The sequence below is a fragment of the Semicossyphus pulcher genome, unplaced genomic scaffold (genome assembly GCF_022749685.1).
Source record: "Semicossyphus pulcher isolate SPU_LCO1_2020_fin unplaced genomic scaffold, fSemPul1.0.p SCAF_11, whole genome shotgun sequence".
NCBI classification, from domain to species: domain Eukaryota; kingdom Metazoa; phylum Chordata; class Actinopteri; order Labriformes; family Labridae; genus Semicossyphus; species Semicossyphus pulcher.
This window is the reverse complement of record NW_027211615.1, coordinates 22,263,850-22,381,818: the sequence shown is the minus strand read 5'-3', so window position 1 is coordinate 22,381,818 and position 117,969 is coordinate 22,263,850. Positions and strand designations below refer to the sequence as shown.

The following is a 117,969-nucleotide window of genomic DNA, read 5'->3' as shown; positions in this document are numbered from 1 at the left end:
GATTAGATAGGACTAACAATAAATATTTTCATTAACTTTTAATTAATCGACACGGGGGAGACTTTAAGTGTGCAGGAAACGTATACGGTACCTGATCGGGCTATTTATAATAAAAAAGACGGTTAAATTCTGTGCTGGATCATTAATATATCTGCGAATGCGCAAAATAAATGTGTTAAAATATCATTAACGAATTAATCTGTACGCCGAAAATGAGTAAAGATTGACCAAACCCCCGAAAAAGTCGCATTAACCTTAAAACACAACAGCTGCTGTTATAGTAGAGTTTTCCGGCTGCATAGAGGCACTCTGTCCAGCAGAGGGCGCTGTGGTCACACACTGAGCAGCGTCGACACAGAATCATAAGATCATTCGGGACTGTGAAATCACACTTTTATGAAATAAACAGATGTTTTCCAAGCACAAAACCCCTGTAGAAACTTAGATCGACAACGTCATCAGCTCACACGTGCTGGCATTGGCTTACTGAGATTTAATTGATTCATTTCTGTGCTGCACTTCTAGTTAATTTCTTCGCCTTATTTTTAAGGCTGTCTGCGTTTGAAGGATACAGCAAATTTATATTTATTACGTTATTGGAACTGTTACATGCAGACTTATAGCTGTTATTTCGAATTGAAATCGTCAGTGCTGCTGTTTATAGTGTGATCAATTATTACAGTGCTAAACTTATTCACATACAATGCAAAGACTCCCAACTAACAGTAAACCTTAAATGCATTTTAATCCCAGAGGTTCTTTGTAAGTTGACAATACTTCAAAAAGGGTCAGCACACCCACGTTTATACCAATAGGCTGATGATAAGCTCTATGATGAGAAGTGTTGTTAAGTATTGCATTGTTGTTGTTAAGTATTAACCCACCCACAGTGATTAACAGCTCCAGACTATTTAAGAAGTGCACAATGAAAACTGAATACATCACACATATAGAAACTAGGTTCAAATAGTTGTAGGTTACTCAAATTGAAACATTAAGACATATATATCTTTTAAAAAATCACTTATTCATATAGGCTCCAGCCCCCTTTAATGGACTGACCAGGTTTTACAGTGCCACATGTAGGGAGAGTCATAAATATTGTGAAAGAAAGAGACATACTACATACTGCTGCTCATGTACTTTTACTCAGAGCATGTTTGAAACCAAACAGTCAGTCATCTGAGAGTGGCCAACCACTGCAGAATACATAAACATGTGTTTTGGCTGTTTCTGATAAACAGTCATGCCAGAGCAGTATGCTTCAAATTACACTCGGTCACCATCAAAATCTGCTTTATTGGACACATGTTGCACGCTGACTTGTTCTCTGTGTGCGTGCTAATTTCATCACAGTACTTCTTTGTGTTTTTCTCCCTGGCGCTGCAGCAAAAAAAAAAAAAGATTTATTCTGAAAATAGAAGTGAATTATCATATGTTGTTCTTTGCTGGTGTGTGGCTCACAGACACAAAAGCACAAGGCTTCGTTCTCTCTACCCCCTTGGACTCAGTTGCTTTGTGGGCCGTTAATCATTAATAGATGTACTTTGAGCAGCGATAAGCACCGCACTTGAAAAGGATGGGCCATTTCACAACAAGGGATGATAATTCAGAGTAACAAACTGTGACTAAAACCCTTCCAGGGTTGGTCAATTTACACTGTACCTTCATGATCATTTATGATATGACATTTTTGCTTTCATAAAATATATTGTTAGTCAGTGATGTGAGTGTGACAGCAGGTTTATCTGAACTGACAAAAGTGCAAATAAGTAACTGCTTGCAGACAGTCTGAAAACTATTTTATTAATTTGTACTGGAATTTGGTTAAAGCATCGATGCATGTCTCACTCATCCAGCCTGTAGCAATAAGTAGGCTACAAGAGGAAGAAAATCCAGGACAAACTCGGCACACATTGATTTTGAAAGATGGAAAAAGCTGTCAGAGTAAGAACTGCTATGAAGTTGCATAACTTTCACATGCCATTAGGCCAAACCGTTTAAGTCACTGGAGTCAAAGGTTTATTGGGACCACACAGGTGTCAAAGTTGCCATTTCTAATGTTGTCTATGAGGTGCATATGCATTACTATTCTGATATAAACACAGCATTTTCTGGTGCCATACAGTTACATTAAAATAATGTTAGTTTTTGGTATTTGCATAAATGCCACACACACACACACACACACACACACACACACACACGCGCAAACAAAAGCCAACCATGACTGTCATATGTTCTCTGAAGGTTGTGTATATGTGGCATTCTGCAACATCCTTCAGGTGTTAGTTGAGACTGTAGGACTCATCATTGTATACAGTAGATGAGAAATCTAAGTGTTTTGCTGGTAGCAGTCATTGTTATTCCAGTCTGAAGAAAATATGTCCTCTCTGTACCACGTCACCAGCAGACTGACAGACAGCCCGCAGTTTCCATTCACAATATTGACAGCCCCCACCACCAAACCCCCACCCCTCCCGCACAGCAGATGCTTTGACGGGCGCCATGATGATGATCTGGGATTTTGCCTGCAGCAGCCACCAGAGACGGTATAATGCTGGGAGACGGGCCGCTAGCAGTAAAGTAAAGGATGGATTTAGATTTAAACTATGGCACAACAAAGATGGCCGTTTTGTGGATTCAGGAATCTACGCATGCGCGGAGGCAAAATACCGACATTCGTTGTACAAATTATACCAATTACATCCTAGAAACGCACTGCGTTCCAGCGGAGAAATTATCCGTCTATTTAGAAAGATGATTCGTATTTTATAAGTCAACATAAGTTATGTTTTCTATGTTTACCAGCAGTGTCGCGAGGTAAGCGTCCATTTTTATCTCATTCATATTTTACAACCGAACCCTACTTCCCACAATCCAGTGCGACGTTACGGACAGAGCTGTCTACTTGGCTGTCTTCGCTGTCGAGAGTCTCTGGCTGTAGGCTGCTGGTAGCTTGACTGTGCAAAGACGGCAAGAAGCGACCGACCGGCGGGGGAGGCAGGCAAAGCAAAGGAAAGGACAGGGGGAATTTAGGTTGTGTCCCGTATTTGGAATAAGCAAGACAAGACCACAGTTTTCCTCTTGACGTGAAACGAGCTCCTCTGTAACCTTCAAAACGGACCTGCATTTTGACGGCTAACTTACTTTGAACTCTTAAACTAACCGTCGTTTTGAACTGAAGAAACTAAAGAGACATTTGGTTTATGGACGAAGAATGGGATTTAAAGAACATATCTGCCAGCATTGAGTTTAGAAAACAAGGGAATATTTTCCAGTTGGATGAAAATATCCATAGTCTCGAAAGGGGGCAAAACTAGTTACGCTCTTTTTACACTGTGCGTATTTTATGTCAATATCTGGGAAAAGATGGCAACGATGGGATTGAGAAGCGAGGAAAAGTAACGTTAATGTTAGCTCGCGTGCTAGCTACAAAGCTAACCTAGCAGGCTGCTAACTAAGCCTGTGTCGCCCGTCCATTCCTGGAGCAGAGGAGGGGCGCTGGGGCTTTGTAGCATTGCAGATCTGCCTTGCATTTTTGGGTTGCTGCAAGAATGGAGAATCCCAAATATCTGCCACAACAACTCAGGGAGATCTTTTGAACTATCATCGACTCGATTTGTTTTCCATTTCACATACAGAGAAGACCAGAAAACTGCCAGCTAACGTTGAATTTCATCAGTATCAGCCGGCCCGGGGCAGCCAGGGTCTGTAATTGTGACTAACGTTACTTCTTTTCGTGCATGCCCTGTGGGGATAGGTGTTATAAAATGGGGAAGTGCTATCCACCTCTTAGATACTGGATCTCGAAATAGAGATCATGATCAGATCGGTTTTAACGTGGAATTAGCCCCAGCTCGCCATAAACTCAAAGTTTTATTATTTTTGGGACGTATTCAAGGTGAGAGAACTTCTTTACAGGCCCCTCTGCGCTAACTAACAGGCCGTGGAGGTGTTTGCTTGTTTCCCATCCCACCTCCTCTATCATCATTACTTCAAAAGCCCAATAAGCCGGAATAATCATGTCGGGAGAGGTGCGTTTGAAGAAGCTGGAGAAGCTGATCCTGGACGGGCCAGCTCAGTCTAATGGCCAGTGTCTGAGTGTGGAAACGCTGCTGGATATCCTGGTGTGCCTCTACGATGAGTGCAACAACTCCCCGCTCAGAAGAGAGAAAAATATCCTGGAGTTTTTGGACTGGGGTAAGCTAAACTTACTTGTGATTTTCCCTTGTATTCAGCCTCCTTGTCTTTTTTTGGTAAGAGAATAGGCTGGTAATGTTGGTGGTGCAGTGGCCCTCCCTTCCTCATCACATTCCTTTTATAGTAGTAGTGGGGCTCAGTTGGCCTGCTCTCTTCTCACTCAAACCCTCCCTAAAACTAAAAGCAAGGCCACTTTATTCTTGTGTAGTTAAATGTTTTATATGTTTTGGAAAATAATTGTTACAAGAGCGCACATTAAGCAGGAGACATGTCTTATTACCAAAAATAGATATGGTATAAAAGAAGGATGTACCAAAATAAGGAGGAGGAACCAAAATCACTTAAGGACATAGTGAGGAAGATCTTGAACAGGCCCACTCAGAGTTTTTTTCTTCACAAATCCAGGAAAGATCTCATAAAGATGTCCTACGATCCTCCAGGCCATCATTTAGTCTTATGGAAACACACTCAAAGTAGATGCCTTTCTGTCATTGCAGTGCTCTTTTGGTTCCGTTTTGTTGTCGACCTTTGCATGCCAGTTTGTTTTCCTTTTCATGGGCGTGTAGGTGAAAGCTTGTTGCTATCTCACCTAGCTGTGTCTTATCAGATAGTCACTGTTATACAATCAGTAGTGGTCTTTTGTTGCTATTGCAGCAGAAAGATCTGAACCCTCTCAGGTTTTGATTAGGCGATTAGTAATCAAGGGATTTTGAGGTGACAAGTTAGCTGTTTTGTTACCCCCCCCATTCCCTTGGTTAAAGCAAGGGTAGAAAAAAAACAACACACAGGAGGCAGGAGGACCACACACACTCACAAACAACTCAATCATTTGTGCAGAAGGACTGTGTCTGTTTGTGTGTGTGTGTGTGTGTGACATCGGGGGTTTGGTTCGTGCATGAAGCAGGAATGTGAACAACTCACCTTTTTTTATCTGGCGCAGAGGCCTAGCTAGCTGCAGGAGCATGCCTGGCTGGCCTGCTTGCCTTTTTAAAGCCCCGAAAGAAGAAGTGCTGCAGCAGTTTGAGGCAGTGCAGGAGCAAATCATCGCCCCTGGATTGAGACAAATTAATAATACAGCAGGCATTAAGAAACAGAAGTATGATGGAAAGGGAGAGCAGTTGGCTGTATTTTCTGGCATCTTTGTTTCCTTATTTCAGGAACAATTCAATGTAACACAGGCAGCAGTTATTAGCCCATCCACTTATAATAGCGTTTTAGTGTCAGACAGGGTGGTAGTTAAATCAAATGGTGGTGAAGTTTGGCTGTGGCTGTTAAGTTGGTTTACCCCACGAGCCACTGTGTCCACAATTGATTCTCTCATTAAAAATGTAGCTGGAAAAACACAGGAAAGAGTTGTGTTTAGTGATATTTGTATTTCACAAGGATTGATTTGTTTAGAACATCATATATTAATCTCATTTCTCTTTAGCTCCTAGGTGATCTGCTGCCTTTAGATGGCCTTTAGGAGCCCTGTATTGGGTGCCAAGCAGTGACTTCATCCTGACATTTCCCTGTGTTGATACTAGAAACTTTCTGACTGAGCTCGCCCAGACACAACACACACACACCGTGCATATGTATCCAAGCTGTCGCGGTCCCATGTCGTCGCTCGTTACCGCGTTTAACTCCTGAGGGATTTGTTATGAGAATCCTCCAGGTTCTGCAATTAATATCAGTTAATTTAATTGAGTTGCAAATTGAGTAAATAGGGGTCAGTGAAGCTGAAATAACATAAACAAAATTAATTGATTATTCAGACCAGGTAATCTGGATGTAAGAGCCATGTAAGCGTCTTGTACTATACTTCAGAATTTTTCCACTGCAGGCATGAGAGGCGACTATAAAAATGCATGCTTCATTTCTTGTACTAAGTAACTAAATAACTGCAGAAACAAAACTGTCACCAGTTAAATAAATGGTCCTGCTGTATTCGGCTATTTATATTTTATATAACTGTACTTTGACAATAGCAGACGCAGCCATTAAATCAGGGAAGGGAGCCAGTCTCATTATTAACACCCGACCAAACAGAGGAACAACAATGCCTTTTTAAAAAAAAAAACTATGATTAAACACAGGCTACATCTTCCTCACGGTAACAAAATAAAACATGGCTGTCAGACATGTGTCATGGCTTCTGGTGGAGAGAGAACAATGTCCTAGGATTTGTCTGCTTTTGTGCTTCTAGGCAGGATGAGCACGTCTATGAAAAGCTTTTTTTTATTCAGAGAAAAAAAGAGAAGGAGGAGACGTACGTTGCTGGCAGTGGATTTAAACTGTACATTTGTTATGACATATATGGGAATTTGTGATAACTCGCATTTAGGTTTCTCTTTGTTCCACCCTTCTCCATCTTGTTCTTTATGTGGCACAGGACCAAGTTAATAACCAATGTGACCTAAGACTCTAAAGGAGCCTTGTATCAGGGCTAACTGGGGTAACAGGCATGACTTTGAGGTTAACTGATTAAAGGAATAGCTCTAGACTTTCGAATGTAGGCAATATGCTTTGTTGGCAAGTGTTGGAAGCTAACCTGGTTAGCCTAAGTTCAAAGGTTTAATCCAAACGGCAACTGAACTTGGTGAAAGTTCTTGAGGACGTTTCGCCTCTCATCAATCAAATGAGAGGCCTTAAATCTTTGAATTACCATGACCTGTATGTGTGAGAACCTTTTGCAGACAGGTTAGCTTAGCCTAGCTTAGCATGAGGAACCCTGAAAAAAACTGGCACCTAGAAATGCAGTGAGATGTTTTTATCTTTGGGCTAGGGTTAACCCTGTTAAAAGTTCAAAAAAGTTTACTTGTTTACACATCTTATATTAGAAATATGTAAAATAAATTTACTTGTTTACACATCCTTTATAAGAAGTACGTAAAATAAGTTAACTTCTTTATGCAAAGAGAACATTAGGATCTGAATTTGTATTTCCAATATGTGTTACATCCAAAAACATACTTTTTGTTCACTTACATTTGCCTGTTTCAGTAAAAAGGGTATTTGCATGAAAAGTATTGTATACAAACAATATCACAAACATAGTTTTTTTATTTTTTTATTGTATTTTATTAAAAAGGGACCATGTACAGTTTAAAACATAAATGTCACCATTTGATGCACCGCACCAGATTATAGCTTTAAGCTAATTCGCATCTGTAGTCCCTTGGCAGGTCAACACAAAAGGAAAAAACCGGACAATAACAAACAGTACAGAGTAAAGTATACAACAAAGTTAGAAAGAACACACCAAAAATGCAAAGCTACACACAGAGCAGCACATCCTAAATGCATGCTTGTCAAATGTATGCATTATTTCTTACACCTCTACTTTCTGCTGAACCAGGTTAGCATTTTTATCCCCTGTTTCCATTTTGTGGCTCAGCTAAGCTAACAGGGTGCTGCTGACTGTAGTTATATATTTTCCAGACATAAGAGTGCTTCAGTCTTATTTTATAAATGTTGCTTTAAGTGACCTGAACTGTGATGCCGTGTCGGAGTGCAGTCACGAAACATACCAGCTCTGAGACACACTGAGACACAACCTGCTGGATAGATGACGGTGCTGAAGAGTAGATTACCTTCTTGGAAGGTATGAAGTGACTTGCCTTGGCATGGTTTAGCATTGAGATAATGCATGTCTACAAGATAGCAGACCACACCTTTTGGTGTAGCCATCAACATAAATATGCTGTAATTGAGATCAAGTCTTGTCCTGTTCTTTAAAGTTTTGAAGTGTCACCACTCCCATGTTTTCTCTTTCCTATCAGAATAACCAGCCAGAGGGTCAAATGCACACCTGTTACACATGCAGCACCTTTTGTAGTATTTCACCAATTATCAGTCGAACGTTTGCTCAAGAAGTGATATAACACCATTACAGCCCCTGTTTATTCTTACCAACAGAGCCAGAGGGTGCACAGCACTGATTGTAGCTTATGAGAAACAGATTGGATCAGCCAGATAGTGTTAAGACTTACTCAAAACACAGTTTAATCCTACATACAGAAAAATGATTCAAGATGGGCGCATGAAACCCAAGACCTCCTCAGCTTGTGAGTGATCTGCCTTTGTCAGCCACTCAGACGCTGCCTCTGCAGCTGCAGTGTGCTCTGACAGTAAGAATCATTGTGGCTTGCTTACTGGGCCTGTGGACCTTTTTTTTTGCTACAGTGGCACAGCCGCGACAAAGTGGATGCAGCAACGTTCCCTTTTCTTCCCAAGAATATATATGAGCCAGAGAAGAAAACAAATGTTTGGATTGGGGTAGCGTTTCTTCTTGTTTGGTGACCTCATTTCGGCTGAAATAGAGACCCCTATATGACCTGCAGCCACGAGGGAAATGAACACGGGAAAGTACGCTGTATCCCGACTCCTGCTCTCGTGTTTATTCTTCTTACGACCTGGTTTGTGAAATATGTCAACATGCGATTTACTTGTAACATAATCAGGTTTTTAAATGAAGGAATTTGAATGTTTCTGCATCGATTACTGCAAATATCAAGGGACAAGAAGGTTGAGCATCATTCCTTTAAAAATAAGACGAGAACGAGAACTCCTGTATGTGTTTGATTCTTTAGTTTCACAATGATCCATGGCTCATGTAGGTGGGGTTTATATTTCAGCACATTTCAGCACTTATAATGTAGTTGATAGCTCTTCAATAGACTATCTCAGATATTAACCTCACATTTATTTATTGGTATCTAAATGTTTTCTTCACTTGTAGGATGTCTTCTGTTTTTAAACAGGAATCTACAATCTTTTCTCATAGGTTTTGTTTGCTGCTTTTCTGCCATCATTTCCTGCTTTTTGTTTCGTCCTGATCTCCTTCCCTGTTTTGGGAAACGGATGCCGGGCAGCTGCATGAAAAAAAGGGCAGCCATGCCAGCCCGCAGTAAGCAAACATGGGGGAGGCAGCCTGACCTTTTCTCCATCTAGACTCTATGTTAGCCTGCAGTGGCCAGCTGTTCAGCTGCAGCTGATGTGAGCTCCACCCTGCGAGGCTTTCATTGGCAGCATGCCTCACGCACTATTCACAGCGGAGAGTGCGTGCACACGCAAACGCGCACAGACACTTATTATTGTGGTTTTGCCTAACTAGGCTATCTCATAGTTCACAGGCTGGAGTTCCTCCCTGTTATTACCATTATTGAAAAGAACAGAAGAGCTTCCACTTTCACACTGAGTCGTGTTAGTTCCAAAGAATTTTTGTCACATGGTTTTAAAATTCTGCTCAAAGGCAATTCCATCCCGACAAGAACAAACGAGGCTGTACGCGAGGCTGACACTTAAACCTCTTCATATAGAGCGAGCTGCCCTTGCAGTAATAATCACCAATGGTCATCTAGATCAGGCTTCGTTAACTGCTGCAGAAATATCAGTTATCTTAAACAGTGTTTTTTTCAGCGGTCTGTTTAATTAAGTCACAAAAGTTCTCGCAATTCAGTTCTCACAGCACGTGCACGAGGGGCGCTATTAATGATGTAGTGATCAAAACGATCGCTCAATCGTTACCAAATGACACCTGCACCTTTTTATAAGCTTTATAAACAAGCTGAATTTACAGTAGGGACTAGGGATTGGCCGATTATCGGCGCCGATATTCGGCATTTTGACGCTTATCGGCGCCGATATTCGGCATTTTGACGCATATCGGCATTGGCCTTTTTTGTTTATTTATTTATTTTTTATTTTTTTAATTTGAAATTTTTTCATCCGACGGCCGATAAGAGATCAATTTAAACTGGGTTAATTTGGCTCTGATGCATATGCTTAAAGGCATTTAGACAAAGTTAAGTGTTGGAGTTTGTATTATTCCAAATTTTGACGCCAATATTTTCACTTTTACAGCAAATGAATATCGGCTTCAAATATCGGTTATCGGCCTCCTTGACTACTAATAATCGGTATCGGTATCGGCCCTGAAAAAACCATATCGGTCTATCTCTAGTAGGGACATATGGAGATACACAATAGGATTGTTTACACTGCGTAACAGAACTGCATATGATTGTGTGTGGACAGAGAGCGTCCAATGTCGGACCCTCTTTCGCGTGTGAGGAGTAAACTGGTCCCGCTGTTGTTTATCTGGTTGCCAAATTTGTTGCAGGCCGGAAACGCTGCAGCTTAATAAGCCAATCAACACGTGTAGGTGAGGATGACAAGGCAGGAAACGTACCCAAGTGCTTTTATTTATGGCAACCTATGGTGGATATTAAAAACAGGATGGAGAGTTGATGGCGAGGCAGCGTTTTATTATGATGGAGGCAGGACTGGGCACTTTTAGATGATATGGAAGTCATGAGACGTGCAGTAAACCTATCTGCAGCCGCTGATACACAGTAGCTGGTCAGATAAATCTTATATTAAAAGATAAGAGATTAGGTGTCACATTTTATACATCAAAACTCTAAAGTGAACGATTTTAAGGAAAGATACGTGAAGCATCAGCAGAGGAAACGGTAATCTGAATCTTTAGAGCCGTGAATGTCAACAATAGTTTGGGACTTAGTGTCTTGTATCTGCCGGATTCTAGCAGGACATCCTTGTTACCCCTCTGGTTGTTCTGCCGTTTCCTGTCTGGCTGTCCAGTGGTTACAGCGGGCACAGAGAACAGGAAGGAACCACAAGGACTCAGTGAGCTAGTCCGGACCCATCGGGCACATGATGTCATACGAGGAAGTGGGACAGCTGTATTGCATTGTGTCATTGTGTACTCTGCGGCTCACTTGTGTCCGATATTTTGGTGTCGCTGGGAAGGTGCAAGGCCACAAGTTTGTTTTCTTCCTAGCTGTCTTTTTTGTCACACCCACACACATACAGCCTGTTTGCTCACTTGAACACTCACAGGTCTTTGAGTCTTACTGCCGCTGTCACACACACATACAGTTACTGTCTCCCTCTCTACGAAACACACACACACACACACACACAAACACACAGCGTTTCCATTGTCCTGAGTGGACTCACAAACAATAAGACATAGCAGAGGGGCCCATGTAGATCCTTCCTTTCCTGGTGTGTCTTTAGTATTCTAAAGGGAGCAGTCCAGCAGTAACTGGCATTTAATAGTTAATAACCGGTTAACCGACAAGATGAAAATGTACTTTTTGGATTGGATAAAAGTCTGGGACTAGGGATGCTAATTTACATTTTTTTCTGACCGTCATTAGTCGCCAACGATGAGAATTAAAGCTAAGAACAGCAGGAGACTGACAACAAGCTCTGAATGTTTTTCAGTAAGTTGCTGCACTGTAAGCAAAATGATCATTTTATTATTTAATAAGCATTTGTATTATTAACCGGCAAGATTAAAATGCACTTTTTGGATTTGATAAAAGTCTGGCACTAGGGATGCTAATTGAGACATTTTTTTCTAACCGATAACCCGCCCCTATTGTTAACGATTAATGTTCGTTAAGAATTAAAGATACTTTTTAGAAATAACAGCAGGAGACTGACAACAAGGTCTCCATCATGCGCACTTATTCTGATGCGTGCTCTCTCTAATGCTCGCAGAAACACACACGCATCTAAGAGGTACATTTATTACCCTCAGACACAACTACCTGTGGCACCGGCTGTGGCTTAGTGGAAGAGTCGGTCGTCTTTCAATTGCAAGGTCGGAGGTTCGATCCCCAGCTCCCTCAGGCTACATGTCGAAGTGTCCTTGGGCAAGACACTGAACCCCAAATTGCTCCCGGTGGCATAGCCAACGGGTATGAATGTGATATCTGATTGACAGTTGGGCACTTTACGTAGCAGCCTCTGTGAATGGGTGAATCTGACATGGAGTGTAAAAGCAGCTTTGAGTGGTTGCAAAGACTAGAAAAGCGCTATATAAGTACAGTCCATTTACCATTTACCGGCAATTGTGCCACAGATGTTAAAACACTGTCCAGTGTCCATTACACACGCACTGGAGAATACAGCCGTGTGATCCAGCCACAAAAATAAGGAAATGAACATTTACAGCCGACCTTTCTTAGCATAATTTTGCTCTCCTCTCAGGGTCAACTCAGCTCACGACAACAAAACATGTTTTCCTAAATACATATGTATACTTTGACCGTTTAACTGGTAGCAATAACCGGTTAAAATTCTTAACGGTTAACCGGTTAAAGTGCACATCCCTATTATGTACAGAGCTCTTTACAGAGAGATAAAAAAATAGTTGAAACATGTGCTGCAGTCTGTGCTGCAGAGTCCAGCATGTAGACTCCGTAACTTACCGCAGTGTATCACTAAGACTAGTTGGCTCCTTTGGGTATACCATTTAGTCTCTAATGGGACTGCTAGTGAGGGATGCTTAATTGAGGGATTTTCCCAGGTCAGTTTATCTGTGGTAGCAGAGACTGCATTGCTGCAGTCCATGCTGAGGAGTCACTGCATCCTTACCAGGGTAACGTGTGAAATTGTGCATGGCATTTTCAGCATCTATGTATTTCACAGATAACCTTTGAGAACACTCAGTCAATCTGTCTGGGAGCTTTGAGAGCGGAGAAATGCGTGCCGCTAATTGTGATGTGTCATCACAAAGTGGCAGGGGAAGGCTCGGCTTCCTCTTTCCGTCTCCCAGAGGACACGGCGCAGCGCAGGTCATTAGCCAGCCTTTCAGGACCCTCGGGATCTGACTGCAAATGGCCTCTCCTCCCCCTTACCCCTTTCTCTTTTCTTCACCTTCACTTCTTCTCATCCTCCCATCTCTTCCTTTCTTCTCCTCTTTTACCGACCTCCCTTTTCCCCTCCGCAGTTCCTGTTAGCTGGGCTTGGCTGACCTCTCCGCTGAGCTGTCTGTCCATCACTTGAGCCAGTGTTGAAAATGAAAATGGAGCAGCTCAGATTTCTGCTTTTGGCTCATTATAATGTTTCTTTTTCTTCCGCAGCCTTCTCCAAAATAAGTCCAGCTCTGTAGGATGGACCTATTTTAGCATTCAGCACATGGCATACACTTGCATAAGAACAAGTTATGTCATAGTGCCAGCTTGTTAGGAATCAGGATGACTTCTATTTAGTTCACAATCATCTCTAACTATATTACTACACACTGAACCATTGTTTTTATTCAAGTAGTGCTGGCGATATCACATTCCTGGCATGAGCATGCAAGATGAGTTTGATTTCTGGGAAAATAAGAGGCGTTAGTGCTACTTCTTACACTTCAAATCGTTTGTAAGTTTGCCATTCTGAAAAAACCTGAAGGAAGAATATTAGTCTCCCTCTAATGACTCCTCAGGGCAGAGGAGCAATTAGCAAGTCTTCCTTATCATCTGCCAGCTAAGTCTACACCAGCGACACACACACACGCACAAAAATGCAGACATGAACACCACAGAAAGAGCAACATTGTTTTCTCACAATATTTTCTTAATGTTGCCAAAGAGTGAATTTGGGAAGGCTGCTCCTGCTCGCCCCCTCCACCCATTCAGTCCAAATGATCCCTCAGCCAACTGGCAGAGGCACTCGCTTGCATAGTTTTGTCTCTTCCCATACTCTCTGAATTGGGAGTGTGTGTGTCAGCGAAGGGGACGGAGTGCATGCTCACTGGTCCCGCTGAACAAGATGTTAGAAAACGCCACGGCAATTAACAGTGGAAAGATGCAAAACAAAGGCATTCCTTCCTGTCTATATTCCTAAAACTGTAAGAAACCATAGTAAGAAGTGCAGCAAGTTAAAAGGATGAAGTAAAATAAACCTGTAAAGCGTCTATAGCAGTATATTTCGATGAATTATTAGGACTCTTTGTGACAAAGTGGTTACTCGTAATGCCAAACCTTAGATGATGGTTAGATCTCTCTGCTTTACTGTCAGGATTCCGTCTCATGGCTTTCATGGCAGCAGATAAACATTAGCCTTTAGCTGCTAAATAGCCACCAAACCAGAGCTAAAATTAGTTTAAAATGGACTTCAAATTAATTTAGTTCAGGGACAACATGAGCAGTCATCTCCATGTCTGGGCCTGTCTGCTTTTAAACTGCAGTGTACCAAGGACAGGCTGAACAACACGTTTTCAGAGTGGCAGGTTTGAGACGTCACAAACCTAAGGAGCCAATCCCGTTAATGGACGGGGTGACGCTATGCATATCATTATGTGTAACCTATGGCAACCACTTCGGCTTCATCGTCATTTTTGCAAACTCCCTACTGACGACTTAACGTTAACGTTACTACTACTAATTACTACATTTCAAGCTACTAAACGATGACAGAGACGTGCTTTCTTTTCAGCAACGTAGTGCATAGTGGGCGGGGCCTATGCAGATTAGGGAATTTTTAATGAGGGAGAAGGAGGAGATGCCTTGGGAGGATTTTTCCAACATATTTTGCTGAAAAAACATATCAGGCACAATTCATTATTTCAAGCAGAGCATTTTATATGTCTTAAAACATGACTGGAGCTTTTAAAGATCATCTGTCGCTATAAATATTAAATACTCTTGCCTACAGGCTGGAAAGGTGGTTTTGAAAACTTCGTACTTCTTTTGAAGATGATGGAAGTCAGAGTCAGAGCAAGTTAAAAATATGGGCGGGTCACTTCATAATCCGCTTCTTAACAGTTATGATGTCCTGTTTTTCATGGTAACATGAAGCCTCTGAATGGTCAAACTTTCACCTGTTTTATCTGCAACTTTAATGTGAAACAATTTAAAGTTAAATACCCAGTTTAACACATATAAGTAGTGAATTTCCTGTTCATGTTATAGAGTTAACATGGAAGGAAGAAACTTCCCTGTTAGGAGAAAACTTGATGTTTAGCCGCTGATAAATCCAGGGATTATGGAATGTAAGACTTTTTGGGCGGCAGCCACAGACACGATTTGGCCTCCGCACAGTTTCTACTGATCAAATTAAAACTGTGTGTACACACTATTATGTTATTTGTTTAGCCGTTCTTAATGAGGATAGGTTTTCTTTGTGAGACCAATCTCTCTAAGTGGAGGGTTAAAGGAGGATTTCTAGAAGAGGCGAATAACTTTTTAAAACACAATGCAAGCTCAGCCCAGCCCTTTCCACTCGTATAAATCTAGCTGCATGGGAGTGTGCCTGCTGCCCGACCCTCCACCCCGGGATAAAACCCATTAGCTGCTCTGAAAACCAGAGCCCTCAGGAGTCTTGTCAGGGCACAAGTTCATAAATTACATGGAGGAAAACTACAGCATGTGATCTTCTCTGTGAGCCCTTTTGGTTCCTCCTCCTCCTCCAGCCCCCCCCCTCCTCGCTCCTTTCAATCACAGGATGTTTCTCAGACATGCAGAGAAGCAGCGAGGCAGTTTGACACAAAACCCCAGCTATGGTAGTATCGAGGGGGAATGCCAGGGAATCTAATTCTCATCACATTGTCTCTGCCTTAGGCGTGTTCTTGCTGGGTATTTTAGCACAGATGTTATTATTTCATTTATTTAGATTTTAGAGGTTTGGGAACTTGTGAGTGTTGTCGTTGCAAAGAGCAATCTGTGATTCACCTATTTCCTGTTGGCAGAGTTGTGTCTATATTTTACTTCCCGTTAGCATTAGCATCGGACCAGATAGCATAATTTTAAAAGCCCCTCCTTCCCTGGTTATCCTAGTTCAGTCCTTCTGTTATGTTTTGCCGATAGTTATGTTATTCTTAGCAACACCTTTGCTTCTATCTGCCATTCGTCTTCGACTCTCACAATAATCTGCTGCCTTGTTTAGTCTCGCTGCATCAACTTAATCGCATTAATTCTGCTAGTCTCAGAATTTTGCAAGTATTTGAATTGATTTGATTGTTCAGCGTAGAGCTTAGCTGTCAATATTTTATATCAATATTGATATTTATCAAGATATGTAACTGAATTTTCTATCAACATGTGCAGAAATTGTCCATCACACATTTTTAATAATGTACTCTACTTTCTTGAAATATGAAATACATTTCAACGCCTTCACATATGCAATAAAAAATACTTCACACTGGCTGTTGCTGCTGTTTCCATTGTGCGATTGGCTGTTTGATCCATAAATCAACTTAAATTTTATCTCGATCCCCTGTCAAGATTGTTAAATCGCCCTGCCCCAGTTTAGGTGCAGAAATCTAAACATTGCCAATGCCGGACTCCAAACCTCTGCATGCTTTATGTCCCTCTGCACGTGCCGTAGCCAGCGCATCCCCTGGCTGCTTTGAGCTGCTCAGCTGTGTAAGTGAAAAAGCGCTGACTCAGGCCCCTCATAGCCAGGCTGCCTGTGGAATTTGGAGCAGAGGTGCAATGTTAGGGAGAACAGCAGCTGTTTAGATGAGGCCAGGTCTGCCTCTTTGTCCGCTGGTGCCAGCCCGCCCCATTCACTCTCCCTGCCTGTCTATCTGCGGGTCTGTCAGCTCCTGCTGGTTTACTCCTGTGCCATTTTTTCTCTATTTGCAATCTCCTCCGTTTACGGAGTCTTTTGCTTGACTGTGCTCTGTAATTCTGCACACCTCCTTTAAGTTATTTGTCCGTCTCTTTCTCAATATCATCTCTCTCTTGTCCTCTCTCCTCCCGGCCTCCCCCTCCCTGCCTCTCGCCGCTCTCCTGCCCCCTCCCTCTCTTCCTCCGAAATCCTTTTTAAGCTTTACCTAGTGACAGAGAGGGCTGGGTGTTGTGAGTGTGTATCTGTGTAGGGCATGTACCAGCAGAGAGGATTGTGGATGTTTGAGGGGGAGTACATACTTGTCCTTTTTTTTTTTTTAAAGGTGTGTTTGCATGTGTATACTTTGCGTTAGCCTGTGCAAAAGAGGCTCATGTGCAGAGGTTGCGTCGATCAGTGCAGTCAGTACATTCAGCAGCGTCCTGACAGCTAAGCGCTGAGCTGCATAACTAATAAAGCTCCTCTGCTGCATCCACACACATGCACAGGTTTTAATCCTTTATCTCATTTTTTCATACTTTGAAAGGTAACTTTGTGCCAGTTGAGAAGAAATAGTCCTGTGAATTTGCTCAAACTAAACTTGATCTGCATATTCCAGTGGCTAAATTAGCTGCGTATACCCCTTTCCCACCAAAATTACCACGTTGACGCAGGCTTTTTAGAGCCGGGAGGACCCACTAATACATGCAGATTGTCTCTTTTCCTATTGCCAGTGGAGTACTCCTGTCGGTCTCCTTTCTGCTGCGTCACCGTCTGACGTCACAAATGTGCTGGAGACAGGGTTAGCAAACATTGAAGATGTTACGGTGGTTAGGTCTTTATTAGGGATAGACCGATTATCGGCCGGGCCGATTATCGGCGCCGATATTCGGCATTTTGACGCATATCGGCATCAGCAATTTTTTTTTTTTTAAATCCGACGGCCGACAAGAGATCAATTTAAAACTGGGTTATTTTGGCTCTGATGCAGCCGCGCCTCTCACCAACAGCACTGATTGGTTGCACGCAGAGCCATGGCACGGGTAACAGCCAATCAGCAGTGAAAGCTGTGCATGCAGAGTGCTCACACACACGGCGGAGAGGAGAAAAAGTTCATTTCTTTGTAAATTTTATTCAACTTTGTTTTATTTACTTTATAAAACTTCAGGAAGTTATTTATTTATTTATTTAAATGTTCAGTTAACTTTATAAGAGATGCTGCTGACCCTGGGAACTCCCTGCGCTTTTTGTTTGTTTGTTTAATAAACATATGCTTAAAGGCATTTAAACAAAGTTAAGTGTTGGAGTTTGTATTATTCAAAATTTTGACGCCAATATTTTCACTTTTACTGCAAATGAATATCGGCTCCAAATATCGGTTATCGGCCTCCTTGACTACTAATAATCGGTATCGGCCCTGAAAAAACCATATCAGTCTATCTTTAGTCTTTATTGTATCTATCACTCAATCAGTCTGTTTATGAAATTCGGCGCCGACAAATTTGGAACGAGACGGGCAGAGTTTGTAGCTGAGATGACGAGGAGTCGCAGAAGTTACCGACGGAGCATAGCATCGCGCCAGAAAGGGGGCGGAGATTAGCGTGTGGACACAGGTTTTGTGTTCCTTCCAATGCCAATGAGAGCCATTACCCGGGTCTACTGCAGAGTCATTTGACCCGGGTCTGAATGGCGATTGTAACCTTTCCTGGTAAGCAAAAAAGCCGGTTGTTAGCGGGGTTTTTTGACCAGTGGGAAAGTGGCTGAATTGAAACAGTGCTGCAGCAGTCAAGCTCTCTTAAACCCCGGAGTGCCAGGGAATAATACAGCAGTATTTCTGTGTGGAGAACACCGTCTGCTGCAACACTAGTACCACCATCCTCTCTCAGATGTCTCTGGACACATCAAACTTGTATTTTATAGCACTTCTGCTCAATCTTCTTAATCAGATAATGAGAGAGAAGATGTGAGAAATTAGGAAAAGTGAATGAGAGTAAAAGAGAGATGAGGACAAATTGTAATAGTTGAAATAGATTAGAGGAGACCACACTGTTGGCTCGGTTTGGTTAAAAAGATCTCATTATAAGTGCTCATTTATCTGTGGTACTCTTTGTTCCTCTGCCTTCAGTGCTGCCTGCAGGAGCTGACACTGACTGAGCGTTGACCTTGGCTGTTGGTGCGGTGGCGAGTTTGGCGGTGACCGGATCTATTTTAAGGCCTATCTATATATCCGCCCCTGCTGTATGCGTGCATGTCTCTTCTACTCGCTGTTCCCGACCTCCCCGTCTTCATAGTGGAGAAGCGTGACTCAAATAATGTTGGATGGCTGAGCATTGTGTCAGCACCGCTCAGCCGTCTTCCACCTGAATCGCAGCCATTTACGCCGGCGGGTCTCACATGCAACCGATCTGATCATCTCCTCGGTCCTTCCGCTCGCGCTCTGAATCACTGTGTTGTCTCAGTAGATTCTCGCTGATAAAGTGAAGCCCCTGTGTGAACGCCTGGCAATCTGTTTACACATTCACTCGTGAGCATGTTTCCTCCTCAGCGCTGTTACATTCTTCACGGTGATTTAGCGGTTTGGTGGTATGGGTTTTGAAAGGGGCTTTGTGGGTTGTGGTGTGTGTGAGACTACGTTTGTGACGAGTGCTCGTGACCCGCTTGTGTGTGACTATAAGTTTATTTTTCTGACGGTTCCTCTGAATGTTTCAGTGATTTTTTTATGTGGTTTGACGAGCACAAACCCCTCTATCCTCAGCTGTGCCTATGCTCGTGTTTTTCTCCCGAGACGTCTGTGCGGTGGAAATCCTGTGGTAACTCAGATTGTCATTTCAATTGTCTTCCACTGAGTCGTTTCTGTTATTCACCTCTATATATAGAGAGCTGCCTCACACTGCTTCCTCCCTGAGCTGAAGGTCACGATACAGACACAACAATTTGACTCGCTGCTGATGAGTAAATTTCACCACCCCCAAATCCAATTTTTCCCCCCTTAGGCGTTTGAAATAAGACTAATCAGTGCTACAGTTACTTCATTTATTTATCTCCCTTCCTGTTCATTGATTGCTCATATTTTATAGTCGGCGGGGTTGACATTACCCATGGCACTGTAGCCTTAAAAGTTACACATTAAAAGCAAAATAGGCCTTAAAAGTTACACTGTGGCCATTGAACGTAACATGTTGGTGGCCCCTGTGGCTACTAAGTTTTATCCCTATACTACAAGCCTTCACCAGCACAGCTTTCCCTGTTCATTTGTACCGACCAAATGTTAGCAAAGGAAGACGTCCTGGCCCTTCAACAGCTCCATTGTAAAAGAGACAGTGAATAAAGAGATCATGAGAGAATATGTGTACCACATGGTTCAGAAGAACTATTTTACTCTTTCATTTCATTTACGTAACGCCCCTTTCCTACTGAAATGAGCGCTGGTTTTTCACCTGGGAAGACCTGCGTATAAATGCCGATTGTCTCTTTTCCCATTGCCAGTGAAGTATGCTGCTTTCGGTCTCTTTTCTGCTGCGTCACCGTCTGACGTTACAAACGTGCCCGAGACAGGGTTAGTAAACAGTCAAGATGTTACGGTGGTTAGGTCTTTATATATATATATATTATATCTATTCCTCATTCAGTCTGTTTATCAAACTCGGCGCCGGCAATTTTGGAACGATGTTGGAGCGCTGCTCGGACGGAGACGGGAGGAATTTGTAGCTGAGATGACGAGGAGTCGCAGAAGTTACCGACGGGGCGGAGATTAGCGCGTCGACCCGGGTTTTGTGTTCCCATCAATGCTGATCAGAGCCGAGGCAATAATTTCCCGGGTCTACTGCAGAGTCATTCAATGCTGTTTGTAGCCTTTCCCATTAAGCAAAAAAGCCGTGTGTTAGCCGGTCTTTTGGCCAGTGGGAAAGCAGCACTGTTAAGGAAGGCTGTGTTAGTTGCGTCAAATTGCCCTTTCTTTAGGTTTACATTTGGGCCACCAAAAAGGTACTCTGGCCACCAAATTTAAGGGCATGGTGCCAGTGCTCATCAGAATTAACATCCATCTCTGTGTTTATCTTGCAATAACAAAATAACTCCTACACACAAATGTGCAAAAACTAATTCCCTCTTTCTACCTAACCACAAAATCTTTTATGACAAACTGTGAAATTGACTCATACGTCCGTGTCTCTAATGCTGAACCTGGGGTTAAACATAATGATGTTTTGATGTAGCTGCCTGTCCAAGAGACCACAACCACTGATATTAGCTTATAATTACATTCCTTATGCTCCACAAGCCTTCGCCCCTGTAGCTAGACACTTAGCCTTAATTGCTTTGTTGGGTTTCCCATCTGTTTTCAAAATGCCTTATTTGTGCAAATCTGTTATCCTGAAGACTCGGCCCCGCTCTGATAAGGAAATGCCACAAATGAGGCATTTCCATTTACTACTTTAATGATGTTCTTAAGGTCGGCAAATAGCTTAGCTGGGGCACTTGGCTCGACTGTGAATCAACCAGGTGCAGTAATCAATGCAGTGAGGATTTTCTGAGCACAACACACTCCTTACACTTTTTTACAAAAGAGGCTCTTTGTCATACTCCTGTACCTCTCCTTATGCTCACTGACTCATCCAGCAGAAAAGTACAATACAAGAGGTTGTGGTGACGATGACCTACACGGTGAAGTTGCAGGTGTAGAGTACCGGTATGTGTAATGACAGGGAAGTTCAGTTGTCATTTGTGCTTGGTGCTACTGTCCACACCGTCCAGCACACCAGTGTGGAAGAGGCCAAAGTGCAGCCTGTGGTTTATCAGCTTGTTGAGAGAGTCTCTCTGTGGTCACCTAGATGTCTCAAGTCCTCGTCAAAACAACGGGCCCATCCCGCTGTATCCTCCCACGCTCACTCAATCTGCTTATCAGTGAGGTCATTAGTCTCGTAACTGTTATCTAGGTGTCTGCCTGCTACTGCTCGGCCGCTGTTTGTTCTCGCAGCTTACACCTTTGGGCCAGGGCTCATGGATAAGTCCTAAATGGATAAGGCTTGAGTTTCCCCCGGGGTGGTTAACTTGTGGGTGGATCCTTTAATTGGTCGGCCAGTTAACCCGAAGCGAATGAAAACGTATGAATGTAGCGCCGTGCCGTGTTATTTAATGATACCTTATTTGTTCTGAAAGCTGTTTGTTCTTTTAGAAAATTGAAAACCTATTATTACAACCAGAAGGAACATTTTCAAAGACAGTGCATCTTGTGTGCTTATCTTGTGTGTTTGTGATGTCAACATTGATAGTTTCTCTGTAATAACAACATGGAGAAGAGCCAGGCCCTGCCCTGATCTGATCTCTGCCTTTCAACCAGCCCTACCACTGTATCCTCACTGTGAAATATCATTCTTTTTTGTAGTGGCCACATTTATCTGTATTTTACTCTGAACATGAGGCCCGTCCTAACACGCCCAGCTGCTACCAGATGCATACTTTCAGGATGCTTTTGGTTACAAGTCCCAGCACTGACACCTTTCTTCTGGAGGTTATAATTAGTAGCCAAGCTGGTCTTTTTTGTAGCGACGGGGACTGGCTGCGGCCTAGAAAGTGTCTGTTGTGCATGGCTGCAGCAGAGTGTATATATAGCTGCAGCGCTTCAGTCCCCTCCGTTTATTTTGGGAACGGCAAATGGTTATTTAGTGGTTTTCTCCAGATTTCAGTGTCAGCTAACTTCACAGCCTGCCCATTTCTTTTGTCAGAGCAGAGGCCACCACCTGTATTGGAGACGGGAATTTTGTTGTAGTGTTTTGGTCACATGGGTGTAGCCACCGCCCGCTTGTGAAACACAGCGAAAAACTGTCACCTGCACTTCAAATTTCTTCATCTTTGGATTTGCACTTGTTTATTCTCTGTAGCTCTTAACTCTGCAAAGACCGGAGAAAACTGTACACTGCTTCGGCCCACTGCTGGGTCCTCTTGTTATGTTTTTGCTCGGGAATATGGCCCCCACACCAAGTGTTCTTAGTAGTTGTCTCCGCCATGTTGGCCATAGCTTCAGGTCCTTCTGTCAGCCCCATAGCTAGCTAGGCAGGTTTCCAGAGAATGAAAAGGATCTTGGGTTACATCCATCATGACACATACTGCCACAGGGAGCCTACAGCCTGACACATGTTAGTGTTGAATAGAAAGGACTTGGGTCATCTGTGATGTACTGAGGTTGTTTTCTCCAGCGATAACAGAAGGGGGAAGTGTGTGTGTGTGTGTGTGTGTGTGTGTGTGTCAGTATGTGGCTGGTTTACCTTTGCACAGCATGAGTAGATAGTTTAACTGTCATGGACATATCAATGTTTCTGATGTATCCTCTCGTCCTGATGTTCCTCCTTCCCTTTTCTCTCTCCATCAACCAATCCCGCTCTTTCGCCCTTCTCAGTTTTTTCCTCTTTCCCACCTCCTCTTCCTATCCACTTCTGCACCTCCCTTCTCTTTTATTGTCTCCTTTACACACAAGCTAAAATTCCCTTTCGATCTACACCAGATCTATCAGGATTTCCTTATTGTTACTCTCAACCTCGCTGTTGCTTTTAAGGCTTCAACAGACACCTAGGGGATGCTTACATTTATTTGGGTGGATCCATTTATAGCAGGGGTGGTCCCGCTGGGAATCAAACCCTTAAATGGTGCAGTGTCAGTGCTGGGCTGTACCAGTCCAGAAGCAGAGGGCCGTTGCGTAGTAACAACCCCCCTCATTTTCCACAAGTGCTGACATCCAGAGAGGGGAAAAAAAATGAGTGCGAGGATGAGCCCAGAAAAGGCAGTAGGAAACTTGTGCTGTAATATCTGTCAGGATGTTGTGACATGTTGCTGCTGGAACACCGCTTGCAGTAAAGTCTTACTTTTGTTTAAGTGATCGCCGACTTTCATTTGACTGATCTTGAAATTTATAAGGTGCTGCTTGAAGTTGATGATGTGCCACAGTGCGGCTACAGCCTCGCATGTGCGCCGTGCCAACTTAGATTTTTAAACAGTCGGTATTGGAAAATCTTGCCTTCTGCTGAACATTCCCACAGCTCATGCCCGGTATTCCTAGCTCTCGCTCTTGCAACCACCCTGTAGTGTTTTTCCTAGCCTGCGAAGGCACTCTGAGGCCGCCATAAAGTCGTTTGTTTCCCGGGGTTGAACAGCAAGTGTTCCTGCTGGCAGGAAAAGCAGAAGATTCATACAGCTGTCAGTGTCTGTTTCTCAGGTGGCCACCCCCAGAGCCTGCAGCTCCTCCCAACGTGGAGATGGAGTCAGAGAAATCAGGACTGTTTACAAGTTCAACACACATTTGATAACATAATTTTAAATTCATTATTTTTGTTTACATCCAAATATTTCACCTCACTTAATTAGCAGACTCATGTATATTTAGATATGTTTACATGTCGTTCAGTTAAACATCAATAAGATACAGTTTTTCTTTGATACCTCACTTGTACACTGCACGGTGTAAGGGTATCCATCTGCACTGATACCAATTCACATATATTTTACCTATTGCAAAGTAGAGATAGACCGATATGGTTTTTTCAGGGCCGATACCGATACCGATTATTAGTAGTCAAGGAGGCCGATAACCGATAATATTGGCGTCAGAATTTTGAATAATACAAACACTTAACTTTGTTTAAATGCCTTTAAGCATATGCACCAGAGCCAAAATAACCCATTTTTAAATTGATCTCTTGTCGGCTGTCGGATAAAAAAAAAAAAAAAAAAAAAAAAAAAAAAAGGCCGATGCCGATATGCGTCAAAATGCTGAATATCGGCGCCGATAATCGGTCTATCCCTATTGCAAAGGCCTTCTCAATACAAACAGAAAAGGAGCTCACAACACCTAAAGACGTCTGCTGAGGTGAATAATGCTGAAGACGTGGTTTGTTTCCCAGAATATAATCATCTTTATTTAATTATTATAATATCTGATATTGATATATTATTATAAAATAATATATGCTTGTGACTCGTATTGTGCCGCACTATCCTTTTCCCCGACACCCTGCTGTCTTATCACAGCCATCGTCCTGTTACTATCAGTACCTCACAGAGGAACAATGCAGCACCTGGTGCTTCCACCACCAACAGAGTGGCAGACAGCAGGGAAAGCCAGCCAAGGCGGGTAACGTGGCCTGGCAGGCTCCTCTTTTTATCTGCAGATGGTATCGGGAGACTGTTGACACAGAATGGTGTAAATCAACTTGTTTGCGATGTGGGTTGAACAGGACGATGTTTCGGGCCTGGAGAATTCTTTGAAGTAGTGAGAACACTTCCTGCTCAGACATCAGAGACTGATGTAGCCCAGCCCTCCGAGGCCCATTTTCTCACGTTGCCGGCCTGGGTGTGCGCTCACTGCAGCAGCCTCTGCTCCGTAACACACCAGATCTGATCTATTGTTTTGTCAGGCCCTGCCTCCCTCCTTTTCTTTGGTGTTTGTGGTTTCTTAATATTTTTGGAACATCCTGTTTGTGTGTTTTAATGCCATGGGGCGCAGCTTGTTTAGTTTAAGGCCTCTGACCATCCCTGCCCTCTTATTAGTGTGACAGGACTAGAAAGCGCAGTGAAGCAAAGGGGGGAAAAGACCAGACAAAAAACCCAGAGAGAAGGGGGCTGGGGCGAGTTTTCAGATTAAAGAACCGAGGAGGAAGAATGGAAATATCGAGAAAGGGATGAAGGGATGGAAAGAGAGGGAAATGGGTAGGCATGGGAGTGAAAGGAAGACGGCATTCAGGGGAATTTGAGGTTGGCTTGGGGTGGAGCGGAGGGGGTGCGGATGGTTAGACAGACAGCAGTGGGAATTCTGGTGACACTGGTGTGCAGCCTAGCATTAAATACAATTTAATGCTCCAAGGCATGTTTACATGCTACGCGAGTGATTCCCTGTTTGCAATGAATTTCCGGTGCTTATCAATGATTTAATGGTGATGCCCCCACCTCTCTGATAGCTGCATCATATATAAAGCTAAATCTGTGTTGCGGCCCTGTCACTGCCCCTTGGCACTGCCTTGTGGGATCCGACAGCTGTGCATGTGTCATGTGAGAGAGTGAGACACGGAAAAATCTTTTATTGGGGTTGGTTGTGCCTCCCTGCACACATCTGTTCGAGAACCTCTGGCTGTGATATAAAGGGGCTGGTTCTATTTCCATCTGTAATTTAGGTAATTTACTGGATGTTTTTAGGCTACTTGCAATTGAATCGCTAAAAGGGCTGTGTTTTTGAAATGCCTCTGGCACTGAGTCACTTCCCCATTTAAGGACAAGGTTATTAGAATCAAACACATTTCCTTTGATGATCTTGGTGCGCTATTTATTCTGCACTTACTTGGAATTTATTTCCCCTTTATTTAACCAGGAAGCACTTTCTGTAATGAGGCAGCTGTTATTTCTAGGAGACCAATTCCTTGTTTTTATTGAGAAAAAAATAGGGAACAGAACAAGTCTGGAACCTTTTCTATTTTTTGTAAAAATAGCAAATAAACAGGTAAATCGCTTATGTGACAGCGAGGTAGTTTTGATTGGTATCAACCCTGAACCAATCGCCCAATTTTAAGGGAGAGAACTTCCTGTAGCAGGAAAATTATACAGCCACTGGTGGGTACAGCTTAAGTTGGCTTTGGTGTATCTGCTGACACAGTGGCACTGAAATGTCACACACCATTTTGAATCAGATGTTAATGTAACAGACAGCCTGGCAGGCAGCATGATGCAGGAAAGGCTCTGACCATGTGACTACAGAAAAACTGCAAGTTGGTACATTTCTGTGACCTTTAAAAAAGGACCTCTAAATGCCAGATTGCCATAGATCGCGACTGTACATGTTCCCCATCAGATGTATGCATCAACTTTAATATAAATCAGAAAGAAGTCTGGCCCATAGTCACGACTGGCTTTTATGACCCATCCATCCATCCGCTATCTTCCGCTCAGCAGGCTCAGCAAGGTGACCCACACGTCCCTCTCCCCAGCAACGTTTTCAAGTTCCTCCTGGGGGATTCTGAGGCGTTCCCAGGCCACACGGGATATATAATCCCTCCAGTGAGCTCTGGGTCTGCCCCGGAGACTATTCCCAGTTTGACGTGCCCGGAAAACCTCCAAAGGGAGGCGTCCAGGAGGCATCCTAACCAGATGCCCAAACCACCTCAACTGGCTCCCTACGATGGGAAAGAGAAGCGACTCTACTCCGAGCTCCCCCTGGATCTCCGAGCTCCTTACCCTATCTCTGAGGCTGAGCCCGGACACCCTCCCAGGGAAACTCATTTCAGCCGCTTGTATCCCCGATCTCTTGTATCCCTGGCAGCGTAGACCATTTATGACCCTGGCAGAGTTATTCAGATGTATCATTTGGTCCCTTTTTATAACGCAGAGTATTTCCTCAGCTAAGTTTGTACCATGTAGGAAAACTCCCAGCCAGCTTATGAGCTGTGATACGTTCACCCCCTCCAACAGTTCTGCAACGGTCAGTTGGAATACGAGGCCATCCCAGGTCTCTTAGTCAACTCTCTGCCATTCTCCCTCTACATGTCATATCCTGGAAAGCCTCTCTCTCTCTCTGTCTGCGTCTCTCTCTCTGCCTCCCCTGTCTATCCTGCAAACGACATTTTTGTGTTGTTACCTCACTGTGGTTGTAAATAATCCCCGTTATGGTTTCCAGATGTCCCTCCGTCCCACTCTGGAACTGGGGTTAGGGTTGGAGCTGGATGCTGGTGTAAGGGTTGGACACTTACTGTAACCGGCTCAGCTGTTGACTGTGTTCTCAGTCTGTCACTCCTCTCTCTCTCTCTCTCTTTCTCTCTCGCTTTCTCTCCCTTTTGCCCAATCCCATTTTCTTCCATGAGCTGAACTTGATGGCTTTTTCCATTCCTTTCTCTTTTGTCTGTAAGTCTCATGTTTTGTCTCTCTCATCATTTTATTGTCCCCGGTCCTCCGACATGTCTCATATGCTGCTATTCCTAAAGATCAGACTGCTCTTGAAGTGTTTAAGAATCCAAGCCAGAAAAAAAAACTTTTTTATTGGAAGTTTGAGCCTCCCAAAGCTCAGGCGCTGCTCTCATTTATTCAAGCCGAGGTTGTGACTTTACTAATTTGTTTGTACCTGTGATGGACCATGTTGTGACACCCAGGTTGGCAAATAGCACAGATTCGCTACGCTTCAGTGAGAACAAATGTGTTAGTTCTCCTGTGTAAGCAAGGAGTTTACAATTTACAGCCTCTCATTATTAATCTATTTAAGGGTGCGTCATATTAATATCACCTGATCTATCCGCACATATCCTCCGCACATATCCTGCCAGCAAATAAATAAATTCGTTTTTTGCTTGAGTTGGAGAGATTTGTCTCCTCAGCTGCGCCGGGGGCCCTCTTTATCGCGCACTGTGCAGATTAAACATCCATTTGACCGCCATTAATGGTAGGTTACATGTCCATTAAATAACTGCGATACAAAACCCATTTGTAAATGTATTAATAAATGTGTTGTTTTTCCCAGTTGTCTTTCAACATGCTCTCTCCCCACTTGTTCGTGTCATGGTCGCTTCAAGACGGCTACACCAAGAGTGATAGAAGCAGGGTTTGTTTTGTTGAAACAAAAAATTCCCATATCATAAAAAAATATGACCATTCATTGTAAAACCTGTACATGAATAATACAAGTATTTTTTAGCTGGTATCGACCAGCATTTCGCAGGTATCACGTGTAGTTGTCTGGCAGATAAAGATATCAAATGGGAAAATATGCCAGATAAATATATAATAAAAGAAAGTAATGGCGTATTGAATAGACTGTTGTTTTTATTTAAATACGTGTTGCAAAGAGAACTTAAATATAAACATACAGCCTTTGCCTCCACTGTTAAAACATGGAGATGGACAGGCGGAAACGTACAACGGCACAGTGCGACCCATCATTTGAAATTCCACACGGCCTGTGAAACTGTCATCCGGGATTTCAGTTCCTGTGTCGATGTACTCTTGTGTACATGTGGGTTGTCCCTTGACCCTACTGTGATTGGAGCGACGTGTGCGCAGCGTTGGAGTCCAAGACAAATTTCCTCAAGGGGACCATAAAGTATCGTATCATAAGTGTGGCTCCAGAACCAGATAATAAAAGCCCCGGGAAGCTGCCTCATTGAGGAAAAATGTTAGTAACTTGCAAGTTGTCCCGATGGGTTGGATGGCTTCAACTTTGCAAAGAGCCGCTGAGCACTTGTGACAGGTCTGTCAGGTCTATTCTATATTCTTTTTTAGACCTATATTGGCTTCTTCGTGTAGCGTATTCTAAAGTTATTTCATTCAACATGAATGAAATGAAAAGACACATATATCGTTTTTCTATGTGGCTGAAATTCTGGAATATTAACTGCAAAATAGGCCGTCAAAAAAAGTCTCTAGAATTATAAATTTCTTCACATATTATTCCAAATTGCAATATGTAAGACAGAGTATTGTGCAGCCATAGTTAACCCCCAACTATTCAGGCAAAGACAAAAAAATAAATTAGCAATACGTTGATAAGGCACCGTTGTATCACTTCCTGTGCAGGGTGTCACACACATGTGCTCTGACACTCTGGGAAAGTATTACGCATCAGGTGACTGTATACGTTTGTTTTGCTGAAATATTGACTGAAGAAGTGGGTGTTGCCATTTTGCACTGAAGAACACAGAACATGAAGCACACCCACAACAATCCCTTAACAGTCAGCATACTTGCAATGTGGCGCAATACTTACACTAGCTCCTTTTTGTTTTAAAAACTTTAAATTGAACAACGTGGAAAAAAGGGTTAGGGTTGTGAAAGAACTCATACATATTTATTAAGTCACTTTTATTACAGAACATAGCGTAGTTACACCCAGCTTTCAGTTACTCACAGAAACAGACATTGTAATACTTGAAACACAAATACAGACACACACTGACAAATTTCACATGAACACACCCTGGAGACATAGCGTGGACGAGATCCAGGCTGAGGCCGGTTGTGAGTACCGAGCATATCATTTGTGGGCCGGCTGCTAAGTGAACACACTTGCCTGTAGTTACCAAGTTTCACGCAGAAATGGCTCCGACTTCTCTTGTTGGTATGGAGGGAGATGGGCCTGATAAGCACTCAACATTTTGGGCTAAACCAGTCTGGCTATGTGGATTAGCTGGCGTCACTCGTGTTTTTCCAGTTTCACTGCATCCTAAGGCCTTGTTCTGAACATGTGTTATTTTGCAAGTATGCTACATGCGAGTACTTTAATGTTTTTGTGTTTGTGTCTGTGCGCTCCGTTCCCCACAAAGCATGCAGTATGCTAATGTGACTGACATGTCATCTTTTTCCAATCTTGGCCCACACATTGCAAAACCCTCTGAAAACAATGAGCCCCAGTCATACTTGGATCATCACCTTCGTAAGCCTCGCCAGGGGTTCCTACCACACCTCGTCATAGCAACGGTTGCTATGTTTAGGTCTACCTGTATATTTTGCCAGCAAGTTTAGATGTATGAGCGAACTGAATGGTATGTTTTTCTCTGTTGTAAAAAGGGAATGCTGTAAGTCGTATGAATCCACCTCTGCTGCGGGGAAAGTACAGACACATTGATCCCTGTGTAAATGTGGGTGAGCTCATTGAGTACAGGCGCTTTTTGTGTGGGCAAGGGTGTTTTATATGTTGACCCTGCACACGGACATAAGGGCCTAGTATTTCAAAAACACTCGGGTACACACTGTTGAAATCTATTTATGAATTGCAGCCCGTAATTTCACGGTAATACCTTCTTTGTGTATCAATAAACTACCTGTTGCCGTTGGAGAGGTGGCCGCTGACTGCCTCTCCAGAAAAAGCAATTAATACAATCTCTTTGGTTGTGGTGTTTCTTCCAAGACATAGTCACCAATTATGTGTCAGATGTAGATGTAGGGAACTAGATCTCGCTGCGTGCACATATTTGTATGTGTCTATGTTTCTATGTGTGCTTTGTTGTGGACAGGGCCTGTGGGCTCCTGGCTCAGAGATGAAAGACATTTCTCATGTGGCTGGTTTAGCGGAGCTCCTGAGTCAGCATGCAGCTACTAATCAGTGTTTGCTCCCTCTCAGCTAGCCTGACTCTCCGGCCTGCCACCCTGTTAGCTCTGGCTCGTATAATTAAGAGTTACAACCGCATGTATGCTAACCTTTAGACATATCTTTTAGATCTATCGGTGACCCGGCCTGCTTTGTCAGATCGGTTTAGAAGATTAATACGAGAAATGGGATGACAGCTGAATTAGGAGCAGCAGCAGTGTCCAAAGACGTGTCTCTAAAATGTAGTCTATATCAGTTACTGTAACCATTCCCTTTGTGTTGATATGGATGGGACACATGAATAGTTAATGTAAATATTTATAGGGCTAGCCTCAGTGAAAGCTGTCCATAAAGGCTATTGGACGGGTATGGATCTTTCATCCAGTTTAACAAGCTTTGTCATCATATTTAAGACATTTTGGCTTCTTCTGATTAATAAAAAATACTTTTGTCTATGCTTGACAAAATAACACTTGTGTGACCTCTATATAAAAGACATTTTTCATTTACTTAACAATAAGCATGTGATGCTGAGGATTGCTAAGACTTAAAAAAACAGGTATACTTCTTGAGCAGCCATTGTATTTAAGAATGCATTGGTAAACGATTTTAAGGGCGAATCTGTCAAGAATCTTAAATAGGGATGGACCGATTATCGGCCGGGCCGATTATCGGCGCCGATATTTGGCATTTTGACGCATATCGGCATTCTTTTTTTTTTTTTTTTAATTAATTTTTTTTTAAATCTGACGGCCGATGAGATTTCATTTCTTTGCAAATTTGATTTAACTTTGTTTTATTTACTTTATAAAACTTCAGGAAGTTATTTATTTATTTATCTAAATTTTCAGTTAACTTTATAAGAGATGCTGCTGACCCTGGGAACTCCCTGCGCTTTTTGTTTGTTTGTTTAATAAACATATGCTTAAAGGCATTTAAACAGAGTTAAGTGTTGGAGTTTGTATTATTCAAAATTTTGACGCCAATATTTTCACTTTTACTGCTAATGAATATCGGCTCCAAATATCGGTTATCGGCCTCCTTGACTACTAATAATCGGTATCGGCCCTGAAAAAAACATATCGGTCTATCTCTACTCTTAAACAGTGGAAAACAGCCATATTATTATTTCACTTTTGCTTTTTTGTTTTGTACTGAAAAATAAATTATATGGCTTCAATGCAAGAAATAATATGATGTCAAATGGATTATCCTGCTGCTTTGTCTTCCCTGCAGACGTTCCACGTCAGGTTAGAGTTGCCGGTTTAAGCAGAGCGCTCTGGCAGAGATGCAGCTAAAAGATTTGGATGTGCGGTGGAAATTACCACCAGCACCGAGCCAAATGCTGGTAAATCTGACTAGTTTGTCTGCCAGCCGTGTTGGAAGCCAACCAGCAATCAGCCTGTCCTCAATCAAAGATATTATGAAACTTGAAGGGTGATTTCTCCAAGTTTTCTTTGACGGAAGCAAAGTATTTTTATATGCATGGAGATCCCGTCTTAATGGATGTAGACGGGTTTTGTGGCCGACTTTGTGCAGTAAATTAAATTAAGAGAGTGTATTTTGCCAACCAGCCGTCTGTACCAAAGTGACTGCTGTTTGGATCCGATGTTTTTAACAATGCATCTTGGGTCTTTCCAGGTCAGCATGCCATGAATCATCGTCCCTCTCTGTTTTTATTTTTGTTGGAAATTGTTCGTATATGATTTAGATAATGATGACCAAAGGAAACTTTGTAAGGGAGACCAATTGAGTTGTTTGTCACAGCCGTGTTCATCATCATTTCTGCAGACTTGTGGCGGTGTCCTGGTCATTGCTTCATTCCCAAACAGAAGGAATAGTTTTAATCTTACTGGTCTTCTTGCTCTGTAAATGATTTGCAGACATATACACCAAGTATTTTCACACACGTTCCCATTCCAATCCTCAGTTCTTTAGCTAAGTTGCCTGTGTATTTACATGTGCACATGCTCAGTAGTAGTGCACGCCGGGGCATGGCACACTCCACCAGTCCCTGCTTTCCCTCCCCTGCGGTCACAGCAGGCCAGGTCAGCTGTGATTGGAGTCGGGCGGGAGTGTGAGAGTAAAAGCTCGCTGAGCTCTGAGTGACCTGTTTGTTTTATTCCAGCAGACATTCTTCAGTTTCTCAGTGGGGGATTGTTGATTTCCTCAACACAAGAAGTAAAGTCACGACAGCAAGATGAGTTTAGCACGATGTTTTGCTAGTGAGGGAGTGCAGGCGGGCTAGAGCGTGTCAACTTGGCTGCTGGACACACAGGAGAAGCCCAAAACTAAGAAGGATGCTTGTATGTACATTTAGTCTGTATGTTACAGTATGTGTATGTGAATTCTTGCTTGTCTGTATGCTAATCATGCTAAAGTGGGCTAACCTCGCAGTTGTAAAGAGCTACTTATGTGATGACAGGCAGTTTTCAAAACAGAAAGTTATGCTATACTTCCTCGTGTTATCAAAAAATCAGTGTAACCATTAGACTGACCTTAGTGAACTTGCAGCCAGTCCAGGTTATCCTTTGCCTGCTGGGATCATGTAAACCAGGAAGTGGTTGAATAGCTCTCCACAAATGAGGGAAATGCTGACTTTGTTAGCCTTAGATGGAATCTGTGTGGCCTTGTGAGAGAACGCTGGTGACCCTCGCAGATCCCTCCCAAGCAATTTTTCCACCAGGAACTATAACTGCAGGCGGAACAATGGCTCGCTTTATCATCCAGCCTCTCTGTGTCCGGCGTCATGTGCTATACAGAGATACAGGTGGTCACTGGTCACCAATAATATGATATACATACATTTAGAATGTTATGGTAGCCTTTATTGAGGTATGGAACTGTGTGGGTCGCTAGTGGGTTAGCACATAGTATGTGTCCATAAGCCTGGGTCAGAGGATAAGGGGACCTTTTTCTCACTTTGAGTTACTGACACAGAAAAGACTTGAATCCTTTCATCTCAGTATGATTACAGATTTAGAACACAGATTCTACTTGAAGAGGACGTGTCAGTTATAGTGAAGGTTTGACTTAGGTGTGGGAATCGCAGGGTAACGATATGTGATACGTGGCCCACGATAACATCACGATACAGCGTTTCTGCGATATCTGATGTATTGCAAGACAACCATATAATGATACATCACAATATCTAATTAACTAAAGAATACAAAATACCCCTGAAAAGGTGAAGTGCAGAATTAATTTGTTTATTCACTGCAATTAGGTGTCAGTTTCACAGATTTTTACACAAAAAAAATGATTTGAATTGGCTTCTTCTTCTTCTTCTTCTTGGTTAAGAGTGCTATTTGGCGCCAGCAACACGATAGTTGTATCACACCAGTCAGGACGACGATATATTGCGATACTGATATTTCGTCCCACCCCTAGTTTTACTCCAGGTAATAGTTTAGCAGAAGTGGTACGAACGTTTACCAGCGTTGGTCCGATCACAGCCACAGATACAAGTTATTTTAAGTAACTTCAACTCAGTGCCTTAAAGCTCCTGTGAGGAGTTTTTTGCTGCTTATGAAAGGAGAGAGCCTGAATAAATTCTGATGACTCTCTATGACCTACAAAAGCAAACCAGACCATCAGCGAGAAGATTGATTATTTCTATAAAGTTATTTTTAATGCCATAAACTGCTGGCGGGGGGGGTAGGTGTCAGACGAAGCGATTAACTGCACGCTGCCTTTGTTTACATTTTCCAGGGTAGAAATTTTAAGTGATACATATGACTGTTAAAGAAAGCAGGGTGAGATTATTTGTTAAAAACCACAATTTAAGCATGTACAGGACAAAATCAGCAAAGAGATAAGAGGTACGGCTTTGTCCACAGGGGGCGCCAAAATCAACACAAACAGAAAGTTCCTCACAGGAGCTTTAATGACTAAAACATTTGTCCAATTGGTAACTAACCTCTGGTATAAAATGCTGTGACGCTAGCAGAGACCATTTTTATTTCATGCAAGAATCGAATGCTGCTGAAAAAAGATCCCTCTCTACCTGGATGCACTTTCCTGTTTCATTCTGTGAATCCACAATTAAAAAATGTACCGTCTTCTGCTTATTATGCATCACTTTGACACTATTTAACATCTGTCTTCTTTTTTTCTACAGCTAAACCCTTCACTTCCAAAGTGAAGCAGATGCGCCTCCACAAGGAAGACTTTGAGATCCTGAAGGTGATTGGACGAGGAGCCTTCGGAGAGGTAATACACACTTTGCTTTTACCACTCAACGTAACCATCAGCAATCCATTACCTTACGAGATGAGAACCTGCAATTTGGGGTTTCCCCTTTTTCTCTTTTGTACAAGAAACAGGTGTTATGGGTTAGCTTGGAGTTTTCTCATAAATACATCATCTGCAATGTATGTATTTTGTCGAAGTTGTCTGGTTAGACAGGAGGAAGCTCCAAATCTGGAAGTTCTGTTTCTGGGAAAGATTTACAGTGAGCTCTTTAGATAATACCTGCCAGTAAAAGGTTATCCTCTCTTGTGGCCTTATAGCGGTGTTATTAACGGCAGGAGTGTTGTTGTGTTTGATAGCAGATTACTTTCTGCTGCATTCCAGCTGCGCTGCGTACTATTGGTCTTCTGCAGGAGCATGACTCTACTTGCAGCTTGGAGAAAACTTTGAATTCTTCTTTACACTTAACCCTTGAACAGTAAATGAATTGGCTTGCCACTGAAACCATGTAAAGGCGGGCTTTACATGTGCTTGTATATAGTGTTTTGCTTTTATGTGCCTGTAGGGAGGTTGAAATACTTTTGTCACTCGGTTTCAGGTAATGATGTCAAAGCTGGGGAATGTTGGAGGGACAGGTATTGTGGTCCTCAGCCAAGTCGCTTGCATAATGTCAGTGTCCTGCAAAGACCTTACATCACATCTGCTGACAGTCTTCACCATGGTGCCGAATTGTTTTGCCCCTTTAGAGACAATCAGATAAAGTGGATGGGTCTTCTCAAGCCATGCTCCACGCTGCTGAACATTTCATCTCTCAAACTGTTATTCCACATCTGTACAAACAAGTAAGAGAATTCCTGAGTTTTAAACCCTCCGATAGGCGTGGAGAGCAACCAACAAAGTGAAAGATAGATTGATGGATGGAGATAGATGTGGGCACACCTGCCTGCCTGCATGTAGCTGCAGTACCGCCACATCACGGCAAAATATAAACGTGCTCACTTGAGCCTCTGGAAGGAGTGCTGGTATGTGCATGTGTGAGTCATGTGTCTGTGTGTGTGTTTTAGGCCTGTTCTGCTCAGCAATGTGACGTGAATCACGAATGGTGCTACCTTGTGGTGCTATTCCAGTGCAAGTCAGCTGTGCTAGTGCAAGTTTTACACGACAGAATAATTAGAGAAACCATTGTTGTCCCACATGTGGCTCCACTTTTTAATTGCTCAATAGAAACAACCCTGCCCTGTGTTTTGTAATGTGGATCTTTCTGCAATGGTATAATAAACCAAAGCTTGTTGTCATGTTGTGTCAGAGGGTTAAGTAGCTAAAAGAGCAGTTGCACACCTTCTGTTTGGTGTCACACATTGCACCATTATCTGTAACTGGCCACGACTTGTTGTTTGCTGCATAATTACAACTTTTTGTCTTTGTTCACACGATCTCTCTCTTGTCTTGAAAATTAGGTCCTTTACCTAAATTTGGCGCACCTTTGCATTGGTGCGTCATTGGTAAGTTCAGTGTGTCTTTGGGAGTTGTGTGGATAGGAGGTCGCGCTGTTATGGATGTCTGACTTAGTGCAAAACAAGTAGCGACGTTATTTCTCTTGGCCTTCATATTGTACACTCATCACGCTGCACTTTTTTCAGGTGGTTGAACAAGTGCAGACACTGGCTTCATGCACTCTTGCATATTATTGTTTCTTGCTCAACATCACTTGCCCTAAACTCGAAATACTTCCAAAGAACCCAATGACGAGCCGTTTTGGGGAGAACGGTGTTCCAGTTTAGTGAGTGACTCACTCTCTTCCTGTTTTAGCGTAACAACAAGCAGTGTTCAGAACGTGACTGAGCGTTGGTAGCCTGCATGAAACGTTTGCAGAAACACTTTATAGATTCATTCACGAGGTCACCTACGTATTTTCTTCCCATTTTCAACAGCTGCTGTAACTACGGCAACCACAGATGCATTCGGCTGAAAGTCTCCAGTTAACATGGTCACTTATTGCACCGAAACACCGGTCTCTGGTGATCATTCTTCCACTCTTAACTGCCGCTGCAAGATAGGCGCTCATGACATGACATGCTGGCTCCCCAAAAAGTGAAGACCAAACCCCTCCATCACCCCCTGGGGAAGTTTTCTATGGGTGGAGCACACTTTTTAAATGTCAGCGTTGCCGTCAATCAATTATTTAGTCGTGAGAAACCCGAAATCATGATTGGGATTAATATTCGATTACTTGTGCAGCCCTAATTGACAGTATCAAAAGTATTGAAACTATAAAAAACAATCTACAACCAGGTTTTCTACCCAAGGCTACACACTCCTGCCAATAGTTCAGTGCCCAGAATTGTCCTGAACAAAGTAAATGAATAAGGAAATCAGAAAAAACAGGTAGAAGGCAGGCCCTCTGCAGGTACAGGCACCGGCCCTCTGTGTGCATAGTCCTTATGCCTTTACTATTAACATTGCAAATGTGCTAGTATGTGTTCGATGACTTCTTTAACGGCATAAGAAACAAAAAATGTCAGTTTAATTTAAATCTTTCTCCTTTTTTTTCAAGGTATCAAGCTATAATTTTAACACTAGAATCATATTAAGGTTTAAAATTCAGGTGTTGTAATAACCTTAAATGGCACTGACTGAAAATACACTCGTATATCTCAAGCAATTACTAACAGCAGTCTGACTTCAACGATTTCTAAACAGGTTTGTTAGTGCTGCTACCTTAAAACACCTCAGAGGTGTTGCACAACTGCCGTTTGTCTTAATGGCTTTTGGCAAGTCTTTCTGTGTTCCAGTTGGACAGAAGTTTGAATAGTCACCTGACCTCAGGCTAGAATTGTCAAACACAGAAAATGTTTTGGCCTCATGAAAAATTGGGGAGATGATTTTTTTTTGTTGTTGGTTGTGAGTGAGCGGACCTCTGACTAAGAACTGGGAACAGAGAGTCACAGAGATGGAGAGAGACCGGCAGAGACAAAGATACAGACGGAGCCAGGTGGACAGACACAGGAAAACAAAAGTAAAGAACAAAATGCTTTAGTCAGAAAGGAAGGCGATGGAGCCTGAGCGCAGGATGTTTTGATTCTTCCCATTGTCAGCAGCGGGCAGAGAAATGGCCGAGGTGTGCGACGTTGTGAGGCTTGTCGGCTGAATAAAGTGTGTACTGCCTCTGAGGATGCTCCCATTAGAACTCCGTTGTGAGTTCTGCTTGTACGACTTGTCTTGCTTAAGATGTTTGTCATCACAATATAATTGTTGTTGAGTCATGGACCATCTGTCTGTGTTAGACATAATTGTACTGCTTGTTTGATTGGGTCAAAAACACATCTTCAAAGCAGTACTCAGCCTATAGATCTTGCCTTGGCTGTCTGCTTTGTCAGTTCTGTTTCATTTTGATGGGTTGATTTCAGCCTGTCCAGTCCTTTAGTAACAAGCGTCTGCTAAATGAAATTGTAACATTGTTACATTGCAAATTGTCTCCAGTAGCAGCACAAAAGGACAAAACATAATCCATGACTATAAACAGGAACAGCGAAGCAAATGCTGTGCTCCGTCTTTCCTCGGCCCTGTAGTGGACACACGGCTTGACCAGCAGGAAGAGATAAGGGAAGGAACAGTGGGGAGAAGAAAAGAGATGCAGGAAAGGAGAAAAACATCCAGCAGTGGCCAAGAACGCTGCACTCCCCCCTGTCCTCCTCTCTTCCTCCTCGTTCCTCCTTTCCTCTGGTGAGGGATCACTAGGGGAAATCCAAACACTGCAGGAATGTTATCATTGTATTGCATTAGCAGCATTCCCCGGCTCATTTAATAGACTACAGACCCCTCTGTCGCATGGGACGTCTGTGTTTGTTTCACTTTTCATCTGTGTGTGTGTGTGTGTGGGTGTCCAGTGCACTTAGAAATTCCTTTCTGTCTGTTTACTTGGGCGTATTTTTTTCCCTTTTGTATTCATGCATATTTATTGTATGCAAAAGGCCAACTTGAAAATGAATTTCTGCTTTTAAGATTAACAGAATATTACAGAACTCTAAAAGATGTCAAAAGTAATCCAGCAGGATGTAAGCTTGCGTGAACATGTGCTTTGGCTTTCAGCTTGCTGTGGTTTGTCGCAGCAGCTCGTGCAGCTCCTTTTTTGGCCAAATGTGAAGGCAGAGCCGGGGGAAGCTTGTCATGGTACTGTTCAGCAATTATCAGGGAGGGGAAAGTTGGCAGTTGTTATGTTGTTAAGATGGTACAAGAGGGTATGAGAAACACAAAAGGAGAGTGTGAAAACCTGAGCAGTGTCTTTTTCTCAAACAGGTTGATTTGGTTTAAATATCGTTTTAGTTTGTGAGATTTTAGTAGAAAGGTTTGACAGTGCGGGGTCTTATTATCAAGGGGTTAAAAGCAGTTAATCATGTAGTTTGAACCTTACTCTTGATTGTTAGTTATTGTAGGTCGTACGTGTGTAGAGGTGTTGTGTGATAACAACTTTATGTCTTTGTTATGTCTGTGTGTGGGTTCATGATCATCAGGGGACACAGCCGGGAATTGAATAAAGGGAGAATAAAAGGACTTAACAGTTACTCCTGAGACACTTGGTGCAGCTCCTCTTCCAGCCCCTGTGCCAGTTTGAATCAGGATGTAGTTTCTCAAAAATGACTACAAAGATAATATTGCTTTGCGGATCCCATATCTGACTGTTTGGACCAATTACTGAATTTAAAGATGGACGACACGTTGCCATCTGCTCCCATTGTATGGAATTGATGCCAAAATATCCCCCGTGATAGGCGCTGCCATCTTGCAATGTTGACGTCATTTGGAGCCAGAGTTGTGCAGTAGAGATTGGAGGGTGAAGCGACCGTAGCCACTTCCGCTAACCAAAACACACACTTAACTTACCAAAAACAAAAGCAAAGATCCCGCAATAGTTTCTTTAGTTGGTCTGAGGTTAACGTTCACAGATATGTAAACTTCGAAGACTGCAGTGATTGTTTTAGTTACGTCTCCTCTCGCCGTTCCTCCTCCACTCTGCTAATCCGGAACAGATCGGCTGCCGGAGCCGTATTTGTCAACAGAGCTGTCAATCATCATTTTGACAGCATCATATAACTAATAATAAACTTGAACACTTGGATATAAATCAGCATGATAAGAACTAACTATAATGACAGAAACCATGTTTGAGAAACATTTATTTGTCGTGTATTTTGATTTTATAGTTTGACTCATGTCCCATCTGTTAACATGGAGGAGGCGGGCTTTATGACCTATACTGCAGCCAGTCAGCAGGGGGCGCTGTCATGTCGTCCATCTTTTTACACAGCCTATGATTTGGACATTGTACTGTAGAGAAATTGTTCAAAATGCCTTACAAATATCTGCAGTGGAAGCCATGCATGCAAGGGTTAAATAAAGTTAGCTGATTTTTTTTAACAGCTGCTTCTTGTTTTGATAGTTAAAGACAAACACACTTGTTTGGAGTTGTTTGGTATTTCAAAGTAAGGGCCACATCAATAATCCTTTCTCAGCGACTTCCTTCAGAGAAGATCTGTCCTTTCACCACTGATTTATTTCCACTTCCACATTACTGGATACAGCAATTAGAAATGAGTTTCCTTTTTACTTGACGTTTTTTCTTAACTGCAGACCCTGCAAAGAGGAAGCTAAATCATATTTAAGTGTCCAGCTGTATGTTTGTGTGTGTATGTGTTCAAAGAGTGTTACTGTGGATCCAGGTGGAGCGCATCTGTTGGCCTTTTAGGTCAGCACTTTAGTATCCATAGTCACTTCCTGTCTGTGATCCTCCCTTCCCCTCCACTGCCTTCTCTTATTCTCTACATTGCAGTTTTTTTCTTTACCTCAGCTTTTTCTTTTCTTTAATGTGGTTTGCCATTCTCACATTTTTCATCTTTGTCTCCTCTTCCTCTTTCCTGTGGGCCGCTGTTTTCTTTAACGTTTCTTGACTCTTGGAGACACTGCAGTTCATGGGTGCTTACTCTAATGATGATGATCCTCCTGTCGTTCTTTTATTGTTCAACTCTTATAGTTATTTTGGACGAAATTTTAATGGCTTGTTAATCATGAAGGAGCTTTTTTGTTGTCTAAGAAGTTTGTTGTTTGCGGGGCTGTGAAATTTGATTCCGCATGAATTATCATCGTACTCTTCTTGTGCTTCCTCTTCCTGTTGCTGCAGGAATAAGATATAAAATAAAGTTGTTAATTTCCTGCCCCGATGTTTTAACAGCTTCATATTTTTTTTTTGCATTGCTGTTATGAAAAACAAGTAAAACTGCTTTTTAACACTCTTTTTTTTCCTGCAGGTTGCAGTCGTTAAAGTGAGGAACACAGACAAGGTATTCGCTATGAAGATTCTCAACAAGTGGGAGATGCTGAAGCGAGCTGAGGTGAGCATCACTTTCTTTGGGACCAGCTCTGGTACTGGTATTGGATACTGGGCCAGAGCAGCCGCAGAGGGAAAATAATAATTTAGCACTCAAATCAGGCCTGTATTGATATATGCTTGCAGAACATGTTTCTGCCTGAGCTGCACGAGCTGCATGTTTTTTTTCAGCGACCTCTTCCTGACAGTCTGACATTCCTGTCGATCCCCTGGGTCTTCAGTCTTCATGCCTCATACGTCACAGGCCAGAACTGGTCCCCGCTGTGTGCGCGGACGCATGGACATGGAAAACAATGTAGAGCAGCAGATGTACTGTAGACAGTGCGCACTAAGCATGCAGACGGAGATTAATGAACCGTACAAGTGCTTTAGATACTGCCTTTTAAGATGCTTTGTGTTGATTGTGTTGTTGATTTACATTATAAAGTAATATAGAAAATGTACTTAAAATGATGGGTGGAGTAATTAACAGTAGCATACTTACCAGGAATGGTGTAGAGAATTTATGAGGAACCTCCGTCTGCAATACAGCTGCATGCACAGGAGACAGCTGGTCACAGGTCACCATGTTAAAGCTGGAGATCATGCATTAACATTGTTACTACAAAACGTGTTTACAACCTGCAGCCTTGGTTTATCCTGACCTCATCAGCAATCAGATTTCTTTTCAAACCAAGGCGGCCATATTTGAAGTCCATGAGTTATGCAAGACATTGTAGCCTGAGGAGTTTTACTTTCTTTAGTGGTCAGAGCAATGGGCTGACAGATCAGTGAGTGGTCAATGTGTGCTGAGAGATACCACACATTGTTTCCTCTGTGTGCCTGACTTTTATTTTTAAACATTTAAGCGGAAATGTATTCTTATTTAGTTTCTGTTTTATTTAATCAGATATTATATTGATTTAGTTTAAAATGACTTCAAGTGTTGGATTTTTGTTTCCTCACTGTTGTCATAGTTACCGTTTCCAAACTCTTCAGGATGCAATCATGGTTATATTGTAGATGTCCTGCCTCTGTCTAATCAGGTTTCATTCATTGAAGGGGTTTCCTGTTTACATTATGTGTTATTGCAGAAAGCTGACATCACCCAGGTTACCTACGTGAATGTAAATGCACAGCCGGACAGCACCGAGCTTAAAGATTAGCAAGCATCTCCATTAAATTCTATTGGGCAGAGATACTGAATGTATACGTCATACGTGCTTTAAAAAATGTGCAGCATTTTAATGATAAGCCTTATTGCATCTTTCTTTAGACGGCATGTTTCCGGGAGGAGCGGGATGTGTTGGTTAATGGGGACTGCCAGTGGATCACCACCCTGCACTACGCCTTCCAGGACGACAATAATCTGGTAACATAGCATTCTCTCTCTCCCACCCTTGTGTGTACGTATACCCGCGAGCATGTGATTGTTTTTTCCACTGACGACCCTCGGTGTGTTCCCAGAAATGCTTCTAACCTTACTCCAGGAACTTTCAACCTTTACTTATCTGATCCCCTTTGGAGAATCGCCCAACCTTACTTCAATACCTTTCAGCACATTCAAACTTTGGTACTTTCCACAGTAACGACCACAGGCTTTTTCTGTGTAGCTCCACCTGCTAATCTCACCATTTCAATGGCCAGTTCATTTATAGAATACAGCACCAGCTCTGCATGATGGCTGGTGACCTGCCAGACGCTGAACAGCACATTCACTTCTCACCACAAAGCACAACATGACTTAGAATTGTAGGAAACTGGGCATCAGCAGTTGACACCGCCAGAAAACATTTACGTAAAAAACCAAAAGAATGACTTGGGAGCTTGCTGACTGGTCGTTGGCCAAGCTCTTCCTCACTTCTCATTGGCTGCTGGAGGCAATGGTTCTCTCTCCATCCTGACAGTCGGTCCTCTCTGTGTGACCCTGAGTTCAAATGCCAGGACTGCTTGTCATTCCATTTCCCACATTCTCACAACAAATGCTTTACCCTGGACACTCCCCGAAGCTTTAAAAATATACACCGCTGCCCGACCAGACATCTATTTATAGGAAAACCCTCAAAAGTCAAAAGCCGTTTATGCGCTTGCTGCCTCAGTCCCCCTCTGTAGTAATGATACTGTGAGAAAACAGGGAGAGGAGGGTGGGGGAAAGGAGGGCAGTGTATTTTTGACTTTCTTGTGTGACTTTGTTTTATTGTCTTCTACATAAATCACGTCCCTGTTTCACACTATAAAGACCTTTGTGTCTCAATTAAGCTATTTTAATGCACCTTTGTTTATATCTTTCCCAGTACCTGTCATTGACATTTATCTCCCCTGCCTCTCTAGTACCTGGTCATGGACTACTATGTGGGTGGGGATCTGCTGACTCTGCTGAGTAAGTTTGAGGACCGGCTGCCGGAGGAGATGGCGAAGTTCTACCTGGCTGAGATGGTGCTGGCTATCGACTCTGTTCACCAGCTACACTACGTCCACAGGTGAGGAGCGGGCCGAGGGCGTGTCTGTATTTTACAGGAACAGACTGAAGTCCTGATAATGGATGTTCAGTGTATTTACATTTGTCCTGCTGCATGGGCAGTTTTCCAGCCGCTGCAGCTCAATGAAAATAGTGAAGAGAGTGTGTGTTTGTCTCTCACTCATTAGTGCAGATAGTCAATAGCGCTGACTAATTATAGAGGTTATAAGTTTGTGTTCCTGTGTGTGTTATTATTCCACTCTTGAACATTCCCACTTGAGGTTCAGTTTGTTGGAAGCATTCCACTGCTTTGGGAAGTAACTGTAGTGATGCAGTGAACATACTCAGATCCCCTCACTAAAAGTAATAATGTCGAAGATTTTAATTAAAATAAATGTCTGTTAAGTCTCTATCTATTGCCGAATGAGGTAAACACAATGGTGATTGAGCCTTTGGCCCACTGATGAAAGCCTTTGCAGTATTACAGACTGGGTGTCTGGTGCGACTTTTGCGGAAAACATCCCAAGCGGCGCCCAGATAGTGACGCGTTTTCCATCAGCCAGCAGTGGTTGGTCTGCCAGAGAGGGTAGGCGGAGCTAAGCGGCTGCTTTTCCGGTCTCTTCAAGTGTTGCGAGTAAACAGTAATCTACTATGGCTGAACAAACAAAGAAAAGATGGATGACTACAGATACAACTTCAAAAATAAGTGAAAATCCAAAGAAAAATAAACAAATTTGACGCTCAGATGAAGGCAAACATTTAAAAAGGAAAGCGACCGTCAGCGAGGAAAATCAAGAGTTACAACACGAGCCATCTGCGGACACTGTCTGGATATCTGGGAAGTGTGCTCCCGCAGTTACCGTTTATCGCCATAGGTGCCGCCAAAGAGAACAAAACTGAGATCTTCGAGATTATAACTTTAATTCAGTGCCAAAAAGTTATGACCAGTACTGTTTATCTGACCCAAACTTAACTTTTTATTTCACTCCCTAATTCTTTAATTTGTGCAACTGTTGGGAAATGTCTTCCCTCAGAAAAGCCTGAGGAAGCCTGTTCAATTTATCTTCTTAATTTGCTTCTGTCATTTAATATTGTAACTTGCTTTACGCAACTATGAACAATGAAACAAATAAACACACTTGAGCATGTGTTTGTTGAGGATTCAGCTTACAGCAGTGAACATTTGGACTGATAATAAGACCTCTGAAGTCCCCAAAGGTACCCCTTTGAGAAACACTGATTTCAAGCAATATACTGCACTTTACACGCTTATCACATGATTTAGTTTCTTTCCGCCACTGCACTTACAATTTCATTTGTTCAGTCCCTGAATTTCAAAATAAATGAGCTGAAAGCGGACTGTTCACACCCCATGGCTCTTGATACCATTATGTTCTGTAACAAGAACTTTTCAGCCAATAGCAGATGCCACTGGGAACAGAAAGTTAGTGTTGGACAGGAAGTGGTCACACTGGCATGTTAACACAATTACACTGCCGTTTTTGCCGGAGGCAGACAGTCACAGTAGTTTTGTTCAAGGAGCAAGGGAAGGATGGATAGACAGAGGGAGAGATAGGAGATGGATAGGCAACAAGGGAGGGTCAGAAAGAGGTTAGGATAAACCAAGGCTGCTTAGTGGGATAATGTCTTGGGTGTGTCCGTAGTCGATCCCTTTTACGCCTCTGAAGGCAGGCGGAAGGAGACGTACTGAGAGCAGCGACGGAGTTACAGAGAGATGTAGATATAAATGTATAAGTTAAGAAAGAGAGTGAATGAGAAGAGAGTGGAGAGCCACTAATTGCATGGTGTTATCTGGGGGCTGTGGGTGGGGGTTGGTGGTGGCAGCGGAGACGGAGAAGTCGATGGAAGGGAAAAAGGAACAGGAAGGAGGGACTGCACTGTTTCCCTTTAAGTCCCCTCGTGGACGCTTTGGGACAGTAATGATGGGGTATGGGAGGTGTGTGGGTGGGGATGTGGTGCTGCCACCTCCCCCCATGTACCAACCCCCAACTCCTCCCCTGGTCTCTCTCTCGCTTACACACACACACACACACAGTCGTGGGAGATTTGTAAGCATGCTGTGTAGAGGGTGGAGACAGCCAGGCAGGTCCCCTGAGGAGGGTGTGTCCTGCTGGCAGGTCCCGTCTGATGAGTGTGTGTGTGTGTGAGTCACGTGCTGAAGGGTGTGTGTGTTTATCTCGTTGATGGTGTGTGTGTTTGTGAGTTTGGTGTTTCTAGTTTTCTATTGTCACGACTAAGTTAGAGAACAACGCATTAACCCTGTAATTTAAAGGCATTAACGACAGACCTCTCGATTCATGGCTCATCTTCAGTTACATCAAGTGCACACACAACCAAGACGCTCTCTGGGAAGATACATGGGCAGGTTCTGGCTGTACTGCAGTGCAATGGTTTCTTCACTATTACTCTGGAGAGTTACAATTTACAAGTTTATTAATATATAAGTTTATTAATTTACAAGTTTCCTATTAGCACAGCCCTTAAAAATGCCGCAGTAACCAAAGTTTATAAGAGGACCCTGATAATTGGACGACCCTCGACCAAGCAGACAGGTGCCATGTTTAACATCATTTACATGTGTTTCCAAATGTAACTAATAAAAGAGAATAATGCATGTAAAGCTATTAAGTTTCTCTTTTATGGTTTCAAAGGGAGTCAGTGCAGCTTTTCAGTCCTTTTGTCCTTTATGGAGAGTTATCACAGTCCAAGGATACACGCATATCCCATATGCGTTGCTATCTGCTAGCAGACATCCTGTTATTCATTATGTAAAGATACTAACTTGTGGAAGTAGTGAAATTGTTTTTGAAGCCCCTGTATGGTAAGATGGGCTGACATTACACTTGATGTGCTTACTAGCCTTTAGCTTAGAACACGTCAAGAAATTATGTATGTGAAAAAATGTATTGGAGCCAGACAAAATAGGCATCCAATGTAGTGTTCATTAAGTTGTGGGGTATCATGTCTTAAGGCTGCTCAATTAATTGAGATATAATCTTAAAACAATTATTTTGCCGCTTCAGTTTCGCAGTGACGCTCTCTTTTTGTCCTGTGATATAAGTCCAGCGCAGCCCTTTCCCTCAGCAGTGACCTTTTCCCAGCCCACACTCACTCGGCAGGCTGTAGCGGCATGTAGTTCAGTCCGAGCCAAGGTGACGGAAAGAGAGAGAGCCTTTAGTCAACAAGAAAGGTAAAAGTAATTCTGTTGTTTGGAAAGAGAGTCTGACGAGGAGCAGCAACAAATACTGTGCAAGATATGTCACACGGTGGCGTCTGCACCTCAAAGGAACACGACCAATCACAGAGGTTCCTGTGACTTTATTTTAATATTAATTTATATATTATGTAATTTATTTGTTTATTATTTTACAAGAGTAATGAATGAATAATGTTTGAAGTTCAAGAAAATACACTGTGAAAAAGTTAAATAGTTGCTGTTCCAAAGTCAGTAATCGTGATCTCAATTATTGACCAAAATAATCGTGATTATTGCCATAATCGAGCAGCCCTATCACGTCTCTACTTACCCAGAACTATGTGTTCTAGGTCCCTGGATGGGACTGAACTCCTCCTTTGCTTTTCAAGCTTTACAGAAAGGGGAGAAAACGTTTACATACCCGTCATAAGTAGATTCAAAGGAGTATTTAACTGTCTTCATCATGAACTCTAGCTCCCCACCAGAACTCTTTTTAGAGGGCTCAAACGTGTTCCAGTCTCATCCCAGAACATGGTCCTTTAGTATGTTTATATCACACCTCATCTTGTGCTTTTTGCTGATTTGTAAGGGTACAACAATTGAATGTATGAAAGGCAAGACAACACTAATAGAAACATCGAAACATTGAAACTGTTCACAATGTATATATATCATCCTGTTATGTGTTGTTAACAGGACGGCTAACCTTACAAGCTTACAGTCTAAATTTATGTCTTTCTCTGTGTGATGAAGTCGTTGACCTTGCCACAGCGCCAGCTCTTTTAAAAATGAATATTTGCCGTCCTGTTGACACTGATGAAGTTGAAAAGACATCAGATGAAAGAAATGAAGAGCGAAGAGCCTTGAGTTCAACCTTCTGTCCCCTCTGGCCGAGTCCCATGAGAGGCAGCGTGTGGTGGAGTCAAACGCAAAGGGACTCTCCCTCCCTCTCTCTCTCTGTGTGTGTGTGTGTGTGTGTGTGTGTTCATTTATTCAGTGGTCAGTGATCTGCGTGGCCTCCCAGAGGGGCCTGACAAATGTTTCAATAGGCCAACTCAGCATGGCTTTGTGCTGCCTAGAACCACATCTGTCTGCTCCGGGAGAACGTGTGTGTGCGTGCGTGCATGTGAGAGTGGAGGTGGGGGTTGGTACGGAGGGACAGCAGTGTGTGCGTGTGTGCGTGTGTGTGAATGGACGGACGGACAGAGAGTGTGATTTGTTGTGATCATTGAGAGAAAAAGACCGAACAGCACACACGCATGAAATAAGATGTTATGTGAGGCTTTGACAGTTTACATCTGTACAAAGAGGTGTCTCACTACTGTAGAGCAGTGTGTGAGTGTGTGTGTGTGTGTGTGTGTGTGTGTGTGTGTGTGTGTGTGTGTGTGTGTGCGCGCGATGGTGTGTTTACCCATTGATTGTGGCTTTTGTGTGTTTTATTATTGATCGCAGCCATGTGTCTCTTCACAGCCTAGTGATCTAAGAGTGAACAGGGCTCTCTCTGTCGCACACACACACACACACACACACACACACACACACACACACACACACACACACACGTACGTAACCATCATTTATCAAAGAGCTTTCTTCTCATTGTTACCTTTAGCTCTGAAGACATTTGGATATTAAAGGTATTCTCCAATTTGATTGAAATTGGATTTCAATAGCCTGTGATGAGATGGTGTGTGTGTGTGTGTGTGTGTGTGTGTGTGAGTATCAAGTGATGCCAGAAGTCACACAGACAGCAGTTCTTTGAACCATTAGTTAACAAACGCTTGGCTCGAGCCATGCCTTGTCTGAGCGGTCTCCAGGGTTGCTGCAGGCCACATTGTGTGTGTGTGTGTGTGTGTGTGTGTGTGTGTGTGTGTGTGTGTGTGTATTGTGAGGTGGTGTCCAGATGGCCCTCACAGATGGATGCTGTGGTCTTAGAAGAGATTACCTCCCTCTATTCTGGTCTCTGCGCTGCTCCTTAAGACCGCAGGAGCCCTGTGACACAGTAGCCCAATTAGCTACGCAAACTAGCCTAGCCTAGCGCTAGCTAAGCACCACCCACTCTCTGGGCCTGTCCATATGGGAAGCGTTAATGTGAGTCAGCTCTTGTGCTGTAAGCCTCCAGTGGTGTTAGCTGTGGGCTTTAATGCAGTTAACCATCAGGGGTTCGTTATAACAGTTGAAGGAAAGATGATAAGAAGTGCAGCAGGCAAAAGCTAATGTTGAGAAAGAGGAGAGATTTGAGAAAAGAGAAGGCAGTTGCTGCTAAAGAGAGAGAGGGAGAGAGGGGAGTGGGCTGGCAGGGCTTTAGTACTAAATGGTTTATCAGTCGCCGCACCATTACCCCCCCTCCCTTACCCCCCCCTGTGCTGTTTGTCTGCCACACACATGCGTTACATACACATGGACAGGCAAGGGTCAACTCACCGGCCTGCTCGTTGGCAGACCAGAAGTCTCTGGAGCAGATTAAGGCCTTCCAGCAATTGAAGCACCTGTGTGTGTATGTGTATGCCCACGCATACTCACACACACACACACACACACACACACACACAGATCCAAATGCTCTGACTGTAGCCAAGTGTTGTCATAGCAGTGTCATTCATGATTTGTAAGGCCTACACTTCCCATCAAGGTGTTCCAGGTTCAGAGTGTGGAGGTCATGCTCCTTAGAGAGCGACACTAGTGATTACAAAGTCCAGTAGGAAGTGGGTACAAATGTATCGTAGAAGTAAAGACTGCACACATACTTTACTTCCTGTATCAGGGATGAAGTCAAGGCAATTGAGTTTTCCTTTCTGGGGTCAAAGTTGTGTGTACTTGCCATTTAAAAGTCCCCCAGTATGTCTCACAAAAACACATCATCTTTATTCTAAGTAAATTTATTTGCAAATGTGCCCAAGTGTACTTTCTTGCAATCTTCCTCTGTGCAGATGCACGGCTGTGGTTCTTGGCTGTTACTGCAAACTGCCACCTGATCAGTGGAATTGTTTGCTACCAGTAGCAGGAATGTGTAAATTGTCACCAGCATGCTTCTGCACGTGCACATTTGTCTTCCTGCACATGCACAAGACCAACAAAACAGAGACCCATTCATAAAAGCATTGCTGCATAGCACTGCTAGCGGTCAAAAACTCCACAGGGCACCTTCAAGCTAACCTTTAATGTTTAATGAAACAGAAATAACTGCACTTTTAGAGGTTCAAATCGTTGCTGAAGTTCTGTTTATATCATTATACTATTGTGAGCCAGAAGCTGAATATTTTTTCCACGTTTATGCCCAAGTTCATGTCCTCTTGCTGAAGACTTCCTTTATATGTAAGTCAAGGTGAACCAGAGCAGCATAGAATCCAATGATACATTTAAATGTAAATGTCCTCGAAGAACAATTTCAATGTTATTTTAGAAATCTTAATTATCAGTTTTAAGCTTTCTTTAGCTGTTTTCCCACTGGCCAAAAAACCCACCAACACTCTGCTTTTTTGCTTAATGGGAAAAGCTACAATCGGCATTCAGACCCGGGTCAAACGACACTGCAGTAGACCCGGGTAATTATCGCCTCGGCTCCAATCGGCATTGATGGGAACACAAAACCCGTGTCGACACGCTAATCTCCGCCCCCTTTCCGGCGCGATGCTATGCTCCGTCGGTAACTTCTGCGACTCCTCGTCATCTCAGCTTTCAAACTCCGCCCGTCTCCGTCCGAGCAGCGCTCGAACATCGTTCCAAATTTGTCGGCGCCGAGTTTGATTCACAGACTGAATGAGTAATAGATACAATAAAGACGTAACCACCGTAACATCTTCATTGCTTACTAACCCTGTTTTGGGCGTGTTTGTGACGTCGGACGGTGATGCAGCAGAAAAGAGACTGAAAGGAGTATACTTCACTGGCAATGGGAAAAGAGACAATCGGCATCAATAAGCAGGTCTTCCCGGGTCTGAAAAATCTGCATCAACACGCTAAATTTAGGCGGGAAAGGGGTATTTGATAGGGTTCATGCCACTCCAGATTGGTTGGATAAATATACGCACTTGGGTATAGTACGTAGTTTCCATTTAAATTGCTATACACAGTTTCCTCTTTGAAAAGAGATGTTCAATCTGGAACTGATCTTTCAGCAGATCTGTAAAATGACTTCTAAGTAACCCATGATGCAAACAGTGTTTTTAAGTGTCAATTTATATACACGTATACATTTTGGAGCCTGACTTTTATATGTCTGTACCAGTCACATATGTGCACATATTACTTTAATCTCTGGGTTTATAGGTTGGTGATCTAGTGGCGGGTCTGAAGCGGAGAGATAGCTAGCCCACCCCCCTGCTCCAGCCCCTTGAGATGCCACTATTAACACTGCTGGAAAATGACATCTGGCTTTGAAGGGGTCTATAGCTGAAGACAGACACATCAAAGGCCTGTTCAAAGCCAACTTATGTCTGCTGGCTCTTAAAAGAAGAAAATCTCCCGGGCTCGGGCAGTGGTCGCATGTATTTTGTAAGCAGTGAAGAGGAATTTGAGGAAAATTCAAAGTGGAATGTGGGAAGTTCATGAGCTTTAACTGATCAGCTGTGACTTCCTGTAATTGATTGTATTGCCAAGCAACAGTAATGCATGGACTGTTGTTTATTGGAAAACACTTTTGACCTCATTGTAAATTTAATTAGAGGCAGCTCTAGCTTGAGGTCTGTTAAAGGCTAACTCTAAAATTGGAAACACTGTTATGGTTGGATAGACATTGTCATCAGCAACTTTAGGAAGCTGTGTAGTTTGAATTCCTTGAGACTATTAAGCTTTTTGTTTTGTTCTATACACATTAATATGTTAAAATCAGTGGTGTATTCTGCTGGTGTGTCTGTGCATCGGTTTTAGTAAGGAGTGGTGGTGTGTACTTGTGTTGTACATCTGGTTTATCATTCTAAGTAGAGCCGTGCTCACACTTCAGCCCGGACATAGCAACAGCTCAGCTCTGCAACCCGTGAGCGTCTGTTAAGCGGACTCGAGTTACATGTCGTCCCTTTAACTGGATTCGTCCGTGTTCCTGTATGAGCTGTGTGTTTGTGTGCTTTTGACACAGCTCTAAACTGTTTTATATTTGCCCTCCGTGCCATGTGTATTGAGCCGTGTCGTGCTTCAGTGTGTTGATAAGAGGGCCTCAGACTGGGGCCCGACAGGGTCTGCCCTCAGGGGAAATCAGTGGATTGGTCAGACAAGGACAGAGGCTATATTTAGCCGATGGTGGGATACAGTAACATCTCTGTTTCATACCAGTACGGGCCAGCGATCATTGGGAAAGCTTAGCTATTTTATACAGTCATTATGATTTTAACCAAATACACACATGATGCAGAATGTTAACACTGAAGGTCAAAGGTGACACAGAGGTGAAGGACTTTAGAAGCACAAGCTGAGCACGGACTAGACCAGGCCTTTAGATCCAGGCCAGGGATTTCCATTAGCACACTAAGACTGCCATGTAAGACAATAGCACCAGAAGCCCCACACAGACCACCTGTCAGTGACCACCTGTTAAGCAGACTGGAAGGTCTCCTGCACCTCATTCCCTTCAGGATAGATTCCTTAGAGTTTGTGAGGATGTTGAAATGGAAGTTAACTCTGTAGAAGTAGATGTTTCTTAAGCCGCTTTCCCACTGGTCAAAAAACCCACTAACACCCGCTAACACTCAGCTTTTTTGCTTAATGGAAAAGGTTACAATCGGCATTCAGACCCGGGTCAAATGACTCTGCAGTAGACTCTGGTTATTATCGCCTCGGCTTCGATCGGCGTTGATTGGAACACAAAACCTGTGTCGACCCGCTAATCTCCGCCCCCTTTCTGGCGCGATGCTACGCTCCGTCTGTGACTTCTGCGACTCCTCGTCATCTCAGCTACAAATTCTGCCCATCTCCGTACGAGCAGCGCTCCAACATTGTTTGTCTGCACCGAGTTTGATACATAGACTGAATGAGTAATAGATACAAAAAAGACCTTGCCATCGAAACACGGCACGTTTGTGACGTTAGATGGTGACGCAGCAGTAAAGAGACCGACAAGAGTATACTTCACTGGCAATGGGAAAAGAGACAATCAGCATTTATTAGTGGGTCTTCCCGGGTCTGAAAAACCTGCGTCAACACGCTACATTTTGGTGGGAAAGGGGTATTACAGTTGCACAAAGCTCATTCCTTGACAAGTCTATCTCTTAATACAGTAGAATTAAATATTTGAAATAACAAATAAGCAAATGTACATTATATGTCACATTTCAGTGTTATTTGTTAGTTGGAGCCCTCCTGGCCACAAACTAAATGTTCCTGCATTTGTCTGTTTTTAGTCCTCAGACATTCTGATGACCCAGACCACTTTAAAAACCTAATTGGCTGTTAATAGTAAAAATAGCTGCCTGGTGAATATTGAGACGGTCCAGCTGGTGTGGCGGCTGGAATGATAACTCGGTATAGCAGTGAATCCTACCACCTGGAATCCAGCCAAAGTCTGTATCTATATTATAAACACATCATCAGCAGTAGTAATGTTGAACAGATGCAGCTTGAGGAGGAATTCTACAGTGGCCGCCGTGTACACAGCTGTGAAAGAATGTGTTGTCAGCAACCCCCCGCCCAATCCGCGTACGTTCACAAACACAAATATTGTTAAAAAAGTGAACTGGGGAGTGTCTCTGTTGAGGACACACGGTCTTTTTTTTGTGAGTGGGAGTGTGTTTGTACGTTGCTTTTTTTACTCAAACAGAGTGCATGTTTGTGTGTATTTTAAAAGCTGTATCCTGCCTACACACACACACGCACACACACACTGAACTCCCACAACACAAGTCCAATTATTTCCAGTGTTTATTCTTTCTTCTGGTCAATTTGGACTTGTCACGCTTCTGATAAATTACAGGGGGAAATTACACTTAATTAAATCACAAATATATCTGAATTATTACACACCAGCTTTACAAGCACGTTAAGACAAGGCAAGTTAAATGTCCCCAGGTTATGTAATTTAATTTGATGAAAACTGATAAGGAGTTGCACCATAATGTGAGACTGAGCTCGTGTTTTGAATGTTCTATAGTTTTTGTTTTGTTTGGAAGAATGTCTTGTTTTCTTCATCTTCTTTATTCTGCTCTAAAGGAATCCTTGGCTCATTTTGTCTTTTCTCCCGTCCTCCTCTTCCTTTCTCCGACTTCTTTCAGGGACATCAAGCCGGACAACATTTTGCTGGATATGAACGGCCACATCCGCCTGGCTGACTTTGGCTCCTGTCTCAAACTCATGGAGGACGGGACGGTAAGTTTTTACCACAGTGCTGCTGACGCTTCCTGAAGTCCAAAGCAAACATACCAGAGCTTTACTGACCTCCTTGTCAACCCCCAGGGGTCTCCCAGGAGGAGTGTGGTTCAGCGGCTTGGCTGTTCCTGCACTCTGTGATTCAGACAATTCTCCTTGCAAAAAAAGACATTTCCCTCAGGTGTTACATAAAAGAAAAATGCCAGGATGAAATAGATTATCAAAGAAGTGCCTGGGTTTGTTTCTCCGATGTTAACATAGTGATTAGGTTATTCGACCGTTAGAAAAAATAAATGTACGGCTTGGATAACAGCTCTCGGAACATCGTCTTCAGCTACAATGTTGAGATTGAAGCTTTAATCATGATCAGAGTTTATTTATTAAATCGTCGTTACTATCAAGCCAGTAGTCGACGACTCCTTGCATGTTTTAAGATTTTAATTTAATTATATTTTTTGGCCACAAAAACTGTTTTTGTGTCAGGGTGTATGATCTCAATAACATCAGCTTCTTCCCACTATGGAACTTTTGGAACTTACCGTAAAATACGGAATATAGGTCCCACCGGAATATAAGAGGCAGTCTGTGTTAGGGGGAATCCCAGAGGGGAAAAGGTTTTCTGTAGCTATTTATTAATGGAAACATGTTTTAAGTTTTTTCAACACTATTTCAATTTCACATTCAAAACACTCACAAATTACAGCCTACCATCTGTTTTCGCCATGTCGAGTTTGCAGTCCCGCTAGCTACAGCACCTGTAGCTCGCAGGATTGCAGATGGTAACGCTGATTGTTATAAGGGTGGCGATCATGACGGTGCATGCCCGCGATGAAGCGTTAATTTTCCTCCCTTAAAACAGCGAGGAGAACAGCACTGCATCACATTGTAAATAGGAGACGTTGCAGCGGCTTGGACCTGGAAACAGTTTAATGTGGAGATGTGACGCCACCACTTAATAACCGGATAGCACCATCGTCTGGGTAAAATACCGTAACACAGTAACATACCTCTCTCTGCATTTTATACTGGGATATTGGTCGCACCTGTATACAGGACGAAGCCCACTTTTTAGGTGAATCATATGTATTCAAAGAACGTCTTATACACCGAAATTTTACGGTAATTACGGCATTTATTTTTTAAACTTAATATTTTATCATAAAGAAAAATCACTAATCATTTGCTTTGATTTTAATTCAGTATGAAATGTGCATTTTTTTGCAAAGGAAATATTAATACTGAGCTTCTGTGTAGAAACGGAGATTCATCCAGTTGTGGGGGCTCGAAGTTTCAGTTTGCTCTTTGTTTGCTTGTTTGCTGTCCGTTGGTATTCATCTCGCTTGTTTCCAAGAATTCAGCCTGCAATTCATCATCATCAGTACTTTAATAGCATGCAGGCTGACCCTGAATACTTAACTTCTGAGTTCTTTCTGTGTGAGAGTTAGTCTCGTATGTTTCATTTTTCTTGTTATTTTTAGGATTAGTTCTTGACACCGATTTTGTCCCCTCTGCCAGGTCCAGTCCTCTGTGGCGGTGGGAACTCCAGACTACATCTCCCCAGAAATCCTCCAGGCTATGGAGGACGGGAAAGGCAAGTACGGACCTGAGTGCGACTGGTGGTCCCTGGGCGTCTGCATGTATGAAATGCTGTACGGCGAGACTCCTTTCTATGCAGAGTCCCTGGTGGAGACCTATGGGAAGATTATGAACCACAAGGTGAGCTTAAAGAATTTCAAGTTGAAATCTTTGTACATGTAAAAGACCAGTGTATGAAAGATGTGTGGACTAAATAACAGATTATTTGATTGAGGAAGCGTCTACATATGTGAATAAAGGACTCATTTACATAATCTTAGTATGTAAACAGAAGTGTGCTGTAACATAAAATAAAAAAGTAACCATCAACCATCTCAGACCCTTCTGCCTCTCATGCACACCCTCCCATTTTTCTACACAGGAGCGATTCCAGTTCCCACAGCAGATAACAGACGTGTCGGAGGATGCAAAGGATCTGATTCGCCGGCTCATTTGTAGTCGAGAGCACAGATTGGGCCAGAATGGCATCGAGGACTTCAAGCACCATCCTTTCTTCACTGGTACAGACACAGATGTGATGTGATCTTCTGTGAACTGAATGTTCTTTGTAATTCCACTATAGATATATATTTCAGATATATATATATATATATATATATATATATATATATATATGTATATTTCAGATGTAATTTTGTAATTTTTCACACCTTTTTTTTTGCACAACCATTTTACGCTTTTGATGCATCTTTTTGTGCAAATAGGTAAATTTAAACATTAAACATTAAATTCTTCAAAAATTATAGTTTATTGTTAATGATTGAATTAAAAACACAAAGAAGATAAACCTCATTGAGCAACTATTTGCTCCCTATAATTCTAAATCAATGACTGTATATATAGATGGACGACGCGTCTCCATCTGCTCTCATTGTATAAAATTGATGCCAATTGAGCCATTGAGTCCGCTCAGTAGAGATCGGTGGGTGACGCCGACGTTGTTACGTTTCCTCTCGCCGTTCCTCCTCTACTCTGCTAAACAGAAACAGATCGGCTGCAGGAGCCGTGTTTGTCAACAGAGCTGTCAATCATCCTTTTTACAGCATCAAATAACTAATTAAAAATAAACTTGTCAGAAAAATTAACACTTGGACGTCAATCAGCATGATAAGAACTAACTATAATGACAGAAACCATGTTTGAGAAACATTTATTTGACGTGTAATTTGATTGCAGCCAGTCAGCAGGGGGCGCTCAACATGTTCTGGCTTCACTTTTAGAGCGCTGTCATGTCGTCCATCTTTTTAAACGGTCTATGTTCTAAAGAGGTTTTAGCAAAGAATACAGAATTATTATTTGTGTATTTGTAGTTGTTGATCATCTTGTGTTCTAACTGCTCCTTCTTTTGTATTCAGGCATTGCTTGGGAAAACATTCTTACCTGTGAAGCTCCCTACATCCCAGAGGTCAGCAGTCCTACAGATACCTCCAACTTTGACGTAGATGACGACTGCCTAAAGAACTCGGTAAGCTGCTGGTTCACACGCTGCACTCTCGCAGTACTGTGCGCCTGTGAGTGTATTTGTGTTAAAATCTAACTTATTTTGTCATGTTTCTAAAATGATGTTTCAGGAGACCATGCCCCCTCCCTCTCACACTGCCTTCTCTGGCCACCACTTGCCCTTTGTGGGTTTCACCTACACAAGTAAATGGTAAGTGCTTTCCTGGGACACAGATATACAGACACATGATCAAAGTCTCCCTTCACACTCGTTAGAAGTTTGATGAGAGGATCTTGTAAGGACACAAGTGCAAAATGAAGTCAATCTTTTCTCATCTTTTAATTGAAGACATTTATACCTTGTCATTGTCTGGCTAATGTCTAATTATTTATTACAAACAGATGATTTTCCAGGCAAGCGCTCTCTCTTCATAGCGTTGTTATCGCTCCATCTAAAGAGACGTAGGAGTATTAAATTAGCTTCTCTGCCTAATAAGGTGATGTTCACGGCTAGCAGTAGCAGTGTAGATCCTCACACTGAAGGCTGCCTGTGAGAAAGCAACAAACCCAGCACATACTTTCTTATCTGTTCAGGCCTCGGTGAAAATGACCGTTCCACTCTTTCTTTCTTTAACCCATTATGTGTCCCTCAATCTCTCTCTCTCTATCCCTGTCTCAATTTATGTCGGTGTCATTCCTCCTCCCTCTCCATCCTTCTTCCATGACTCAACATCCTCTCATCTTTCAACTCCTCTCTATCTCAGTCGTCCACTTCTCTTTCCTGTTTCCCGTCCCCTGCTGTCGTTTCCCACTGGCCTATTTTGTCTGCCTTAAACAAACACTTTCATATTGAATTCACACAATTAAGCCCATTTTCAATTGTATAAATCGTCCCTCATCTTAAACCTGAGTACCTTAAACCGTCTCTCCACGACCTAAAATGTTCTCCCTTCTTCCCCGCAGCACCCTATCTGACCGGGGTTGCCTTCGACAGCTGGCAGTGAGGCCGGGCAAGTCGGGTCAGGACCAGCTGGACCTGGATGTGCAGCGCAGCCTGGAGGATAGCCTTGCCACCGAGGCCTACGAGAGGAGGATCCGCCGCCTGGAACAAGAGAAAACAGAGTTGAGCCGTAAACTGCAAGGTAAGTCTGACGACTGTCTTCTCACAACTTAATTGGAAAATAAAAGCCAAGCACAGAAAGTGATGCCTCTTACTTGATCTGCTGCAGAGTCGACTCAGACAGTGCAGGCCCTGCAGCACCCGTCAGGCGAGGGCCCTCCCAGCGCTAACAAGGAGGGGGAGATCAGGAGTCTGAAGAGCGAGATCGACATCCTCAAGAAGCAGATCGCTGGTTAGGGTCTTTTTTTTATTATATTGACTTCAGCTGTAGAAACGTGTCTTTTAAGACAGGAACAAACCAGCTGCTTTTACCTACCAGGCAAATTTTAAGCTTATAACTAAACACCTTTTTGTTGTGTGTGTGCCAGACTCAGGCCAACTTGAGAAGCAGCTAGAGGATGTATCGTCGGCTCGCAGGGACCTGGAGGACTCATCGAAACACATCAAGACTCTGGAGAAACAGATGAAGAGCCTGAGTCAGGAGAGGGACGAGCTGCACAAGGTAGAACCGGTTATGCATGTAGAAGATTATTACTTACTTATTCAATCCATGACATCAGCCATGACAATGGACAAGACGATTTACTTTATCTTTGCTGATGCTGAGCACTAAGACCTGTGTTGTAGCTGTGCCCAAAAAGAAAAAAGAAATGCGTTGGTGTCAAAAAAGTCACATTAAGCTCATATCAATACTTATATAAAGGTAAGGGTTCCTTTCCTTTTATGTTAAACTGTATGCTCCCTTTTGCTGCCAGGATGTTGTCGAGGCCAGTGAGAAGCTGAAGTCTCAGTCCAAAGAGCTGAAGGAAGCTCACAGCCAGAGAAAAGTGGCCATGCAGGAGTTCTCCGAGCTTAACGAGAGACTCACAGACCTCAGGTAGGATCACTGCTCGCGAGCATTTCTATTAGCCTCTATTTGTCATGAATTGTGTTTTTGTTTTTTATGCATAAATTGACAAACTGTTGCGACTTTTCTTGCCAGGTCAGCGAAGCAGCGCCTTGCTCGCCAGTTGCGCGACAAGGAGGAGGAGATGGAGAGTCAAAGTCAAAAGGTTGAGGCTCTCCGCCTTGAGGTGCGAAAGGCCGAGAGGGCCAAGAAGGAGGTAGAGTAGTCTCCCTGTGGTTGCTAGCACACCCTGTTTCCATTCACTGGTTGGTGCACAATTCAGTTCTATTGCTGTCTGTGTATTGTACCAGTTACACCTTTCTAGAAATGTAGATTCCCATGAATGTTAGACTGTAGATTAAACATGGCTGCTGTGACGATGTAAATGTCCACAAAGTGACTCTTTTTGTTTTCTTTCACTCATCAGATGGAGACGCAGACGGAGGAGCAGGCAGCAGAGGCTCAGAAAGAGAGGAAGCTGAGAGAGCGTAATGAACAGTATAGCCGACAGCTGGAGGAGGAGCTGGAAGGACTTAAGGTGAGCGTGTCAGCACACAGGGCTGAACATTAACCTGTGCATCCACTTTGCTTCTGCGCATCCGTAAAAGTTACAAGACTTATTGTTCAGATGACGAGTACAAAAATTGACCTCGCCATCTCCTCTCTTCTCCCAGTTAAAGCAGGTGGGCTCCTCCACCACCCCGGCCTCAGCAGACCAGACCCAGGAGGTAGGACGCCTGCGGGGAGACCTGGAGAAGAAGACGCTCCTGTACGAGGAGGAGCTGGCACGCAGGGAAGGGCAGCACAGCACCGAGCTGAAGGCGCTGCGCAAGGAGCTGCGGGACGCTGAGAGCCAACACCTCACCCTGCAGAAAGAGATCCTGATGCTCAAAGACAAGCTGGACAAGACTCGTCGGGAGAGGTATTCTATTTTCTTATCCTGCTGTCTCACCTGATCAGGACGAAATGTTTTCTTACTTCTGTGTTTTGGTGTATGTTGTATTGTATGTCTAGTATCCTGGAAGTCATGATGTCATGTTGTTTTCTTCATTGTGTTTTCCAGTGATGATTGCATGAGGTAATTACAGCTGTTTAAAAGTAGCTAGAGTTTCTGTCTGGTATAAATGTCATCTCACTGTGAAGTGCTCTTTCTTTTGAGTAGTTTATCCCGATGTTGTTAGACTGTTGTAATTTTAGAATTAAATAAGTTATGTTTCCTCTTATCCAACCAGAGGTAGCCCTTTGTGCAGGTGACCTCCTTCTAGAGGTTCTTAAGTATTTCATCCCTCCGTATTTGCCCCCATTTCACAGGAGGTGCCTGAATATTTGAGTAAAGACTTTCAGTTGAAAAGAAGAGATCCACCGTTTCAGAGAATCTCTTTATTCACGTTTATCAAACTGCTCCTTATATTCGTCTTTTTTCTGTTTCTTTTAAAACAGCTCTTTTTTTCAGGCTCCAATGATTTTGTTAAACTCTCAAAATACAAATAGCCTTGAATATTTTTCATGTACAAAATTATATTTAAAGTGGTAATCTCGAAGATCTCAGTTTCGTTCTCTTTGGCGGCACCTATGGCGATAAACTGTAATTGCAGGCGCACACTTCCCAGATATCTAGACAGTTTCGCATGTGTGATGTCCACGGTTGGCTCTGGTTGTAACTCTTGATTTGTTTGCCTTCATCTGAGCATCGAGTTTGTTTCTTTTTCTTTGGATTTTCACTTATTTTTGAAGTTGTATCTGTAGTCATCCATCTTTCCTTTGTTTGTTCGGCCATAGTAGATTACTGTTTACTTGCAACACTTGCAGAGACCGGAAAAGCAGCCGCGTAGCCCCGCCTACCCTCTCTGGCAGACCAACCACTGCTGGCTGATGGAAAACGCGTCACTGCAAAAGTCGTACCAGACAGCCAGTCTGTAATACTGCAAATGCAAAGGCTTTCATCAGTGGGCCATAGGCTCGATCACCGTCGTGTTACCTCATTCGGCGATAGATAAGTGACTTAACATTTACATGTAAATCTTAGAGATTATAACTTTAATTAATGTTTACTTAATTAAGGTTGTATATCTGAATAAAAACAATGTGGCAACTTCTAAAACTGTATCATGAAGTTGTAAGACGTGACGTTAGTACACAGTATTGAATTTTCTAACCTTAACATGAGGGTGAAAATGGTCGAATTAGTGCAAAACTATTCTGTCAAAACCCCAACTCTGATATTAAATGCCAAGAAAAGAGAAGAAGTAACTATTATTTCTACCGTGGACCCCTGGTGGGTGCTCAGGGGCACCGGATCCCACTTTGCGAACCACTGGTTTAATAACTTTTCAATAAAATCTTGTGTTTTGAGGAGAAAGCTTTAAACCTTTGTTTTTGTACCCTTTAGTCTTCCTGCCTGGTGTTACTGACATATTATTTCTAATTCATTTTTAAACACGCAGCTGTATCAGATTCTGACTGCATTAATGTGTTTGGGCTTTATAATGCGTACCAGGTCTTAGTAGCGAGTCTGTCATTTATGCTTTAAGGAAATGCTTGGAGACTGGAGCCTACACACAAAGGTAGGAGTGGAGATGGAGCATTTTTGAGGGAGGTTGATTGGTGAACATTTTTATTATTAATTGGTTTCTTTACACTTGGGTTGTTATAAAACCACTGCGTTACATTGACTTGTTATGTAAAGTACTGTTCAAAGATCAGTGTTTCAACCTCCAGATCAGGGAGGCCGGAGGGCTGAAAACCAGAACCTCTGAGCAACGTGAATGATTGCATCTGCAGCTGTAAATTATGATGAGGGAATAAATGTTAATACGATGTTACAAGTGTATCAATCCGTTTGTTTGTTTGTGTCTCTCCAGCCAAAGCGAACGGGAAGAGTTTGAGACAGAATACAAGGAGAAGTACGAGAGGGAGCGGGTCCTGCTGATGGACGAGAACAAGAAGCTGTCCAGTGAACTGGATAAGGTAAATTATATTTTCACATAAACACAACAGCATAATAGTTTTCTTTTTAGTCATCGGTTTATCTCAACAACACATATATTCATGTGCATAAACACACTATTCCCCAACCCCAGGTAACCCCAGTCGACCGGCCTAAACTCTGTCATCACATTCCTCCCTCCGCCCCCTCTGTCGCGGCGTTGCCAAAGAAATCACTGTTCAATATCCCTCATAAAAACACCCCGTAGCCTCCTACACAGTCAGATGGAATGAGTCTCTGGATTACGCTTTATTGACTTTGGAAATAGCTCTTGAAGTTCAAAAAGACCCCCAATTTAAACAAGGTTTTAGAAGCGGGAGCTTTTTTGACATATGGATTAAAAAGTCAGAGAGTTGTTTTTAAAGTCTGCAACTGATAAAAGGAAAACGGAGACATATAAAGAATAAAGGCATGTTTGCCACAGTAATGATAGAATGTCTCACTGTACTTATTTAATGTATTATTTTATTATTTCAGAAGCTGAAAAATTATATTTTCAAAAGCTTAAGGCTTCAGGACAGATAAGATTAGCCTGTATGCTAGTCTTTGTAAAAACAGTTCCTCAATGCATTAAGAGTTTGTGAAAATATTATTGTTCTACTGACTCATCTTTCAAAGGAGGCACTGAATTTCAGCACTGTTTGCTTAGTAGCCAAATCAAGCTGCTCCATCTTCTGCTGTGTGTGCGTGCGTGCGTGCGTGCGTGCGTGTGTTTTCAGTAAAGCAGAGGAAACCTCTGAAGTTTGATTTTCACTTTTAACAAGTTCCCACTGGTGATGAGACAAAAGCTCTGCTAACAGTTCAGCCAGACAAACACTTGTTTATGAAAGGCTTGTTCTATCAGCTCGACTACACCTAAATCTCTTATAAACTTGACTTGATGAATGAATTCATGACATGTGATCATTGACAGAATCGATGCCTCTAAAATAAGGCTAAAAATGTTTAAATGTTTATGAAATGTGGCTGGTCGCGCTGGTTTAGCTCATCGGTAGCGCAGGTGCACCACATACGGAGGCTACAGTCCTCGACGCACTGATTGCAGGTTTGACTCCGATCTGCCAATCACTTGGTGCATGCCATCCCACATTCTCTCCTCCCTACATTTCCTGTCTCTCTTCAGCTATCCTATAAATAAAGGCATAAGCAAAGCACTTAAAATATAGACAAGACAATAACAAATTTAGTGCTTGAATTTGTCCTCCAGTAAAGTCAAATATTAGAATAAATTATAACCGTTTGCAATGCTTAATGGTTTGACATATTAGTTAAGTTAGTTGCTTTGAACATCTATACAGAGAAAAGTCGCAGTGCATGCAGACATTGTTTTGGTGCATACATTTAAATCATCTCAAATGAACATTCATTGTCCTGAACAATGACAGCTCTGCCTTTGTAGAGGGACAGCAAACCAAGTTGCCTATGGACCATCAGCTTTTCTCTCTAGTTTACATCCTGTTGTTGTGATGTTAACTTTAGTCACAGGAGTTCTAAGTATGACTGTCTAAGCTCTGCATGTTAGCTTTGCTACAGGAACTGTGGCGACAGTTTGCTAACCCAAAACCTGGCTAATGTTAGTTACATTGCTTGCTGTGTGGTTGTTCACTTTTTTGTGATCAACATTTTTTTTATTGTTTTTGTAGATCAAAACAGTAAGAACATTACAAATACAGCCAGACAACAATGACAAGAATAACAATAACAGTGTGGCGGACACAATTGGCAACTGGAGACAGTAAAAGAAGAAACAATTTAGTAGATAAAAATAGTGACGTAAAATGTAAGTTTGAATAAGTCATTACAATAATACAAGAGGCAGATGCACTCAGGAGTATACATATTTATATTTAACAGGGAAAAAAGAGTAAAACAAACACAAAAAAAGAATCAAAAAAATAAAAATGTTTAGAAAAATAAGTCGATCAGCAAGACAAAATGAAGCAGAATAAGGTGGCTGTTCACTTCAGCATTAAATCATGTTGTGATCAACCTTATCAGAAATACACAAAATCAACAGATCTCTCTCCAGCACTGAAAACCATTCCTTTAAGGTGGAATGTCTCTTGTATATTATGCAGCGCATGAGGCGATGTCATGAATAAATCACGACATCTTTCAGCCGATTGTTGACTTTAACAAGCTGCCGTGTCTAAATAGTCTTATTCTCTCTTCACCTGATGCACTCTCAGACACCAGACGCTCTGATTGAGAGAATGTGAATCAGTACTCAGTCAGTAGTACCAACGCAATTCGGTTGGTACGCTTTTAAGTACACAGTTCAATACCCAAATCCAAACAGGGACTTGCGTGAAGGCCCTTAAGGGAACTGTTGGATTGTGTCTGTTTTTTTGTCAACCAACTCGACTGTAAAAGTTATGGGAAAAATACACATGCTGGTAAATATGGTGAAAAAATTAATAATAAAATGACGAATAGTATTTCCCCATGATTCACTGACATGCAACATGTGATATGAATATGACAGTTGAACTCTTAAACCATACTGTACAATGTTTTTATGCGAGGTGTGGTGTCTATGTTTTTACTCACAATCACAGACTGTTGTTATTCATGAGTTTAGTCATATATGGAGTGATTTCATCACAGAGAGCCCAACGCAGAATGAAGCGTGTCATCAAGTGGGCTACTATCCATAGAGCAGCAGTACATGCCTTAAGAGGCAATATTTATTTCATCCCATGTTTGTGTTTATCTCAGCGGCTTGAAGCCTTCTCCACAACACTGACTTTATTTTATGACCTTGACTATCTTCGCAGATACTCCAAACATTTGCTGGCAACCCGCTCCAGGGTTGGAGAGCAGTTGCAAAACAATATGAAATGACTGTCTTAGCTCGCACGTTACATCACTGCGTCATAACAGTTGCAAGACACCAATAATGTGTGTTTTTAAGCAAACATTAAGGCAGTTTGAGACTTGTAATGATGTCACCATGGCTACGTCTTTACACACCTCTCAAATTAAAGGATTGAGGAGAAATTAGTGGGATTAATCCTCCTCCTTGTCCCGGGGTGGCTGTGTGTATGAGTGGACACACCTCCTGAGCAGCGCTGCGGTGGAGTTCGGTTGAGCATTAGGGAGTTGAAACATTAAAACTGTCAAAGCCTTCAACAATACAATGATTCACTTTACATATTGAACCAGTCATCACGTTGAAAACTGAGTACCTGCGCTTATAGTTAGGCAGCATTAAGCCTGTTAGACTCGTTACACAGTAGTTCGGTTGTCTAATGTAGTGTCACGGTGTCAATATACACATTAATCCATTCCCCAGGTGTCCTACGTCTTGCTAATGGCTTCTTAGTATGATGTGATCTGTTTGTGCTCATTCCCCCAGCTGACCAGCACATATGAGAAGGTGAGCAGCTCCAACAGGCAGCTGGAGGACGAGATGAGGGAGCTGGCTGACAAGAAGGAGAGTGTAGCTCATTGGGAGGCCCAGATCACAGAAATCATCCAATGGTGAGACACGCACAAGTAACTCCATACACACATGTATGCAGAGACTTTCTCACACACATTCCCGTGTCTTCTTGTCGTGTATTGGGTTTCTTTTATGCAGTATAAATACAGCATTTCTGACATTCCTCTAAAGATCTTAAAAGCTACTTGACCCGCCCTTCCTCTCAGATCACTTCCCTTTGCAGCTGACACCTCGCCAGCTGCTCGGCTTCCCTCTGTTGGACAGGCCGACGGTCCTCACATAGCACACATACCACACACACACACACACGCACGCAAATACATACAGACACACGCAGGATACACCGTCCAAACGCAGAAACACACATACACAAAAGCACACGTTGCATTCCAAACATGCACATACAAATGTTGAGTCTGGAATGCAGATTTGGAAGAGTTTAGTGATCAATGTTGCCCCCTGCTGGAGATGCTGTGTTACAGCAGTGGAAAAATAAGGGCACACAACTTGAGTGTGTGTATGTGTGAAACTTGTATACTTGAATTATGCTTAGCTTGACTGTATTCTCTCAACACTGAGCTACAAGCAGCCTCAACAAGTGTCCACATCTGTTTGTGTGTGTGGAGTAAGTAAGGTAATAGTGTGGAGGTGATGATAAGTGTGTTTTAGAGTCACAGCACCTTAAGAGCTTACCGTGGTGTCACATTGAGTGTTTGTTTACAGAAAGGTTCAACTATACTACTCGTAGCGCTCAAGTAAAAACTGTTGTGGTGTTCGTCATTGTTGGTGTGTGAATTCTTCTTTAACCCTCGCGTTGTCCTTATTTGAAAACTGAATTTTAAACCAGAAGTCTACTTTAAATGAAGAAACAACTTGCCATCTGGTTTTCCCGTCTTTGCAGGGAAAAAAGCATGTATTTAATGTGGATATAACGGACTGTTTTATGTATGTATAGTAATGTAAACGTGTGAAATTGTGTGTGTTCGCATCAGGGTCAGTGATGAGAAGGACGCTCGGGGCTACCTGCAGGCTCTGGCCACTAAGATGACAGAGGAGCTGGAGGGACTCAGAAACACCAGCCTGGGAGCGAGAGCCACGGTGAAATACACAAACATACAAACACTAGCCCTTTTTACACTGCCAGTTCAAGGCGGGATTATAACGCCTCTGTTACATTCAGTCATCTATGTAAAAGTCTTTCCACCTCTGAGCCGGCATCGGAGGTAGTAACAGAGGCTAAACGGCGTCTGTCTAAACTGCAGAGCCGGCAGGATGGAACAGCGCCCTGTGTGTGTATTTGAAGCACATGCTGTTTGTTTACACCTAGCGCATGTTTTGCTTCCGCGACGCCAGAGCGCTATTCAGAAACACATACTGGGGAGGCTTTATGGCAGCGTAGCGTGGTCAAATGTAGAATGACAAAGGTGACGGAGCTTCGTTATGGCGCTGAGGTGGAACCGCAGTGTAAAAAAGGCTTATGTTTCAGACTCCTGTAGGTGCTGTTTAGTCCAATAAAATGTTTTTGTATTAATGAGACACATATGTTTTAGTTTTTTTGCAAGTGTTTACATCTCAACTGAAACAATGCTAGTAATAGATCAGCATTATCTGTCTTGAGTTCTGTCTTTCACTATTTTTTATTTACTAACTTCTGTGTGTCTTTATTTCAGGACATGCCGTGGAAGATGCGGCGCTTTGCCAAGCTGGACATGTCGGCCCGTCTGGAGCTGCAGTCCGCCCTGGACGCTGAGATCAGAGCCAAGCAGGGCATCCAGGATGAACTGAACAAGGTCAAGGCCAACAGCATCTCCACAGAATGGTATGGATACAAAACAGTCACAGAGTGCTTTTTTACTTTTTTTTACTTTTAACTGAAAACAGAATAAGAGATTGTTTTCTGTGATTTCTGAAAAAAAAAGGTAATAAAATTTAAATCATAATTGTTTCCAGTAAACTGCAGGACGTGGAAAGTAAGAACCAGGAGCTGCTGGCTGAGATCGACAGGCTGAAGAAAGAGACGGAGGAGCTACGGCTACGGAGGGGTAAGACTGCAAAACAATGTCTGTCTCGGTTTTCTTGTGGACGAATCCGGCGACCAATTTGTGTGTTCCACAATCTAGTGTAGCCGCCATTACTGCGGCCGCTCAGTGTCTGCTGCTGCCTGCTGACTGTGACAGCAGCATGGTTAGTAAAGATGTTAGACAGCTGCCTCCAGTTACTGATGTAGGTATGTTAATCAGGCCATCTTAACATTTAGATTTTACATGTCAGACATCAGTTACAACAGCCTGATTACATGCTGGAGAAACAGAGAAAAACTTGACCATCCGCCGCTTAGTTCTGATGAAATGCTGTGTAATAAAACTATTAAAAAATATTTTACTAGCTAGTTAGCTTGAATATTAACAGCTGCTTTTAATCATCACAGACTAGCTACATTGGCAAATATGTTTTTTATAGATATTCATTAAGAACTTATTTTTTGCTAATGCAGCTGGTCTGTAATGATTACATGCAGCTCTTACTTGATTATGCTAACAAGCTATTAGATTGTATACGGCTGGCGATCAAAACAAGCGAACAAAAGGCCATCTACAGGTCACTCTGAGGGCAAAACTACTGTAATATTTGATAGATGATAATGATAATATAATAATTATAATATTCGTGATCCACCTCTGATGAATATCTTAGTCCTCTGCGCGTCCCATTAATCTACGTGAGGTGTCCGGTCTCATACAGAGGGACTCTTCATGATGTTAAGGCTTGTGTATCGTGCACTCAGTTTTGTTTTCCCTCCAAAACTAAAGTTTGTCACGACTGTTAGAGCAGCTGAGAACTGCACAGGCTCTTCCTGATGTCCTTACATCGTTGTCAGAAGTAGATTTTCATAGAAAGTAGCGGAAAACTGTTCACTTGTTAGGACTTAGTAGCATTGAAACGTGCAGATGTTGTAGGGAGGCGTCACTGCAGTGATGGTGGCTTGTCAACTTCTGGTAATTCCCCGGATTCGTGTGTATCTGTTGTGAGGGATATACATGTTAACATTTACACTGTATGTTCTATCTCTGTGGTGGCATCTAAACTACTGTGGGACAAAAGCTTTTAATATACTTCACAAATATAGTACAGTTAGCGCTTTAGTTAGCATCATCTGAAGAACATACTAAAGAATTTTAGAAGGTTTTTTCAGCAGCCTTTTGTGCAGCCGACCGTGTGCTGTGTACATGAAAATGTATTGTTACTGAGGTCATTTGAAACGCCCCCTTCTTCTTAGAAACAGTCCTGTGACTCACTTTGTGTAAGTCACCCTTTGATGTGTTATTATCACGTACTTAATGTGTTATTTGTGCTGTGTCTGTAGGCGTCAAGCACCAGGATTCGCAGAATTCCTTCTTGGCTTTTCTCAACGCCCCCACCTCAGCACTCGATCAGTTTGATGTAAGTATTCAAGAAAAAAAAAACGGTCTGAGCTCCATATATAGGCCTCAAATAAAAGGAAATCAATGATCAAACTTGGAAATCATAAAGCTGAAAATTCAGCGACTCATTAAGTGACATTTCTGCTTTTTCTTTGTGCTTTCATGTTTTGTTTTTTAACTCACAAAAACACATTTCCCAGACCTTTTATTTTTGTTTTTATCTTTTTGGTTGTTTCCTTGCTTCAATCTCTGGTACGTCAGGACTCTTATTCCTCATCCTCATCTTCTTTAATTGAGTTTTGGGAAGACGTAAGTGTCTCTTTGTTAGGCAGAGGTCCGTGTGTGTGTGTGTATATGTGGCAGTAGCAGTATGCTGTAGGTCTCTGAGTGGATAAAGACAGTGTAGACCTGTGTATACATATTGCGTATGTGAGTTTGTGCCTGTGCATTAGTGTGACCGAGCCGCTGTAAAAAATATCAGTCCTGTTGTTTTAACACGGTCTAGACCTTGTTTGTATACAAACAAATGAAAAACACATGGGTTGAGATGAGTTCATACTGAATTGGTTTATATGAATTCATTTACTTCAAGACCACTTGTTAAGATTGATATTTTTTGCAGTGTGCTGCTGTACAAGTCTTTGTAGGCTAGTGAGCTATCTGAATGGCTCGACCTTGGCTTTGTAGTGCTAGAACAGGGGTTGAAAAGAACAACAAAGTACTTTTGTAACTTAAAAAATATCTTGCATAGTTTTTTTTTAGCCTTGAGTTGTTACTGTGCTTCATACTGACTTTCCCAGCTCCTTCTTACCCATCACCATGCGTATTTTTTACATTTGCACCCATCCATCCTCCTCAGCCTCTCTCCTTATTTTAACCCTGGTTGACATAAAGAAGTGAAATGCAGTGATTCCCAACTAGGGGTGATTGTGAAGTTGCCAGGGGGCATGTGGAAAGCTCAGCCAATAAACTGAACTAAACTAACTCGACTAAGATAAGTAAGACAAACCTAAACTTCATAAAGAAATACATCCAAATGATTTTGTTGTGTAGATAAATTAAAAGGCAAACGGGACAAAAAACAAGAATTCTGCTAACTCAACAAAGTGCCTGAAAACTAATTACATTGCGAGAACTTGAAACGGTTAGCTAAACTAACTACAAGTAATGGATAAACATTTGAAACTATTAGCTAAACTTTATGGATGAGCAGTTGAAAAGTAAGCCACGAGTTATCGCTACACAGTTAGCATAGTTAGCTAACTATTTCAACTGTTTGTCAATGACTTTTAGCTAACAGATACTGTATAGAAGTTAAAATAATAAGCTAAAGAATGGATACATAGTTTAAACAGTTGAACAGCAAAAACAATATTGATAAAGAGTAGGGATGCACGATATTATCGGCACGTTATCGGTATCGGCCAACAGGCTGATATCCGCCGATATAATTAACCGATAAAATAATGGGCTGCTGCATACTTGATTAAATGCCCGACCTCGGCGCAATGTCCCCGGCGCGAAGAAGACCTGCGCGGCGCAGCGTGATGACGTCACGTGTGTCTACCTGCAGCATGAGAGAGTTAGAAGCCAAAATGTCCGTGGTGTGGAAGTTTTTCAAAGTGTCTGAAATAGAAAGCAAAACTGCTATTTGCAATGACTGCTCAGCTTCGGTGATGCGAGGAGGAGCCAAGGCAAAGTCTTTCAGCACTACAAACTTGATTAACCATCTCAAGACCCGTCACCCCGACCGTTGTAACAAATGTGATAAGAGTATCGCCATTATACTGTACGCTAATTCCAATACAGAAGAGAGTTGATGATCTCTGCAATTAAGTGTGCGGGAAAAAAATATCGGTAATCGGCTATATGAGTTGTAAAATATCGGCATATCGGATATCGGCAAAAAATCCAATATCGTGCATCCCTAATAAATTGTACATTTTTTACAAGGATACTTGGCTAAATGTCTGCGCATATGTTAAATAGCATTAAATACACACATAATGGGTGCAGATAAAGAGGCTCAACCCTACATCAGATAAAAAGTGTTGGGAAGCACTGGTTGAATGTAACACTGGCTAATATTACCATCTTCATGTTCCTTCCTCAGTGTGTTTAAACATGTTTTCACTGTTAGACAGCCTTTCTGATATTCACCCATCTCTGTGTCTCTGCCACTCTCTGCCTCTCCTGCCACTGAAGCGCTCGCCATCCGTTGGCCCAGCTAGCAAAGGCAGACGTGTAAGCACCATCACTGTGCTCTGTGATCTATTACTGAGCCTGTCTAAATGTGCTTTTTGTCCTCGTCACATTGATGTTTCATGTGTGAGTGCGTTTTCCTGTGTGTGTTTACTGTGGCTGTCTGGCTGCATGGCAGGGGTTCTGAAACACTCTTTATATGTGTCTGTGTTGTTAAAGGCGTTAATGTGTTGGATGTGTTCATATGTTAAAGACATGCGGGACTGTGTGTGCTGGCTCTTTGCATTGGTGTGTTTGTTTTTCCTTCTTCCATGAAGCTTTGTGAATGGCCATGCATGGTGTACGGTGTAAGCTGTGGTGTTCCGGATTAGCATGGTCATTGGGCTGTGATGTGTTCCCATTAAAATTGTGGTCAGCTGTGAAACTCCTGTTGGATATGACCACATATCTGGACCACAATGTCTGTTTAAGCGACTCTCCCCTCTCTAAGCATGAATGCATAATCCTAATTTGTTTTCTTCTTCCCTCCCTATTTCGTCTTCCTCTTTCCATCATCACCCTGTTTCTTTCTTCTTTCCTTCCTTATCCTCTTATCTTATACTTCCTGTGTCCCCTCCCACTCCTCCATCCTGCTTCTCTCTTCTCAGGTGGACTCTATGGATAACTTTACCCCCTCCAACACTCCATCCCGGGAAGACGATCCTAAGTCCCACCTCAAGTCTCGCTCACGTTCACCCTCCATGGCTAGTGATATGGAGCCTATAGAGGTCAGATACGTTCTTATGCAGACTAAGATGAGACCAAGAAGACTTTTGAATATCTGTTGGCTACCTGGTTAAATTAATCACCACTGCAGCTACATGGAAACACAGTATTAGTATTTTAATAGTCAGATGTGAGTCTCCATCGTGTTGCCTCCAAAAAGCCAGATCGGGAGCTTCTTGTCTTAACATGACATCTGTATGTCTGGCATGTCGAGGAACAAGAAGTCCCCATACCAATTCAGCTGACAATTCACCTGCTCAGAGCAGCACACAATACTGAGCCTGTCACAGTCATTTGCATGTAACTGAATTAAGGAAAAATGCGAGCAGGAAAACAAAAAGGAGGAGAACGTTGAGGCCAGCAGTAGACTCAAATCTAGTCCCTGAATCTGTAGGAAGGAACTAGATTTTAGGGACGGCAAGTGTTCTGGTTTCTGTTTGACATATACGCTTGTAGTCTGAGTAATATTGACCAATCACGTATCAGCAGGCTGTGGCGTATGCAGGAAAAACAGTCCGTGAGCAGAGCTAAAGCAGGCAGAATGTGATGCACCGTCATGCCATCCCGGCTCCCATCAGCGTGATCTGACGATGATTTAGCTTCTTATTAATCTCTATAAACAGACATCTGCATGCTAACAGCTAACAATCTGTTCTAGATCTAAAATTCAACTTGAGATGAATTCCCTTGACGCTGTGTCACGAAAGCCGTTCAGATTTCCCGACTTCCTCGAATGCATCAGATCGATCCGACCTCTGTTCAACAAACGAGCATTTTAAAGGTTTTCTTCTCCTCTTGAGGACAGACCTGACAAAGCTTGAAGTTTTACTTCTTACAAATCTGCATCACGATGTTGAAATTTGGGCAAAGGTAAGACCCGTTAATAACAAGTCAATCACAAGGAAACGGTTTCTCTTTCTGTAAATGTTGCAGCACATGGAAGTCGTTTACCGCTAACCGCTGGCTACACGCCCGGCATGTTCACCGCTGTCGCCAGAGGCTATATTGTCTTCAGACTATAGCCGATATAAGTGACCTCTGACCTTACTCACAGACTACTCTAGCCTTTTCTTCTTGAGAGGCTTTGGCCACGGTGGCTGTTAACTGGTTTTCTGTCACCGTTGCATTGGTCAAATCAATAGCCAAGATCCAGCCATGTATCTCACTGTGTCATGTTTTTGTCATGCAGTTGATAGACCATCCTCCTCGTTCAGTCCAGACCCCCACCATGCGCTCAGGAGGGTACGGCAGTATCGGACGCTCCTCACCTAAGGTTGGAAGTTTTTCCTGTAGGATCACCACCATAAACCTCATGTTAAACAATCACTGCTTATGTCTTTCTTAATATCTAATGCTGACTTATTCATGCACTCAACAGCCCAAAGCACATCAGTTTGTGGTGAAGTCATTCAGCACACCCACTAAGTGTAACCAGTGCACTTCCCTCATGGTTGGGCTCATACGTCAAGGCTGTACCTGTGAAGGTAAGGAACCTAAAGACAGCATTAAGTCTCTGTAACATCAAAACAACTGTTTATAGTTCCATTTTATAAACTGTCATATTAAAGTTACAGAATAATCTATATTAACTCAGTCTGGTCCGGTCAAAGCTCTCATTTGTGTCCATCTTTTCTTGTCCAGTGTGTAACTTCTCCTGCCACGTAACTTGTGCGGACAAGGCCCCAGCTGTGTGTCCTGTACCCCAGGATCAGACCAAGGGTCCGCTGGGTATCGACCCCCAGAGGGGGATTGGCACTGCTTATGAAGGGCACGTCAGGGTGAGTGAGACGGACAAAGGCCTCGGCTGTCTTTCGCCCCAGATGTTGACTTGGTGAACGGAAGTTTAAAACAATACAGATGTATCTGAAACCAAATAATCTCTCACTGCACCTCGTCTCTTCCTGAATCCAGACAGAGGGACAGTCGAGTTAAGATTCCCTCAGTGGGCCTTGCAACTACAATCCTACAGGTCCTTGTGTGACAACACTAAACCTTGTCTTTGTGTGTGTTCTAGGTGCCTAAACCAACAGGGGTGAAGAAGGGCTGGCAGAGGGCGATGGCTGTGGTGTGTGACTTCAAACTGTTCCTCTACGAACTGGGGGAAGGAAAAGCCACGCAACCGAGTGTGGTAGTCAGCCAAGTCATAGATATGAGGTAGGAGACACTTTACTTACTTACATCTAAATATACTGAATGTTCATAGACTATCAATACTATAATCGTTGCAGCTCTAGGTCCTGCATGTCTAATGCTTGAACTGTGTCCTCTTTTCCAGGGATGAAGAGTTTTCAGTCAGTTCTGTTCTGGCCTCTGACGTCATCCATGCCAGCCGCAAAGACATCCCATGCATATTCAGAGTAAGTTTATTATATTGTCTGCAACCAAAACGTACTCGATATAAATACTACTAAATTATATTATAATTTATATTTAACTTTTCAACACCTAAATTGACCTTTTGACCTGTCCTTCTTCCCTCTCCAGGTGACAGCATCCCAGCTCTCCCCCTCCAGCAGCCACAAGCCCTCCATCCTGATCCTGGCCGACAGCGATCAGGAGAGGAACAAATGGGTGGGCCTCCTCAACGAGCTCCACCGCATCCTCAAGAAGAACAAGCTCAAGGAGCGCTTTGTTTACGTCCCCAAGGAGGCTTACGACAGCACCCTGCCGCTAATCAAGACGACACAGTCTGCTGCTATCATAGGTGGGCCTTTAGCACTCACAGGCTAGGACAACAACAGGTATCATGAGAAGTTATTCAAATATGGCCGTGCTTATTAGGGGTTCGAGATGTACAGAGCCTCTTTTCATCATGTCTTTATAATCTGATCTCTGCTTGTTTACTATGTAAAAACTAGATCGCAGCAGAGTGTAGTTAAGTTGGAGCTCTTTTCACAGACAACCAATTAGATCAGAGAACCTCTCTGAGCCCGGCGGGGGGCTCGCTGATGAAAATAGAAGTCAGCAAATTGGAACATTTTCCGCTGCTTTAAGGATGCTCTTAACTTAACATAATTTGCTTCGCCCTCAGATCACGAGCGTGTCGCCCTAGGCAACGAGGAAGGTCTTTTTGTCATCCATGTCACCAAAGATGGTAAGATCCTCTCTTTAAGATCTGTTTTGTGTTCTTGTTGTTAGCAGTAAAAGGTTAAATGTGCATGTCTTTGTTTTCACTCCTGAAACCATCCTCTGCATCCTCAGAAATAATCCGGGTCGGTGACAACAAGAAGGTGCACCACATCGACCTGATTCTCCAGGAGCAGCTGCTGGCCGTCATCTCCGGCAGGAACCGCCACGTCCGTCTCTTCCCCACGCAGGCTTTGGACGGCCGCGAGACGGAGTCCTACAAGCTGGCTGAGACGAAGGGTTGCCAGACCATCGTCTCCGGCCCCGTCCGCAACGGCTCGCTTACCTGCCTCTGTGTGGCCATGAAGAGGCAAATCATATGCTACGAGGTCAGAAAACACACATTATCTTTCAAACTAACTTGAGTACTGTTTTGTTCTTTTTATAAGCTGCTGTGAAACACTGTTTCCAATTTGTCCTCCTGCGCTCCAGGTGAATAAGAGTAAAGCACGTCACCGTCGGCTGCGGGAGCTGCAGGCCCCAGGGCCCGTCCAGTGGATGGGTCTGCTCAGCGAGCGTCTCTATGTGGGATATCAGTCTGGCTTCACCCGCTACAGGTACTACTCAGCAGTCTACTGGTTAAATACAGTGGAGGAGTATCTCTAATGTTTTTATTTTTACTGTATGTCAACACTGTTTGCTTTTTCATAATTGACCCTCCCTGCAAAAATAACCCTTATTAATGAGTTTAAGTATTACATTTTAACCTAAATGATGATCTTGATATCATTTCTATAACCTGTGTCTCTGATTACCTCCGCAGTGTCCATGGCGACATGTCTCCTGTCAATCTGCTCCACAATGAGGACCACACCCTGGCCTTCATCCCGCAGCAGGGCCTGGACGCCCTCTGTGCCGTGGAGATATCCAGCAAGGAGCTGCTGCTGTGCTTCAGCGCCATCGGAGTGTACGTGGACTCGCAGGGCCGCAGGTCACGTCAGCAGGAGCTGATGTGGCCAGCTGTTCCCATCTCTGCTTGTAAGTGTAGGAAATCACTGTCAGTTTATTTGGTGATGAGCTGAAGAGTTTTAAATCACAATATCACGGGTCAGGTTAGAATCACTGTATTCAACAACGGGTATAAACATGTATTGTTTGCCGCACAAAGAGACTACAGTGAACCAAAAGCAGAATACAAATCATGTCCCCTTGTTTCCAGGCTACAACGCACCCTACCTGTCAGTGTACAGTGAGAATGCAGTCGATGTGTTTGATGTCAACACGATGGAGTGGATTCAGACCATCCCTCTCAAAAAGGTCAGTACTGTGGACTGTAAATGAGACATGACTGACAATTCAAAGCATCTCTGGCTCCACCTGGTGGATAAGAAATTCTCCTGAATGCCACGTTACTGCAGATGGATGGATTAATGATAGATTTCTATGCTTCCCCATCAGGTGCGACCTCTGAATGTGGACGGCTCTCTGAACCTGCTGGGACTGGAAACAGTCCGACTTATCTACTTTAGAAACAAGATGGCAGGTAAGAATTCACAAGTGTGTCCTGTGAAACGTCACTCGAAGAAAGTGTACATACATATATTTATGCATACTGCATATTAAGAAAGAACATTCGCAACACTTTGCAGTCGTTGATGCGAGCATGCCTGTGGCTCTGTTGTGATCTTTCAGAGGGTGATGAGTTGGTCGTTCCGGAGACGTCAGACAACAGCAGGAAGCAGATGGTGCGCAGCATGAACAACAAGAGACGCTTCTCCTTCAGAGTGCCTGAGGAGGAGCGGCTTCAGCAGAGGAGGTAGTTAACATGCATACACGAGGCAGCGCTCGCATTTAGGTGTCACCTTTGTTCTTGCTGACCAGTCTGTTCAGTAATACTAGATGAAGATTTTCCTCACATTAATTTTCCTGTCTTTGCAGTCCCGTTGTGAAAGTCTCGGCTTCTTCTTTCTTCTGCTTTTTCCGTCCTGAGGAAGTTTATAACCTCCCGAAATGATTTCTCCTCTGCCTGTCTGCCCTGTCTCTTTGTTAGTATTGTTATTGCCTCTACTCACCTTTTCTATGCGTGCTTGTTGTTCCAGAGAAATGCTGCGAGACCCAGAGATGAGGAACAAGCTGATCTCCAACCCCACCAACTTCAACCACGTTGCCCACATGGGACCAGGAGACGGGATCCAGATCCTTAAAGACCTGCCCATGGTACAAACACACACTTACATATATACATACACAGCATCTTTGTGTTTGTCAGCCTAGTAGCACTTAGACACCTGCTGTAGTAAACAGAGAGATCCACATGTATACCTGCTTCCACAAAATGTGCACCCTCAGCCCTCCCCTCCCTGTGGCATGCTAGCTCTGGGATTTCAGCGGATGAAGCCTTGCAGTTTCCACTTTCTCTCTATGTTGTAGACTAACATGAAAGGCTCATGAATCTCAGAACGAACATGCTCACCCTCATATTCCTCTGAAATTCACTCATCTCGCTCATCCTGACCAGCTGTGTTTCCATGGAGACCATGCATGCATGACCAGCTGTGCGACCTCATTATCCAATCACCGATGGGCCAAAAACAGTGTCGAGTTGTAATGCATGTAGCGTTGACAGCCGCACCCCTCCTCACTCCTGTCCCCTGCACTGCACTTTGTCTCGTGGTGCGTGTGTTTTTGCTCTGTGCGTGTTTTAAACCAGAACGTCCGTGTTCAGGAGAGCCGCGCGGGCTTCAGCGGGTCTGTCAGCATCCCCTCCATCACCAAGAACCGGGCCGAGCCGGGTCGCTCCATGAGCGCCAGCAGTGGACTGGGAATACGTGAGTACCACTAACTCTTCACTACGCAGGCTGAACCTTTTTCAGGTAGCTTCATATTTGGTGCTACTCCCTGACAAACCTCCTCCTCCACTCTCTCTCTCTCTCTCCAGGCTCGTCCTCCCAGAACGGCAGCGCTCTGCGCAGGGAGCTGTCAGGAGGGAGCTACGGCTCCAAACGGCAGACCATGACCTCTCCCTCTGAGAGCTCCCTGTCCTCTGGAGGAGGCATGGACTGTGGTGACGCTCCACTCTCGCAGTTTGACAGAGAGGTCAGTACAAACATTGAAACTGAGCATACAGCTTCATGTGTGGTTGACTCCATACAATCTGATGTGACACCCCTGTATGTGTAAGAGAGCACTGACGATTTGGTGCAGTGAATCAACTAATCTTAAAGGCAAACTCCAGTTTCTACTAACTGTTGGATCAAATCTGTTTGGACAGATTGTTGCGTAGCCTCTTCTGATTTAATGTCAACCCAACATCAGCTTTGTATGAAGCAGTCCACATGCACATCATGATTGTTTCCCTGCCATGCAACTGTAGAAGGTAGACATGACGTTATTAGATAAACCAATGGCATTGTTCCCCATTGAAGAACTCCTCCCTCAATCCCATCTGTCACAAACATCCCGGCCTCTGGGTGCAGGCCTCCCACCTCATCACACGTCTAGCACCCAGTGTTGTCAGCGCTTCATAGTGAACACACAGTCAGCTTAGCGGGGCCTCTGGCCTGCTCCTTTCTCCAAGTGTAGACTGTTATTGCCCTCCCATGACACCCAGCTGTAGGTTTATGTCCCTGTAAGAGTTTGTGCAAATGTTTAAAACCTCAGGCTGCGGTGATGTTTGCTTAGAATCAGTCCTGTGTTGGTTCCTGTTCATAAACATAGCTCCCGTACTCCCAACACTCTGAATTTCCTCACATAATAAGGATCAAGCTGTTACTACTGTAGCTTTTGCGGTTTTGGGCAACTCCTACCTGCATCCTTCCACCCTAAAAAGCGCCCGCCATCCTCCCTGTGGCTCCCCATTCTCATGGACGCTGTCAGCTCCATTTTGCCCCATCTTACCCCACTCCTCGCCTCCCTCCATCCTCACCCTAGCTGTGCCTCGCCCTCCCTGCCCCCACCCCAGCATGTTGTCTGTGGGCTGGGCGCTGAGTCTGAACTCTCCTCTTCAGTGGCAGGCAGTCTCACCGTCGGAGAAGACCCCCGATCTGAAAAGGGCTTTAAGGACCCTGCTTAGTAAGATGAAGGTAATGTCAACAGCTGCAACGACTGCACCCAACACACACCTGAGAACACCGTGTCACTGAACATGCACCCACAGAGTGTCCTTTCAATATTTACACAAGTTAGCATGAGGTGCATTTAGAACACCAAGTCACCTGCTGTAACTGAAACGTCCCACAGCCCCTCGCTGCACCATTCCAGCCCCTTCATGTCAGCAGCCTCTGACGGCTCGTCACATCTTTCACCAGAGCATCAGCTGCACCACCCGCCCGTCCGGCCGGTCATTGTGTTTGGTTGCTGAGTAAATTATACGACCCTGCTGCTCGGCCATTTTGCATACTTTTTCCCACCGCTGCCCACCGGCCAATCACAGAGCATGTCTGCTTCCACACAGCCCGCCCATGTTTCTAACAACTTGCCCAGAGGGGATTATGATGTGATATGACATGTTTTACTCTCTCTGTAAAGGTTTAGTAAATCAGCTGATACAGTGAAAACAAATTGACAAAGAATCAGCTGGTTTAAAGTGAATTCAGCTTCAACAGCAGCTGATTGGTTAATATGGGTGCACTTGTTAACACACAGTGATACAGATTTTGGCACACTGAGCTGGGCAGCACTCCTCACTAACTATGCAGGAGTCATATATGTAGCCACTTTTAAAGAGCACATATATGAAAACAGACGCCTGCACATCTGCATCGATTTGTGAAAGGCTTGTGTGTGCTTGTGTGTGCTTGTGTGTGCTTGTGTGTGTGTGTGATTACTGTTAGAAACAGATGGTGACAAATTAATCTGTGATACTTTGTTGCTTCAGAGTCTGTTTACCTGCAGCCAGAGATCATAGAGAGGACTGTGCTTGGTGTCTCCCGCAAAATGTATTTAATTCACTTTGGTTCCAAACAGGACGAGCAGTGTTAGAAAATTCTCTCTCCTCACTCATATTTTAGGCATATGGTGCTGTATTCTTTATGCTATGACCTTTTCCTTAAATAAGGCTTTAAATATTATAGGGAATCTACACAGGCAACATATTTGAAGTGTATTTTTGACACGTGCTGGGACAGAACCGCTGAGATGCTGCACGGGAGGCAGGCGTAACACACAAGTCATTTTCTGCTGCTCCGTTCGTTTTACGCTTCAAGTCTATTTTTCCTCGCTGCTGCGCGTCAAGCATAGAAAGCCATTTAATAATAATAATAATAATAATACATTTTATTTGTATAGCGCTTTTCATGGTACTCAAAGTCACTTTACATAATTAAAAACAACTAAAGAAACAAAATAAGAGGAACTATGAGAAAAATGAGGTTAAAAGCAGTTCTCAAAAGGTGGGTCTTGATCAGTGATTTGAAGGAAGTCAGGTCGGTACGGTCTCGGATGTGTTGGGGTAGAGAGTTCCAGAGGGAGGGGGCAGCTATGGAGAAAGCTCTGTCGCCCCAGGTCCGGTGCTTGGTTCTGTGTGTGTTGATGCTATGTAAATACATGCCCACAACCAAGGAATCCATGTTAAACAATGTGATCTCTTCATTTTGGCTTCGGTTTCAGCTTCCTATTGAGCAGGCAAGACTAATTTGAAAGAGCAATGAATATGTACATTTCTTCTACATCTACCAATCCTATTTATTCATTCTCATTTGATTCTACCTCCTCATCAATACAGAATTTATGCACAAGTAAGAAATAAGTCTACAAGACGGTTGCAAAGTTGTCTTCTTCTACTGTTTCCGGCAGACTACACTCGCCACTGCTGCCCCTATTTATGGCCAGGAATGTAGCCTACCATTGGATGACTTTGAGACTCATCTCTGCCAGCGTCGCAGCCGGTGTAAATTGCACAATAGATGCTGCCCGGATGTTCAACTGACGCTACAGTGTCGGTGTAGATTCCCAGTTACAATACATGGCCTTGCGAACAGTATTGCAAAATATTGAACTTTAACCCGTGTCATGATGCACATCGTATCACCGTATTCTTGCACAACCTTAGAGGACGATTGTTTTGTATCAAAGCAAATCAAGTACAGAAACACTGAACTGGAAAAAGATGTGTTCATCCAGCACATGAGATAATTATAAACCCCCGAACCAGAGCAACGCGTCACTGGACTGGAAAGTAAACCACACACACTCTAAACCACACATTGTGAGTTTAAATCAAACTCCCAAATGCACACTTCTCTATTTATGTAACGTATCGTCGTCTTTTTTAGGGTTTTAAATGTCCTCACATGAGGGCAATGCAAGCCGTACTGTATGTGCTATACAGTATGAAGGTTAAACCCACCCCTCATCCTCCCCCCATCATCTGGCCTGCCTGCATGTTTGTTTTCCCTCAGCTGATCGTTTCTGGTCAATTGAGCGCTTCATCTGCTGATGATGTGGAACGCAGTGGAAGACGAGGTGGGGGGGCGGGAGCAGGGGGGCTTCAACCTGTCTGTCCTTCATCATAAACAGCACATTAAGAAGAAGCAGAGAGGGAATAAGAATATGTTGAATATGTATACACAGAGGTCTTAGCTTTCCTGACTCTGAATCACAAATACTCAGATATGCCTTAAAGCACATTTTACATCATCTGATGATGTTCTTCTCCTCCTCTCTCCTCCCTCAGGACTCGGACTCCCCCCGTCACTCCACGGCCTCCAACAGCTCTACCTTCAGCAGCCCTCCCAGTCCAGCCTCCCCCCACAAGACCAAGTCCCTGTCCCTGGAGAGCACAGACCGGATGGGCTGGGACACATGAGCCTCCGCCAGCCTCTCGCCTGTATCCACCCCACCCACCCACCGACCAACTGACCGACAGCACAGGACTCCAAACCCTCCCCCCACCTTTCTCTCCTCCACCGCAGCTTCTCACATCCTCCCTGAGTCCCTCCCCCCGCCCCCCCCCTCACTGCCCAGAGAACTGCACCTCCTGATGAACATTTGTCCCACTTTACAACCTCAGTTTGTCTCATCGTACTTCCTGGACGGGACAGAAACACTAAGAAAGAGTCTGTCGTCTCTTTGGGGGAAATCCTGAGGGAGAAGTTAGTGAAAGTGTACACGTGGGGGCTGATGTTTGAGGGTGCAAGTGTGTGTGTGTGTGCGTTTGAGTGAGGATGTATGTGCTTGCAAGTGTGTGTGCATGTGTTTAAAGAAAGGGCGTCTGATATCAGAATTTAAAAGCTCCCATTTTTGCTATCAACAGAAGCGTTGAGCTTCATCGACACTATGCGGCCCCCCCCGTCAAGATTCATTCAGAGACTCAAAACACCTCACAATGCAACAAGAAAGAGGATTGTTGTTGAGAGAAAATGATTTGTACTTGTACATAGGACCCTTTGGGTTTTAGGGGACAATATTTTAATTTATTTATCATTCTTAGACAAGCAAAAGGAGGTTCGCTTCATGGCCTAAATCAGACAGGTGGAGTTCTAACCCCTCCGCACCTCCCTCGGTTGCTTTCTCTTTGGGTGCTGCAAAAATTGAAAATGGGGAAAAGAAGCTGAGAAAGAAATGTTCTTTTTCTTTTGCTCATGATTCTCCGTGCAGTGACTTTATAATATGTGTTATTTTTGACCATCGGCAAACAGCTACAGGCAGCGTTTAATAACGACATCATCACAGCTCCTACGTGCTACTCTCTTCCTCATTGGTCCAAGTGCGAGTGACGTCATCCAGCAGCCCTGGGTGCGTCATCTTCTAGTGTAGACGCTCCAGTTTGCTGTTCCAACCGAACTGACCGCCTCACAGGTTCCCATCACAATAATGTACATAGGTTCAAAGTAGAGAGTAATATATGATAAGGAAAATACTGTAGAGAACTCCACGGGAAAGAAAACAGATCCTCTTTTATTTTCCTTTGTGTTTGTTTTGAGTGATTTGGGTTGTATTCACACAAAAAGCCATTTTAAACCACTTTCCAGATTTCTTTTTTTTTACCGATTGATTTTAGATTTGTTTTATATTTCATGTATGACACGCATTGTGTGGCTTTCCTTTTAATTTTTCCCACTCTGTTTGCGTTTGAGTGAAAACAGCTCATGTATGGATCGACACTACTGCCCGTACTGTAGAGTGAACACACCACGCGTATATCTACACACACACACACACACACACACGTAGTGAGGTAGTGTTTTACTGCAGCAGATGCCTTTCTTGTCCTGCTCCTCCTCTGACTGCCGGGGGCGGAGCGGCTCTGATCATTTAATCAACATTTAACCTGTGTGTTGCTGACTTGGCTGTGGTACCTGGATGGAAAGAGGAGTCCTTCCACTGAGCTCGATTTAACCAAAAAAATGGAGAAAAAGAGAAAGACTTAGGGACTTTATTTGTTTCTTTCTCGCAGCCTTTGCGTAATCTGAAGGTTTGATTACAAAGCGATATTTGTAAAAGCTCTTTATTAAAAACACTAATGAGAATGTAAAAACACTTAAAAGCTGAAAGAAAGTCAGCACTTGGGTTTCTGTTTGTCCGGATGAATCGCATATGAAATAACCTCAGTGTGACCTGTTGTCGTCTTCAAACTGAACAGAGCCGGATGTCTAAACCCCCCCCCTCCAGGCGGTTTTTGTTTAAGCAGCGTGGACATTTTAACGGTGTGGCAGCTCCTGCGTGCAGAGCAGGACATTCAAAAACCAGTTACCTCTGTTCATCTCGCTCAGTTTACACGTTTCAAAAAGCATTTAACTTTAGGAGTCACGGGCAGGGCAGAACGGGGTGAAACTGTAAGGGAACAATGTGCACGTGAGACGGAAACTGTCCGACACTGTGGTATTATCAGTTAGAGGTGCACACGTCCTGCAGTCTTCTGCTGGTTTTAAGGCGTCTCCTTCTCTGAATGAATGCTTCAGGTGCAGAACAGTTTCCTCGGTCAGACTCGTTTATCCTGCTTGTTTGTCTGAAAGGGAAACAAAAACAAGTACGTAGGTGGTCATTCCCGCTGAATCCCCCTGTTGAAACACAGCTACGTTTCTCTAAACGACCCATTCCAAGTATTTTTTTAGAATTCCATTTTATATGAAGTGAGTGGGAGAGGGTTGGAGCGCTGCAGTGTGACTCGCTGGTTTTATTCCAAACAAACACCTCTTAGAAACTTTTTAAGCTAGTGAGTCCTCTTAGTTCCTGCTGGAGTTTATCTGTAGAATGTATTAGGTGGGGAGGGGGGAGGGGCTGTCTTAGTCAGGTGTTTTATTATTGGCCAATATTGTACAGAAAAACTGATCCCAGATATCCCAGTTTAAAGGAGAGGGGAAAAGAAACTCAGGAAATGTCAGAACCAATGAATTATTTTCCTTTAGATGGAAATGAGTGTGCTTAAGGCCTGTTTGATGGATGGATGGACGGAGTGAGTGAGGGACAGATAGATCAGGCTGTAGTGTACAGTAGATGTGAGCCGGGTGGAGACAGCAGAAGTAAAGGTGGTGAGGGTAGATGATGTAAAAAGATGAAATGCTTTCAGGGGTGAAGGGTGACCAGTGCTTTGATGGCTGAGGTGCCACAGTGGTAACATTTAAGAGGAAGAAAATCTCAAATATAAACATTCAAACGCCTTTGCATTTCAGTGAGGTCTTATCTACAGTACCTTCTATATTATTTTGCTCTTTCATATCATATTACACTTTGTTTTTTGTTTTTTTCTAGGATTGCTTTGTAATAATTTGTACAGTTTTGCATGTTATAGATGTAATCATTTTTGTTTTTCGGTTTGTTGTTTTACTTGCTCCTTTTTGAACGGTTTGGGCGTTTTACTGAGGATAACCCACTACAGGTGATGTAGATTCTTTTTTGCACAAAAAAAATATTTAAGGTGTAAGGTCAAAACAAAAAATAATGTATGGAACTGGCTGCCACACTTATGTGGAGAACTCATTATATTAACCTGACTCCGATGTATTTCAATAAAGCGGAGGGCTGTTACAAATACAAACCCAGTGTGTGACTGTGTGGTCATTACTGCTGTCCATTCTGTAAAGGTATGATAAGTAGGACTTTCCTAGTTAAATAAAATATAGACTTTCAAATATGTAATATACTATAATCATCACTTATGGGCCTCTATACATTCGTGTTGGTGAGTGTGTGTGCAGACCCTTGTGAGACCCTTCCCTCTGCATCTATTCTGTTGTTTTGCTTTGTACGGGATGTTTTCAGGAGGGGCGCTGTTGTGGTTCCCTGAGCCAATCACAGCGTACAGGTGAGTGTGGGAGTGATTCAAATAAGCAACTGGGCCCCATTCAGACCGGCGAACATGGCGAAAGAGCGATGCAGAGTTGGCCTTCTTTCTGTTGGACAGGTAGGTGCCTCAAACCGGGTAGGACAAGCTAACCGGCGGTTAGCATGCTAGCGCAACGGTAACCGCCCGGCGGTTAGCATGCTAGCGCAAACGTAACCGTCATGCTGTCGGTGTTAGCTCGGCGGGGTGGGCGTGTTCTCGCACGAGAGCTTCTGGCGACGAAGAGCCCAGGAGGAGGGGCCCAGTTTGAATGTGTTGTTGACAAAATGCAAGGAAAAAATCCTACTTATTGTACCTTCAAGATCTTGGTGGGATAGATCGGAGCTAGGTATGGTAGTCTTTTACAAAGCATGGATTTTCTGTATTTTTTTTTTGGCCTATATTGTCAAATAGATGCACAATATTACCGGGGATGTGATCTAAAAGGATTAAAATGACATTTTTCATTTCACTTTGACTTAAAAAAAAAAAACTTTATTACAAATGAAGAACAAAAGTTCACTTTTTTACATCTATACACAAGTTTTGCCACTAGAGGAAATGTTCTAACATTTTACAGAAGCTATACAAGTAAGGACACATTTTTAAACAGGACTACTCCGAATATGACTTGGGGCCGCTATCGTCTATTCAAACAGTAAAGGTGTGTTCAGACAGAAAGGGAAGCAAATTGTCACCTTACATGCAGATTTGACCCCTGGAATGTTTAATTTGCCCCAAAAAGCCAACCAACCACACTAGCTGTATGCTAGCTTACACTGGACATCTGTCTGTGTCTTTGTGTGTGTTTATATCAGCCTCTGACTGAACTCAGAACTCCGGTAATGATGATCTGTTTTTCCTGATGATGCTGCTGTTGTTCACTCGGCGTTCTGTCTGAACACACAGTCATAAGGCAGGAGTTTGGATTAAGCTTTTTTTCCAGTATTTCAGCCCTTGCATTCTGGCAAACCACAACCCCGACATGTTCCTCTTTTAAGTACATACATGAGAAGAGTGAAGCACTCCACTACCTCAATATAAAAAAACAGTTTTTAAAAAGACAAGGCTTCTGTAAAGTTCAGGAGTCAGATACGGCATTTGTAGAGTGTTTGCAACAGATGGTTAGATCCCCAAACTTTCTTCCCTTACATGTGCAGTTTAAATTTGGAGTAGAAAAAATGTAGTTACTGTATAAATAGAGGTTTTAGGCAGGTTTAGTGATCAGAATTTTAGACATTTTAAAAGTAAAGGAGGTTTCAGGAGCTGAAGAGGTGCAAAATAGTTGAAATGCAGCCGATAAAAAAATACCCTGCTTCCACTGTCCCGAGTGCTGAGAAGCACAGACTAGAAGAGAAGGCTTGTAAAGTCCAACGTCCGTAATAAACATCCTGACTCCTTTATACAAACAGGTACAGTACAAGTAAACAACAGTCCAGTGCAGTGTGTCAGTGTGGGTCACATTTTGTCCTTTACTGGCTCACTAACGTCCGTCCTACAGTCAAGCTCATTCATCATTTCAGTATTTTCTACTCACAGGTCGATATCAGTACAGCAAGATTCATCAGAGTTTCTGGACAAAATCATTTTGAGCTTCAGTTTTTGGATCAGGTTGAATAAAGCTGAGAGGACATCTTAAGGCATCGATCCAAACTCGGTCCTCTTTATTCGGCTGGATGTAGCCCCACTCCAGCTGTCTTTACTAAAAGGACGCATCATTTTGCTCCCAAATTCAGGAGTGGATAAACCACGCACAGTGTTTGCTACTCTGCATTCTGTCCGTCTCACTCTGTATTCTCACACATTCTTTCACCTCAGCCACATCTTCAGTAGTATCCTGAAAAAGGGGATCACAGTGTCGATAACAGTTTGTGTCCTGTTCAGGCCGTAGCGCCGTCCTCCTCCAGCACCCTGTGAATCCCGTTCCCGGGGCCACCCAGAACAGCTTGGGTGGTGCTGCTGAGGTCCCTGATGCTGCTGTGCCGCGATTGGCTCTCCAGTCGCTGGGTGGAGCCGTGCCGTGAAAGGCTGTCCAGGCGATTGGTGCTGCAGTGTCTGGACTGTGATTGGTCGTTGAGGCGAGGCATGCTGCCGTAGGGCAGCCGGTCATCTAAGGCCCGGAAGCTGGAGGCTGTGTACCTGGAGAAGACAAACAAAGTGGCGTCAGGAGCTGGACTTCCTTTAGATCACTACAGAGAAGAGGGATTGTCTGATAGACCCACCTGCCGTCTCGGGAGCGGTGCAGGCTGCCATGGTAGCTGCTCATCTTGGAGCGTGCACTGCGGACCGAACCAGCCCGGCTGGTGCTGGCGCTGGGCGGTTCATCCAGCATGGCCAGGTGCGTGGACGAGGCATGGGTGGAGGTCCCCTGCGTGGACGTGCCCCGTGACTTCCTTACAATGGGGGTGTTGGGGTCCCTGAGCAGCAGCTGGGCGAAGTCGGGCTCCTGCAGCACCTGTCGGCTCTCGTTGACCATCCTGCTGCAGCGGGGGAGGGAGGAGCACGGAGCGGAGGAGCAGGAGGAGTGAGGTGGAGGCAGGGAGGGCAGGGAGAGACGCAAGAGGGTGGGGAGGGACAGAGGGAAGGTGGCGGGGTGGTGGGTGTGGTAGAAGAGGATGGAAGAGTGTGTGGAGCAGGCGGTGGGAGAGGGGGTTAATGCTCTGAGTTTGGATGGGAGGGGAGTGAGTGCAGAGAAAAACATCTTGCAAAATCTTTAACTTCTGTCAAATGTTCAATGAGATGCTGAATGTAGAGAAACAGAGTGGAAGCTGCTCCTCTGACAGCAGCATCAGTGCAGGTGCAGCCTGTCGCCCTATTGGTCGGTGTTTTCAGTGACTATTTCAATCTCACATGAGCGTTTGGATTTATCACAATGTAACACAACATTCCTTCACTGTGAAAAACATTGTGTGAATGGAAATATATTTTTATAATTATGTGACTGAATTAAAAATTGTAAAGATATTATACTTTTATTCTTTAAAGCTCCTGTGTTGATTTTGGCGCCCCCTGTGGACAAAGACGTACCTCTTATCCTTTTGCTGATTTTGTCCTGTACATGCTTAAGTGGTGTTTTTAACAAATAATCTCACCCTGCTTTCTTTAACAGTCATATGTATCACTCACTTTAAATCTCTGCGCTGGAAAATGTAAACAAAGGCAGCGTGCAGGTAATCGCTTCGTCTGACACCTACCCCCCCACCAGCAGTGTCAGACATTAAAAATAACTATATAGAAATAATCAATCTTGTCGCTGATGGTCTGGTTTGCTTTTGTAGCTCATACAGAGTCATTAGAATTAATTTCAGTCTGTTTCATAACCACATAAAAACTCTAATCTCTAACTCTAACAGCACAGAAAATAATCTTTGATTTTTTTCACTTTTAAAAGTCCAAAAGCAACAAACTTTGGGAGTGTCGAGTTGCTGTACAACTGTCTTCGACACCTACTCCAGGTCTCTTGCTGCTGAGCAGTTCAAGAGCTGGATCATTGGGCTACGCTAACACTAGCTCGCAGTGCAGATACAAAACTGGGTAGGCCACAAGGGGCCACCCCTATGTGATATTTTGTTACTATTTGTGGCTGTGAGCCAGCTGACCTTCATTAAAGTCGAACACTGCAAAATCCTAATGAAGGTCCAAACCTTAACTGAGTGAAGTCGACTTTATTCATAGATTAGTAGCGTCAAATCATAGATTCAAGGACACATTGAACATGTCAAACCTTTAACTTACAGTTACATTGTGTTTACTTGTTGTGTTTTTCTGTTGCACACGTTCCTTTTTCTCGCTATAAGCTGTTTAAATTATTCCCAACCGTGTCTGAGCAGAGTCTGCATGAGGTTTTACTCCAGAATGACAAAATCTCTTGGTTATTTTGTTTTTCATCCTCACTACAGAGACATTAAACTGCATTCATAAGTGGCAAACTTACGTAAGAAGCCTTTTTAAGATAGTTTGCTACTGAAATATTTAGCATCAGATGAGCCAGCAGAGTGAGCAGCTCACAAACGGTGTGACAGAAAACAGCGTCAGTGTGTGAAGTACGTACTCTTTGCGCCTCTTGCCGTGGAAGAAGCTGGCCCACTCGAAGCACGTCTTCTTGCTGCCCACCCAGAACACGGAGGGGATCCCCACGATCAGCATCATGAGGTACTTAATCAGGAACAACACCAGGTCAGGACGGCTGGTTTGCTCCACCTGCAGGACACACACACACGGACAAGGTGTGGTTAATGTTTGGGATGAGATGACGCTGCAGGGGGAGAGAAATACACACTCACTGAGAGGGTGTGTTTGCAGCTATACACCCACAGCCTGTTGTTCCCGAGGAGGGAGGAAGTACAAGTGAGGCGTGGAGCTTGTTCAGGGGAGGTCGGTGGAAATTGCTGCATTTTTGCACATTTGAAAGTTGTTTCAAATCACTGAATATAAATGTAATTTAAAGTTATTAAATTACAAAAAGAGTAAAAAATAGGTTCCAAATCTTTCAGCAGATGTTTAGAAGACACCAGAGCAGAGCGTTCCTGTGCACAGTCACCGCACCGTAGCATACTGCTACTACAGCTGGCACACGGCGAGCCACAGAAACACTATCTCCTGCTCTATCCCCATCTCTCATATGTACACACACACATGTGCACTCATGCAGCCACACACAGATGCAGTCATGATGGCCTCGTTATGAGTGGGCCGGGCGGAGAGCCCCGAGGCTCAGCCGTCGCGGATACGCTCGTTACAGCAGAGAGATAAGAGACTGATGACTGCAGCCAACATCCTCATTACTGACTGTGCGTCAGAAGTTCTGCTGCTTCCACGCGGAAGCTCAAAGCTCCCATGACAAACTCAGCTGCATGTAGTTTTTTAAAGCCTGAAACTAGTTGCAATCTTACTGTTTGTGTGTGTGTGTGTGTGTGCTTTGGAGAGGAAGGGTCGAGCATCACTCAGGAGCTGTTCAGCAGAGTGGAGGTCTGAGCCTCGGGGAAGGCTTCTAAGATAAATATAGTAAGGCACTTTAAGTCAATACTGTGCATCACCACATAGCTTAGGCTCTGTGTGTGCGAGTGCATACTATGAGTGTGTTCTTTCATGATCACAGCGGGGAAGGGGGCGGGATGGAGAGCTGAATCTTTGTGTGATTTTTACTCTGTTGTTCTGTGTGTGATGGCAGCAGAGCACTCAGCTGTGCAGCACATGCAGCGGATCTGCTGTAACTACGATGCTGTGCAGCTTGACCCCACTGACCCGTCCTCTGCAGCAGAAACACACACACACACACACACTCACAGGATTATTGCACTGCTCTCTTACACAATGCAGTGTTTACGCGACAGATTAAGAGCAGTGCTGCGATCTTACTCAATGCTCTGGCTTCTCGTGCTTCGCTACACACAGCTGCATCATCACAACACAGGCTCAGTCTCAATGATCTGCACAGCTGCACACATGCAACACTCACAATCAAACTTCCCTTTGAACATGCAGGTTAAAAGCGGATGTACAAAGTCGCTCTCACATGTGAGGTGATACCTGGCTGAGAGGAACAGGGAACAACAGAGAGGGAGAGGTGTTTGAATTATTAACAGCTCTATCAGACTCAAACGCAGAGTGTGTACCGACGCTGGAGGCGGCTGCAGAGCCACTGAAGGCAAGCTGCGTGGGAGGTTCGGCAAGATTGTCTAATAGATAACGACTGTGAGAGAGAGAGAGAGAGTGTTCACATTGTGTTTACATGCACACAGTAACTCACCTCCTGCTCTCTCATGTCTCTGTAAACACATGTAGCAGTTCCGGCCTCCTCCCAGCTGTGACCTCCTGCTCTGCTTTTAGCTTCCTTGCAAAATCCCTGTTTCACATTAAATGTTTGGTAACGTCTGCGCAAACTGTGAACGTCAGCCTCCAATAGACTAACATGAGTGAATATGATCAAACATTATATTTAAAGTGATAATCTCAAAGAGTTCAATCGCGTTTTATTTGGTGCCACCTTACGGCAATAAACGGTAATTGCGGGAGCACACTTCCCAGATATCCAGACGTCTACAGTTGGCTCCCTTTGTTACAGTTGTAACTCTTGATTTTCCGGTCCCTTTCCTTTTCAGACTGTTTGCCTTCATCTGAGCGTCGAGTTTGTTTCTTTTTCTTTGGATTTTCACTCATTTTTGAAGTTGTATCTGTAGTCGTCGATCTTTTGTTTGTTTGTTCAGCCATAGTAGATTACTGTTTACTCGCAACACTTGCAGAGAGCGGAAAAGCAGCCGCCTAGCTCCGCCTACCCTCTCTGGCAGACCAACCACTGCTGGGTGATGGAAAACGCGTCACTAACTGGGCGCCGCTTGCGATTTTTTCCACGGAAGTCACCACAGACACGCAGTGTGTAATAATACTATATACTGCAAATGCTAATACTTTCATCAGTGGGCCACCGGCTCAATCCCCATTGTGTTACCTCATTCGGTGACAGATAGTGACTTACTACAACTTAACTGCAATAGTTACATACACATCAGCATCCTGTTTACATGTGTAATAAATGTGATCACCATATAATGCTAGAGATAGAATCACAGGTGCTACTTGTCAGTGTAGCAAATAAACATCACGTTTCCTATGGAGCATGTTTCCTTCTTTAAGCAGCACTTCATTTCTCCTACATCCTCAGTGTCTCTTTGTGTTTAAGATAAAGGTGATCTGATGACAGCACGAGATGACAGCACATATGCATGCAGCCAATCGTTGCTATTATTAGCCTCTAACAAAGAAGACAAAAATATGTTTTTAATTTGCAAGTCAAAACATTTTCAGCATAAGAATATGTCCATGAAGAGGTACCAAATCAAACCAGTCATTTCTATACCAGACCAGCATAGGCTGCAAATATTGCAGTGTTTTTCATACACCATGCACAGCTCTTTCAGCATTTAACAGTCAGGTGTATTACCTGGTAGGGGCAGGGGATGTGGTACTCTCTACACTTCTCCTGAACCCAGGTGGTCTCCCAGATGGCTCGGTAGCTGCTCTCGTACAGGTAGCAGCCCAGCACGGTCAGCAGAGGGACCAGGTAGAGAACGGAGAACACGGCGATACGGATCATGAACTTCACTAGTTTCTCCTGGTTCTCCTTCTCCAAGGGAATCTCCATGCGGACTCGGTTTAGGGCTGCTATGCCCGCCAGCAGCAGCGCCACACCGACCTAGAAACGAGAGAGGGGTTGGGTTACAGGTTACAGTTGTCTTGGGGTAAAAACCTCTCTGATGTAATGGTTTTAACAGCATCTCATGTTCTGTAATACTCTTTCTCACCACTACGTCTAATCCCAGCGGAGCCAGCAGAAACCAGCGCAGGGCCGTCACGTTGTACATCCCCACAAAGCAAACGCCGCTGACGCTGTCGCCCTCGATCTTGTTCATGGCGAGCAGGGTAACAGTGAGGACGCCAGGGATGCCCCAGGCACAGGCGTGGAACATGAGGGCCTTCTTCTCTATCGCCTCGCTGCCCCACTTGGGAACGGCCGCCAGGAACCAGGTGATGGTCAGAATGACCCACCAGACGCTGCCGGCCAGCGTGAAGAAGTACAGCACCATGAAGAGAAGGGTGCAGGCCTGGAACAGAGAGAGAACGCACAGGTAAAGGGTTGATACCAATATATAGGCAGAGTAAAAAATCCTTTCAGTGAAGGAAAGACTTTCTGACCTTATTATGAGAACCTTGGGTCACAGTTGAAGCTCTAAACCTCCCGGGACTCGCGGCGTTACAGGACACTCTGTCCTCCAACAGGAAGCCCAGGAAGAACACCAGGGACACCATCATGTAGCACACAGCGTAGAATATGATGGGACGCTCTGGGTAGCGGAAACGCGACACGTCGATGAGGAAAGTGAGGAAGGTGAAGAGAGTGGCGGACAGACAGACGATCGACACGACCCCGATGAAGTAGCGGGCGAACGCCAGCTCCTCCCTTGTGAAGTACATGTTGGGACAGGGTGGAGAGCAGTCGCGGACCCCCATGAAGGAGTAACCGAGCTCGGGGTCAATTTTAAGTTCTCTCGGACACCAGAAGCCGTAGTCCCGCTGGACGGAGACGGGGGACTCGGTCGTGTCTGAGCTGGACAGCAGGTCTACAGGACGGGGGTAGGGATCATCGCAGTCTGGGAACCTGGGAGCAGAAGAGAGAGGAGACGAGCTCACGGTTATTTCAGCTGTCAAGCCTTTAACGACGGCTCACACACACTGCCAACATTTAATCACCGCCAACCAGCTTGAAAAGCATTCCATATAATCATTAAGATGGATGATTTCTACCTTCCAGGCAGCTGCTGATCACACGTTATATCAGAGCAGTATTAAAAGAGCAAATCTAACCTGCAGAGACTTGAAAATCAGACTGAGAGCTTTTGCTGCTCTTCTTTTCAAAGTTAGCAGCTGATTACATCTTTTGCAACTCTTCTAGGACTATGTTGTCTTCATCAAGTAGACAAATAGTAGGAAACTGACAGGAAACGAGGGGAAAGTGATGATTTGCAAACGTTGCCAAGCAGACTTTAAAGCAGCAGCGTTGATTTACTCAATAAGAATCTTAGACCGCTCAGCCACAAGGAACAGAATACATCTATGTCTATGTAATGAAAGAATTAACTTGTAATTGTAATAAGTAAAATATAGAAATGATGCTCACTTTGAATCTCTAATAAAAACATAGTTTAATAAAAATATATGAAGCTTTACTGTGAGAAACCTGAGACTGTTTCCAAGCAACTATTCGATACAGTCACTTTTGTACTTGATACTAATTATTTCTATTTGTTTATACAATAAACACATTTAGTTGTCATGTACAGTCCTGTTAATGTGTCTTTAATGGGTTAAAGGAGCAGTTCTTCCTTGGAAAAAGGGTCAAAGCTGGTGTTCTCTGTAATTGATAGAAGCAATTATATTCTAAATTGGCGCCATAGCTGTGGAGAAAGTTGTACAAACAGCTTGTGGTTTCGCCCGTTCTACATTCCTACAACACCCAGCGTGCATTGCGCCCCTCCCTCTGAAAGGAGCGGCCCAGCGAGAGACGCTGGCAATACTATAAATTTCCAGTCAAGGACATTGATCGCTGCAGGCGATGGCTCAGAGCGGTACAGAATCTGATATACGACGAGAATATACCGGTGGATCGTCTAAAAAAATCTTCAGGTCTGCAGTCTACATTTCAAACCTGCCGATTTTGAACGAGACATGACATCGGAGGCGGGCGTCCTAGATTGAGGAAGTGTAGTTTAGCGAGCTCCCTGGCCTCCGCAAGATGAAGTGTATTACGTAGTCTGGCATAAGCTCCCCATGATAGCATGAGAGGACTGAGAAACTGGCCCTTTAAGTTATCTGTTTGGGTCTACATGTTATCTGTCAGCCAGGTGCCTCAGGGCAGGTTAACAGTAAAGATTCAACTCTAAGAACTCTGCTCTCTATTTGTTTTCATACAGCTGGTCTGATGCTACTCCGTCACTGCCTCCACAAAAGAGGAGCCTCAATGACTGATGCAGCAGAAGGTGCAATGAATCCAGGGGAAAGAATTACTGCTGTTGTCCCAACCTGTTGCAGTCCATCTCCTGCGGCCAGCTGACACCAAACATGTCCATTAGCTTGTAGCAGTCGCTCTTGGCCTGCAGGCAGAGGCGGCGACAGGGTAGAGTCATCCGCCCGTACTCGGTACACACCGGAGCGTAGAGCGCGCACAGGAACATCCTGAGCTCCGGGGAGCACTGCAGGTTCACCATGGGATGGAACGGCTGCAGGTGGAGACAGAGAGAGATCAATTTAAGTAAAACAAAATGTAATGAAAGTTGTTTATTTGAAGCAGTTGAAGAGGATGACACCACGGGTACTTGAAGTTCACAAAGAGGGCCAAAGAGGCACAAAGAGACGAGTGGAGGCGCTCTCTGTTTCTGGAGATGAGTCCATGAAAACAACTCTGGCCTCTTTCCTAATAATCCCCTCCACCCCCATGATTCTCAACTCCCCCCTTCCTCCATCTCCTCTCTCTTCCTTCCCTCCAACCTCCAGATAGGAGGAGTACAACAAACGGAGCAACCCCCACCACACAAACACACACACACACACAGACACACACACACAGGGCTGCTGCTGACAGGGCCTTTGTGTTACAGGCAGGACCACGCTGTGACTGACTGACACACTGAAGCAACATGCACACACACATCAGCCAAAGTACGGACTGGAGTATATTATTTACATGCTAACACACCCACACACTGCACAATAACGGCCTCACTCTTATAAACTGAGCCAAGAGGCGTTGTGAGTGCAGGAAGCATCTGTGGGGCATGTTGTTAATATGCTAATTCTTAGCGGAGAAGGTGTGTGTGTGTGTGTGTGTGTGTGTGTGTGTGTGTGTGTGTGTCCAGGAGCCCATAGTTACATGTTTCTGCAGCATGAATTTGCATACACCTCTCTGATGGTGTGTACTACAGAAAGGCCTCCAGCCACACCCAACTCAGTGAGACGCATGCCCCCCCCGCCCTCCCCCAAAATTTAAAGACAGAGGTCTGTATGACAGACAGGGACAGGGAGGGGGAGGGGTGAGGAGAGGAGAGGAGAGGACAGGCAGGGGGCAATTTGTCTGTGTTTAGAGGGGAGGGCATTAAAGAGGACGTGTCGCTGTGGTGAAACACTTTGTTCTGCTTCTTTAGTGTTAATTCAACTGAGAGAATGTCAGGCACACTGTCGACTGTAATACCCGTTTTCCCACCTAAATTTAACGTGTTGACACAGGTTTTTCAGACCCGGTAAGACCTGCTTTTAAATGCTGATTGTCTCTTTTCCCATTGCCAGTGAAGTATCCTCCTGTCGGTCTCTTTTCTGCTGCGTCACGGTCTGACGTCACAAACGCGCCGGAGACAGTGTTAGTAAAAAGTGAAGATGTTACGGTGGTTAGGTCTTTATTGTATCTATTACTCATTCAGTCTGTTTATCAAACTCGGCGCCATCAGATTTGGAACGATGTTGGAGCGCTGCTCGGATGGAGACGGGCGGAATTTGTAGCTGAGATGACGAGGAGTCGCAGAAGTTACCGACGGAGCATAGCAGCGCGCTGGAGAGGGGGCGGAGATTAGCAAGTCAACACGGGTTTTGTGTTCCCATCAATGCCGATCGGAGGCGAGGTGATAATTACCCGGGTCTACTGCAGAGTCATTTCACCCGGGTTTGAAAGCAGATTGTAACCTTTCCCATTAAGCAAAAAAGCCGGGTGTTAGCGGGTTTTTTGACCAGTGGGAAAGCGGTTAAAGAAAGATATTGTTAAATTAATGAGGCCGTTTTGCTACATTCAAAAGCTGCTTCCCTGACGTCACAGGACGTGCAGCTTGAGTCGACTATAACAGAGTAGGTAAGTACCGCTCATGCTTCACAGAGCAGTGAGTCTGTCTTTAGTTCAGAGTCCGATTTAAGCAGAAAAAGGAGAACGGATCGAAGACACACACCAAGAAACCTGAACATTGAAGATTTGTGACGCTGTCTCTGGAACATTTTCTGGCTCAGCATGTGAAGCAGGATTTTCGTGGAACCTTAACTGATTTCAGATTTGAACCCACCACACGTCTCCAGCATCAGCACCTATCCTTCTCCTGCCAGCATGTTTGCCTGCCACCCACATGTGATGTCTTTATGTAAAAAGGATTATAATGGGTGTTAGGCTTGGCCCTTTAAGCACAAAGCAGCCACATCCTTCAGCTGTTGTCATCGCCTTGCTCACATCACACAGAGACACAGAGGCCGGCGTCGAGGTGCTCAGGCTGATCAGGGATGATTATCGTATGCAGAATCCATGACATAAGTCTTAACCAAGATCAATTGAGGTGACTTACACGCCTGTCATAACTGAGATCAATCAACCAGTCGATCGTGTAATCTCTGTAGTCGTCACGTTTCATTGAGCAGTGCTGTATGATAACACAAGCAGTGATAGCGTGGTCTGAGCCAGAGTTATCTATGAAGCATAAACCCGACTGCTCAGAAGGTGACCGAGCTTGAAATGGATCTATTACTGCACATTTACACCAATCACTGGACTGTTCAGTGTCTTAATGTCCAACAGTGTCCAGACCTTGGAGTCCTGAAGTCCTCACGACAATCACTGTAAGATTTCCCCCCAAATAATTAGCTTATTATTTTACCCATTAGCTTCTCCAGCAATAATTATTTTCATTTTTGATTAATAAGACTTGTTTATGATGATTTGTTTGTTCCATAAAATTTAAATATGCAGTTTCAGAGCATAGAAGAACTCAACCAAAGCTAGGACAGTAAAGTTTGGGCATTTTTGCTTGAAAAAATTACATTTCAACCTATACGTTCACCAGAGAATGATCCAAATAATTATCCGTTAATCATTTACCAAGTGAAAAATTCAAATGTTTAATTAAGTCATGAAATCTTTACCAGCTTAAAGTAATAAACTCAAAGATTTTCATTTCATTTACCGTCTGTTAGGTCACTATCTATCGCCGAATGAGGTAACGCAATGCAGATGATGAAAGCCTTTACATTTGCAGAATTACAGACTGGATGTCTGGTGACACGTTTTCCATCACCCAGCAGTGGTTGGTCTGCCAGAGAGGGTAGGCGGAGCTAAGCGGCTGCTTTTCCGCTCTCTGCAAGTGTTGCGAGTAAACAGTAATCTAAAAATAAGTGAAAATCCAAAGAAGAAGAAACAAACTCGACGCTCAGATGAAGCAAACAGTCTAAAAAGGAAAGCGACCGTCAGTGAGTAAAATCAAGAGTTACAACCGGAGCCAAACGTGGACGACACACATGCAACACTGTCTGGATATCTGGGAAGTGTGCTCCTGCAATTACCGTTTATCGCCATAGGTGGCGCCAAAAAGAATCAAAACTGAAATCTTCGAGGTTACCACTTGAACTCTTGAATAAGTTTAATTAAAATTTAAAATCTCCCTCTGAGCATAAAGTCTGAGCAGTGAGGCAAACAAACCAACACAAGCCAAACTTCATAAATAGAAACACTGTGGACTTGACACAGCTGTGATATCTCACAGGATCCTGTGAGTTCACAGCTTTCATAAAAGCTTGATTGATTTAATGGTAAAGACACAATTCACAATACTGACGCGTCTTCTAATGAAATACGAAATATTCAGCTACTTTAAGGCACAACAAGGTCAGAAAAAAAGAGAGAGAAAGGAGTGTGTTGTAAGAAAGTCTCCTGACTCTTGAAAGAATTTGACTCCACCCTGACAGTCCTGGGCACGAGGCGTTACTGTCCTGTCCTCTGTGCAGTCCTGTGACTTCTATTACTTCATCTGTGATGCTCTGTCACTGTCGCTTAACCACTCACACATGATCTAATGCAGCTTAAGTGAGCTTGCATCTTCCCTCTCCGTGCTGTTTCCCGCAGGCCTCTGATATGCTCCACAGAACACACACTGCACTGCTAACTGAATACATTTATGGGTTACAAGCAGTGATGATCTACTCTGCGAGAAACTCAGCCTCTCTTCATGTTCATCCCTCTTCCTATTCATCATGCCATCTTTCTATTTTTATGCTCCTCCATCATCCACCCCTCCTCCATCTCTTCAGTATCTCCACTCAGCCATTTTATTCCAGTCAAACCATCATGTGAGCCAGAGTGGGCAGGACTGAGCTGGTGGCGGATGGGACATATGGCTGCTCACAGTTTTATCTACACAGTCAGCAGCCCCAACAGCCCCACAACCTTAACATCTTGAGGCCCAGCAGAGCCTCGGCTCTCTCCATGGGGATTTCATGTTAATGGTTACACTGGAAACAGCTGGTGAACCGCTGGTCCCATGAATGGCCAGAGGTTTGTCATGGCGCTTTGCGCCCCAGAGCCAGCCTTGTAAGGAGAATTGAGCGTGTAATACACAACCCTGTCGAATGGTGCAGGCCCGCATGAGGGGGGTGGTATGCTAATGTAATTCCAGCCTCTATCCCGCTGCTACAGTCATTACGTATTCATGGGTGTTAGTTAGGGGAGTTTTGATCTCCGAAAATGTGGAATAATATGCCAAGCAGCTCACACACAGTCAGATATGTCAGTCAGAGAAGCAGTGCATTCTGGGGCTTCATGACGGTCAACAAAACATCCACAGAGGAGGGTGAATGTACGTACTGTGGTGAGTCTCTGTGGTCGGCACCTATCAGTGTTGACTTATATAGAACAGTGATACTCACAGCATTATGTGTGGATACTGTGAACTTACATTTTCAAAATAAAATAGTGCTGCGTGACACGTGTTTCATGACCAACTAACAATAAGTCAGGAGGGGTTCTTTGAAATCCGTGGTTCTCAACGGGTGGGTCGGGACCCAAAAGTGGGTCACGGAGCTGTTTTCAGTGGGTCACGATAACACTTGTGTTAAAAAGTCTATGCTGCGCTTTTATTTTGAAGGACAAGGGTTTTCACACTCCATGTATCCACTGGTTGGGTAATCCCAGCTACAGTTACATTCTTGAAACTTGACAAGCCCTTCAGTAGTCGCATTTATGTTGCACTTATAGTTTATTTCTGTTTATTAAATTTATTGTAGAGAGCAGACTTTCCTCTCTTTTGCTTTATTATATTGTGTTTTGTGAAGCTGACACACTGTGATGTGTCGTTCCATCTCAGGTCCAAACTGCACCATTTTTCATTAAATTCATTTGAGAGGTTAAAAAATGTGGGTCATGATTTGTCATTAAGGAGGTGCTGGCGGGTTCTGTGGTGAGACCAGTTGAGAACCACTGTTCTAAATAGCTCCCTTTTTGACTACAACTACTTTCTCCGCTAAATTACTCGAGACATGTTGACAACAAACAAAAGAAACTTCCAATTCCAAAGTGAGACTCTGGATTTCCCTGTCCAGACGTTCCTGGATGAAGACACTTTCTGCTGTAATGTCATTGAGACAAAAGTTAATAAGTACATTGAACAACTTGTACAACACAACTGAAACTCTTATATTGTAAAGTGTATTCCATTGTCTAAGAAGATAAAAAAAAGTTGCTAATAAAAAAATAAATGTAACCATGCCTATCTTTTAATCCATTCCCTTTCTGGTCGCGGCTACTTTTCTGTAACTGGATTAGTATATGAAGTATGACATGACTGAAGACTTCTAGACTGGACTTACTACATTATATTATTTTATTTCACTCTAAAAAAAAATCACAAATAAACATATTTTTTCCATTTGAGACTTTTTAACTTGTCATTCTTGGAGGAATTACAGGTGTTGCTGACAGGTGCGTGTCTCAGTAAGTCACAGGGCAGTGAGGTGGCATTGCTGGACCCTGAAACTGAAGCAGCTAAATTAAATTCAGCCGTCATTCATTTTATTATTATTGTCATTATTATTATTATTTTGGCTTTTGCCTTAAAAGATAGGACAGCTGAAGAGAGACAGGAAATGTGGGGAGGAGAGAGCGGGGGATGACATGCACCAAATGATCGGCAGACCGGGGCTCAAACCTGCGATCAGTGCATCGAGGGCTGTAGCCTCTGTACACGGGGCGCCTGCTCCACCAACGGAGCTAAAGCAGCGCCCCTGCCTGACAATTACACATGTCTAAAGAACATGTTAACGCTATTCCACAGCTTGTTAACTGTATTTAATCGTTTGGTTGTACTGATATAAATCATCTCAGATTAAATGGCTCATATGAGCGGAGCTCTGAGACTGAAGCACTGGTCTGAACTTTATCCAGTAAACACTGAACGTATCTCAAATTATAAAAGAGAAAAGAGGGAATATTTTTTAAATGACCACACTTTATATCACCATGCAGTTTAAATTGGTGGGTTGGTTTACTTCTGCAAACTGTGATCCTTTAGAGAAGTAAGAAAAACAGCTTTGACCTCAGTTTCACCTCCAAGCACTTCAGAGATTATCCAGCGTGTTTTGAATCAGATCGAGATCGCCCCGTTATTAAATATTAATAGGGCCTCGTCCAATGAGGTGCGTCCCGGGGTGGCTGTACGAACCTTCCTAATGCTGAAGTAATTAGTTCTTAATGAAGGCTGCTGGTCAGCTGCTACGATGTGACTGATGAATGGCTGACAAAGAAGCCCACCGTGGCCAACTGGTCTGTGTTGATTTGCTCTTTTATAAATACCTCCCAGTCACCTCTCTTCCCATCATCCCCCCCTCCCTCCTTCAGACCCTTTCCCTCCTATTCCTCTCCCTCTCTCCCCCTCTTTATCCTTCTTTCTTTTCTGCTGCCATTCCAATTCTCCAAATTTCCAAGCTCAGCGCCATGGTGACGAGTGATGCATCACCAGGGGGAGGAGGAGGAGGAGGAGGAGGAGGAAGAGGGAGGAGAGCAGGGTTCGAGGAGGTCAGGGTGCGGGGCGGAGGGGACCACCTCCCGGGAGGCAAAAAAAAAAGCCTCTGCTCCCTTTGTTAACAGCACAATTGGGACCGTTTCCTGGGCAACGGGTGAGCCCTGCGTAGGGGGAGGGAGAGGACAAAAGAGGTGGGTGAGGGGGGGGTTGAGAGAGTGGGTGAGGGAGGGCGAGAGAGAGAGAGAGGAGGGATGGGTCGACCGAATCAGCCGTGTCATTCAGCGCTAAGAAATGTTTGAAAACCTTGCGCTTTGACAGTGTGTAGTGTCCGTGTACACACACACACACACACACGCACACACACACACACACACACAGAGGTTGTTGTGGACCAGCGGCTTGCTCTCTGGATGTGCTTCCCTTTCAGTCTCCTGCCAATAAACACGGTGTTGGACATTAAATAAAACAAGAGGCTCTTTTATAGCCGGGGTCACGCTGGGTAGGATTTATCAGACCATGTTGTGTGTCTGTTTCTGTGTGTGTGTGTGTGTGTGTGTGTGTGTGTGTGTGTGTGCGCTTAGCTGGGATACATCTTTACTAGCTTTCACAATACGTAATTTAAACGATGTACTTTTTAGCTCACTGCAGCAGGTTTAACAGACTTACTGCCGTCAGAGCGCTTTATCACATCTTACAGGAGCTCACCTCGCCTCTCCTTTACAAATCTATTCACACGGCATGGGTGGAGTATCTGGGTTATTCTACGCAGCAGCTGTAACACGACACGGTTTATCTGAAAGCGTTGTAAACCTGAGACAAGAGGCCGAGTTAACGACCTGAAAGAGGAAGGGAAGTGAGTGTAAGTGGGGCTGAGCAGAGTAAAAACAAACCATCGGTGAGTCTTTGTGTTAGCGCGATGAGAACCGTATACCAAACAGCGTGACAATTAACATGACAAGATGAAATCAAGATAACAGAAGGTCTCTTGGTTTAAGTATATATATCCCAATGCCATCATAGGCCTTCTGCCTTGTGCCTACGCAGGCAGAATAACCATCATAAGGACCAAACAGGAGATGCCAGGGCTTATTTATTATCCTCACTGAATTTCCACAAAAACAACAACAGCCATTAAAAATGATTTGCTGGCTTGGCTTTGGCAAACAAACCCTCCGATCAATCTGAGTTAATTAACATGTTCGGTTGGCGCTGACCCTCGCTTGTCCCATCTGGCCTTGACGAGAACATTTAACCCCCCGTTCCTGTTCCGTCCCCATCATTGTAACATGTGTTCTGCCTTTCTGAAAGTCACCTCCATCACCCTTTGTCATCTCCTTTCTTTTCCTGCTAAACACAAGATATCTGTACTTATGGGAAAATTTGAAATTTGATGTGCTAATTAATTTAAAGATTTAGTATTTTTATATGGTATTTGTAGCAGCTCTTTGTTAAGCACCGAGATGGTTCTCAACTGGTGGGTCGGGACCCAAAAGTGGGTCGCGAATGTGTGCTTAAAAAAAAAGTCTTTGCTGCGCTTTTATTTTGGAGGACACGGGTTTCCTTTGACATGCGTGCAGTAGTAGTTTAATCACCCTCCATGTATCCACTGATTGGATGAGTCTTGAAACTTGACGAGCCCTGCAGTAGTTGCCTTTCACTTTTTTTTAGTTTATTACTGTTGAAAAAAGGCGGCTAACTGAATGAAGTGTAGAGGGTGTATTTTCCTCTCATGCACTACCGCCTGCTTGTCAACTCTTATACTGTGTGTTACATACGGTGATGTTGACATACTGTGAGGTTTCGTTCCATTTCAGGTCCAAACAGATTTTAATTAAATTAATTTGACTGGTTAAAAAATGTGGGTCGCGATTCGTCATTAAGGAGGTGGTGGGCCCTGAGGCTAGACCAGCTGAGAGCCACTGAACTAGACTAAACAATAGTTCTCAAAGACAAATATGATATACCTTCACTTTCCACTAAATAAATCCTTAAAGAAGATGTAAAAATAATCGATAGCGAGCAGTCCTGATATCTTCCTGCTCATCTTCACCGAGTTGTGGACTAAAAACCATCTGTTTTGGATGCCAAGGACGGTTCATACCAGCTTAATTGATTTACTGTGATGAAGCCACGCCGCTTTACATCCATCCTGTAGCTACAGTCTGAATCGAAGGGTATTTTAGGCCACTTCTTTTTTTTCTTCTTTTTGTAATGCCAGTAAAATCCGCTACGCTCCCACTTATCTTATGCTGGAGTGGCACAGTATCATTGTGGCACAGAAATAGCCGATTCCCAGCCCGGAGGCTGCTGTCCCACTTCAGCTGCGGGGTCATTCAGCGGTCAGTGATGACTGACTGAGTGGCGATGAGCATCCAAACAGAAAATCCTGGTTTTAGAAATCGCCTTATTGCTATGAACTACAGTATTATATGCAAATCCAGCCTGCACATTTCTCCTACACCACAGAGAACGCCTGATTATTTCAACAGGGTTTTACAAATATTTCCGTGTATCTTACAACCACAAACTTTACAACAATATAATGACAAATTGTGCCCCCTTTCCCCAAAACTAAAAACCTTCAAAGGACCTTGAGAAGCGAGACGGAAAGAAAGAAATCCAGAAAGACACCACTTCAGGGGGCTCAGACAAAAACTGCAAGAACGGCAGGCGTTGGTCCTCGTCCAACTCCCAGTTTCTCCACGGTACGAGGCATTCATCATCATTATCATGGCTATTCAGAGGACCTAATTCCCTTTAAAATCAACTGTCAATTCTCATTTGGCTGCCCTCGACATCTTACAGGCTTTTGAATTCTCCCATGAACTGGATCTGGGGCGAGTTATCTGGGAACAAGAGCCAAACAGAGGCGTAGTCTGCGTTAGTTTCAACCTGTTTGGTTTCCATGTGTTTTAGAAACCCAACGAGCATTTCTGCACGCTAAAAGAGACTTAATTGTGGATGCATGACCAATCGAAGTGAACACCGTCTAACCCAGAAGTGCCTCTCTGTGTTCACTGCGACCCACACACTGCGATTAGGCGTAAAAAGCTAACCTGGACTCGGAACAACCACCGGGTTAGACACAACTCTTTCTGTTTTACACATTAAAATGTAAAAAGCATCCTCTTGAAAGAATCCATCAGACAGCACTCTGTGAGGATCGTAAGAAAACACTATGACAGAGCGACTGAAGCCAGAATCTGAGCGAGTATTTCGGCAGCGACGTGGAAAAGTACGAGCAGGCAAGCGAGGAAAGAGTGTCTGCATCTTCCCCAAATGCGAGCGCAGCTGTGATGCTGCTCACAGTCGGGCCCGGCACGTTCGGAGGTTACATAACCCTGGATTTTTCATGGCGCACAGCTCCTGCTCCCGCCCTCCACCTCTCCCTCACTCAGCGAGTCTGTGCTGAAGTGGAGCAGGCACAGATGGTCAGCAGGGCTCCACACATCGGCATCATTGCTGCGCGAGGCGGGGCGGGGCGGGGCGGGTGTTGAAGGGCAAAAGTAATAGAGGCAGCAGGAGCCAACAGGAACATGATGCTGGATGGAGATAAATATAGACGGATGGACAGATATACAGTTACACACACAGAGCGTTCGGCCAAGAGGGCATCCGATCTGATGTTTTGGTGCAGTTCGGCCAGTAATTACTCGATAGATTGAGCTCGCAGAGGGATCAGCCTATATAAAGGATGGGATTAAGTTAACGAGGTGATGCATCTGCTCCGTGATTGTGTTTAAATGCCCAACTCGACGTTTCAAAGAGGATAACACAGCCACAACAGTCGGATGCAGCGGCTGGTTAATCTATAGATAATCTAACGGGCATAAACAATAAAACGTGGACTAGTAGAATGTGAGCCTTAATCCATCAGCTGAACCACAGTTTGGGTTCTTCACTCCCGGGCTAAGTTGACGAGCTGCTCTAAAGCCTGTTATGTAAAATGGCTCTGGTGTACAACAACTGAAGTGAAGAGTCCCTACATGCAGCGGTAAATCGCTCCGTCTGTCAGCATGCCAGACGTGCTGCCAGAAACCATTTCAGGACAACACGCCCTGTTAAATCAGTGGCTTTTAATAATGCACTGCTCTCAAGGCCCCCAGGGACGAGTAGAAAAACTTCATCTTGTGCTTAATGTTTTGGTAATACACTCCTTTTCCCCGGAGCAACAGAAGCCAAATTAAAGTAGGGTACACTTTGATATTACCAACTCTCAGTGCAAACACAGTTAGCCTTGGTGAGAGCTATCTAGGCTACTGATGTCCATGGGGCATGGCAACATGTGAAGAAGACTGATTACACCACAACTCTCTGTCCTGTACAGACCTGACAGTACACACATGTAGAGAGAGAAATGTGCCTGTTCATTTATGCGTCTGCAGATGTGTGTCAACTTCACTTTTGTTCAGCCACAACAATGTGAGTCGCAACAAAGGAGTGTGTAAGGGGAGCGGAGGGGAAAGCTTAGGAGGGATAAAAAACTGGAAAAGGGTCACTCTAAAAAAATAACTATAAAACTAATACAAACGTTGTTATTGGGAAGATTAAAGATAACTTCAACAGCGCTGCCATGGATTCTGCTTTTATGAAGTTTAGTTTTTGTTGACCTTTGTTCTGTGTGTAAATTCAATGATGTTTATTACTGAGGTCAGAGTTGAAGGTGGTGTTGTACTGAACTACATTATATTGAGACGTGCCTCCCTATTAACATACATGAGGAGGCCAGAGTATTAGGAACACCTCTGAATATATAATGCAGCTCAGTACAGCCCCATCACCAAGTATGACCTTGATGCTGAAATATCATTGAATTAACACCTCTATGACAGCTTAGAGGAAAGCCTGAACATTACAGGCAACATGAAAGCAAATCTTATGTATTGGATAACATTACATTTTTCAGGTGTACCTAAAGAAGTGGCCGTTGAGTGTGTGTGTGTGTACATATTAGAGATAGACCGATATGTTTTTTTCAGGGCCGATACCGATACCGATTATTAGTAGTCAAGGAGGCCGATAACTGATATTTGAAGCCAATATTCATTTGCAAATATTGGCGTCAAAATTTTGAATAATACAAACTCCAACACTTAACTTTGTTTAAATTCCTTTAAGCATATGCATCAGAGATAAAATAACCCAGTTTTAAATTGATCTCTTATCGGCCGTCGGATTAAAAAGCAAAAAAACAAAAACAAAGGCCGATGCCGATGCCGATATGCGTCAAAATGCCAAATATCGGCGCCGATAATCGGTCTATCCTCAGTACATATGTATATATATATATATATGTGTGTATCTAACAAATTTGCTCAGCCACCTCTAAGTTAGAATCCATTCAAGGTTCCAAATCCATCATTAATTCTACACAGTCTGAAATACTTTCTGAAAACTAAATCTAACCTAGTCTTGTTTTGTCCAGCAAACACTCCCGACGCTCAATATATTCTATTCAAAATATTAAATGGAAGAAAAGCAGAAAATACTATTCGAAGAACCAGCGAATGTTTTGGCATTTTTGCTTTAGAAATTCACTAGAATTTAAATGGTTCTCAATTATTATCATTTTCTAATAAGGTAATTATACGATTGGCTAACAGTGTCGGGAATGAACAGAGAATTTAGAATACAATGAAAAGGAGGGAGCAGAGACAGACACTGTAAATGTAATGTGATATTTTCCATATAAACCTGGTTATCAAAGAGGTTAGTTTAGGGGGTTGTGTGGAAGGGCTGATACTTCTAACTGACAGAAAATAAAAATGTAAATTTAATTTAATTTACAATTTTTCTTTACATATTATAAAGTGGAACACTGATGTGAAACTTTCTCAAAACAGAAAGGATCTTAAATTCTCACCGCCTCTTATCGTGTCTCTCAAAATGTGACGTACCTCAATTTTACACATTACTGTGATCAGGTAGAAACCCATTTAAAACAGGCAATTACCAGTTTTTTTTTTAAATCCAACAATTAAAACAAAACAAAACATCAGGATACCAAAAGGCCGGACGACTCCCAGATACTTAATTTCTACTGAATATGTTTGGTGGTTCACAAAGCTGCTATATGTTACAAAGGCTCTCTCCCTAATAACAGGGAGAGAACACTGATGCCATATTTCCTGTGGAGCGATAATATTAGTGTGAACTTTCAGCCTACAAATCAGAAAATATATTAATCTCCCTGATAATGTTCTTTTTGGTAACAAAAAGTGGACTTTTAAATATGAAAGCTTTACACATCTTAAACACGACAGCGGTGTACTGTACCTCCATGGCCAGGGCGGCAGTTTGCTGGTCGTAGTGGTTCAGTATGTTAGGCATGAAGGTGGAGTTGTAGGGCAGCCCCTGGCACATGCGCAGGGTGATGGGCTCACAGGTGAACAGACTGTGACTCCCCGCTGCAGCATCCATGGGAATGGCGACGCACGCCGTCAGCATGGAGACCGACAGCACCCACAGGAGATCCATGACTGGTCCGTATAACAGCCGGGTGAGAAGGAAGAACACGGGGACGGCTGGTTAGGAAGAGGGTTTGAGCCCCGTTAGTGTCCGGCTCATTCACCAGGAAAGGGAAATGATGTGGCTTAAGGAGTGTCCAGGACTGTCTCTTAGTCTGTTCCTCCTCTTCAGCTCACAGAGAAATATTCTGGGCCGAGCAGCGTAATCCAGCACAGCCATGGTCGAAGCCGGCTGCATCCATCACCGTGGGGGATTCTGGTCAACGGCAGCAGTGTGTCACAAGATCTCCATCACCTGAGAGATGCTGTGGTCCTTTAAGACGCTGCGCTGTGACCTAATGGCTCACGCGCCCTCCTCTCCTGCATCCACGACAATGATAACGCGGCGAGAAATTATTGATGAAAACCTCGGGTGGATGATGTTGAGCCTGTGATCTGAAAAATAAAAGCACACAATTTTAAATAGATATTTAGAATCGGGTCACAAGCAGCAGGTTACTCTTCTCTAGCATGATTTGAAAATAGCGACATAAAGCATGCTTTGAAAAAAAAGATGTTTTAATAAAAATCAGCACAAAGGCTGTTTCAGGAGGGTTAGTAATTGCTTTACAGGCCACTAAATGTGGTGAGTGGATTCTAAAGATGAATAATGACATTAACTTGATTCATTAACAACCATTATATAGCTATTTACAGAGAACAGCAAAATATATGGTACACAAACAGGGCAAATATGAAGATCTTTACCATCTTGAGACACTCGAATCTATGTTTTTATTTTTGTAATGGCTTGTTAAGGGGACTAATAATGTTTAATATGTTATTATTTGGTGTAATTCCAGTTATGTAACCTTAATTTATACATTTACTAGAGTTCAGAAGCATTTAGCTTAACCTTTCTTTTAATGAAGTATTTTTTCAGGACGGAAATTGCTACATTTTCCCAGAGTACACACCCATAACAATCCAATCACCGACAAGCAAAACATACAACACTCACGGTAGCTACACCTGTGTTTCACAAACGTCAAACAAGCTATGCTGCATTAAATGCTAGATAATCAAGACTGCGTTATAAGTGCTTCCGTTAGCCTACCTGTGCGTCATTATTAACGGGCTCCTCCTTGCAGTGAGTTCATAAATGAACTGCTCCTCAATAACGTGAGTGTATCTAACTAACGTAACCGTAATGGTTGTGTTTCTCTCAGGCCACTGTAACTGCCTTCTTAGAAAATAAATGGTTAAAATATGGTGATAGAAATGTCAAGCAACGCAGCAGAGACAAAAGATGACGGTTAGTTAAATGATGGTAACCGTGGCAGCATATGCAGCCTGCGCACCGGTGTTATAATTCAACTAGCCGGGCGGTAACGGAGGCGGTTGTTCAGGAGAAACACTCCGGTTATAAATGTAAGCTTACTGCGTAAATTAAACGTAACTTTACCTGAATGTTGCGCCGACTATTCACGTGTAGCAACGGGGTCTCCGCCGTTCCTCGAGTCGTAACAATGAATGAATGTCCCTCTACCAGCACCCTCCTCCCGGCTCCTCCTGTCCTCCTCCTCTGTCCTCCTCCCCGCGTCTGTCCCCCCCTCTCTCTGCCCAGTGTCAAGCCCACTACATTTTTAAAATGGCTTCCATTCAAAACCCTAAAAATAAAAGCCTCATCAAAGTAAGCTACGTACTGAACCAGGCGCACTTACAGTTTAGAAACAGAAATAACCGAGTAAGAAACAAAGAAATAAAATAAAACTTGAACATGGTGAGGTTGTGGCGCTTTTATTTTAATTTTCATATGTTGCAACCTTACCCGTAAAACTGTTGTTTGGGCTTTATTTTAATATTAAAGAACCCACATATTTTATCTTTATTTACATTAATACAAAAATATTGTTTTAACATTTCCATTAATGCTATGCCATCATTGTATTTTTTTTTTTGCTCGCCTTAATTCTTAATTAACAGTATTGTTAAGTTGTTATTTTACAGAATAGCACTATTCATAATAATATATCATAAGCTTATGAAATACAAAGCATTAATATTAGGTTTATTTGGTTGAATAGACAATGTTATAAGACAATAAAATACGACTAGCAGGTATAATTTTCCTTTACTTAACTTTTTTTAATTAAGGACTTTTAGCCTACTAGTAAGAGTTTTTTAAAATGTTGTAGGCTACTAGGAGACTTGAATAAAATCTGAATGTCAATTTCGAGCTATGTGCAATGATAACACATACACATGCACAAACATAAGCTCCGTTCTTCCTTTCTGGGAAACCCTTTTTGCCATGGCAGTTAACGATTACTTTTACTTTGAAGGCGTGCTGCATAGTTTCCGGTCTTGCGCAGTCTGTATATTTTTTAACTTGACGCAGCTCTCCCTCTTTCTTCACAGCAGGTTTTCTCTCGTCGTTGCGCGCGACCGCCCATCCAAGGACGAGCAGGGCTTTTTTATCGTTTGAATGAAAAACTTCTCTGACTTGCCGGATGAAGTTTGGAGTCTGTTCAACAGGTCTTAATGTTTTATCAGTAGGCCTGTAGCAGTGTAAACTGAATTTATAGAGCAGGTGCATTAGCTTATTTCTTAGAATAAACGGAGTTTACGCCTACATTATTTAAACAACTATACAACTACTCCCGCCTTCAGTTTTGCATCGTTTTTAATTTTTAATGCATTAAACATATGTATTATCAGTGTTAAAACTGTATTGAAATTTTCAAACACGAAGTTAAGTATTGCCCAATTCTGCAAAGTCTAAACCATGTCTGACTAAGCAACTGATGTATTAAATATGTGAATCGTATTTTGCACTATCAGTGTATCCGAGGCAGATGGTCTTTGCAGCAGTTGCAGTGTCAGGCCTTCTGCACAACATTTGTCATCATTAGAGCCCGTGAAGCCTGCACACTGCAAACACTCCACTGTGGTTTGCTTTGCAGCAACCCCCCTCTGTGTGTGACAGGCTGTGACAGCCAGTCCATGTAAGGAGAGTACACTCAATGTTACTATGGAAACAAGTAAACTGTGCAGAGGCGAATGGGAGAAGAAGAGAAGAAGAAGAGTTGGGTTTACAGACACAAAGGCCGCACAGAGTATGCACAGAGAGAGTGTGTTTAGAAGTTGGATTTACGTCATTCTGCCAGCAGAGGAGAACTGACGGTGAGTCAGCGGAGTGTTTTGTACCGCACTGAGAGGTAATGGAAACTCTTTACAAACTCCTGGTCTGAGTGTGAGTATAATTTTGACTTTAACACTGTTTCGCTTTCACAAGATGCAGAATTAAAGATTGAAATGTTTATAACGTAAGAGTGGTAACATAATACCGAAGATGGGGGACACAGACAAGACGTAAAAAACGTTTGGCTTTATTTGTAAGACCATTGAAAGTGATATAAAGTCCTGGTATGTTATTTAACTTGATACATTAGAGGGAGGCATAGCCTTAAAATGCCTAGACAGATCCAGTAAAGCTGCATACAGTAGCTCTGTAAATGAGACTGTATGCTGCACACACATGCTAAATTGTAAAGGAGCACCAAACATGTGAATAAGGTTTTGTTTTATGCGTTTTAGTTTACAAGCTTTACCAAGCCATCACCCGAAGATGCCACATGCACCGAGGTCATCTGCAAGCTGCGCTAAGATGCAGACCACACTGAGCACCTGGACTCCTCTGAACCACCCGCTGTCCAACAGCAAGGTCAGATCAACTGCAGCCAGAAGCAAATTATTCAAAGTCATTACACAGTTTTTATACTAGTAAATGTCCTGCAATCAAAGCAGTATTACCAGCAACATTTACTTAAAACAAAAAAACTTTTTACAGTACAAATCACGTTCAACTTTCACACACGCAATCATACACTGATGGCAGAGGCTGTTATGCAAAGTGCCAAATTAGCTAACCATTCAAGCAACATCAAACCGGCAACTTCCGGAAGACGTCCAACATTCAAAGAAGACTGACTCTTCCTCTTAGCCACAGCCGCTCAGTGTGCGTTTATTTGGCAGTTAGCAGTGATGCATCAATTTGTAAGCAGCCAGTTGTGTTAGAGCCTGTTTAACTACTTTATATAAAAATTATGCAGTGAGGTCCAGTGGTTCCAGGGCTAGGGGTCGGAGCCCGTTTAAAAGGTCAAGACAATCCTTTAGGCCTTGAATGGTTGTATTTATAACCCCATGTAGGAAGTGGCCTGATAGACATGATCAGTGACAATTCAGTTTGATTTTCACTATTCCCTTCTGTCTCAGGTGTTTGAAGAGAGGCGCAACCTTCTGGCAAAGTGGGTACGTTTAAAGCCGATAAATAGAGATCAGCTAAATGCAGAAACTCCATTTTCACTCAGCTGAAACTGTGCATGTAAAAACATTCTGTTCTGTTCTTTCATCTCTTCATCAGTTTGACAGGTGGTCCAACAGTCAGAGGACGGCGGTGCTGCAGGACTTTGTGCTGAGCTGTTCTTTGGAGCAGCTGATGTTCCTGAGCCTCAGTGTGAGCAGACGGCTCCCCCTGCAGGCCGCAGACTTCACCTGCCTGCTGCCCAGAGCCCTCTGCCTCTACCTCTTCTCCTTCCTGGACCCGCGCAGCCTCTGTCGATGTGCCCGGGTACACATACTGTATTAATACGGATCACTAGCCATCTTAAACTTCTGGCTCACCCTGTGTTTTTATTTGACTCTGAGCAGGTGAGCTGGCACTGGAAGAGCATTGTGGAACTGGACCAGCTGTGGATGCCAAAGTGTGTGAGGCTCGGCTGGTGCATCAACTTCCCCCCAACACCGTTCGAACAGGGCGTCTGGAAGAGACACTACATCAACACTGTGCAGGAGCTGCGACTCTCATCACTGCAGGTCTAGTGATCAGATCCAGATTTAGCTCAATGGCCAAACAGGATTCAGTTATCATGATTATATTCTCAAATATCCAGCAGAACAGTTTACCAACTGATGCAGCAATACCTTTCTAAGACGTCACATTTTCCACCTCCAGACTGCCTCGTTCCAGCAGCAGATTATGGTCCCACATGTATCAGCCGTCAGCAGTAGACATGAAGATCCGTCAGAGCTGGCCTCTGTTAGTATGCTGCTTCCTGCATCCAGCACCCAGCAAGTTAGTGGCACCTCCAGGAAGAAACAGCCGGCTGCACCTCCGCCATGGAGAGATTCTGACAGACGCCCTAAAGACACACTGCGCTTTAACTACTTGGACAACATGGACCCCAGTGAACAAGCGCTCAAAGCGTAAGATTGCAGGGAACATGAGGAGGGAGGAACACTGTAAAAATGGCCATTATAAAATAAAATGCATACACCCAATAAGCAAAAACAACCTTACTCATAACTCAACATCATCATGTTATTAATGAGACTCAATGAGGAACATTATTACTAGTTAAATGGTTTATTTAAAGTCATTACATCAGCACTCAGAGAGCTAAATATTAGGCACAGAAACACAGAAAGGAGTTCCTGAGGCCTTTTTAAGATAATCATTTATTGATCCCCAGGGGAGAAATTCGGGAAGTTTTCACACTATGTATCTGGATTTATACATTCAGATGCACAGCCCAGATAGTAGTCTACATTTTAGTCTTAAAAACAACAAATGTAGAGCAAAATATGTTGTACTGTTAGAGGATTTGTACCCAAAACTCTTCATACAATCATTATAAATACATATAACTGTGTGCAACAAAAAAACTCTGCAGTCTGATGAAACCTCACATTATCAACAGTTTTATAACATCGACATCTGATGCATTCAATTAGATTTCAATAACTTCTTAAGTCACTATCTATCGCCGAATGAGGTAACACAATGGTGATTGAGCCTACGGCCCACTGATGAAAGCCTTTGCATTTGCAGTATTACAGACTGGGTGTCTGGTGCGACTTTAACGGGAAAAAAAATCACAAGTTAGTGATGCGTTTTCCATCAGCCAGCAGTGGTTGGTCTGCCAGAGAGGGTAGGCGGAGCTAAGCGGCTGCTTTTCTGCTCTCTGCAAGTGTTGGCTGAACAAACAAAGAAAAGATGGATGACTACAGATACAACTTCAAAAATAAGTGAAAATCCAAAGAAAAAGAAACAAACTCGACGCTCAGATGAAGCAAACAGTCTAAAAAGGAAAGCGACCGTCAGCGAGGAAAATCAAGAGTTAGAACCGGAGCCAAGCGTGGTTAAATTAGGGGGCCATTCGGGGGTGCCTAAGAGAATGAAACTGAAATCTTCGAGATTGTCAGTTTAAAGCTGATGGGATTTAGGGGCAGCTGTGGCTCAGCGGTAGAGTCGGCTGTCTCTCAATCAGAAGGTTGGTGGTTCAATCCCTGACTCATACAGTCACATGTCAAAGTGTCCTTGGGCAAGACACTGAACCCCAAGTTGCTCCTGAAGGCGTAGCCATCATGAATGCATAGATCTGATTGGAGATTGGTACTTAGGCCTTTGCCTTTAGTGTGTGAGAGAGTGAATGTGACATGTAGTGTAAAAGCACTTTGAGTGGTGAGAAGTCTAGAAAAGCGCAGTCCATTTACCATTACCAGACTTATTGTTTCATAAACCAAATGATAATAAATTTAATATTTCAGTTTGTAAATCATAAAATGATTGAAGGTTTGAAGTTACGATTGAAAGCAATGTGTTCAAAGAGAATCTCTTGACACACTTTAAAGGAGATTATTAAGGAGTTTTGAGAACAGGGAACCTTTTGGAGCATGCATTTATTTATTTGCAAAATGTTGCTTTCAGTTAGATACAATATATTCCACTTTGATACAAAAAAAACAAAGAAATACATGTGGAAAAAACCCAACCGAAATATAAAATGTGCTGTTATGTTTTATTCTAAATACTATATATCCACTAAAGTGTCTTTACTTTGTGTCTGCGAACATCAGAGCCTCCACCTGCCGCACCAACACGTGGAAGCCAGACGGCGGGAGCAAGAAATCTGTCTCTGAGACGAGCTACAAACTACGCAAAGCCAAATCGCTGGTAAACCAGGCTCCATTCATCATCACAGCCATAACCCCACTGTGACTGTGACCTCCTTGTCTGACTCAAAGGGAGACGATAAATGTGGAGGACTCTCTGGAGACTGTGCAACCAGCAGGCATCATGTATAATGGAGCAGCGTTTACACAGATACATGTTAATGATGAGCTGCTCAGAGAGGACACAGATGGGGGGGGAAGCCAAATTATGCTAATGAGGGGGTTTGAGGGAGGGGAGGGGAAAGGGTGAAATAGAGGACACTCTGGCATTTATTATTCTGGCTTTGGTGAAATCATCCCCAATTTATGTCACTGCCAGAGTTCAAAAATAATTACTCTAAACCCAACGAATGCAAAACATCCTCCAATTTAGTATATTTTTTTCATAAAGTTTAGTTATCAAGTTAACCCTTTAAATCTTCTCCTTTGACAGATGTTCCTCAGCTCCAACTGCAGACCCCAACCTCCTCCTCCTCTTCCTCCTCCTCCTCCTCATGAGACCCAATCTCGACCCTCCTGGGCAGCTCGCACTCACCATCGCTTCGCCAAGGACACCGCCAAGAGCATGCTGCGCCTGGCCCAGTGGAATGCAGGGATCCGTCCGGAGCCGGCGAGGACGGCGGTGCCCCGGCTGAGTGTGGAGGCGCTCCGGGCGTCCCAGCGCTCCCACCGGAGCGCTCCCAGTAAGTAATCCCAGCTCCTCCACTCCTCTGGGCTGAATATGATGTAAGCACACAGCAACAAACGTATTCAGGACAAATTGTGAGGATAAAATGACTGATTCGGCAAGAAAAAGCTGTGACCCAAATGTTTTCTTTCTTGTTACTTAATTAGAGCGGAGCTTAACTTTGAATCCTGATCATATAGTTGTTGTTAGCAAAGCATTTGAAGTTATTGTAAGGCTGGAGACGTCATTAGCAGGGTGAAGCTGGGCATGCTTGTGTCACCACCTGAAAATGTTCAAAATATAAAAAGAAACTATAACACATTTTTTATTATAAATATTATTTAAAATTTTCCTCCCAGATTTTCATGTATATATCCTGCCTATCCATCAGCTTCAAATATTTCATAGGAGAAAATCTGAGCTATTTCGTCCGTCCACTCCTTCACCGATATATCTCCTTTAGTCTTCCAGTGACGCGACACTATCCTACACCTGTTTGGTCGGCATTTAGACCACTTCCCTTCAGCAACACACCGAACAGGCAAAGCATTGGTCCCTGTACCAGAGAAGAAGTCATTACTGCACTGATAAAGGTGATAATCTTAGACCACAGAAAGTCTAACATGAATACAACACGTGTAAGAAAGCGCTGCAAGTAATATCACATCTTCAACACAAGTCAGAACTTCTGAGCCCTAGGCCTTGCCTTTTACTTGGGGTTGATATTTTTTTAATTAAACAGACGTGTCTGCATTTCCCTTGACACTTTAAACCATGATCCAGTGATTTAACCCCATGTTCCACCGGGGATAAAACGCAGCTGTTTTTATGTTCTTTCAGGGGAGGCTCACTTTGCCACATTCTGAAAACCCCTGCTCTAAGGTGTGAAGAAACTATATTATTAAGTATTTGCGAATGATGTCTTGCTTGAACATGTTAGCGTAGTATATGACATTCTCTCTTGCAGAAAATATAAAAAATAGCATTTTGAGGGCGATTATTTTGGTTGAACGGGCGTGTGTTCCAACCGGAATTTATTCATTAGTAAATTATGTAAATTCTGCTAATCTCCCAGGTACATGTCTCTGAATAATTCAAAGCTGATCAGTCACATCAAGTTGTTATTGAAACCATTTCCTACTGAAGAGTCTCTGTAAAAAACACTGACATCTGTGGATTCTGTCATTCAGGTGAAGTGATCTACAGTAGTATGCACAGCATGCATACTATTGAGAACATATTCTTTGATCACATAATGATTTTATTCTGCACTTTGAACCTAAAGTGGACACAATAATAATGAATTTTTCTATCAATTCCAGGCACACCACTGTTTCAGACCTGAACTGGGCCTGCTCCACACACACAGTGGCACATCGCCACCATCAGGAAGACATCAGAACTACAACTTCAGGACAAAGATTCAGGGCTCCAGCTCAGAATATATTTTGCACATGTAATGCATTTAATAACTGGAGTAAGTTTTGTGTGTCATACATGGTTTACACTTGGAATAAATCGACAATTAAAGGAGAAAACCACACATCATTTTCACAGCATTTTCCATTAGCTGTAAAAAATCGTGTGGCGTCATAGTTCTAACTGAACAATTATAATAAAGAAATTAATTATTTTTTAACATACAATGGTGCTTTTTTCTTAATAACTTAATCAAGTTTTTGACCACGAGAACTGTTTTGATGAGTGGGTCCCCATTATGTCTTATTTCATGTATTCTCCCCACACAGTCCTGCTGATGGAAATATGCCCAGAAAGCAGCATTGGCCAGAAAAAGGCAGTCAGATATTGAATATAAATATTTGTTTAGAAGAAAACTCAACAGGATACCTTTAAGCTTTAGAATAAATAAACTATAGTACAGGGATCAGGTGTGTAACATATAAACTTGCCCTCAATCTCGGATCCCATCGGCTATAGTCTGGGATCATACAGCCTCTGGGGACACCGGTGAACGTGCCGGGCGGTTAGCGATAAACGACTTCCGGGTGCTGCATTGTTACAGAAAGAGAAACTTGTTATTTACTTGTTATTAACGGGTCTTACCTTTGCCGAAATTTCAACATTATGATGCAGATTTGTAAGCAGTAAAAATTCAAGCTTTGTCAAGTCTGTCCTCAAGAGGAGAAGAAAACTTTTAAAATGCTCGTTTGTTGAACGGAGGTCGGATCGATCTGATGCATTCGAGGAAGTCGGGAAATCTGAACGCTGGA

At 43.4% G+C, this 117,969-nt stretch overlaps 3 protein-coding genes across 10 annotated transcripts; 2 read left to right on the top strand and 1 right to left on the bottom strand.

The window, feature by feature from the left end:
* The first annotated feature begins 2,982 nt into the window (after positions 1-2,982).
* cdc42bpab (CDC42 binding protein kinase alpha (DMPK-like) b) lies at positions 2,983-85,016 on the top strand. 8 transcript variants are annotated; one of them, XM_069657781.1, is made up of 43 exons: positions 2,983-4,203; positions 34,713-34,804; positions 41,086-41,169; positions 42,421-42,516; positions 43,476-43,624; positions 54,019-54,112; positions 55,628-55,828; positions 56,070-56,208; positions 57,064-57,173; positions 57,280-57,359; positions 58,112-58,290; positions 58,378-58,500; positions 58,637-58,770; positions 59,024-59,145; positions 59,251-59,371; positions 59,582-59,692; positions 59,829-60,076; positions 62,016-62,121; positions 65,499-65,623; positions 66,578-66,683; positions 67,256-67,404; positions 67,536-67,627; positions 68,950-69,026; positions 71,213-71,251; positions 71,857-71,976; positions 73,164-73,247; positions 73,353-73,458; positions 73,616-73,752; positions 73,989-74,128; positions 74,250-74,331; positions 74,459-74,678; positions 75,006-75,068; positions 75,176-75,429; positions 75,533-75,657; positions 75,864-76,078; positions 76,260-76,357; positions 76,499-76,583; positions 76,733-76,856; positions 77,140-77,257; positions 77,766-77,868; positions 77,979-78,136; positions 79,048-79,122; positions 81,714-85,016. In XM_069657781.1, exons 1-43 carry the CDS (start codon positions 4,026-4,028, stop codon positions 81,843-81,845), a joined length of 5,394 nt encoding a protein of 1,797 aa, XP_069513882.1. In that variant the 5' UTR covers positions 2,983-4,025; the 3' UTR covers positions 81,846-85,016. The 8 variants fall into 8 exon arrangements, with proteins under 8 accessions (XP_069513882.1, XP_069513881.1, XP_069513883.1 ...); XM_069657780.1 differs by having other exon boundaries at positions 77,751-77,868; XM_069657782.1 differs by lacking the exon at positions 71,213-71,251 and having other exon boundaries at positions 77,751-77,868.
* A 772-nt stretch (positions 85,017-85,788) lies between these two features.
* On the bottom strand, positions 85,789-108,087 carry fzd3a (frizzled class receptor 3a). Its single transcript, XM_069686959.1, has 8 exons — positions 107,885-108,087; positions 94,878-95,074; positions 92,994-93,456; positions 92,603-92,902; positions 92,242-92,493; positions 89,353-89,501; positions 87,524-87,778; positions 85,789-87,440 (listed from the first exon to the last, which is right to left on the bottom strand). The coding sequence occupies exons 1-8, from the start codon at positions 108,083-108,085 to the stop codon at positions 87,182-87,184; spliced, it is 2,076 nt and encodes a 691-aa protein (XP_069543060.1). The 5' UTR covers positions 108,086-108,087; the 3' UTR covers positions 85,789-87,181.
* Positions 108,088-111,685: 3,598 nt separating this feature from the next.
* On the top strand, positions 111,686-117,083 carry fbxo16 (F-box protein 16). The gene is made up of 8 exons (XM_069684983.1): positions 111,686-111,781; positions 112,333-112,368; positions 112,481-112,687; positions 112,768-112,932; positions 113,072-113,322; positions 114,976-115,072; positions 115,505-115,754; positions 117,061-117,083. The coding sequence occupies exons 1-8, from the start codon at positions 111,686-111,688 to the stop codon at positions 117,081-117,083; spliced, it is 1,125 nt and encodes a 374-aa protein (XP_069541084.1).
* Positions 117,084-117,969: the final 886 nt, after the last annotated feature.

Excerpts from the sequence above, each read along its gene's own strand:
- fbxo16 (XM_069684983.1), top strand. The coding sequence starts at position 111,686 with ATGCCACATGCACCGAGGTCATCTGCAAGCTGCGCTAAGATGCAGACC. Across the intron at positions 111,782-112,332 it reads ACCCGCTGTCCAACAGCAAG|GTGTTTGAAGAGAGGCGCAA; the intron begins GTCAGATCAACT and ends CTTCTGTCTCAG. Across the intron at positions 113,323-114,975 it reads AGTGAACAAGCGCTCAAAGC|AGCCTCCACCTGCCGCACCA; the intron begins GTAAGATTGCAG and ends TGCGAACATCAG.
- fzd3a (XM_069686959.1), bottom strand. The coding sequence starts at position 108,085 with ATGGATCTCCTGTGGGTGCTGTCGGTCTCCATGCTGACGGCGTGCGTC. Across the intron at positions 92,494-92,602 it reads CGCTGGGATTAGACGTAGTG|GTCGGTGTGGCGCTGCTGCT; the intron begins GTGAGAAAGAGT and ends TCTCGTTTCTAG. Across the intron at positions 87,779-89,352 it reads CACGGCAAGAGGCGCAAAGA|GATGGTCAACGAGAGCCGAC; the intron begins GTACGTACTTCA and ends CCGCTGCAGCAG.
- cdc42bpab (XM_069657780.1), top strand. The coding sequence starts at position 4,026 with ATGTCGGGAGAGGTGCGTTTGAAGAAGCTGGAGAAGCTGATCCTGGAC. Across the intron at positions 42,517-43,475 it reads TCCAGGACGACAATAATCTG|TACCTGGTCATGGACTACTA; the intron begins GTAACATAGCAT and ends CTGCCTCTCTAG. Across the intron at positions 69,027-71,212 it reads CAGCACTCGATCAGTTTGAT|CGCTCGCCATCCGTTGGCCC; the intron begins GTAAGTATTCAA and ends CTGCCACTGAAG.